The sequence below is a fragment of the Microtus oregoni genome, unplaced genomic scaffold (genome assembly GCF_018167655.1).
Source record: "Microtus oregoni isolate MIOR12 unplaced genomic scaffold, Mior012 000050F_005, whole genome shotgun sequence".
NCBI classification, from domain to species: domain Eukaryota; kingdom Metazoa; phylum Chordata; class Mammalia; order Rodentia; family Cricetidae; genus Microtus; species Microtus oregoni.
This window is the reverse complement of record NW_024543229.1, coordinates 793,402-937,580: the sequence shown is the minus strand read 5'-3', so window position 1 is coordinate 937,580 and position 144,179 is coordinate 793,402. Positions and strand designations below refer to the sequence as shown.

At 39.6% G+C, this 144,179-nt stretch overlaps 1 protein-coding gene across 1 annotated transcript; it reads left to right on the top strand.

Moving 5' to 3' along the window:
- Positions 1 to 24,882: 24,882 nt before the first annotated feature.
- On the top strand, positions 24,883 to 107,174 carry LOC121436883 (retinal guanylyl cyclase 2). The gene is made up of 18 exons (XM_041636786.1): positions 24,883 to 25,612; positions 35,590 to 35,891; positions 47,767 to 48,121; positions 49,472 to 49,556; positions 53,849 to 53,945; positions 60,155 to 60,286; positions 67,333 to 67,422; positions 76,456 to 76,632; positions 78,863 to 79,019; positions 83,725 to 83,874; positions 87,004 to 87,152; positions 89,268 to 89,431; positions 90,218 to 90,410; positions 93,535 to 93,709; positions 97,899 to 97,997; positions 101,647 to 101,741; positions 106,902 to 106,990; positions 107,087 to 107,174. Exons 1-18 carry the CDS (start codon positions 24,883 to 24,885, stop codon positions 107,172 to 107,174), a joined length of 3,327 nt encoding a protein of 1,108 aa, XP_041492720.1.
- Positions 107,175 to 144,179: the final 37,005 nt, after the last annotated feature.

Genomic DNA, 144,179 nt, shown 5'->3' with positions numbered 1-144,179 from the left:
AAGATTAAATGTGTGAACCACCATCACCTGGCTGTTGCGGGAGGTCCTCCCACTCCTCCAGCCTATCACCGCTGAGATACCAGCCCATTGGGGCGTGGTCTCTCTCCCTTTAAAAAAGTGGCCACTTCCCTCTCCTCTCTCTCTCTTCACTTCCTGCTCCACCTGCGACTAGACTCCTTTCCTGGTTGCGTAGAGGGCTGTTGCCTGGGACAGTGATCTGTAAGTTTTTTCCCCTTTAAATAAATACCACCCTATTAATCATAATCCCAAATTGGTGTGGCATTGTTTGTGACTTATGCCTTCACCTGGCCTCACATTTTTAATATTAATCCTTACTCCACATAAGGATGATTAAGGAATTATGCTCATAAAGGAACCTAAGTAAGCCATATTGTGTATGTGCTGGTTTTTACACACACATTTGGGTATATTTAGAATACAATGCCTTTTGTTTTTCAGATTTTTGTTGTACAGGGATCCAGACTTCCTATTCTACAAGATGATATTTGTATGCCAAGCACATCTTGAGATATTGCCTTATTTTTGCTGTTTTTTTTTTTGTGGAAAAGTGTCTATGTAAGGATATATATTTAAAACGGCAAACAACAAGGAAGTTATTTTAAAATATAGAAAGAATCCAGTAATTGTTCAATCCACCAGGCTGGATATCTTGTCTGGTCTTCGGTATAAACTGGAATCCCGAAGTAGTAACTTTTATATTAGTGAAAGAATGGACTTACTAGTGAGGTGACAGCAAGCAGGCAAAGAGCAAAAGCTCCCTTCTTCTCCACCCTTACATAAGGCTTTCAATAAAAGATGTGGCCCAGATTGCAGGTGAGCCTTCCTACTTCAAAGATCTGGATTAGAATTGAATTTTTCCGCTTCAAATTGACAAAAATCCCTCACAAATGTGCCCCTCCATTTGGGGGTTTTAATTAATTCCAGATGTAGTCAAGTTAGCGATCAAGACTATCCATCATAATTATAACAATTTTCATAATGTTGAAGTGATTTATTTCTGGATTTTATATATATGCTCATATAAGGCTTGTATCAAAATGGTATAATTGTGTTGCTCCAGAAAGCTCTTTCCAGTCCTTTCCCAGTCCATATTTCCTAAAGGTACCTATAATGACTTCTCTGGTTATAGATAGGTCTTGACAGTTATTGCTCTTCATATAAATGACATTACATAGTACACATTCTTCAGTGCTTAGCTTTTTAAATGTAATTTAAAATTTTTAATTGACTAATAAAACCTGGAGAGATAACTTAGTGGTTAAAATGTTAATTATTTGTATACATTGCAGAATAACTGTATCAGACAAATCCAACTATCTTTGGCATAGTTATCATTTCTGCCAAGAAAACATTTAATATCAATCTGTCATTTACAATTTCGAAGTATAGTATGATTTATTATTAGCTACTCTCGCTTTGGTACATAGTAAAACTTGGAGCACATCTGTTTTCCCCCTATTGGAAATTATTGTGAAATTCATCCTTGTTGTCTTTTAGTCTGTTGTTTCACATTAATTTGTATTATTTATTTTTATAAATGTATGACAGTGTATCTCCCCCCTCTCCTAGCAACTGGCTTTTGCATTGTTTTCAGTTTGGAGATGTTTTAAATAAAAATGCTGTGGATAACCATGTTTGTGTTGTGAAGAGATCTCATCTGCTTTGTGTATTGAGTTGTAATTGCTAGATTATAGTGTCCAAATGTGATTAGCTCTGCGAGATTCTAGCAGATAACATTTTTCTGTGGTTGGTATTTTATTTTGAACTATTTTGGAGGATATGGGCTGGTATTTCACCACAGAGTTGTTTCTCGGTAGGTAATGAGCTAAGATCCTCATTGCTTATTTATTTGCTCTTTATAGAGAAAAGGGTATTTGTATATTTTTACTCAATTAAAAATTGGCAATCTAAACCAGGTGGTGGTGCAGGCATTTAATCCCACTACTCGGGATGCAGAGGCAGGCAGATCTCTGTGAGTTAGAGGCTACCTTGATCTACAGAGCTAGTTCCAGGACAGGCACCAAAGCTACACAGAGAAACCCTGTCTTAAAAAAACAAAGAATAAGCATTCTATCTGGGTAGTGGTGGCTCATGCTTTAATCCCAGCACTCAGGAGACAGAGACAGGCAAATTAATCTCTGTGAATTTGAGGCCAGCCTGGTCAACAGAGTGAGTTCCAGAACAGCCAGGGCTAAATAGTGAGATACTATTTTGAAAAACTAAAAAGCAAGCAAACAAACAAAATCATCAAAAATATTGGTAGTCTGTGTTTCTAAAACTTGATTTATATATTTCTTCCTATATTTTAGTCATATTTTTAAAAGCTACTATAATTATCCCCTTTCTTATTTATATACTTATTTTTAGTGGATTTAGTGTTCCAGGAATTACAATATGTAATTTTCATATATTTAACACTAAAATCACTGACATCCAGTAAACATACAGAGTAGTGGTCAAAACTGAGTATGTATGTACTATGAACGTCTTCTTTAGATTCATGGCTTTCCATTTTTTTCTCTTACTGTTGTGTTTTGATGCACAGAAGGTTTTAATTTTGATGAAATACAATGGGTCACTTTTTCCTTTTAATGATTGTGTGTCTCAGTGTAGAAAGTTTGACTAAGTTGGAGGTCTTTAATATATTCTCCTATACTCGAGCAATTTATGTTCTTTATTACACCGTGTGATTGGACATAGATCAGGTAACCTCTTATTGCAAAAACCATCCCTTCATCCGGGAAACAGCAGTGTAGTCTTTGTTATAATTCAGGTCTTTGTTTTTCAGATGTCACTTGGTTCCCTTGAGTTTTTCTTTCTGTTTTTGAATTGCTCTCTTAATTGTTAGAGATTCAGAACATCTCTTAAAAAATGAGAGTGAAGATAAAAACTTTTTATTTGATTTTTCAATGATTTTTGCCTGTTCTGGGTCTTTTGCAACTTGGTAAAAAGTTTCAGGTTTTTTTTTTTTTGTAATTTTCTGATAAATTATGTTGTGACTTGGGTTTGGGTTGTACTGAATATTAGTGTTTGGTTGGAAGTTCCATTCCACGCCCCCTCCTCTGAGAGTTGCCTCAGTGCAGACTCCACCTCTGAGAAAGCCCACCAAACAATGACCACCTCCCCAGAGATGCTCAAGACCACTACCAGAGGGTATTTAAACTGCCCCCAAGAGTATAAATGTGGTTTTCTGGTCTTCCTTCCCTTTCTCCTCTCTCTGGGGGCTGGAAGGCCACCTGGGAGCACTGGTATCCATTAAACCTGGGCTTTTAGAAATTTAGTTTGGTTTTGTCTGATTTGGATTATTACATTGGTGGAGAGGTTTATTGGGGCACAAAAACTTTTCAATTAAGTCAATTTAAAGAAATTAAAATCATAATAATATTGACTTTCTAAAACCGTGACATGATGTATTTCTTACTATTTTGGTCTCTGGTTTCTCTCAGTAATGCTTCATATGAGAAGTGGTAAACAACTTTCATTAGAGTTCTTCCTGGGTAGCTTGGATTTTATGATACTGTAAATGGTCTTGTTTCTTAAAAATACCTTCTTTAGATAGTGTCTCCATATAATCTGGTCTGACCTGGACGCCACTCTAAAGCAAAAGTTGCCCTGAACTCACAGAAATCCTTTGCCTCAGTCTCCCAAGTGCTGAGATTACAGGCATGTAGTAACAAATCTGGTCTATATTTTGAAATTATCTCTAGTTGTTTCCTGATAATTATATACACATATGAATGATTTTGTCTGTTTAATATTATCTAGTATTTTCTTGTGTTTACTTAACTACTTTAAATATACTTAAATTTAAATAACTTAATATTTGAATTTAACCAATTTAATATTCATTTAAATATTTAAAATAGTTTAATATTTAAGTTTAAATAATTAAATAGATTCTTTTGACTAGTGAACAATCATGTTATCATTTAGTTTTGTTGGGCAATCAAGAGAAATGGCAAAAGCCTGTGTTGTTTTATGGGCCTCTGGGGTGTCCCTGATAACTTCTGGAGTTGTTTCACACCCCTAGCATTTGAATTTTTGTTTAATAACCTATAGCATCTGGGAACAGCTTTTTCTAGCAATGGAGGGTACCTATTTTTCACTTTTTCATTTTAAATGATTTTATTTATTTTTTATTTATGTTTTTCAAGTCAGGGTTTCCCTGTGTCGCCCCGGCTGTCCTGGAACTCACTCTGTAGACCAGGCTGGCCTCAAACTCAGAGATCAGCCTGCCTCTGCCTTCAGAGTGCTGGGATTAAAGGTGTGAACCACCACCGCTAGGTTTAAATAAATTATATTTTTTTTACTTGACAACTGTATAGTAAGTTTCCATATGACTTTTTCATTCATTTTTGGTTTGATTAACTCTCTTGCTGCCTCTTGTTTTCTCCCATCCCCAGCCCTCCCTGAGTGAACCTTTCAATCCCCAGTATTCCCTCTCTCTATTTTCATATTATCTACCTTCTTCTATCCCCCTACTCCAGTCCTCTTAAGCCAACTCTCTTTCAGTGCACTCTCTTGTTTCCAGTTATCTACAAATACTCAAATTTTAACACACAGTATTAAAGGCTCTGCTGTTGTGAGGGTTGGAGGGTGGATAACCAATGGCTTTTTTTGTGACTGAGCAACATTTTTTTGTAAAGATACCCATCTTATTTTTCCATTTGTCTCTCGGTGGATATTGAGCTGTTGCTCCTTTTTAGGTTGTTATGAATAGTACTGCTATGAATATGCATACATATGTGTATTTGTTTTCAATACTTTGGGGCATTGGATATCGTTTTCTTTTACTGTGATGTCTTTGCTACTCACATCAGGATTATAACAATCTGAATAAGATAGGACATGTCTTTACATCTTCATTGTTGTGGGAGGCGTTGTGAATGACTGACACTAATTCTTCCCTCAATATGTAATGGTTTTCCCCAGTTGAAGGCATCAGCTCCAGGATTCCTTTAACAGGAAATTTTTTAAATGATTTATTCAGTTACTATATTTCTACATTCGTTTGTTTTCATTTATAATCTTTTTTCTTGCCCCTCCTTTAGAAATTTATTTATTGTTATTGGGCATATAATGTATATGGGAGGCTGTGCCATTAAGTACATGCATAGGACACTTTGTGGGGTTCTTTCTCTCTTTCCATCTTTGCGTGGGTTCCAGAAATGGAATTCGGGTCATAGCACTTGTGTGACAAGCACTTTACCCATTGAATTTTCCTGATGACCCATATTTAATTTGAGCTATTTTTTGTAATTGGTGTGTGTATAAGAATGAATGTATTTTATTTATGCTACATAATCTATTATTTTATTATTGTTCATAGTATTCTTTCATATGTTCCTTTTTATTAAATATAATTTATTATTTATTTCTGATGTAGAGAGTGTGTGTTGCACATGCACATACCTGTTGCCACAGAGCATGTGTGCAGGTCAGAGGACAACTTGCAGGAATAATTTCCCTTCTACCATATGGGTCTCAGATTGAATTTGGGTACTCAGGGTTGGTGGCAAGTGCCTTTATCAACTGAGCCATCCTGTCAGCTTTAGTTTTCACTTTTATATCTGTAAGACATGTCTTCACTTTAATTTCTTATTTTACTGATTCACTTTTTCTCTGCTTTCCTTGTTAACTTTGGCAACATTTTCCTATTTGTTAATCATTTCACAAAATTAACTTTTTTGTTTGTTTGTTTTTTGAGACAGAGTTTCTCTATTTTACCCTGGCTGTACTGGAACAAAATTATTTTTTTTTTATCTGCCTTATGCTCTCAGCTACTTTTCTATTGACATGTATGCTAATTTTCATTATTCCATTCTTCTTGGTGACATTAGGTTCTTTTGCTCTTTTTTTCCCCTAATTCCTTGAGGTATAAAGTCACTGATTTCAGATGTTTCTTTTGTCCCTTTTATTTTTTTTTTTTTTTGTGGATTTTACATCATTACACTCTGATCCCACTTATCTTCCAGTCTCCTTGAATCTGCCCTCTGGCCTTGTAACCTCCCCCAAATCAAAACCAAATTAAAGAAAAACAAACAAGCAGAAAGAAAGAGAGAGAGAGAGAGAGAGAGAGAGAGAGAGAGAGAGAGAGAGAGAGAGAAAGAAAGAAAGAAAGAAAGAAAGAAAGAAAGATTCCCAGTAATCCATAAGGATGACCCCAGCTAAGACTATTAGAAATAATGGAGAGGGTGTCTGAACTGCCCTGTCCCCATAATCAGATTGGTGATTATCTGAATTGTCATCATAGATTCTATATCCAGTAACTGATGGAAGCAGATGCAGAGATCCACAGCCAAGTACTGGGCTGAGCTCCTGGAGTTCAGTTGAAGAAAGGGAGGAGGCATTATATGAGCAAGTGGGGATCATGATAATGATGGGGGAAACCCCACAGAGTCAGTTGACCTGAGCTAGTGGAAGCTCATGGATTCTGGAATGAAAGCTGGGGAACCTGCATGGGACCAAACCAGGCCCTCTGAATGTGAGAGACAGTTATATGACTTGATCCACTGTGGGGAGGAGTGGCAATGGAACCAGGACCTATTCCGGGCACACGAACTGACTTTTCGGATCCCATTCCCTATGGTGGAATACCTTGCTCAGCCTTGATACATGGGGGGAGGGGCTTGGTTCTGCCTCAGCTTGGAATGTCAGACTTCATTGACTCCCCAAGGAAGGGCTTAAACCCTCTGAAGAGTGGATGGGGGGTACTTTCATCTTTACTTGAGTCATTGGTCTGGTTCAAGGCCTCTGGCTTTTGCTACACCACTGATAATGGGCTCTCGCTGGGGCTCCTCTTGGATATCCTGTTGTTGTGCTGTGTCATGAAGATCCTGCTGTTTTGGATCTGTAGGTTTGTCCCCTTAACATGCTACAGCAGTTCATTGATGGATGGGCCAACTCATAGGATCCACTAGGATGTGGGTATTCACCCTGTCTTGGAGTTTTATTGCTCTGATGAGACACCATGACCACAGCAACTCTTATAAAGGGAAACATTTCTTCAATGATGAACAGCAATACTGAAGTGTGAGCTAAATAAACTCCTCTCCAACTTGCCTTTTGGTCATGGTGTTTTGTCACAGCAATAGAAACCCTAACTAAGACACTAGGTGATGAGTTGCTGAGGAATCCCATCTGGACGGAACCTTCATCTGGCGATGGATGGAGATAGAGACAGAGACCCACACTGGAGCACTGGACTGAGCTCCCAAGGTCCAAATGAGGAACAGAAGGAGGGAGAAGATGAGCAAGGAAGTCAGGACCAAGAGGGGTGCACCCACCTACGGAGACAGTGGGGCTGATCTACTGGGAGCTCACCAAGGCCAGCTGGACTGTGACTGAAAAAGCAGGGGATAAAACCGGACTCTCTGAATATGGCGGACAATGAGGGCTGCTGAGAAGCCAAGGACAATGGCACTGGGTTTTGATCCTACTACATGTTCTGACTTTGTGGGAGCCTAGCCTGTTTGGATGCTCACCTTCCTAGACCAGGACGGAGGGGGGAGGACTTTGGACTTTCCACAGGGCAGGGAACCCTGACTGCTCTTCAGACTTGAGAGGGAGGGGGAGAGGAGTGGAGGGAGGGGGAGAGGAGTGGGGGGACGGGGAGAGGAGTGGGGGGACGGGGAGAGGAGTGGGGGGAGGGGGGAGGAGTGGGAGGCTGGGAGGAGGCGGAAATTTTTTTTTCTCAATAAAAAAAAAACACACTCCAAAAAAAAAAAAAAGACACTAGGTGATTAGATTTAGAGGGATGGAGAGAGAGGTGAAGATATGCAGTTAGCCTACCTACTATAGATAGCATTCACCTTTTTTTATTTGTAAAATTTTGTAGCAATTATAGATGTTATATTGTTTTCTTTTTCATTTGCTTTTATTAATATATAGAATTAATATAATTTTTGTATGTTGGTATTTTATCCTTCAACATTATCAAATTTGTTTTTTTTTTGTTTTAACAGTATTTGGTGAAGTCTTTAGGGTTTTTACATTGAAAATTGTATTATTTGTGAGGGCAGTTTGATTTGATTTTCTTCTTTAACATCTTGGACAATTTTTGTTTCTCTTGTCTAATTGAATTGACTAGGACTTTTAGTAGAATGTTGAGTAAAAGTGTTGAAAGATGAAATCATTCCTTCCTGATCTGGAAGGCAAGGCTTTCATCTTTTCCACATTCAATGTCATGATACCCATGCTTATGACACATATGGGCTTTGATGCACTGACATACATTCCTTCTATGCCTAATTTCAGTGACTGTACTAGTTGTCTTAGTTAAGGCTTTTATTGCTGTGAAGAGGCACTATGACCTCAGCAACTCTGTATGGAAAGCATTTAATTGAGGTGGCAGCTTACAGTTTAGAAATTCGGTCCATTATCATCATGACAGGGAGGATGGCAGCATGTAGGCAGACATGATGCTGGCTATATTTTGATCAGAAGACAACATGAAGTCCACTGAGACACTGGATGTTATCCTGAGCATAGAAAGCCTCAAAGCCCACCCCCATAGTGACACACTTCCTCCAACAAAGTCACAATTCCTAATAGTGACACTCCCTGTGAGATTATGGAGGGAGGTAACTACATTCAAACTACCATACTAGCTGTTGCTCTGTTCATATTTTCTATTTCTTATTCATCATTCATCCCTGGTAGATGATATGCTTCTTCCTTTATTTTATTTTTATTTTATGTACATTGGTGTTTTACCATGGGTGTTGGGTCTCCTGGAATTGGAGTTACAGACAGCTGTGAGCTGCCATATGGGTGCTGGAAATTAGATTCGGGTCCTCTGAAAGAGTAGTCAGTGCTCATAACTGCTGAGCCATCTCTCTAGCTCAAATGATATGTTTCTTGCAATCTGTTTATTCTGTGGCATCCAAATTGTGATCTATAATGTGTTTGTATTCTTTTTCTTTTACACAGTTCTTGGATATGGTGGAAACATCACTTTTTAATGGTTATTTTACATATTAATCTGACCTCTCTAGTGTGTTTGGCATTTGGCACAGTTAATGTCTTTGAATACCTCCTCCACCAGCAGGAAGCAGAGAGTGCTGAGGGAACATCTTTGAACAAGTTAATCATACCCAGTAGCCAACAGGAGGCACCAGTGGAAATCTAACCCTTATGATGGCAGTCAGTTATAGGAAGGAAACTGTGGTAGGTTGAAAGAAAATGGCCCCCGTAGGTATATAGGAAGTGGCATTATTAGGAGGGGTGGCCTTGTTGGAGTAGGTGTGGCCTTGTGGGAAGAAGTCACTGGAGGTGGATTTTGAAGTTTCAGATGCTCAAAACAGGCTCATTGTTTCTCTTCCTACTGCCAGAGGAGCCAGATGTAGAACTCTCAGAAACTTTTCTGGCACCATGTCTGCCTGCCTGCCATCATGCTTCCTGTCATGCTGATAATGAACTAAACCTCTGACTTATAAACCAGTCCCAATGAAATGTTTCCCTAATAAGAGTTGCTGTGGTCATGGTGTCTCATCACAGCAATAAAACTCCAAGACAGGGTGAATACGCACATCCCAATGGATCCTCATCAGACATAAGATTAGATGAACAGACCAGCTTGAGTCCCATCCATCCCAGAAGCACCTCCTTTTGTCCTAGATGAGCCCCTTTCCCTTCCTTCTAGAGTATAAGCTGCTGATAGCAGTATCCTTTGGGTGCCTGAAGGTATGTGGTTATTAACAATTCTGGGATGCACTCCATGATCCTCTTCTAGGTCCCTCTATTTTACTGGTAGAATGTGCTCACTTTCCAGGTAATGCATTGGCCTATTCAAAGCTGAGCTTCAGCTGCTGGACTCTTGAGATACAGGCTCTGGGATCTGAAGGAAAAACCGATCATTGAGTGTCACTATTTCATCTTTCTTATTCAAGACCAGGTACACAAGTCATAGTAACAACTCACTGTGAAATAAACTCTGTTGCTAGAAACAAGCAATGTTCTTCCATAGTATAGGGTTATGAGACACTGGAGAATCTGACATAGGACCCCCGTAATGATTTCAGCCACAAAAAAGCTGATACTTCCGGGTTCTTGTGCAGACAAGCCCTCAGGCAGAAGTGCCTAATGGCCCCCAGGGATGTTAAAGGGCCCGTGTGACCCCCGTACAGCATGGATTACATCATCCATGTATGACTCAGCTAAGGCCTTACATGAATGCGTGGTTGTATCATCTACATATGACTCTGTTAGAAAAAGGCACTAGTTTCATTCCTGGCTAGCTTAGACCCAAAATAATCACAAAGAAACTGTATTAATTAAATCACTGCTTGGCCCATTAGCTCTAGCTTCTTAGCAGCTAACTCTTACATATTAATTTAACCCATTTCTATTGATCTCTGTATTGCCACGTGGCAGTGGCTTACCAGGTAAAGTTCCCAGCATCTGTCCCTGATGACTCCATGTGCCCCTGCCACTTTGCCTTTCTTCCTCCCAGCATTCAGCTTAGTTTTTCACTAAGTTCTGTTCTGTCCTTGCCATAGGCTCAAAGCATTTATTTATTCATTAACCAGTAAAAACAACACATAGACAGAAGGACCTCCCACACCGTGACTCAGCTAAGCCCTTGTGTGCATGTGGTTACATCATCCAAGTATGACTCAGCTAAGCCCTTGCATGTATGTGTGAGCCCCATCATCTGCCTATGATGTAGCCGTGTCAACTTCCTGTGCACATGGACTAGGCAATTTTTAAAAGCTGGACGCACCATCTTTCTCTCTCTCTACACACTGACTTTCCCAGGCCTGTATACGCCCCTTCTAATAAACTCCTAAGTGAGTTTGTTGTGTGTTCCATGTTTCCTTCTCACTCATGCCAGGTAATTTTAACCCCAGTCTATAATGTGCCTGTGTCTAGCCTATTGGTGAGAGGGATCTTTTTAAACACATGAGCCCAATGTATTATGAGTACACAATGAAAAGGTGAGCAAGAGATTGGCCTTTTAGCTGGAAGGGATGGCACACCTAAATGATCACAGGACTCAGGAGCCTCTGGCAACAGGATTATAGTGCTTGAGGCTAGTGAGACTGTTTCAGAATACATGGGCAGGGAGTGGGCAGGGGAAGGGGAAAGGAAATGGGAGGCAGTGGGGGGAAGAAACATTTTTAAATGCAGGTTTCTACCATGTGGGTCTCAGGGTTGAAATTCAGATTCTCAGGCTTTGTGGGGAGTACCTTAACAGGCTGAGCCATCTCACTGCCTTTGCTTTTGCTTTAAATGGTGATATTAGTTGTGAGGGCCCACAGATGTGAGCCTGTTCCACCTTGATTAAAGGTCAGGGAGTTTGAGCTTATTTTTACTCTTTCAAAGTTGTTGGTAACTGGTGTGGCTACCAATATTGCTTTTTGCAAGTGACAGAAACACAAATTATTTGAATCAATGAAGCTTCTGGGATAGAACTGGAGGCTAGATTGCAATATTTGCTAGAATCCATTTATATCTAGCCTACCACATTCCTACTATCAAGGGAAGAACACACCATGAGATGCAGGGATGGGTGTTTCCCAGCATCGGTGTTCTTCAAGAAGTTCCTATTAACTTCATGAAGCATTTGCTACTCCACGCTACTTTTTAGCTGCTATTCTTCATTCCTAGTCTTTGTTCTTCACAGCACGACTGGCAGGTTAACAGAGGGTAATGCTTGTGCTTAGTGCTAGTTCCACCTTTCTGTCTCCTCAGACTCAAGGCTACTCACATCTTAGCAGGGCTTGGGGCTTCGTCAAACTTCCATTTCTGTTCTCTTGAGTTTGCAAACATTACCTAAAGCTATGCTGCCTTTTGTGCCTCTTTGGAGCCACCTTTAGCATGTGTCTGGACAACAGGCTAAAAAATACCATAGAAAAAAACTAACATGCTTAAATTTGGGCTTGTTTTATAAGCTCCATGTAGCCAATGAAGGAGAAAGACACCGGACAAAACCTTACCTGTTGGCCATAGTCACATGGTGATACACAAATTAATAAAAATGTGTTAATTTAAGATGTAAAAGTTAGTTAACAGAAAGCCTAAGCAAATAGGCCAAACAACATTTTAATTAATACAGTTTCTATATGATTATTTTGGGTCTGGGCAGCCAAAAACCAAACAGCCTCTGTCTACTGCTCCCCTTCCTTCTGGGAACTGACTTCGTGTGTCCTGACTCTAGTGTCTTGAGATCTTGAGAGGGGAATCTGAGCAGGCAGGCAGGCAGGCAGGCAGGCAGGCAGGCAGGCAGGCAGGCAGGCAGGCTGATGTTTCTTTGGACTGGGCTAGTTGTTCTCAGCAACAATATTTAGTGAACTACAAGCAAGACCCTTGTTTGGTATGGCATTTCTGAGAATATTCTTTTATATTTATCTCATTTATGCAGCCCATTGTAAGAACAGCCCCATCTGAGATCCACTGATTAGAAATGAGGTCAGGAAGCTACCTTTAAGAACTTCTCTGTGCAAAGAGCAGTCAAGGTTCCCTGCCCTGTAGGAGAGGGAGGGGGAGAGGAGTGGGGGGAGGGGGAGAAGGGTGGGAGGAGGGGGAGAAGGGTGGGAGGATGGGGAGGGAAATGGGAGGCTGGGAGGAGGTGGAAACTTGTTTTTTTTTCTTCTTTTCTCAATAAAATAAAAAAAAAGAACTTCTCTGTCAAAACCTCAACTACTCTCTGTAAGGTGGACAGCGAACACCACATAAAAACCACACACACACACACACACACACACACACACACACACACACACACACAAAATCTTTCTACTTTGTCAGACTGCTTTCAAGTACCAAACATTACACAAGGTGTATTTATTTGATGACATCTGTTCTATATGAATAATCCTAACTGCATAATGTTCCGACATGGAGAGGAAGCAGAACCAATCCCTTTTATTATCTGATTGTAAGGCTTTTTATAGTATTAGATACTACAGAGTTCTTTCCTTTTGCTTTATTTTTTAACTACATTTTTATTTACTTTGTGCATGTGTGCACATGTGTGTGTGTGTGTGTGTGTGTGTACATGCACTCATGCATGTGTGTGGTCATATGTGTGCCACCACACAGAGGTCAGAGGACAACCTATGGGAGTCAACTCTCTCCTTTCACTCTGTGGGTTCCAGGAATTGAACCCAGATCCTCAATCTTAGCAGCAAATACCGTTACCTACTGAGCCATCTCACAGGCCCCTCACTCTGTAGTTTTGCATAAGTGAAGAAAATGCTAATTTGGAGCATTCTCTGCCTATTCTTGAACCTTAGATGCAGAAAAAGGTAATTCATTAAGCACTATAAGGGTTTGGCTTACAAAATAGTTTGCCCACAGATTGTTTAATTAAATCACATATTATAGAAATACATACTAAAACAAAATGCCATTTTGGAGGGTCCACAAATCTACTGAGAAACAATAGAATGGGAGCTTTTATTTGCTATTGAGAAGAGCACAAATTGTTCGTAATATTTTGTAAAATAATTGCACCACATATGCTATGAACTATAGCCGATCTTCATATACACTGATGTGATGAATTTCATGTCTGAGAATCTATCCTAAAGTAATCATCTAATATATTGTAAATAGGTTTATATTTAAATATTTCACATCATTTATAATGGGAGAACTGGAAACAACCTAAATCTATAGTGACAGAATATTGATGGGCCCACTTTGGAATAGATATAAATATTTTGCAGCTGTAAAAATAACACATAAGTGACATGATAATAATATTAACCAGAAGTTTTAATTTTCAACCATTATAGGCACAATGCCTCAGACCTGTGGCATTCTCAAGGTCCTGCAAAGGACTGAAACCTGACTAAAGTTGTTGGGATTAACTGGCTCAACACATCAAGATAACTCTGAAATCCAAGTCAATAAATGTTAAGTAAATGTCAAAACATACAGTGCATTGATTTTTACTAATGCTTACACTTTAAATTCAGAAAAATTCAGTAGTTTGTCAAAATGGCTAGTTAAATGGTATGTTTATAAGAACGAATGAATATATACTATTTCTACTAAGAAGTATAAATATACTCCCAATACTTGGGAGGCAGAAGTACGAGGATCACAAATTCAGTGTCAGGGCCAATTAGATGGTTCAGTGGGTAAAGGCATTTGGCCTAAAGCTTCATAACTTGAGTTTGGTAGCTAAGTCTCACATAGTGGAAGCAGAGAACTGACTCTCTCAGGTTGTTCTCTGACCTGAACTAGCATGTTGTAGCATGTTTGCACATGCACGCACACATACACAAACACAAACATACATGCATATACACATGCACACTCAAATTTTAAAATAAAATAAAAATAAATTCAGTTTTCTAGTTAGTTACATAGCAAGTTGAGGCCAATCTGGGCTATATGTGAGAATCTGTGTCAAAGAACAACCACAGAAATTTCACCAAAAAAATAACAAGCAATAAATTTTAAAGTCAAAACTTTAAACTCTTCAAATTCTCCTTTTTTAAATAAAAGATTTATCTTTAGCTTATGCACACGAGTATTAGTCTGCATGGATGCCTGCGCCACATCTATGCCTGCTTTGTGAGGAGGACAGAAGAAGATGCTGGAATCCCCAGAACTGGAGTTATAGACATTATGAGCCAATATGTAGGTGCTGGGACCTGAACCCTAGCCCTCTGCCAGTGCTCTTTGACAGCTGAGCCATCTCAGCCAGCCTCTAAATTATTCTTCAAATATACATGTAACATTTCCTGTCAATGTATGTGAGAGAAGCTATGGGGCATGGCCTCCAGAAGTGAAAGTTAGGAAAGGTGGAGCCTGTGTTTGCAGGTAGGTCCAGTTTAACTCCGTAGCCTGTGATTTTAATGAGAACGTGTATGTTGTAATGTCATATTTAGAAAATAACTGCACTGGGTGTAATGGCACATGCCTTTAATCCTAGCAACTGGGAAGTAGAATTAAGCAGGTCTGTAAGTTCAAGGCCAGCCTGGACTACATAGTTAATTCCTGGCCAGCCACAGTTACATGAGCCCTTGTCTCATAGAATAAAATAAAATGTAAATTCGGTGTGGTGGCTGACACCTCTATTCAAAGCACTTGGGAGGCAGAGGCAGAAAGATTGCCGTAAGTGTAGGCCAGTCTGCATTGTAGAGTGAGACCTTGTCTCAAAAAAACAAATTCACAATATACTAGATTCAATGTAAACAAAATATTTTAATGACTTTGTACTGTTTTGCAGCACAAAATATTTTCACAACCAGCATGTACACCCTTATATTAATATTAAAAATTCATGTTAGAGGGGTTTTATATGATGATATAGTGACATCCTGTGGCTATGTGCTGTCATTACCGCTTTAGTTTTAATTTCAGTTTTGAAACTGACCACCAGAGGGCAGTGCTGACCTTTATGCGGGCCTTCTTTTCTGGACCGACTATGACAGCTGGAGCAAAATTCCGCCTGTTCAGTTAAAACTGCAGAAAACCAAGCCCATTTGTAATGTCATAGATAAATACATATACATATGCACAGAAATATATATGTATAAAATCACCTTCCTATTGTTTCTGTGCAATCTGAAGTAATATAGCAAAATTATTAAGTGCCAGGCTCTTAACCCACACTCCCTGAATTCCAGTCACAACCCCATCATTCACTAACTGTGTGACCACATAACCTATATGGGCTTAGTCAGTTTCTCCGCGTGTAAAGTGAAGTTCGGAATTGTCTCTGTGTCTTAGGGTTGTTATGAAAAATAAATAATGCATTTTTAGTGCCATGTGTGAGGACATGCACAGTAATTGGTTATTATGATATTGCTCCTGACCCCAGACTGTCTTTTTAAAAGATACATCCTGGTGATGCCTCCTTGGTGGGCATGATAAACATGATAAATGGAGAGAGACTTTTGCGATTACTACTGAGTGGACTAAAGAAATTTCAGTGATGGGGCTCAGCAGTTAGGAGCACTGGCTGCTCCTCCAGAGGACCCAGGTTCAATTCACAGCACTCACATGGCAGCTCACAATCATCTGTTACTCTGGCCTCGGGGAATCTGACTCCCCTTTCTGGACTCCATCGGCAGGCACTGCATGCACGTGGCGCATAGACATACATGTAGACGAAATACTCAGACACAGAAAGATAGCAAATATTGCTCAAAAATATTTCAAGAAAGACATCTCAGTGGCATCAGGGCATGGAAAATTTTTTTAAAAGATTTTTATGTATTATATATACAGGGTTCTTCCTGCATGTATCCTACAGTACAGAAGAGGGCACCAGATTTTATTACAGATGGTTATGAGCCATCATGTGGTTGCTGGGAATTGAACTGAGGACCTCTGAAAGAGCAGCCAGTGCTGTTTACCTCTGAGCCATCTCTCCAGCCCCCAGGAAACTTTTTTTTAAGGCTTGAAAGTTGCCAGTATGAGGCCTCATTGAAAAGAGGAGGGGTGTGGCAATTTGTCTGACATCTTGTCTAGTAGCTTTCCTCTGTCTTTAAACTTATTTTTCCCCCAATAGGTTCCCTGGGTTCACATAAGATTTCCAGACTTGAAGAAAGAACTTGTCCAAAGCCTCATTCTGGGTGACGAACTAGGGACTGATTATTGTGGATCCGTTTTTATAGCCCATGCTGATGTGGGACAATTCTGTATTCTGTCAATTACATTTTAAATAGACGCTAATTGGCCAGTAGCCAGGCAGGACATATAGGTGGGACAGACAGAAAATAGAGGCGGGGCAATGAGAACAGGAGAATTCTGGGAAGAAGGAAGTTCTCTCCCCAGTCCTGCCCAGACCAGAGAAGCAGCAGGATGTGACCTACCCTGCTGAAAAAGGTACTGAGCCATGTGGCTAACATAGATAAGGATAATGGGTTAATATATGTTATAAGAGCTAATATGAAGCCTGAGCTAATGGGCCAATCAGTTTATAACGTAGACTCTCTGTGTGATTTTCTTTGGGGGCTTACCAGCTGTGCGAACTGGGCAGGACATAAACCCCAACAAGCAGGCCCTTATGTTATACCATGCTCTAGCCTATATCTCAGTCATGGAAGGAATATGAGGATTGGTACCTAATGCCACATGAGGCCTTGGCCACTTTTCCAAGATAGTTGTCTTTGAAGTCTTCTGTAGTGTTTAGTATAAAAATATTATTAAATGTGAAGAGACAGTTCTCTGTTCTTTGTAACTGTAATTATAAAGGAAGTCAGGGGCCTAGCTAGATGGTTCAGTATGTAAATGAACTTACAATCTTAGAGGTTCAAGTTCAATCCCCTGAATTTATGTAAAGGGGGAAGGAAAGAATGGGCTCCCTCTGCAGGCACTGCACGAGGGTGTGGGGGATACATGTGCCAGGACTTCTCTATGTACGTACCCAAGAGAAAAGAAAAGTATTTCCACTTAATGGTTTTTCTTGTTGTTTTTCGAGATGGGGTTTCTCTATGTAGCTGTGGCTGTCCTGGAACTTGCTCGGTAGACTAGGCTGCCTCACCTTAGAGATTCACCTGAGCCTGCCTCCCGAGTGCTGGGACTGAAGGTGTGCACTACTACCTCCTGGCCCTCCTAAACATTTTATGTGCGATTGCAGTTGCAGAGATGACTCAGTTTGTGAAATGCTTACTTTCAGGCATGGATACCTGAGTTTATCTCCCAGAACACACATACAAAGACTGAGCACAGTGGCGTGCTCCTGTAATTTCAGCGATTGTGAGGCAGAGACAAGAGGGTCCCCAAGGCTCACAAGGTACCACTCTAGCCAGATTCTGGTTCAGTGAGAAACCCCATATCAAAAAAAAAGTGGATAGTTATTGAGGATGACACTGATCTTCTTATCTTTGTGTGCGCGCGCGCACGCGCGCGCGCACACACACACACACACACACACACACACACACACACACACACACACGCATATATGCACACAAGTGCCCAGAGAATCCTTTTACATAAATAAAAAGGAATAAAGTATTTAGGAATGATGGGACAAGAATGAATCTTGGAAATATAATGGTAAGGGAAACAAGGTAGATACTAAAGGCCACATACTGCATGATTCTAGTTATATGTGTCCAGGAAAGGCAGGCTACAGAAAACAAAAGCAGAACAGTGGCTACCTAGGCATAGGAGCAAAGGGGAATCGAGAGTTATTTTTAACAGGGGATAGAATTTGCTCATGGGGAAAATGAAAATGATTCTGGGAAGGGAGGCTAGTAATAATTGAACAATTTTGTGAGTATACCAAAATACTCTAAGTCATACATTTTATGAGAGTAAATATGACAGGTGAATTATGCCAGAATTAAGCTTTTATAAAAATGACTGTCATGTAGTAACCGTTACTTAATAGAAGTAATTTTATTCATTAATATCTCAACTTTTAAACTCTGGATTCCAGAGTAGTGCCCTGAATAAATGGTGAGCAGATACCCAGATGGAAGGATGATGGGAAAAGCACAGATCTGAACTCTCAAGGAAGTAGAAAGACTGGAGTGCAGGGAAGTTCGAAACCCCCTTTCGGAAGAAAAGAAAGTGCGAGCCCATAAGGGAGATATATGAGGGAGAGAAATTTCATCTACTTTGTAGTTTTCAGGGAGCCAGCCTGCATTATCATTCATATCTGGGACCAGAACAGCTCATGAATGTTCTGGCATTTAGAAGTAGCAGTCCTGGAGAAAAGGGAGCTTTGTAGTTATTAGATAGAAGGAGAGAAAGGAGAAACACACAGGCCACATCCAAGGCTATGTGAGTCTGGCTGGAAAGGTTGAAGGCAGTAGCCTGTGTAGGATGCACCCATCTAGAGGGTTCTAATTGTTTTTTTTTAATTTATTTATTTATTAAAGATTTCTGCCTCCTCCCCACCACCGCCTCCCATTTCCCTCCCCCTCCCCCAATCAAATCCCCCTCCCTCATCAGCTCGAAGAGCAATCAGGGTTCCCTGACCTGTGGGAAGTCCAAGGACCACCCACCTCCATCCAGGTCTAGTAAGGTGAGCATCCAAACTGCCTAGGCTCCCCCAAAGCCAGTACGTGCAGTAGGATCAAAAACCCTTTGCCATTGTTCTTGAGTTCTCAGTAGTCCTCATTGTCCGGTATGTTCAGCAAGTCCGGTTTTATCCCAGGCTTTTCCAGACCCAGGCCAGCTGGCTTTAGTGGGTTCCCGATAGAACATCCCCATTGTCTCAGTGTGTGGGTGCACCCCTCGCGGTCCTGAGTTCCTTGCTCGTGCTCTCTCTCCTTCTGCTCCTGATTTGGACCTTGAGATTTCAGTCCGGTGCTCCAATGTGGGTCTCTGTCTCTGTCTCCTTTCATCGCCTGATGAAGGTTAATATTCAAGAGGATGCCTCTCTGGGTCAATGCATTTAGGTCAGCTCTTACAGGTGGGATCAATTTAAAGGATTAGAAGTGTCACTCTAAATCCTAATCCGGATCTTGGTGTGGGGATGCTGGAGTGGGTTCCCGAAGGTTTACTATGCCTCATAATCATTTACTCTTTCAACGGAAGATGTCAACAGACTGGAGTCCTTAGCAGGATTAGGACAGCCTGGAAGATGTGCAGAAATGGATGCGTTGGAGTAGCTGTGCCTGAGATCTGCATGCACAGGTCGTCCACTGAAGATATTTGAGTGGTGAATTACATGGTAAGTAGTTGATAACTCTTGTTTATAGGAGAGATTGTGATGGGAGAAGAAAAACAGCCCACGTATGAGCTCAGACACTGGGAGGTATGTTACTTTTACTGTGATACATGGTATAAAAGAAGGAAAGGAAAGAAAGGGAGGGAGAGAATGAGAGGATAAGAAAGAGAGAGAGAGAGAGACAGAGAGAGAGAGAGACAGAGACTTGAAGACGCTTTTTTTTTAAAAAGATTTTATTTATTTATTATGTATACAACATTCTGCCTGCATGAAGAGGGCGCCAGATCTCATTACAGATGGTTGTGAGCCACCATGTGGTTGCTGGGAATTGAACTCAGGACCTTCGGAAGAGCAGCCAGTGCTCTTAACCACTGAGCCATTTCTCCAGCCCTTGAAGACGCTTTTAAATCAAGATCTGGATTTAAAAACTCTTCTCCAAGCTTTCATTTACTTTCTCTCATGACTCTTTTTTATTTCTTCCTGATGTTGTCTTAGCCAAGCTGTTAACTTGATTCAGGCTATAACTGCAAAGATCAATCATCTGGAGAAGTCCCCAGCGTGACAAGCTGGGATGAGGAGCCATTTCCCTCAGCTCTATCTGTCACACTCTCTCCTTGCGTATGTTCAGCTGATTGGGAAGGCAATCTGAGAGGAAATGGTGCATTCCTACGTGCTAAGCATAGTCTGAGGAAGCTTGACCCCCATGCAGATCTTCACACCTGAGTTACCAAGGAGTTACCTAGGCAACAACCCCAGAACTGTGGGGTTGGTAGTGTTTTAGTTCCAAAATTTCATAACTTCAGATTTCATTTTATTTATGTCTATGCTTCCCATTAACCCTAGGGGACCTTCCCGCAGACAGAGGCCTTTTACACAAGAGTGTGTTATAATTTGTCTTTAAATCAAAACCAACAGGTGAAGGTGTCTTTCCTTACTTCCTCTTTCCTTACTACCTCTTTCCTTCCTCCTTCCTTACTTCCTCCTTCCTTACTTCCTTCTTCCTCCCCCTTCTTATCTCCACTTTCCCCCTTTCATCCCTCCTTTAACTCCTCTATTCATTTTTTTTAAGATTAAGTTTTTCTCCAGTAAAGTTTTGAGCTGTGGAATCAAGATGAAATACAATAGCAACATAGGCAATTGTGGTTCTCCAGGGAGACCTAGCAGAGTTAGTAGCGCGTAATGCATGACATACATGCCAGAAAGAGTGAGAGGGTAGATCTTCAGCTTGGTGGGGCATTCACTCTGTAGTTAATGAAGGAAAAGAGCAGCAGTAACTGGGAAGGATAGGCAAGGGACATTTTTTGACCCCTGGCTAGAGGAAGAGCCTATGTTATAAGTGCATATAAACTTTGAAAATGCTTCCAGAAATGTAAACGTTTTAGAACTTGAGATGGGTCAGGCACTGTGCTTGGGAAGAGTGGCCTGGATTATCCCATTAGAATGCCAGGCTTACACTAGAAAGGATAGCTGGTGGCTTTGAGTTGCAAGCCCTAATTTTCCTCTTCAAAGCGTGGGTGCTCTTCATCTCCCTGCACTTTAGGCATGAAAGTACTGCAAATTTGACTATTTGGGCACAAACGTGCCTGTACCTCTATTTATTTCCAGCATTGTTCGCTTGAGCAGAGTGGGAGAAGGCATTAAATGTCCTCATTCTTCACATATCCATGCAGATGATTTGAAGAGAGGTTTCTATGAAGTTCTTGAGCTCTCTATTAATGGAGAGGCCAGCGAGAACTGAGAAAAAAATTGGGGCTGCAAATTTCACTTTGTGGATCGTTTTGAAAAGTGGATACTGACTCAGGTCTAAAGTAGGGCCTTTTCAATGTGAAAATGTCTCATTACAGCTGTTTTTTCTCTTCACTAATTGCTCAACAAATATTTAGTGAGCATTTACTATGATTCAGGCACAGTGCAAAGTGCTTAGGTTCTAAATGTGTGTTTAGGAGTAATAATGGTAAGTGGTGGCTTTAGGCATCCAGGCTGTCAGCATAGTTTAACTCACACTGAAGGAGAGAGTAGGCTTCACATGGGAGGTCCTTGATCAAGGACTCTAAATCGAAATTAAGAAACTGGATCTGAGCCAGGCAGTGGTGGCGCATGCCTTTAATCCCAGCACTTGGGAGGCAGAGGCAGGCGGATCTCTGTGAGTTTGAGGCCAGCCTGGTCTACAAGAGCTAGTTCCAGGACAGGCTCCAAAGCTACAGAGAAACCCTGTCTTGAAAAACCAACAAACCAACCAAACAAACAAACAAAAAACCCAAACAAAACAAACAAACAAAACCCCCCGGATCTGTCCGATGGAATTCAGTGGAAAAGAGTTGGGGATGGAACTGAAAAAGAAGCCTTTTAAAGGTGGTCTAGCAAGAATTTTTAACAGTGGAGGGGTTTGGAATAACTTTCTGGAAGAAACATGGAAGCCAGGATCACTGTATGCCAGAGAAGAAAGATAATTGAAGAGCTCAAAGTCCAGGTTAGGGCAAAGAAGGGAGGAATTTGTTGCCCGTTGCATTTTGAGTCACTAGTAGAGCTGGACCCAGAGACCTGGCCTTCTGATTGCCAGGACAATCCACTTTGCGAGCAGCAGGGAAGAACCCGTGTTATGGAAAGACAGTTGTGTGCTTAGCATTATAACTTATTTAACCAGCTCTCTTCAAAAGATTATAGATTATATTTATCCACTTTCCAGATGAAGAAATTGAGCATGAGGGGATGTGCTTCTAAGACTTCCATTCCTGAACACCAGTGTAAGCTTGGGATATAGTGCAGCTTAACAAGTGACCCCCATTTCCACTTTTGCAACAGTGTGCTTCAAGTCAGGTTATGGCAGAGCTAGGATTAAACACAAACTGCAGGTTCCTTCTATTTAGATAGCGAATTTTTCATTGTTCCTTCCAATTTGCTTTGTTTCTCTAACTCTTTGTCTAATTTATTCTTTCATGGAGAGGGGAGGACTAAGGAGGTCTTAAACCACAAATGAGCCAATAAAATTCAATTTGAGTAGAATAGAAGGTAGAATGAGGTGATCTCAATTATTTTATAGATTAGGGGATATGTATAAGCCTTCTATCACAGTGTTTAATCAACTGGGGTGTAAATCCTCAGTCTACCGTGGTGCACCCCCAGGTGAGTTGTTCTTTCTCTGCATTCCTTCCTCATCTATAATTAATTGTGACAGCAGGTACTTCTAAGAGGTATAATGAATTCTTTAAATTAAGTTGTTATTAAAATAAGATAATATATGCAAGGGGTATAACCTACTGCTTTTCACATACTAAGAATGCAGTACATTTTAGCCTTTATTATTCTGGGTGCTGATTTCTAATTTAAATGTACAGGTTATGGAAAAGAACTCATAAGACTGGTGTATTTGCGTTAGTAGAACCAATTGTTTGTCTTCCATAGTCCATTTTGCGTTGCTATGACAACATATCTGAGGCTTAGTACTTTTTAAAAGAAAGATGTTTGTTTAGTTCACATCTTGGAAAATAGGAAATTCAAGATCTGGCAGCTGCATCCACTGTGGATCTCATGGTACACTGTAACATTTCAGGTGACATAGAATGGTAGGAACACATATAAGAGATCACGTGGCTTGAAACACCAGGTACTCACTCTATAAGAACACACTCATCCTCCCAAGAGCTCATTCATCCCTGTGTGAACATCAAGTTCCCCCAAAGCCTGCCCATCTCTCTTAAAGGCCTACTCACCTCTTAAATGTCCTACCGCAGCACTATCACACTGGGGATGATTTTCATCCTAAATTTTGTAATGCACAAGCCACCAATGAATGATGGCAGCTTCTTCACCTAATTGCTGGTCGGTCCACCACATGGGTTGCTTTTATTGTCCACCCCTGTTGGTAGAAAGGGTGAGGCCCTGTGAGCTAAGAGTTGTATAATTCAATATCTTTATCCCAAAATGTACTTGAAACAGGGACCCCTCACACACAATGGAAAAACCTGGAATGGGATGAAGGTGGGAGAAGAAGTGTGTGGCTGTTTGCTAGATCTCAGCTTGTAGACCACGCTTTCTACTTTAAGTTGTGCCCGACCCTCATGCTTCCACAATAGCATGCAGACCGGGTGTGGGTTTTTATGGAAGAGAAATAAGACTATATTGTCTTTCAAAGTCTTGTAATGGACGTGAGATCTTCAGGCATGTGGCCATTCCAGAAGCACCCTTAAAGCAGTTGGGAGCTTCTCTTTCTGACCCTCATACCCCTCAGTGTTTGGCACGTTACTTTTAGAACTGCTTCCTTTCCCACGTTGCCCCACCCCCCACTGTCATTTAAACAGCTTGCTCTGGTGTGTGAAGATTAGTCACAGTAGTTTGGTGGGTCTTTAAAATCTACCAGGTGTGCCCCAATTAGGCTTTCTCACAAAATTAGGGCTTGGAGCCAGGATCACATCCAACAGGGCTACCATGGGCAAAATGATTACAGTTAATCAAACAATAATAGCATGGCCTGATCAATGCACAGCTGTGCTGATTATCAGCCCCAAGGAGAGCCAAGCCATTATTTTGACATTTTATTCAAGCAAGTATTTATTAATGGTTTCCCTCAGTATCATCTCTCTTGATCGATTCATGTTTCCATATATATATATATATATATATATATATATATATTTTAAATTTCCCTTCGAGACAGGATTTCAGTCTGTACGCCGGATGCTGGGCTGAGCTTTCTGCAGTCTGAATCTTTGAAATGCTATGATTATAGTAGTGAGCAATGAATTCTGTCTACTGATGACATTTACGGTCTTGGGCCAACTTCAACGTTCTTTATCCATTTTGCATACATTCATCTGATTTTCTTTGCTGGGAACTTGGCTTCAGGAACTCCTAGTCCAGTGGGATCTCTTCTCCACACAGCTGCCCTTGTCACTGCTTATTCTCTGTGACATTCTGTAAGCACAGAGGCATCAGTCAGTCCTGTATGTGTATCGCAGCCAGCTTTGTGCGAAAGGAATCCCTTCTCTCACAGTTATGGATATGAGCGCACTGAACTCAACCTGGGAGGGTTAACTAAGGTAGCACGAAGTGGGGGAACACTTCAATTGCTTCTTGAAGGTAGAGTTCATCAAAAGAGGTTGGACTCTTGGGAGACTTCATTGTTTCATAAGTGATTTTCCCCAGAGGCTTCAGACTCATGTAACAAAATTTTACTCTGGTTGACAGGCACTCGGAAATACCACTGTCCATCTCCAGAGGGCAGAGTAACCCTCCAGTATCTCATCATTAGCTTGCTGAAAGACAGCAAGGCTATGTTCTTCGGACCCTGGCCTTTTTCTCGCCTTCTGTCCTGGTTTGCCATTTCCAGTAGACTGTCGGGACACCATGGCCTTACATCCTCCAAGTTCTGGCAATATGTGTGCCTCCTGGCCCTAGTGTCTCTCCTGCGGTGGACGCGAGCACTCCCCTACAAGATAGGGGTCATAGGCCCCTGGACGTGTGATCCATTCTTCTCAAAGGCCCTGCCTGAGGTTGCTGCTGGTTTAGCAATCGAACGAATCAGCCGGGATGTGGAATTTGACAGGAGTTACTCCTTCGAATATGTGATTCTTAATGAAGACTGCAGGACTTCCAACGCCCTCTCCAGTTTCATTTCCCACCAGCAGATGGCCTCAGGATTTGTTGGCCCTGCCAACCCTGGCTACTGTGAAGCAGCCTCACTCCTGGGAAACAGCTGGGACAAAGGGATTTTCTCTTGGGCTTGTGTGAATCATGAATTAGATAACAAACAGAGCTACCCGACCTTCTCTCGGACACTCCCTTCTCCTATCCGGGTGCTTGTAACTGTCATGAAGTATTTCCAGTGGGCTCAAGCTGGGGTCGTTTCCTCAGATGAAGACATTTGGGTGCACACAGCCAGTCGAGTCTCAACTGCTCTTCAGAGCCACGGTCTACCTGTAGGGGTCATCCTGAGCACAGGACAAGACAGTCAAAGCGTTCAGAAAGCTCTGCAGCAGATTCGCCAGGCAGACAGAATTCGCAGTGAGTGCTTGCACCCCGCCCGAGGTTTAAATGTGGTTTAAGCATGACGGTCTCTAAAAGATTTTCTGCCTTCATACCCTAGGCTGGCACATTGCTCCCTAGTTCTTTATGTGCATGCCCTCTTTCATGGATACTCAGACCCCAAGAATGTGGCTTCAGTGGAGTCAATCGTACTTTCTAGGGATTTTAACGCTCTTGTGTACCAGCACCTGAGCTCTGTCCCTGGTGTAGAAGAAAGACATCAAGAGTACGGTAGCCAGACAACTTGTCCCGAGAACCATAGCAGTTTCAGACTAACCACGGCAATGTGCTCTTGGGATTTCATTTTTAAAATGCCTGTCTTTTTTTTTTTTTTTTTTGGCCCCTTGTCTGAGTCGTTTCTTCATAGTTGCCCAGTCTGTGCGTCATCACATCTCACTCAGAACCCATCTTCTCTAGAGTGCTAAAGTCCATCTCTCCCCTTCCTCCTAAAGTGGCCTTCTTCTCCCTGCAGCATGCAGCTCGTTGTGATGGAAGGCACTTAGGTGATGAACGAAACATGGAACAGCATGCTTTCTATTAATATGTCTCTCATTGCAAGGGAAGCTCTGTGCTCAGAGAGGATTCTTGCCGAGGAAAGGGGCAAAATGTGCAACAGAGGATTTGACTCACCGAAGCTGCAATGACACCCAGGATTTGAGTTGATCTGGGGAGGAAACACTCCTCGTTCTCTAGAATCAGATCTTTGTTTTTTTTCTTACGTTTTTGACCCTTCGTTTTGACATTTTCTTTTCTATCCTTTTTATTTGGTTTTTGAAAATAAATCTCGTCTTTACATACTCTGGAAGTGGCAGTGATATATGGGAACAGCGCTTATTGTCAAACTGCAGCCACTTCATCACTTCAGGACCTGGAGCTCAGAAACCACTTCTTAACTGATTGCTTCTAGAGTTAGTGCTGACCCCATTCCTTTTCTTAACATAACAATGGACTTGCTAGAGAATAGTCTGTTTTAGGCCTGGCTTTTAACCAGAATCCATTTTAAAATTCAAGTCTCTCAACTATTGGGCCTTAATTATGATCATTGCTGGAAGAAGGCCTGAGGTTTTAGTCCCAGGATCTACAGTATTTATTCCTGGGGTCTGTAAGCTCCAGTCTATAAAAATCTTCAGGGATAGGCTGTTGGAGAAAGGTTGCTTGTTGGTTTCCTGCCACCAGGCTAGCTTAGACCAAAAATAATCACACAGAAACTGTATTAATTAAATTTCTGCATGGCTCATTAGGTCTAGCTTCTTATTGGCTAACTCATATTAATTTAACCCATTTCTATTAATCTGTATATCGCCACGTGGCTGTGACTTACCGGGTAAAGTTCCCAGCGTATGTCTCTGGTGGCAGCTTCCTGGCATCTCTCTGACTCTGCTCTTCTTTCTCCCAGCATACAATCTAGCTTTCTCTGCCTAGTTCTGTTCTTCCCTACCATAGGCTCCCACATCAGTAGGCAGTCAACATGGCTCTGGTTGCTTCATAAAAGAATGTAATACTTGCTGAGCACAAACATATTTTTAAAGATAGAACATCATTTTCAGAGAGTAGCCATGCTAGAAATAAAACAACATATATAGTGTCCAAACATTATATGTTGCAGAGCTTCATGAAGCCCTATGTCTCTTGTGAGTTTATATTCCCTGAATATGTCATATTCTACTCACTCTAAATACTATACTGATATTTTGATTCCGATCATGAAATGTTAAATAAATCTAGACCCCTGGGCTTTTTTGTCATCAGACTGAGAGGACTTAGTATTGAATGTTCACCATCACCAATTTTTGAGGTAGTAAACATGCTTTGTACTGTCCTGCCATTGGAAGCCTATCTTTTTTTCTTTTCAAGGGTTCTTGCATTAGCTGACCACTAGTATTACTTGGGCATCTTTTCAAAATGACTGAAGCTATGTTCAGAGTCTTGGATTGAATTGGCCTGTGGTGGGCCCCTAGCAAAGGTCCTTTAAATTGTTTCCCGGGTACTTTTTTTTTTTTTTTTTTGGCTCAACAGGAGTTCAGAGTCACTGTTTTTAAGTTAATTAGAATACAAATAAATGTTCCTCATTTGCATTGACCAGTCTTCTTTGCCTTGATCTTTGTTTAGTCCAACATCTGTTTGATGACTACGTGAATCAGCCCACTAAAGGGATAGAAATTTTGAGAATGAGGGGAAGCCAAACAGAGACTGTTTAAGGAGCCTATTTAACAAGGATAGCAGTGGCAGGTAGAAGAGGCGGTAAATCTCTATGCTCTGGGATTATTTTTTTGTGTTTCTGACAAATATAAGCAAACTCAGATGAGGTGTCCCAGGACCTCACTCACCTGAGTCACAGAAACTGAGTTATAAATTGGGCTGTAGACCAGGTTTGATTACACGTATCTCTGTGTAGAATGAGCAAAGGAGTGTGTAGTTCCCACAGCTGGTGCAATTAAGTATTCGGATTTTATTCTATGCCAGCCAGTAGGTGAGGTATGGCAGTAGTTCAGAAGAGGAGTGAGTGTTAACGAAAATAGTTCTGGTTAGGTTGTGAAACCAAGAGCTCCAAACATTGTAACCCAAGATGGAAGTTCTCCACAGGATCCTAAAGTGACTCAATAGTACTTAGTTTTTCATAGAAGAACCGTTTGTAACACAGAATGCAGTGGGAAGGGACCTCTTCTTTTGACCAGATCTGGCAAGAGTTGGAAGGTTGATTCATAGTAACAGTCATGACACTCCTGTGTGACAGTGAATGTGGGGTGGTGGGACTAATGATGGTAATAGGAATGGAGGGAAGAGAAGAGCAGACTCTTGTCCATGTGCTGCTTCTGTTCCTTAGAAATTAGTGTTTCCAATTAGATCATATTACTGGTGCTTCATTGGTGTTAAGAGGAAGTATCTTTCTCAGAAATGAGTCTGAATCATGTTTACACAGTACAAAGGCAATGGTCAATTAAACAGTAAAGCAACAATAATATAGCTCCAGACTTTTGGAAAGGGAAACAACAGAGGCTTTATTAGATGTTTGGTCACAGAGACAACAAATGAAACCTGTCATTCTACCTTACACGTAAGCAGGGCTCTGCAGTTTCCAAGGTATGGACACACTGACCATCTCATTTGTCACTATTTTCCAGGAGTTAGGTTTTATTGTTTTTCTTCTTCGAAGTTTACAATATCTGTGAGGCTCATAAGAGCAAGTAGATAGGTGTAGGCTTTGTGAACACCAACTGATAGGGGCAATAAAGCCTCAGAGTAGGGGGATTCAGCCTTTTCAAGGTTATCAAGTCATTTCGTTTCAATCTTGAAATGCTTGCCAGTTATCTTTATTTCTAACAAAGTCAAGTGGAGGTATTAATCAAAGACAAAGACCTTGATTTGCCATTAGGAATAATGTGTGGGATTATGTAAGTTTTGCCCTCTGCCTGGGAACCTAGCAGAGTGGATATGGGGGTCCAAATTCCATCCACTGTCTGCTTCTCCAACCATGAGCCCTGCTGGAAGTTTTTGTCCCTTGACACAAAGGAGAGCATTCAGTGGCCATGCAAAGCACCTGAGGGATTGTATCCACCCAAAAGGGGTTCCTTTTCTCATTCCTACAAAGGCCAGCAGGAGACCTTACCTCTAGCTCCTCAATGGACTTTTCAAATGACTGTTTCAACCCCTCCTGTCTTCTTAGTTTGAAACCCTTTCCATTTGAGTTTACCTGCTTGTCCACCATTTGGGGTTTCCTTTAAATCTTTCCATATTAGAATTGCTTTATTGTGGCAGCCCAAATAGCCTTCTCTTGTTCTCTCAAATTAGATATAGTTTCTTCTATTTTTATAGCCAGGGTCTGACCAGCTTCTTTCCATCGATTATATCCTTGCACATAAAAGAATAGCTGATAATTCCTAATATTTATTGAGAATTTATTATATCCTAGGCATTTTGAAAGGACTTTACATGGACTGTCTCATTCAATTCTTTCAATGCCCATATAAAATAAGACTCATCACTATTTTCCATTTTTATGGGTAAGACCTCTGAGACAGCAAGGTTAAACACTTGCCTGGTGAATGGGAGAGCTGAGATATATGTCTTCAGGTTTATCTGACATAGTGGCTCTCAAATCCAAGTGTGCAGCAGAATTTCCCGAAGAGCTTCTAAAAACGCTTTGCTAAATTCATTCTCTGAAGTTTCTGATTCAGAAAAGCTGGGGTGTGATCCAGAATATGTATTTCTAGTAAGTTCGCAAGTGATGCTCACCCTGCTGACTCACGGACTATACCTTGATAACTGATCTATGAAAAGGCTTTACTGCTTCCTTTCTGCTTGGGATATGCTCCTAAAACACAAGCACTGGAGAGTCTGTGCTCTCTGGATCATGTATGATTCAGCCCTTCCTTTCCTGTTATTGTCTTGATTCTAAGACCCGCAGATGAATGATTTTACGTGCCCCCAGGTGTGTCAGGGGTAAGCCTTGTTTCCAACACTAATAGCAGTGATATTGACAGTACTGTGGTAAATGCTGTTAGTCCTGTTAGGAATTTTTGGTATACAATTTCCTATAGATAAATGTAAGTGTACATAAATATAAATGATGAGAAGACCACTGGTTTTTATGAGCAGATCCACTGGCAGCATTGAAGACCCAGCACTAGAGGAAACCTCTAAACTTATTTTATGTGTCTGGGTGTTTTGTCTGCATGTCTGACTGTACACAATGTACATGCCTGGTGCCTGTAGAAGCCAGCAGATGGTATCCGATCTTCAGGAACAGGAGTTACGGATGGTTGTAAGCCACCATGTGGGTGCTGGGAATTGAACCTGCATCCTTTGGAAGAGCTGTCAGTGCTTTCAGCCATTAAGGTGTCTCTCCAGCCAGAAACTTCTTAACATCTAGACCTTCCCCCTCAATGTTAATGTCCTTTATGTGTCTGCCCTCCTGTGGTCTGCCCTGCCTTCAATATTAGCAAATCATCCAACCGAAATAGACTAAAAGGAATGCCAGGGAAAGAAAAGGGCACACAAACATCTAAAATGCAGGTGAAGGGTAGACTGCGGGTTTCTGTTAGTTGAGCATTCACAAACACGAGCATGGCCCCAGAAGCTTCTTTAGCACTAGTTTTTGGAAGCATTCCCATCTCCCAAGATGTGAAACCAGACTCTAGTTTTCTCCACAGAGGATTCTGTAGTCAGTGTATCTGTGAGAGATAGAGATCTGCTGGATTATTATTATTATTATTATTATTATTATTATGAAAAGGCCTTCTGGTATATCTTAGGCTAACCTTGAACTCATTATAGTCTAGGCTGGTCATGCACTTTAACACTTCATCAAGATCATCCTGCCCACGTCTTCCTGGTTCTGGGGATCATAGGCACGCAGAACAGTGTCTGCAAGTTTTGCCCTTTGAAGAATACAGATTATCTCTCTTAAGAAAGTAGTGGGTAGAGACTTTCCATATAGGAAGAGAAAGAAGGGTTGAGGAACCCAGGGACCGGCTTTCTCTAGGCTTTCATGGTATTCTTTTCTACAAACACCGAAGGTGAGAGAGCTACAGTCTAAAGACATGGTTGCTAGGTAGCTCAAGAGGAGTACTCAGATACCAGAGAAAGAGCCCATATCATTCTTCTAAGATATGATCTCTTGTGTGTGTGTGTGTGGGGGGGTGTTTTCTGGTTCTTGTTTTGTCTATAAAAAGGCTTGGCTATCCACAATCAAGATGGGAACTTTAAAATTAATATTACTTGGTGACCACCTGTTGACCTAAACCTTGCCTAGGATTTCAGTTTTCTGTATACTAATCCTTTCCCGACAACAACTTAGAGGTCAAATCCCATTTTAATGAATGTAATTTTGAGATAATAAAAGCTATTTAGTGAAAACCATCTCATAGAACAGATGCATCCATTAAAGCCTTGTGCATGAAGCACTCAACCTATTAAATTAAGATGCTGCTGTTTGAATTCAGTGTTTATGCTTTCCACTTGAATGTGCTCAATGGCAAGTTCTTGCCCTGTACAAATAGAGGCCTGAGATCATTCCCTCTCAAAGTTTTCATTTTTTCATCTCAAAATGAGCGAGAAAGATGGGGCTAGATACTCTTAAATGGTCTTTCTAGCTTTGGAAATTTGGATCCTTTAAAAAATGTCATTTATCAAAAACCCACTGCAATTGTTCTTGAATTCTCAGTATTCCTCATTGTCCGCTATGTTCAGCTAGTCCGGATTTATCCCATGCTTTTTCAGACCTAGGCCAGCTGGCCTTGGTGAGATCCCAATAGAACATCCCCATTGTCTTAGTGTGTGGGTGCACCCCTCGTGGTCCTGAGTTCCTTGCTCGTGCTCCGTCTCCTTCTGCTCCTGATTTGGACCTTGAGATTTCTGTCCGGTGCTCCCGTGTGGGTCTCTGTCTCTCTTTGTGGGAGCCTAGGCAGTTTGAATGCTCACCTTACGAGACCTGGATAGAGGTGGGCAGTCCTTGGGCTTCCCACAGGTCAGGGAACCCTGATTGCTCTTCGAGCAGATGAGGGGGGGGGACTTGATCGGGGGAGGGGGAGGGAAATGGGAAGCGGTTGTGGGGACGAGGCAGAAATCCTTAATAAATAAATAAATTAAAAAAAAAGAAAAAAAAAAGAAAAAAAAATGTCATTTATATGCGGCAATGAGAAAAAATAGAGGTTCAGATTGAGGGGCAAGATACTGGCACTTGGCATTATATATAAGCCTGCTAGTGTCTACTTACCCAAGAGTGTAACTGCCAATTGTTCTGCTTTCTTATTAATGCAAATCTGTCCATGTCTCACACACCTCATGAAACCCAGCCAGCTGGCCTGGGTCTGAAAAAGCATGGGATAAATCCGGACTAGCTGAACATAGCGGACAATGAGGAATACTGAGAACTCAAGAACAATGGCAGTGGGTTTTTGATCCTACTGCACGTACTGGCTTTTGGGGAGCCTAGGCAGTTTGGATGCTCACCTTACTAGACCTGGACAGAGGTGGGTGGTCCTTGGACTTCCCACAGGTCAGGGAACCCTGATTGCTCTTCGAGCTGATGAGGGAGGGGGACTTGATCGGGGGAGGGGAGGGAAATGGGAGGCGGTGGCGGGGAGGAGGCAGAAATCCTTAATAAATAAATAAATTTAAAAAAATAAATGCATTTTTCTATAAAAGATAAAAAAAACCCCATGAATGCAGACTTTTTATTCCCAGTAATTTGCTAGCATGGAAACATCCATCTAAACAATTGTGTGTCTGTGTGTGTGTGTGTGTACATGAGTACATGTGCGTGCATGCATGCATGTGTGTGTATCCAGGTGCAATGATACTAGGACATGGTCTCTGACCCTAAGAAGACCACAGTTTCATAGAAGCTGTCATGTACAAATTAAGGCAATAAATACCATGGGTGGCATGATGGAAGCCAGTTTAGGGTATAGCGGTGGCTTGAAGTTGGCGTTAGCTATGACTCAGTGCATGAAGTTTATTGGTTATTGTTTTCAAGTATAACACCCATGAGAAAGAGAAAGCTAGAGAATTAGGTGGAAAGAATTAACAACAAAGGCCTCATCCAGTCCCCGAGGGGTACTCTGGAGCTGGGACAACTAGAATTGAGATAAAGAGTCTGGGGCTTTTCACATCTGTGCAGATTGTTCATTAAGGTGTAGGCTGACTCAAAGAAAGGTTACAATGTGCTAATAATTGTTTTAGCAAGCATCGTCCCAGGAATGAGAGAGCCCTGATTTGTAGTTTGCTGATTTCTGTAGAGTAAATTGCCTTCACTATGACCAATTTCAAGCTAATAACATGTAGTTTACTGGCTTACCGTGGTAGGGAAAATGTAACCATAGGCTCAGTGTGAGTCAACCCCCGCAAGCTCCAGTTCACGGCTAAAGGCATGTGACCTTGTGAGAGGTGGCTCTCTTCTGCTGAGGTTAATTGCTGGTGAAGCATTAGCTATTCCATGCTAACATTCCCAGCAGCTAGAGGAGTGAGTGTGTCGGTTCTGAAGTGTGTGTCTGGGTGGCACATCATAATGGCTCCCACTGCAGGCACTGAGATATTTGAATCTTAACAAACACAAAGTACTTCATCCTATTTAATGTTTTCCATGCAGTAATTTCAATATCCCTTCAGGGAGTTAAATGGAACTGTGTTTGGTAACCTTGATCAAGTCAGTTTATCACTGCCTTTGCAAGAGAAATGCCAACACTGGCTTAACTTGCCACGAATACCGATGAACTAGCCACTAACTAAAGCCCATAGTTTAATTCACCCTGTCTCCCCCTGCCCCTGCAACAGACCTTCCACTTGGTCAAATTCATTGGATCAAATGAATTCATGTGTGACGCTGTAATCAAACAGAGAGGGTGATGCCAGTTTTAATCTCTCTTCCTAAGCCCAACTCTCGCCTTGTCAAACCTCTCTGGTACCACATTGTCCCATTCCACAGTATGTGATTATCCACAACTGAAACTGAATTCTTTGTGTGGCTCATGAGATCGCTCCAAAGACGACCTTGGGGCACTCAAAGGATGGTCTGAGCATTAGAATACATGTAGACACTCTTAAAGTATTTATTTTCCAGGATCTAATTGTCATTTAAAAACTGAAGTTTGGCCGAGTTGTATGTGGGTTTTGTGTGTGTATCTTTAATATCCATCTTAAGTCAGCAGTGGTGGCGCACGCCTTTACACACAGCACTCAGGAGGCAGAGGCAGGCAGATTTCTGAGTTTGAGGCCAGCCTGGTCTACAGAGAGAGTTCCAGGATAATCAGAGAAACCCTGTCTCAAAAACCAAATAAATCCACCTTAAAAGTTCCTGAGTGGCTTATAATTGAGGGGTGGCAGCTCTAGTTACAAAGCCAAACTTTCCAGGAGTATTTAGAGAGTGTAAAAGAAAGCTTTGGAAAACACATGAAGCAATACGGTTATGCCAGAGACCACTCATTGAATGTAGTTAAGCACACTTAGTTCCTGAGATTAAAGGTTCCACAGAAGCATATATAATTAATATTTACCAGTGGTGATAGGACTTTTGCTTTTCTTCAAGGAACTCAGAATACTTGCCAGGCATTATCTAATTAAACTACTCAATGTACCTGTGAAATGCATTGGCATCTGCATTTTAAAGATGTGGGCACTGAAGCACAAGTGGGCTTAAACTGAGCTCATTTAGCATGCCAAGGACAAAATTGGATATAAGACTTTCAGTCTCATGATCGAGCCGCCATTCTTCAACCGTGGCCCCCTCTAATCCAGTCTATTCTAGCATAGCCTTGCCAAACAACGTAGCTTCATAAGTCTAGGAAGAATTAAATTGAGTGCAAAGTAATTCCAATTATAGGGAATTTAGATTGAAAAAAATTGAACATATCATCCACAATATTAGTAGCATTTATCGATGAGTGTGTGTTAGTTGTTTATAATGGCTTTTGGTAAGAGCGGGGGACATTAGTCAAAATACGCTGGGTTGCATCTTTGTAATGAGTAATAAGCAATGGTGGCTGTGGGCCTCTCTCCCAATCTACCCTTCTTAGATTCAAGAGTAGATACTAGACCCATCTTATGGGTTTCCTCCTTAAATTATCACTCCCTCTTCATGAAATATTGACTTCTGAAGGCACTGTGAGGATAAGGCATTTACCCAGAAGTACGCAGCTAAAACCTAGTGCTATCAGGATATAAACTCAATAGACCTTTCAACCTCAGGGCCTCTTAGTTTTCTGTCCCCAATTTAAGCTATTGTTGCAACCTAGGATTAGGCTCTGCAGCCTGTAGAAATGTCCTTTTTGCCTCTATACACAACTTAGAGTTCCCATTCATAACTCAGCCTTAACTTAGGACCTCAGGATCTTGTTTACCCGGTGGGCATAGGAAAGAAATCATTTCTAAATGATTGGTTAGAACCCATTTATGTATTTCCCTTGTTTGGTTTCGACCTGTATGTTTTGCTACCATAACTTCTTTCCCCCTGGTTTCAGTAATCATCATGTGCATGCATTCCGCCTTGATTGGGGGAGAGACTCAGACACACTTTCTGGAATCGGCTCATGATCTGCAAATGACGGATGGCACTTACGTATTTGTCCCCTATGATGCGCTGCTCTACAGTTTACCTTACAAGTACACCCCCTACCAGATCCTGAGGAACAATCAAAAGCTCCGGGAAGCCTATGATGCTGTGTTGACTGTTACGGTGGAGTCCCATGGAAAAACTTTCTATGATGCCTATACAGAAGCAGCGACCAGGGGAGAAATTCCGAAGAAGCTGGATTCACACCAAGTAAGTGCAGACTCACAAGTTGTCCCAGGCTGAGAACAAAAAATGTGGGGAAAAGGATGGCTTCCCCCACCCCCCCTTACTACGTATTCTGAGAAGTCCATGTCAGATGAATAGCTGTCAACATTTTCTCCAATTCTGCCAACTTTCTCTTCTCTCTGGTAACTAGAAATGAGGAAACAGAAACATATTTTTACATATGCTGAGGTTGTTCAAGGGGAGCTAATAAAATAGAAGTCTTCTTTTGTGTGAACCAAGTTTGGAACCAATTCACCAGGAAGACAAGACAGTGGGTATTAACTATAAGCACCGAGGAAAGCTTGGGAGCAAGAGAGGTTGTCTTCCCCAGGGAGAACATACATACAAGGAACTATATATATATATGCATGTATGTAAGTTAAAGTCACTTAAGGCCTAGAAAAGTAAAAAGAATTAGAAGGGGGGAAAAAGTAGAATAAAGAGGAAGACAGGAAAGCAAAGGAGCTGTTTTTTTTTTTTTTTTTTTTGGATTTTTCGAGACAGGGTTTCTCTGTAGCTTTGGTGCCTGTTTCAGAACTAGCTCTTGTAGACCAGGCTGGCCTCGAACTCCCAGAGATCCGCCTGCCTCTGCCTCCCGAGTGCTGGGATTAAAGGCGTGCACCACCACTGCCGGGTTCAAAGGAGCTGTTTATGTTAGAGAAATACACATAAAAGCTTCCTCTCCCCCTTCTTCCCTCCTTCTCTCTCTGCTTTTTTTCTTCCTTCCTTCCTACCTCTACTCCTCTCCTTCTTTCTTCCCTTCTTCCCTATCTCTTCCTCCCTCCTCCCTCCCTTTCTTTCCCTTCCTTCCTTTTTTCCTACCTTCTCCCTCCATGATTCTTCTTTCCTGATCCTTCTCTCTCTCTCTCTCTCTCTCTCTCTCTCTCTCTCTCTCTCTCTCTCTCTCTCTCTCTCTCTCCTTCTCCTTTTCTTTCTGGCCAAGTTCTCATTATAGCATATGCTAGCCTGGAACTTGCAATTCTCTTGCTTCTACTTCCTAAATGTTAGAATTCCAGTTATGTGGACCAACTCTCAGCTCATATGGTAGTTTCTATAGGTTGGAAGTTAGACACAGACAGTAAGCATTTTCAAAAGTGGTTAGAATGGCCTGTGGATAAATTTCAAAGTTCAAGAATTTTTTAAGGATATTATATTAGTGCTATTGAATCTCACTATAAATAACAGAGAACTTAACATGTGTTATCCTAAATAATTGTTACTTTGCAAAGTGTGAAACAGAGAACTCTAGTGGTGATCAACCCAGCAAATCAATAATGCCATCCAGTTTTTCACTGTTACCACTTTGCAAGTCATGCCATGCTAGCTTGTACTCATGAACTGGTTCTCCTTAAGGTCCTCAAATGACTGCCACAATTCCAGACATTGTACACAGGTATAGATATTCAGAAATGCAAAACAAAAACGTTCCTTTCTTGTATCTCTGTTCAATATCGAGAAAATATTCCTCTGAAGCTATCCATGTAGACTTTCCCCGATACTTCTTTGTTACAACTGTGGCTCTTACCAATGCCTGGTTCCATAATCTGGAGAGATGAATGAGGCTGCTGTGATATAGTCTATAGTTGCCAGCAGAGTAGGAATAAAACTGAAATTCAGTTAGCAAAGAAGAAGGGAGATTGTGTCTAATTCTCACATCCCTCAAATGATATGCTGTTGATCCAGTTTTTATTTCTTTGTACTATTGATTTTTCTCTATGAACAAGCGATTCAGATAAAATTTAGGATTACATATGATTTCCTGCCTTGATAGCAAAGATTTCTCAGATTGTTTTTCTTTTAAGAAATCTGACTCACAAAATACCGATAGTACTGCGTTTGTTCTGTATCACTGCTGATATGTCTATTAGAAAACTGTCTTTTAGGAAATACGCACACCTGAAAACAACTGTTCAATGTAGTCAGGAGTGACGGGACTCCCTTAAATTTTGCTCAGATCAGTCATTTTGTGTTGTAATTATACACAAATGATCAGGTTGTAAATTTTGTGCCTTCGGAACCAATGAGACAGGATCATATATAGTCTCCTTTAGTCATCTCATTGAAAAAAGAAGTGTGTGTGCGTGTGTGTGTGTCTGTGTGTGGTGTGCATATATATATGTGTATATATATATATATATATATGAACACATATTTTTGTATAAAAATTCAGACCTTACACTCTAGGTATTTGATTCAATTCCTTTGGACTTGTGCAAAACATAAGATAATTAACACCAAAAAAAAAAAAAAGATGCCCTTAGCTTGGTTGCTAGGCAGCCTGTACTCTGCTTTCCACAATGAAATAGAGAGCGACAACAAAGCGTACAGAGCTTATTTTTCTAAAGAGCCTCCTTAGATGCATTTCTGCTTTCACTTTTCAGGTGCATAGGCTAAACCCGTAGAACTAAAGACTGTAAAGAATGATAGGAGGCGGGATAGTTAGCCTATGTCTCTCATGAGCAAAACCCCCATTTTAAAAAACTTCCTCCTCTAAAAGGTATTTTCGAAGGCAGCTGGTATAGCAGGAAGAGACTATAATGAGGATTAGGCAAACTTGGGTCTGGACGCTAGCTCTAAGTTCATTGGTGAAGACTTAGTTACAGACCAGTAGGAGTAAGAAGTTGTTTAACAGGATGACTGTAGATAACATGCATGCTTTTCAAAAAAAGTAGAAGAAAGGCTTTTTAAATATTTTCATTATTAAATTATAGATTGTATGAATGATGCCTTATTTATATTAGTAATATGATAAGTACCTTATTTAAAAGCTAAAATACAAAGACTAAAACAAAGCAAATAAACTATCAAAGAGATGAATACACAGAGATTTCAAAGTCAAGAAGGGCTGAGATGTTTACAGAAACAAAAAAGCTGTCCTTAAGTTTCCATCTTTCCCCTTCATCAGAAATATTCACTATTATGTGGTTTAGGGTCTTTATTTTTGTATACACCTGTATTATTATAAATATCATGTATATATATGATAATGTCATATATACAAATATATTATATATACACAGACGATAATATCACATTTAACAGTTTTTAGTTAAGTACAAGTATGTTTCTGTCTCTGTATCTATCTCTCTCTCACAGGATCTCATGAATCCCAGGCATACCATGAATTTATTACTTAACTAAGGCAGATGGTCGTGGACTCATGATCCTCTTACTACTATTAGTGGCTACTATACCCAGCAGTATTTTACATATAGTATCCATCTCAGTATCATTCAATGATGATATTGCAGAAATCAAAAGTTTATGTGGGACGTATCTTACAACAATACCAGCAAAATTTACCTTATACACAAAATAAACTTACTTTCATTTGCATTTCTAAGTCATTCCATGCTTTCTGATAAGACTGCAAAATCCTCTCAAAATAATTTTATACATGGTAAAACCCGTAAAATCCCTTATCAACTTTGTTTTTCTTGAGGCTCTTTGCTTTCCCGGTCCCATCTAAGCTTACGCTTTTTAAGAGTGCCACACAGCTATTTGTCTGAAATTGCCATTTTCACCTTACACATTCCTATTTCCTCTCTTCTGTACTGGATTCACCACGTTTCATAACTCTCACGACTCCCGTTTTTCTTGATTTGTTCTCTTATTTATATTTGTCCAGCACATCTCCTACTAGCCTCTGAAAAGGGCATATGTGGTAAATACTTGAAGTTTTGTGTGTTGGGAAAGTCTTTAGTCTATCTTTACTGTATCAATCTTGGTGAAAAATCATTTTCCTCAGTCCTTTAAAGTTGACTTTCCTTTATGGGAGCAGCGAGGGACTGGGGGCTGAATTTAGGGTCTCATACTTGCTAAACTACCACTCTACTGCCGGCTAAATTTCCAGTTTTATTTAACTTTTATTTCTGATGCTATGAAATATGATAATATGAGTCTTTAACACATCTTACAGTTTTCCTTTGGTAGATCTAGTTATCTAGAAGCCCATTCTTCCTGGGATATTTCTTTATATCATTTATTTGATATTATTCTCAGTAATTTTGTCTTAATTATCTCTCAGAAGACAATTAGGTAAGATTCTCTAGATTTTCTTTTATATTAAAAGTATTGACATTGTTTTATTTAAATAAGTGATGAGGACCTGGGGATGTAGCTCAGTTGGTAGAATTTTTATCTTGTGATCAGAAAGCTCTGGTTTTAACCTCCAGTCCTGCATTTCAATAATTCCATCACTCAAGGAGGTAGAGGAAGGAGGATCACAAGCTTAAAGTTATTCTTGGTTACATAGAAAGTTTGGGATCAGTCTGATATACATGAGACCCTGTCTGAAACAAACAAATAAAACTACAAAACAACAAATAAGACTTTTTAATTTTTGTTCCCCCCACTTTTGTTCTTTCCTTTCTCTAGAGACCCCTGTACTGTTTTATACGCCTACAAGTTGATATACTTATTTTCCTTAATTGAGTGAGGACATACGGTATTTGTATTTCTGGCTTGTTTTACTTAAAGTAAGGTGTTTCAGTTTATACTGAGACAAATGACAAAATTTTCTCTTTACCAGGTGAGTGGCCCAAATGCTTCCTTCCCCTTGTCTGTTCATTTGCGGAGATAATGCATCTGGGTTGCTTTCATAGTCTGCCTCTTCTGAACAGTGCTGAAAAGGTTCAAGGACCTGTATGTTTTATCTGCTTTCTCTATATGCTGGACTGATGATTTATTTTGTTATTCTCTTATATATCTCATATATTTGATTTAATTTATCTTATGAATTTCTCAACTTTGTGTTCTTAGTCTTCTACCAATTCTTTAAAAAAAATCCTAGTTACAGCAGATTAATTTCTATTTTATTGGTGTTTTGTTTCATCAAGGACAAACCACATTTGTCCTTCAGTATTTATAGAACATTGGTTTCAGATTCTCTCCAGATATCAAAGTGCATGCATTCTCATACTTAAAATTTTACAGCATTTGTAGATAGCCTATGATCATCCTCCCACATGCTCTGAATCAACTTTAGATGATTTGGGATTTCTAATACAAGTGTTATAGGGGAATAACAGAAAAAGCTTCAAATATATGTGCATTCTTTTCAAGTATATATACATGCAAATATATGCATGCATATTTATGTGTATGCAAATGTTTGTTGGGGTTTTTTTTTGAGATCCACATTTGGTTGAATTTATGAGCATGGTGCTCTTATTTTTTTAAAATATCATAGTTTCTTTGAAACTCACTTCTGTTTTTGCCCTTTAGTTCCTCATTTTTCATGTTTCTTTGTTTTAATCATTGTATTTCCTGTTAGAAGCTTTGCTTGGTTAGCTGACAATCTAAACATCTGCTTATGGTTAAGAATTTGAAGGTAGGTGTGTTGCCTAGTGAGCTTCTGCAGAGAGCGGTTGGCTAGCCACCTGTTGTTCAATTTTATTTTGCTTGTTTGTTTTTGGTTGATATCTGTTACGTTTTGACCCTTGGGACAGTGCTGTCTTCACAGAAGAGACTTCATAATCTTGACTGCAGAATCTGGGCATAAATTTGGGTGAATAAACCTGAGAGTCTCACTATCAGTCTCAAGAATACTTTAACTTCATCACTGGTCTTGTGCCCCATCTCAATTCCAAGTTTCTTTGTTTCCTTTGTTTTGGTTCTGGAGCTGCTGTGAATCAGCATAATGCATTCTGTTTTTTGTTTTTCCCAGAGGTCTTTCTCTTCTCCGTGGGTATCAGGACAGGGAGATATCTAAGCATTCTTCCTTCAAATCCAGAAGACTTTTCCCTAAGGCTTAGCCTTACCCCCACTAGCATAGTGCTGAGATCCTCTACTGATTCTTTCTAGTGTTCTGAGTAAGCATAGTTGCTTGCTGCTTATCAATACTTTCCACTGAAGATACTTAAGTTTGATTGGCCTTCACTCTGCAAAATCAGTTGCCATTCCTACAGCCACATTCTTTCTTCATGATCTCTGGCTCAGATTTGCAGGCAACTTTGATATTGCTAGTTATGAAACACTGATGTTTCTGTTCCTTCTTCTTCCTGTACCAGGAAGTTATAGACAAAACATGAAAAACAAAAGAATTATAAAAGGGTGCATATGATATTCCTTTGTGTTGTCTTCTACAGATCTGTAATTAATTCAATAAGTATTTAGTAAGCTCAGACTTAGAACATTGGTTAAAAGCTTCAATAAGACTATCTTGAATATACTTAAAGTCTGTGTCTTCTCTTCATTTTAAAGTGCACACAGTAAAGTGCACACAGAATTCTGAGAATCAGATGAGTGAGGACAGTAATGAATTTGCCTGATACTTAATAAGCCTTCAATAAATGTTAGCCATTATTCTTAATAAAGTAGTTATTATTATTACTATGACTCAGGAACTCTTCAAGGACTATAATAGAAAACAAAATATGAACAGATCCTTGTCCCAATAAAAAAATGGTTTTAAAATTTGGGGACATTGAGACTACAACTGGTCACAGATTCAAGACTGGAACAAGGGGCATAAACGCCACATTTACAGGATGATGTTGCCAGGGACAGGAGCTCCTCCTCATAAATACAAACAATAGCAGGCATTGTGTATTCAGTGTTGACTGAGCTTTCTGTCCTACCCAGTCCCTCTATGTTAGCCATGCCATCCACAACCATTTGGTCCCAAATAAACACACAAAGGTCTATGTTAATCATAACCTGATTGACCCATTAGCTCAGGCTTCTTATTAACTCTTATAACTTATATTAGCCCATTATTCTTATCTGTGTTAGCCACGTGGCTTGGTACCTTTTTTCGGAGAGGCAGTCACATCTTGCTTGCTCTTTGTCTGGCTTCCTCTCTGTCTGGTGTGACAACTATAGACTGAAATTTCCCTCTTCCCATAATTCTTGTTGCCCTGCCTCTACTTCCTGCCTGGTTTCCCTGCCTATACTTCCTGCCTGGCTACTGGCAATCAGCATTTATTTAAAATACAAGTGACAGGGTACAGACCATTGTCCCACAGCAATTCAGTATTTGCTCAGTACTAAGTAGTTTACATAAATGATCTCATTATCATCAAACCAACTCAGAAAGTACACAATAGCATCTATATTTTATGTGGAAGGAAATTAAAACTCAAGCAGTTTCCTAAAGGTCAAGGCAAGTGGGATTCCACCCAAGACTGCTATCAGAACCTGACTATGGAAGCGCACATCAGGCTTGCTGTGCTTTTATTGTGCTTAGCTGGGCTGGTGCTCATTCCTTACTACAGGAAGTAACAGAACTAAGTGACAGATATTTTGATCTGAACATGTTTATTGGATTGTTTTCCTTTGATGTAGGAGGTAGTAAGACGTTCCAAGGATCTGTGAAAACAGCAGTAAATCAGAAAAGAGAGATTTAGGGGTGGGAGACTACTGGCAAACTTCCTAATTTGGTCTCAGGATGAATGAGCAATGATTATCACTATGCACCTGGATACTTGGGCACAAAATAGGCTTCTGAAGTTAGGTTTTGATGCCTTAATTCTTTCCTTTTTATTGTACTCTGTTGTTTGTTTCAAATGAAATTCTGTTGACTACAGTCATATATTGCTGGAATGCATATTTTGGATATTTTCCCCAAATGTGGCCTTGTATGGTTTCTTAGGATGTTCCATATACCTAATGTCTTCTATTATCTTAAATATGAGTGCTTGGCAGGTGGCCGTTAAGCTGAAGGGGAGATAGTTTGGGCTTGGAGCTTTCTAGAAGAAGCCCAGCAGACAGGGTGTAAAGAAAGATTTCTCAAACTTGACAGTGACCACAGTTGTCTATCTGTCTCACTCTCTGTAAAATAAGAATATTGTATCCATGAGCATCATATCAAAAATTTGTTCTTCATCTAGTTTTTGGCTAAGTCCATGGTTTGTGATTATGAATTATTGTACGTATAATTTTGTTTCTTGTTTTTTTAGACAGGGTTTCTCTGTGTAGCCCTGGAACTCACTCAGTAGACCAGGCTGGCCTGGAACTCAGAGATCTGCCTATCTCTGCTTCCCTAATGCTGGGCTTATAGGTGTAAGTCACTAATGCCTGGCATAAGTATTGTTGTTAACAACAGAAATTAAATTAACTTAAAGTTTTAAAATCTCTACATGTATTCAGCTTCTTGTTTGAAAGTGATGTTGCTATTTTTGTCATTTAGGTAATGACTTTTTGAGGAAGTAGATTTTAATGTACACTTCTGAGGACAAAGTTCCTTCGAAGGCGGTTGGAGGGCTTCTCATAGCGCACAACAAATCTGAAGTGATGATAATCAGCTTGAGAATTGCATAAACCGCTGAACAAATTCAAGTATCACTGCTCCTTACTGTGACCTTCTTCTCATCTTTAAAAGTTCTAAAAGGCTTAGAATAGAGTTATCTAAAGTCATGAAACAAAAACCAATGGTATGTCTTAATTGCCATTTATTTAATTCACTTATTCAGGTTTCGATCTACACGGTAGGCAAAAACAGTAGCACAGATCATTAATGGTCTTACCATTCTGGACTGGGATATCAACAAAGTCATCTATCTGGCTGGTGTTCTCGTCAATTCTGTCTTGCTTCTTGTTATAGTTTTCTATTGCTGTGTCAAAACATCATGACCAAGGCAACTCACAGAAGAAAGTGTTTAATGGTGCTTACAGTTTCAGAGGATGAGTTCGTGACTGTCATTGATGGGAACATGGCAGCAGGCAGGTGGGCGTGGTCCTGGAGCAGTAGCTGATATCTTACATCTGATCCACAAGAAGAAAAGGGAGAGAGGGAGAGAGGGGAGAGGGGAGAGAGAGAGAGAGAGAGAGAGAGAGAGAGAGAGAGAGAGAGAGAGAGAGAGAGAGAGAGAGAGACTGAGCCTGGTATTGGCTTTTGAAATCTCAAAACCCAACCCCACTGATCCACCTTCTTGAACAAGGCCATGCCTACTCCAACAAGTCCACGCCTCCCAATTCTTCAAACATTTCCACAAACACAGGACCAAATATTTAAACATTTGAGTCTATGGGAGTCAGTGTCTTTCAAACTACTTCTTTATGGTTTTAGTGAGAAGCCAGGCCAGGGCCTTGTTTCATCGTTCTCGTCTTATTTTTATCATTTGCCTCAAATACAACTAGAGAACTTTTGTAACTGATACTAACACAGAATGTTTTGGACTTTGAACTTACACAAAGGGAAAGTTTCCATTGCTAAGGAGTGGAACAGGTGAAATAGGCCTGAAGGCATGTCATGGACAGTCGGCCATGATGACAGCTCCTTCTTTGTAATTGAATGCTGTTGCCAGGCTTTTCTCTTAACTTCAAGCCCCTTGTTCATTATACCTTTGTGGCTATGAGGGCACTCACATCAGATCCCCATCCCCCTATGTATGTGTGTGTGTGTGTGTGTTTACAGTATGGCATAGGCAAGAGAATCCCAAATAAGCTCCAAGTTTCATTAATCTTAGGGTGTTGCTGTCAGTTAGTTCTCACAGGAGGCTGCCTAAGAACACAGATGGCAGGATTGACTGGCCAGCAGGAAACAGTGCAGTGCGTCAACTCAGAGGCAGATTTTTAAAAAGAGTTTCAATATTTTATTTTGGTAGTAGATAGATAGATACAGTCTCTTTCCCAGAAAGCTCGGTGCCTTTCAAAACAGAATACTAGCATTCTTTGCTGCTTTCAGAGACTTGCTGCCCTGCGGGTGTTTAAAAACTAGTTTTTTATTTTACTAGTATTGATTTTGCACTTTGCCTTCTTTCCTTCACTTTGTGTCATAACCCACCAATGTCTCAGAAAGAGTTGGGCTGTTGCAGGAATACTAAAGGCAACCACTGTCCAAGAAAGTCAGGACATATGATTACTGAAAACTTCCTAAGGGATCTCTGTGTATGGTTGTCCACTGAAGGTGGATATCTTGTTTTGATCTATTTCTAATCTGTTTCTGAAGGGTGTGCGTTGGGGTTGGGTAGAGAGTTCATCGAAACAGAATTCAGGAGATTGAGACTTAGTAGTCGAAAACATTGAAAGAATACAGTAGCTATCCAGAAAAAATGAGGGATACTTATTAGAGATGGTACAAGGGGTTTGGAGGTGAAGATCTGGGATATGTTGAGACTGAACATGCAAGTAAAGTTATTGAAGTAAGCAGCTGACTATTTGAGTCTGTCATATAGGAGAGAGGTCTGAGTTGTAACCTTAACTCAGAGTCATGATATAGTTATGTCATTTCGATTCATAAAAGCAGAAGTGGTCACCAAATGAGAGAATATAGATAGGAAGGAAGATAAAGACCTGAGTTTGGGTACTCTAATATGAACAGAACAGAAAGATAAACAAGGACCTATATGTAGGCCAAATAAAAATAACTGCTTGCTAACTTCAGTCCCTTAACAAGTCCAAAAGTCGAGAATTTTTAGAAGAATTTAGAAGCAGAAGAGACTACAGCCAGATTTTTCTCCCAATCAAAAATACTAACACAAATATAGGAACCCTGTATTCTAGCCCTGATTTTAGGCTTGATTGAGTGAACTTATTAGATTACTTGGTGTCTCTGAATCTCCCTTCTCTAAGTATAAAGATACCTAGTCAGATGACATAAAAGGTTATGATAGTCATAATTCTGTATTATCATTTTAAGGAGACATTGAGTGAGGTAATGTGGGATACACCCAAACATTCTTTTCTTAAGAACAGGCCTTTTTCCCTAATTTTAGATATATTAGAATCCCTAGGAAGCTTTTTATAATCCTGATCCATGGGTCTCAAATTTAGCATCTCAGTTTGTTGCTATGAGCTCAGTGTTGACATTCCTTGGGTGATGCTAATATGTAGTCATAGTTGTACCATCATATTCTATGTAAACAAAGCTTGGCACTATTCTGTTACTACACTGCTCTGCATATTTGCTTGTGTTTCCAACACAAACATAACTCGGTTAATTTTAAGTATTTTTTTTTCTCTCACATGAAGCCTGCCACAAGAGGTTAGTTTTGTAGACCTTAGGATACAGAGACAGTGAGCATCAACTTTCCTCAAAACTTGGTAAAATGACATGATCGTAACCTTCTTGACTTCCATGCTGTATTTGAAATGCTATAGGAAACCATGAGGCCATGGTTGTGGGGGCTGCAGAGTAGAAGAGTTGTTTGATCTTTCTCTTCATGTTTTATGATAAAAGATGCAAGATTTATTCTAAAAATAAGTTACAAGGTTAATGAACAGTGTAGCAGGCATAGTCAAGCAATTTTCTGTATCAAACTACTTACTGACTTACAGTGTTTTCTTATCAGAGTATTGCAACTTTGCAAGCCAATAGGATATACAATTTGTTGATTTGAATGCATGTTGTCTAGTGTGTAGATATGCATTTAAAATGGAATCTTAGTAGCCACTTCTCTGAGAGGTATGTGTTTAGGAGACTAGCTATTTTGGACGAAGACAGGAGGTCATAGCCATAGATTATGGAGTTCCGTTATTTACAGTCTTGCAGTACACACTTATTACCCTAGTAGTGCAAAGAAGTGATTTTTTTCCCATGTGCAGTGCACCAATAACTAGTCTGGTAAATTTCCTTTGAACTCCCCTTGTCTAGTTCATGCTTGTGTTTTATGTTTTTTTTTTTTTACTCTAAATCACTTTTTTAGCTAAGGAGCATAAACATATACTGTGTATGACTTGGTTCGCTCATAAAATTGTCATATTTGATATGTTTAAAGATGTGGAGGCCTTCGGGAAATAACAGAAAAATTCAGGGGAGAAACCAAGCAAGTCCTCAGAACTATTTTCCCCCTCTGGGTCTTCATAGCTCTGCTGCATTCAGACGCGTGGCACATAATAATGAAGACAAGCTTGGAATATACCCTGAAATTGCTCTAGGGTGACTAGGGCTCAAGATAATTGTAATTTTTAAAAATAGGTTTCACCGTTGTTTGGAACCATCTATAATTCAATTTACTTTATCGCACAAGCCATGAATAAGGCTATGAAAGAAAATGGACAGACTAGTGCTGCCGGCCTGGTCCAGCATTCCAGAAACATGCAGTTCTATGGCTTCAGCCAATTGATAAGGACAGATTCAAATGGGAATGGAATTTCTGAATATGTAATCCTGGACAGCAACGGGGAAGAATGGGAACTCCGCAGCACTTACACTGTGGACATGGAAACTGAACAGCTTCGGTTCAGAGGGACACCCATTCACTTCCCTGGTGGCAGGCCCCCTAGCGCAGATGCAAAATGCTGGTTTGCAGAAGGGAAGATCTGCCGACGAGGTAAGGAATGGGAAGTCACTGGGCATCAGTGTGGTTTACTGTGGGTTATAGGGGCACTTCTTTAAGACAAGGTCCATCTCAATATTGAAACACTCACAAAGACATACGTTTGCGTTTCAGATTGCACAAACGTCTTAGTATTTTATCTCCTTGATTTTAAAATAATCAGAACCACGAAAGGCACTTTCCTGTCTTAAAGAATCATTCACAATCTGAAAGCTAACCCATCACTGGACCTGAAAGAGGTCTCAATCTTTCTCCAAGACATAATTTTAATAAAACAAAAGTGTCTTCCGTTCCCCTGACTTTAGATGGCTGTGGCCTGTGGGGTTTTTTTTTTCTGCTAAAAAAGATCACCTGGGTATCCCGTGATATATTCAAATCCTGTCAATCAGATTCTACCACAAGAACACCATATTTGCACCCCTCCTCTCTGAACTACTATTATACTAAAATTCTCTGCCTTATAGATTAGCACAAAATCAATTTTCAGTTGTTTCTTGTGTATTGGTTGTGTCTCCTTACCCCCAAAATGTACTGCTCCCTGAGGGTAGGAACCACAGCTAGTAATTCTGATGTCCTTTAGCAGATTGATTGACTGGTAAGACTCTTCTAGGTTTTGGGAGAGGGAAATCTCATCAAACCTCTGAGAGCCAGAGGGTACCTTTAGAAGGACCCACAGTATTCTGATTTAAGTATTTGCCTATGCCTTTCCAAAACCAAGAGCATCTATTTGAAATAGCCTGATTTTATTTTAACAGGACACATCCAACTGTCTCTTTACTCACATCATCACCTATTTCCCCCTGAAATATTTGTAATCTATTTAGATACTTAGATTTCATAGAGACCAACATATATGCTTATGAAGACACTATCAAAACTGGACTGTATCTCACCCTTGAAAGACAAATAATGATATAATTCATAAGGTCTGTGGGCTCAGATGGATTAAGAAGGCCTTTTATTTTAGACAGCATAATACTCACCCTTCACAGGTAAGATACCACACCTATTCTGAAGAATTTTATTGCTGTCCAACTTAAATGAATGCACTTAAAGTTTTCCATTTGTAGACTTTTTCCTCCAAAGAAAACACCCTGGTCAGCCTTAATTCGTGTGATTTGTTATTGTCAGAGTGGTGAGTGGTTTTGCTTTAGAACAGTGAAATTGCTTTCTTGTCCATAAAGTCAACAAGACAGACTGTGCTGTAGAAAAATGGAATTAGGTTAGGTACATGTGGCTTGATTTTAGAGTCACCAGGAAGCACAAGGAGTCGCTCTGTGGTGCGCTGTATTTACTGCTTTTCCATTCCAACGCTGTTCTTTTTCTTTCGTTCCCTCTCAGCAGATATCGACCCCGCCTTAGCCATGATGGTCTGCCTTGCTTTGGTTGTAGCCTTGCTGTCTATTAATGGATTTGCTTACTTTATAAGGTACATTTTTTGTTCTTTTTTGTGTACACAAAACGGAAGTCCACAATAGCCTTGTTAATATTGATTTCCAGGAAGTCATGTTTCAGTACAATTGCCCACTGATTTTCTTTGCCATAGTGATTTACCATCTCTACTGGCACCATTTAGAGTGAAGTGTTTTCATGATGCTGAGAATAACTTTCCCGGTTGTAGTGTCAGTGGTGATGTTGCCTATGAGTAGATCTGGCTCTCAACATAATGGTGAAGTAAAAGAACCATGGTTTTAAGCTTCTTTATTACTGCCTATCTATGGTAACTCCCATACCACCCACCCCCGCTGGAAAAGGAACCATCTTCTTCCCCAAATGGTATGGTAGGGAATAGAGTTGGAATATTGTAGGCAGACTTTGGCTAGACTCTAAGCTTTATAAATAGTGGTGCTAATTCATAAGTCTGGAACACCAGGTTCTGCTTTCTTGATCACTCAATGTATAGAAGCAATTGCTGCTAAGGCTGAAGATCTGAGTGTAAATCCTGGGACCCACAGTGGTGAAAGAAGATAACTGACTTTGACAGACTGTCGTCTGACCTACACAGGCATGCTGTGTTACATGAGTGCTCAATACCCGCCCCCCTCCATGCACACACATAAAATACATAAACCTATTTTAGGGGCTGGAGAATAGCTTCAGGGGTAAGATTGACTGCTGAGTTTGGCTCCCAGCACCCATGTCCGGTAGCTTACCACTGCCCAAAGCTCCATTTCCAAGGACTCTGATGACCTCTTTTGGTTTCTGCTGACACTGCACTCATGCCATGTCTAGAAGTACATGCAAATATACATATAATTAAAAATAAAATCTTAAAACGAGATTATAATGAAGATTAAACAAGCAAAAGTGAGTAAAGCACTTACCTTAGTACATGACTCAGAATAGGCACTCAATGAATGGAAAAACTTAAGCCCTTTGTAGATATGCTGGATTCTCCTGCTAATTGTTGTGAACTCAGAATCTCCATTTGGACATCTATGTCTCTCTTTTTTTCCCCCCACAAGATATGGTTTCCCTGTGAAGCTCTGGCTGTCCTGGAACTCAGGCTGGGCTCGAACTCAGAGATCTACCTGCTTCTGCCTCTCCAGTGCTGGGATTAAACATGCGTGCCACGACCACCGAGCAACATCTATACCTCTTGACCAGGATATCATGATCTGGATTTCTACTGTTCTTCTTCCTTGGATACCCCTCTCTATTCATCAATATTGTCATTACCATTAACTCTTGGTTCCTCCCTCAAATCCCTTAACAGGTGGTGACATGTTTCTCGACTGGTCTGAATGTCACTTAGTCTGAAAATCCTTTCTTCTGATCTTTGTATTTGAAGAGTTGGACTGTGTCCATATGAGAGTAATTTGGGGATAGTGAGAAATGAAGTAGATCTCTCTTTTCTACCTTGTCATCTCTTCGTAAGGCTAGTCCCAACAGTAGTACGGATGGACTCATTGGGAGTAGAACTGTTTGGGTACATCCCAAGAAAAAGTACATAGAGTGTATGATCTTTGGCCAGCCACTGAACCTCATGGCCAGGATTTTCTCATTTGTACAGTGAAGGAATTAGCTTAGATGATGCTGAAAAGTTCTTTCAACTTTGCTATTTTAATGAACTTACAAAAATGAGATTGAAACCATCATAGGAGGTGTTATTCTTCCTATTTAATATATTAGTACCTAGTAAAAACTTAACACACACAAAAGACTAGGTAGGTTATGAATTGATAAAACACACTTGATAAAGCAAAGCAAGTTTTTTTTCTTCTAACTTCTGTGGCTGGGATATATCACTGCTAAGAACAGAAATTTAATATTCTTTATGTGTTGTCAAATAATTTAATATTTAATTAGCTTCCTTAGATTCTCATCAAAAACAAATGATGGACAAGAACCTCCACCCCCGAGATTTTAGGAGTCATAGGCTCTTTCCACCCAGTCAGCTGCTTATATGACTAATTAACATCCCCAAATGATAATTCTTGCTGGCCTTTTAAACTGAATGGTTTGGTACTCTGGGCTTTGAGTGAGTCCAATTCATTAATCATTGGAAAGACAAGGAAAAAAGAAACAGAAGACCCACAAAGGTATGTGTGTATGTGGGGGGATAAGGGGTTGTTTGGAACTTGTGAGCTAAAGGGTAAAAAGACTGGAGAGGAAAATGACTGGAGAGGGACGTGATTAGAGAGGAAAATGATTGGAGAGGGAAATGAGTTTGAGACAATTGGTACTTCAAGTGGTCACAGAAAACTCAGAGACGAGAACAAAGCACACCATTTCCCAGAGTCTCCTGGTCCTTGGTTCCTCAGTTAACAAAGCATAAAAGGTACCCCTCTTTGCCGCCTTCCTCCCTCTCTCTGCCCACCATGGCTGCAATCAGAAGAGCTGAGTGGCTGCTGAGTTTCTGTAATAGATGATTACTTGTAGGAGAGCGACTCTCTGGTCTTTACTTTTTGTGTGTTTTGATTGTTTAAGGTTTTTTCTTTCTTTTTTTTCAGAAAGAAAGCCATGCAAAGAACCCAACTACCCCAAAACAAAGCATCCTTTGAACTCTTTTCTCCCTACTCCTCTGAACCAGATTGTATTGCCTCTCTGGAGAGCTCTTTGGAGCTTTGCAATACTAATGATGATAATGATAATAATGAGCCCTGCTACTTTCCTGGTGCTTCATGGTTTTCAGAGCACTTGTACATACATTATCTCATTTGATTTTCAAAACAACTCTCGAAAGCAGGGAATGTAAGGACTATTATCCAACTAGATAGGAGACACTGAGGCCTAAAGAGGTTAACTCATTTATCCAAGGTCACCTGCACCTGGCTAATTAATGACAGAATCAGTACCACCCCCTCCCCAGACTGGGAGTTAAATTTGCTTTCTACTAGATTGTATTTTGAAGCACAATTATTTTTACAGGTGTGCCTGCTTTAAGACAATTTTCTACACATATGAAACAGATAAGTTAGGGAGTGATGTTTTACTTTGCCAAAAGATTCATGTGCTTTACCCAAGAAGTCACTACAGGGCTCTTTTAATTTTCTCTGTGGGGCAGCAGCTCCCACTGTGATAAGGGACATATTTGTTGACAGACAATTAGGGACACATTAATTGTTTGTTTGTTTCCAAACCAGTGAAGTCCCTGAGAACAATTGAGTGGGTTTCTGGTAAAGTTACAGCGATGCTACAGAAGAAAGTCTCCTTAGGCCAACTTGGCAAAGCATTTGATTCAGTGGTTGTTTTTCTCACCCTGGCTCTTGCAGTGAACACATTGCATTATATTGAATTATGGAAAAGAAAACAAAATTAGAATTTAGCTTCAAGCACACACAGAGAGAGAGAGAGAGAGAGAGAGAGAGAGAGAGAGAGAGAGAGACAGAGAGAGAGAGAGAGACAGAGAGAGAGAGAGACAGAGAGAGAGAATATGACACAAACTAAGGTTCCTTCCTGATCCTAAATTGTCTGGGACACCCATGTGACTGTGTGAAATAGACATCGTACACTCTTATGTGTCTCCTAATTGATTTGTATAAAATAATTACATTGACTTCGAATTCATGGGCTTGTTTGGAGAGAATCATGTTTAAACCATGACTATGTAATGCTCAGACAAGAGATTAATTTGGTAAAAGGGAAAACAAAACAAAACAAAAAATCCGAGTCAGCCCACTTGTTTGGAGAAAGCAAACAACTGACTGGATTTTTCCACTTTTCAACCTGTTGCTTTGGCAACGCGTGCATGCAACTTTACAAGACAAGTGGGCAGAAATCTGGGCATATAGCCAGGGACCAAGGATCCAGTTCCAGCTCTGCCTAAGGCTAGGGAATTGCATACAATTTGTCTTATTTTGCTTTGTTTCCATAATGTGATTTTGTTTATAAACTAGAGATCTTTGAGTTTTGGCTTTAAGATTATTCGGGTGCATACTGCGAGTAGGAAGTATGCATGGTTCCTTAAAAGTTACTCAGAGGTGTTTTAAAGATGCTCCTGATGCGAGAGCACTATTTTATTAGTCTGAAATATCCTATACATCACCCTTGCTTTATTTTTAGATATGATTTCAATAATATTTTCATATTTGTATTTTTGTCTTGTAAATTATGATGACCAGGCTTGTTGTTACTTCCCTTCGCTGTAGATATTATGGTAAAGATACACACACACACACACACACACACACACACACACACACACACACACTAGAGCAAATCAACCTAGGCTTTGCAAAAACATCCAGCCCCTCCCATCTTATTTCATATTTGTTTCAGGCGACGTATAAATAAAATCCAGTTGATTAAAGGACCCAACAGAATTCTACTGACTTTGGAGGATGTGACATTTATTAATCCTCACTTTGGCAGTAAGGTAAGTAGCGTCTTTTCTGGCTGTATTGCCTGATATCATAGCCAGAAGCTACAAGTTACCATTGAATGCATGTCATGTAGTTAGTTTCAATTACGATGTGCTTTAAGAATAAGATGCATGGCCTGGAGAGATGGGTTAGCCATTAAATGCTAAGCTCACAACCAAAACTACAAGAGTAAAATGCACACTGCATTTAGAGCACTTAGAATAAAGACCTGTAAAAAATCTCATGAAAATTTGTGAAACATTGATTATAAATAAAAACTATTTTAGATATATGGGGTTAAAGAAAGCATATTATTAAATTATTTTTATCTATTTTATTTATATTTTACTATAACTGCTAGAACACATATAGTTATATATGTGGCATGAAATATTCTTTTTTTTTTCTCTGTCTGCTGGTAACTTTTTTTTTCCATTTTTTTATTGAGAAAAGGAGAAAGAAAAAAAAAGTTTCCACCTCCTCCCAGCCTCTCATTTCCCTCCCCCTCCTCCCACCCTTCTCCCCCTCCTCCCACCCTTCTCCCTCTCCCCCCACTCCTCTCCCCATCCCTCTCCAGTCCAAAGAGCAGTCAGGGTTCCCTGCCCTGTGGTAAGTCCTAGGTCCTCCCCTCTCCATCCATTTCTAGGAAGGTGAACATCCAAACTGGCTAGGCTCCCACAAAGCCAGCACATTAAGTAGGTTCAAAACCCCGTGCCATTGTCCTTGGCTTCTCATCAGCCCTCATTGTTCGCCATGCTCAGAGAGTCCAGTTTTATCCCATGCTTTTTCAGTCACAGTCCAGCTGGCCTTGGTGAGCTCCCAATAGATCAGCTCCACTGTCTCAGTGGGTGGGTGCACCCCTAGTGGTCCCGACTTCTTTGCTCATGTTCTCCCTCCTTCTGCTCCTCATTGGGACCTTGGGAGCTCAGTCCAGTGCTCCAGTGTGGGTCTCTGTCTCTATCTCCATCCATCACCAGATGAAGGTTCTATGATGATATGCAAGATATTCGTCAGTATTCTTTAGCCACAAAAGAATAAAATCTGTCATTTGTAGCAACATGGATCAAACTGGAGGACATAATGTTAAAGGATATAAGTCAGATATAGGAAGACACTGTCACATGATCCTGCTTAAATGTTGAAGTAGGAGAATGGACTAGTAGTCACTAGAGGGTAGGAAGAGTAGAAAACAGGGAAATAGACAGAAATTATATAACTGGTACCAGATTACAGTTAGACGGAAGAATAAATTCCAGTGTTCTATAGAACACTTGGGTGATTATAATTTAAATTTAATGAATAACTTACAAAAAATAAATGAAAAGAAAAAAAGACGCTAAAGTTTACTAACGTAAAGAAATGAGACAGGGGACTAGAAATATGGTCTAGCACTTAAAAACTATATTGATGCTACAGAGGACCTGGATTTATTTTTCAAGAACCTGTATCCAGAAGCTTACCTGTAACTCTAGTTCCAGGGGGTCCAACACATTCTTCAGTCCTCCAGAGATACCTGCATGCATGTAGCTTTCATACACATACACACAGAAAAATTCACAAAGTTAAAATATGTTTAAAAGAGAAATGAGTATTGTATGAGAAAAGAATAAATAAAAAGAAAATGATATATATATTTAAGGATATTAAAATGTTAATTATTATGATTTGTTCATTATGCATTATGTAGATATATCAATTATTTAATAATTTTTTACCCTGACATATGTTTGAATATTAACTGTTGATTAAAATTACATATATAGTTCGTGTTGTATCTCAGTTAGATAGTGCTATTTAGCACCGTGTTCTGAAAGCAAACACAATTCACTCTGGGCAATAGTTGAGCTTTTGCTTCATATAACCCCTTTTAGGTAAACTTTATATTAGCCTCTAACACCCAACATGGTGCTTACAGTATAAGAGGTACTAATAAAAGTTTGGGAAAGGATGATTGCTTGTATTTTTCTTATAACAGGTGATCTTCATAAGAACCTGCTACTGTCCCTGGGATACATTTTCTGAGATTACATGTAGTCCTTACCTTCTAGAGCATTAGAGTCAAGTTGAAGACAATGCAATCATGCAAGGAAATCAATGGGTGCCAGATTGTACAAATGAACTGGAAATAGAAGAGGACAGTAGCGAAGTCAGATTAGTGGAAGGCGCTTTTTCAGAGATCCACATCAAAAGCTGAGTCTTAAGAGAAGGGAAAGTAGAATTTGTCTATGTCATAGATTACAGACTGGTTATCAATCACTTTTCTTTGACCCTCCCAGGAGAAATTAGCAGCAAGCTTTGAAATTACACATAAAAAGTCTGGATTTATGAGCTTTTGTAAAAGTTGGGTTGTAAGTGTTGGTATTTATTACAGAAGGGTGATTGCAAGCTAACATTGTTGTGTCGTATTCTCCAAAACAATTAGAATATAGGGTTTGTAAATGCTCTTATTACAAAGAAATGATAAATGTTTGGGATGATGGGCAACCTAAGTACCCTGACTCAAGTAATATAAATGTATGTGTCTACCATAGCATCATACTGTACCACATAAAGTTGTTTATCAATGTATTTTTAAACTGTTGGCAGTTGTCCAAAATTCAGTAGTAAGTAGTTACATTTTTTATTTGGTAAAAGACATGCTTTCTGTGGCTTTATACAGTTTCCATCCTGTCTTCCTATTTTATTCCTGACCCTGAAATATAGGTATCCTGAGCATAAGAAGCAGTATAAACAGAAGCGTGACAAAAAGAGCATGTGCATGGGTGGCGGGGGGAGGGTGGTGGTGGGGACTTTGTCAAGGGAGCTGGTGTGCTTCCTTCTGTTAGCTTATTTGACTGCATTAATGGCACTGACCCTTGCATGTGCTGCGGGGTGGCGAGAGAAGGTACAAAGGCATTATATTGCTTTCGTGTGCCATTTACTGTTGTCATTTTACCGCATCAAATTTAAGAATCGGTTATTTCAGTGGCAAATTGGGCAGTTGCTTAAAAAGGACACTGAAAATGACATGCAATTAGCAGGCTCCATGAAGAATGGATTTATGTGGTTATGTCCTGCCGTCTGGTCATTTACAATGCTCTGGTTTAAATTCTCTGATGATTTTGTGAAGTGAATATCCCCTTCCTAGAAATCTGCCGATGAAAGGCAAGCCTAGCGCTATGCCTGACATCTGTACTCTGCCCCCATGCCACAGAAACCCATTGATAATTGACTTCCATGTTTGAAACCAACAGAGGACACTAGCAGTCATGCTGGTGGATCTGTCTGGGTTTTTCAAAACTCAGTATTCTTTGTATGAAACTCCCCAAGTGAAGCAGGCAAAAGTTCAGACACTGAAGTGAAAACAATCCCAATCTATAACTTGATACCAAGATAAAACAAGTCAGTCCTGTGGTTAATTTTTTTAATCTACAAATGTGATCTGTCATAAAAGTCATTGTGAAAATGGAGATAAATGTACTAAAGTTTTGGTCAAAACATGCAACTTATTTCCCAAACCCATATAATTGGGCATTACCCCTGTCAACCTGATGGCTCTTGACAGCTGCCTGGATGCTGTGCTCTAAAGTAGCGAAAAAATAACTATGCTCAATTTTGGACGAAATTGGCTTTTTCAATGCATAGATCATGTGACATCTATAAAATATCCATTATGTGTCTTCTCATTTATATTAATTTATAAACTGCACTTGCTTTATAGAAGTATGCCAGTACTTGCAAAATGTCACAAAAAGCACAGCAGTGCTGTTGACAGACAGACAGAATGCCTGGGGTTGAAGACAGTGCACATGATTATAGATCATTTCATCTAGGCACACATTTTGACCCGAAGAGGATAAAAACATCACTGCAACTTTCTACTGTAAGCGTAAGAAAAAGACAGAAAATATCAATAGCCCTTTAGGGTATGTTAACGCTCATTTGCTTGTTTAAGTGTTTTGGTCTAAGTGGAAAAGAATGACATTACGCCCGAAGAACACAGCTCTTTGCCTCTAAGTCCCTTTTTGGCATTTGGCTTCTCTCAAGCCTTTGGAGTGGAACAGATAGGGAAGCATACATTTTGCTTAATTGCTCTGCAGTCACAAACTTGCAGCTGGCTGTGTTTAATCAGTTAAGAAACCAAGCCAAAAATTCCATCCAAGAGGAATGTCTGAAAGTGTAAACTCTTTGAGAATACGGAATTAATTCGGTCTAGAAAAATTGGCAGGTCAGGAGAAGGCAGGTCAGAAAAGGAAGATTTTAGAGAAAAGTGAAGCTGAAATCCAAGTGTATGTGGATTTTGGCAGATTTTATCACTTTCTCCTTGCCCTGCACAGAGAGGTCTATGTCCTAATATACATCTACGTGCTCTTGCTGAGATGTGAAAATAAAGACTAGAAGGAAAAGTAGATGACTCCCTGGCCTCGCTCTGTTGGAGGCAGCGCAGGTAGATGGAGGGGTTATGTGAAAAGTCAGGTTTTACATGTTGCCTAAGTCTTGCCCTGCTAAAATGCACAACGTTGTCTTTGGACTTCGTGATAGTTTTGATATCGAAAAAACTTAACTCAAGGCTAAGGCAACAGTTATCTTCAGGTGATCAAAGACCACTGGAATCGCAGTGTTAAAAAGGACTTAAGATGAATTCTTATTGGCAAGCAAGACTGATAGAAAGCATGATTCCAGAAGAAAGTGTACAGGACAGGGAACTATCACACCAAAATCTTTGTTCAACCCCTATATTCGTGAGCTGTCTTTTTCTTCCTTATCAGAAGGAGAGTATAGAAGCTGGACATTAGTGGTGTGTGCCTGTAATCTTAGTCCTGTGAAGACAGAGGCAGAAGGATTATGTTATTAAGGCCTGCTTGTTATACATAGTGAGACTTTGTTTCAAAATAATGAAATCACTACTATGACCACTAGTAATAAAAACAATAATAAATGAATAAGTAAGTGGTGGTATGGGTGTTGGAAGAGAAGCCTTGCCTAGATAGTAACAAGGGTATCTATTCATTTCTTTTCATGGTAATTTTTTTCGACAACCATTTTAAGAATTATTGAGAAGAATATTGAGGTACCTGTTGATTTGGTCTATCTTCACATAAAATAAGTCTACTGGCTTATTTGAAGATATAGAAGCTTATCTTTAAAGATTAACACAGATTTCAGAGAACACTCTTGATTTTGTCCTTCACCTGCGAAGCTTGCAGCTCCCCTTTCCAGACTGTGTATCTAAGTAAAATGAAGGAATAAAGAATCTGGCCTACTTCAGCCTCACACTCACCATAAACTGATAACCCACTTACTCTGCATCAACTTGATTGCTCTGTGGAAGGCCTTCTGTCATTAATCTCGTCTTCAGAAAGAATGATGCCATTTGGTAGGTTGGAAGAAAATGGAGTCTGTGTTGGGAGTGAGGGACTGAACTTATCTCCTAGTTCCATTTTTAAAAGTTTTCGTTTCTCTACAACCACATTTCTCTTAACTAAATGATTGACTAGATGATATTGGGAAAATAATTTCACTATTTTTTTCTAAATTTCAAGTCTATAAAATGAGCGTTCCAGGTTAAACTACTGATATATATATATATATATATATGGGACTGCCTCACATATATATATATATAATTCAAATTCTCTCTGGGGACCAGGGATGGCATGTTTCATGCCTGAAATTCCAGTATTTCACAGGCTAAGGCAGGAGGATTATGAGTTCTAAACCAGCTTGGACCACACAGTGAGACCCAGTCTCAAACAAACAAACAAACAAACAAGTAACATTATAGGGACTGAGCAGGTTGTATTTATAGATTTAAGAGTATATTTCCACAAATATATACATAACAACAAATAAAGCCTTGAATTTGAGAAAGAGCAATTGGGGATGCAAGAGAAGGGCTGGAGAGAGGAAAGGGAAGAAGAAAATGATGTGATTATATTTTAATTAAAAAAGCAAGTTATCTGGGAGAAAATACTTGGGAATGCTAACCTTTTTGGTGGTATATAGAATGTAAATAAGATTCCAACAGCAACATAAAAAGAGTTCTTTTTGTTGTTGTTATTTTGTTTTTCGAGACAGGGTTTCTCTGTAGCTTTGGAGCCTGTCCTGGAACTAGCTCTTGTAGACCAGGCTGGCCTCGAACTCACAGAGAGCCAATAAAAGCGTTCTGAGTGAATATAACAAATTAGTTTTACATAATGACACTGCTGTTCATATTCTTTTTTTTTTTCTAATCCTTTCACAGAGAGGAAGTCGTGCCAGTGTAAGCTTCCAGATCATCTCAGAAGTTCAAAGTGGGAGGTCCCCAAGGCTGTCCTTTTCTTCGGGTAGTCTAATTCCAGCTACTTATGAGAACTCCAACATAGCAATATATGAGGTAAGACATCTAAAAATTCTTTAATTCGAAGCTTCCTAGGGTTTTAACACAATGCTGCCATTGAAGTGTCAGTCTTTGGGTAAAAATATTGAGGGTTTTTTTTTTTCTGTCTGTGTCCATTTATAAGTTTGTTTGATGGATGTTTTGACAGTGATTTTTCCCCAGCAAATGAGCTTACTTGAAACCTCATCAATATTTCAACTCAATGCATTGATTAGGTTTATAGGGGAAAGACATGAAACCCACATAGTTAAATAGGCCAGTCATCCCACAACGCTATATGTAATAGAAGAAATGACTCCGAGTCACTCGTTTGGAAGTAACCTTCAAAGTCTAGTTGTTTTTCCTACACTTGTAACATTTTGGTGACAATGAAACTTTGAAAATTTTTTCTTTTTAGTCACCTGTACTATCTTTGGGGATAACAGGTTACTTTATGCTTTATAAAATAAAAAAATCCCCTTTGAAGTTTCTGTCTTTCAAGATTTAAGAGGTCACCTCTGCCCCATTGTTCTTAGATATTGGAATTTGGCAACCAGAACAAATCTTGCATCAGTTGTAGAGATGAGCTGTTTCTTCTCAGCAGGAGAACATTAAGCAGGGGGTGAAGGGAAACTAGACTGTCCTGTCCCTTCTAAGTGAGGCTTTCTCAGTGTGCTTTCCTTGTTGTGTTTGGAGACACTCCCAGGAGCATCAGAGACTTTCAGCTTCAATAGTAACTGCAAAGAAAGTCTAAAAGAAGGAAGAATTTATTTCACTGGCTGCAATGGATTTTCCAAGGGAATATTCTCCTCCATCAAATAAATAATTCACAGGGGATTTGCTAGGGATTGAACATGTTACCTCCAAACTTTAGGTGTTAAAGTTTAATGGCCAATATGATAACATCTGGAACACCCTAAGATAATAAATGAAAAAGTGAGACTGACACAAATATTATGTGTTTTCTCTCATTTATGGATCCTAGAATTTTTAAAAATATATAAACATATATAGGGATATATGGTGTGAATGTAGAAGAAAGACCGGAGAAAGAGAGGAGATTAATGAAAGGGATGGAGAGAGAGAAGGAGGGTGTGGGAGTATGACTGTGGTTAAAGTGCAGAATATTCTCGAAAGAACTTGGCTTTGTTTTCAGTGAATATGTGTCAATAAAAAGATATGAGATTTTTAAAAGTGATCGAATCAATGTGAGTAAAGTCCTTATAAACAAAACTTCACACAGCATTTGGCCTGCTTGCCCTTTTGCCGTCCACCATGGGACAACACAGTGTTTCTCCACTTCAAAGGATGTGAAAACACCATCTTGGACATAGACAGCAATTCTCACTCAACAACTGAATCTACTGCCCCTTGATCTTGAACTTTCCAGACTCTAGAACTATGATAAATAAACTCTTGTTTATATATACATAATAAATACATATATATTATGTATTTATTAAAAATAAATGTGTATGAATTGTCCAGTTTCACAAGTGGACTACCTACGACTACATATCAAATTAGCATCACACATGGGTCTTTCTGTATACCCAAGGGTGTGGGTTTTATCATAATTTGAAGTAGGAAACCTCTTGATTTCACTGTGATTTAATCTAATCAATGAAGGATTTGTTTCAAATGTGAGCTTGAGATTTAGAAGAATCTTTTCTCTAAAACATTTAAGGCAGAAAAGTTTGAATAGCTCTGGAATGTCAAACAGCATGAACTTAGGCATTTACAACAGAAATACATCATTAGGATTCTGAAGTAAATATTAATAACCTTTGCTTTTCATTTACAAAATTAGAAGTTGAAGTGAGTTCGTAATCCTGGGGACTCATTAAAATCCCCTTCTGAAACTCAAAGTGAAAAGAACTATGCCCAAACTCCCATTCTTACCAACTGATTATTGTTGGTATTCAGTTGGTAGGGACCTGCAACCAAGCATTAATGTATGTTTTTAATCCCATTGATATACTTTTTTGATATATGCAGCCAGGTTTAATAATTGCTAGATAGAGAAGCCTCAAAGGCCACATCTGCCATGGTTTTGCTATGATTCTCTGATTTAGTGGAATAATGGATTGAATCATGGTGTACTTTATTTGGTGGGCTTGCATGGTTACAGTGTAGAACTGAGGAAGAAAAAAAGTCTGCTACCGCTCTCGAAGATTTTTGTCAGATCCTTTCTTGTTTTGGACATTGAACAGGAAACTGGTTATATAACTTTCCATGAATGACTACTGGTCAGTCAATTCATGATTGGGGGATCTTTATCTTTTCCAAAGGAGTATGCTTTTTTGTTTTTAAAAAAAAACTTGTTTGTTTGTTTGTTTGTTTGTTTTAGTGTGTGTGTCTGTTTTGCTTGGATGTACATCTGAACCACCTGTGTGCTTACACAGAGGTCAGAAGTGGGTGTTGGATCCCCCGATACTGGAGTTATAGATAGTTGTAAGCTGCCACATGTGTGCCAGGCATTGAACCCTGGTCCTCTGGAAGAGTAGCTAGTGCTCTTAACTACTGAGCCATATCTCCAGCCCCAGGAGGCTTGTAATAACAATAAAACCACACAGTGAAATAAATATTAGACTGAGAGTAAGGTGTAAAGGAAGAAAGAGAGCCTAGAAAACTGCCTGACTAGAGTTAAAGGGGTGTCTAAGGTGGAGTATAAATCAATTGAATCAGTAGATTAAAAAAAAAAAGTTCAGCAGCTTGGTCAAATAGTCCACTATTAGAAGTTATTTGAAGTCTCTTCCTCAAGTAAATTCTGTTTCAAACAAGTCAGTTTTCTATAAGACTTGTTACTGTAGCCCACCATAGTGCTACATACTTGGAATCCCAGCTCTTGTGAGACTGGAGCTGGATTGTTACAAGAGGGCAGCCTGAGTAATTACTAAACAGGTTAGAGCTACATAATGATACCCTCTACCAGGAAGAAGGCTCAGGCAGTACATTGTTTTCCACAGAAGCACAGAGACCTTTGTTTAATCCCCCAGAACCATTAAAAAAAACCCCGAGTACAACAGTTTGTGTTTATATTCCTAGCCCCGGGAAGGTGGAGACAGGCAGAGATTTCTGGGACTTTCTGGTCAGCCAGTTGAGTCTCCAATCTCCAGATATAGTGAAGGATCCTTTCACGAAACATAAGGCAGAGAGCATTTAAGAAAGCTATCAAACTTCAACCTTTGGTCTCCACATGCACATGACCACAAGTGCTCATAAATTTCCCACACATGAACTACTACTACTATTACAGCAACTACTACTACTACACATGCACGTGTGTGCACACAAATGCACATACTCTTGCATACAGCCCAAAGAAATAAACAATCCCAACCAACCAATCAAATGGGGGAATTGTTACTGGGATTCCTGGCATTTCCACATAATATGCATGTAGATGCTCAATAGCCAAAGACAGGCTTTTCGAGGGGCGGGGGGTCCCCATATATTACATTGTACCAACACAGTATTCGTACTCTGATGCATGTGTAGTTGTATAACCTTCCACAGGTTTTCTGTGAATATAGAAAGGAGAACCAGGTGAGCTGCTCAGTGTGTGTGTGGGTGGGGAGGACAACAGTGACAGCAGAAGCTATTAGGCATTTCTCATGTTCTGCTCTAATAACCATAGTCTGGAGTGCTGGAGAGATGAGGTAAGAACCAATGTGATCCTGATCCAAATCACGGAAAAATCCCTGGATTCATCTTCTGCTTCATTTTTGGACACCTTCCAACTCCCAGGGTCTCTCTACGTGTTGCACATTGAGTCTCCTTTCTCTGTGCACTCATTTCCTGTTCTCAAAGCCTTTTTTTCCTCCTTCCTATAACACTTATCTCCCCCTACACCTTCCCTTCCATCAGCCATTGCCTCTCATCATAGAAGTATAGATTATTAAAGTTACAAAGCCTGAAGAAATCGTCTGGTAAATCTTATTCTTAAGGTGGGGAAGCTGAAGGCAGATTAAGCGGGTATGCTAAGGCTACCCTTGAGCTTGAAGCAGAGCCATGCTTAGGACCTTGTTCTCCTATTTTTGTTAATTCACAGTGCCCTTAGTGCAAAGCAGATAGATTCTAAATTTCTTCAGAAAACTTCCACGAATGGAATTTGATGATTTTTTTCTCTTAATTAAAAAGTAAAAGGATAATTGTAATATTTTGTCGTTCTGTTTTAAAACCCCCAAACAAAAGCTATTTAGTCCATGTGTGGTGGAGATAAAAGCTCCCCGTTTCCTCCTTTTCCTTCATTTTTCATGAATGAAGGCGCACACAGACTCAATACAAACTTGCTTACAGAATTTGTGAGAACTAAAATTTAAACAAATATACTCCAAACATAGGGAGCCTGATAGGGAAAAGAGGAACTGGAAGATATTGGTGCTGTTATTGTCTTGGGTTCTTTATGGAGATATGAGATTGAGTTCTGTATATGTAAGATCCTCTCCAGCCCTCAAATTTAGTGATTTGACAGGAAAAGTGTTCTTAGCTACTCTGTCAGTGAATAATCCCAATAGAAGGTCAACATAGTCTCTGATTATGAAGGAATCACATATGATCTATAAGGCGGTCAGAGCTCTTTAGTAACTAACTGATGTTCAGATCATACACCATATGAGGGCATCACATCTATGCAGGCTCTATTCATGGTGACAATATGTTCTAACTTAAATGGAAATTGTACAGAAGGAGATGCAGACGTTCTGGCTTCCAGGCCTAGTTCTGGAATGGGTAGGGTGTCAAGCCTCACATCTATAGCTATCCCACCATTCCCAATTATACACATTGCTCAATCATTATTTTGACTATGCTTCAGAAATTCCTTGAGCTTCCCTCTTTCTCCTATCTCGTATTCATGGAACCCTGAGTCCCATTTGTTTCTCCCATCCTGATAGCATGACTCCATATCCCCTAAAAGAGGCTTCCCTTGGCAGGAAGACCTTGGGGACATGTAGAATGGACACACTACCAGCGGGATGCCCTCCTTTGTGCCCAGGGTGTGGGTAAGTAAATGTGAGGGTGGAACACGCATGCTTATAAAATGTGCGTGCATTTACACAGCCAAGGCTTCTGCCCAAAAACAAAGTGCACAATTATATACTCAAAGAATTAGGGCTTCTTTTTTTACCTGAGAGAAAACACCATCATCTAATTAGCACAGAGGTGCCGAAGCAGCTGGTAGTTACTGTGGGCCAAGTGACAATTGCCAACGGGCTGTAAAGGTTTTTTTGTTTGCTTGTTTGTTTGTTTTTTGAACCCATCAGTACATATTATACATCATCTCATTTTGTAAAATTCCAGTTAGAGGTTTATTCTCTCAGCTTAAGGCTTAGCCTTTGTTGACTGTAAAGGGCAAAGTTCTTTAAGAGCTAAAACAGTTAAACTTGTGGCAGGTCCTCTTGACTACTATGAATGAGTTTTAGGTCCCTGCCCGAGAGCAGAATTTGTAAGAGGACATCAGTGTGAGGCAAAAGGAGAGGATGTGAGTGAAGGGAATCCCAGAGATAAGGCAAGGGGAAAGGCTGGGTTTTAGGTGGCAGGCTTGACTATGGGTTGGAATTAAGATGAGGACTTGATAACATCCAGACTACTGGTCCCAACCCTACTTAGACCTTGTCATTCCCTAGGTGTTCTGTGGAACTCAATTACTGGTGCTTCTGGAACGTTTCCAGCTGACACTGATGCAGCTGGTCCAGGGTCACACTTGACCATTCTGTTACAGGCGCCAACTCATGCTGCCCTGCCTTTTTGAGCTTTATGGGCAATGAGCTTGACTCTCGTAGATTTGTCCAGACAAATCTAGAGCCTTTCCCTCGTCGAGGGACTCTGAACTCCTTGGCAAGGAGAGGCTTTGTAACACAAAATGCAGGGGAGTTACTGAGATGCCTGCAGCTGCCATTAGACTTAGCCTCTGGCAGCTTTCCAGATGAGCTGCTACAGCTGGCTATATTCCTTAATAAGAGAGTGGTTACACATTCCTATTTTCACAATTTGATTGCACAGAGCTCTCTTCTTTATTATCTCTACTTGATGACAAGTAGGTGCAGCTTGAAATGGACTCTCCAGGCTATAGGTAATAGATGTGCAGGCACTTTGAAGACTAGGGAGCACAGTGTAAGACATTATCATTATCACAGAGGAAAAGAAATCTATATTTATATTGCCTTTAAAATTTTTTTGGTTGGACAGAACTAAGTAGGGCTTGATGACTGATGACTCCTTGAGGCTATGCATGCACAAGAAAATTATCAGGTACTAGCAGTGAAGTGAGGAAAGAATAAAATAATTGAGTTAGAATTGACAGTGACCTTAGAAATTGTTGTTTTGTGTTTCAAAGTTAAGAATCAATTTTAATTACTCAGATTTGATCTTTACACATTGTATACTTGTATCAAATTATCACATTACACCCACAAACATTTCAACTCCAAAAAAATCAAATGTTTACAAATGGAAAAAGTTGGAAATAGACTTTTGAAAGGGTCTAGATGACCTGTTACTGTGGCAGTACATGTTTTAATCAAAATAACAAAAAAATGTTTAATCTACATTTAAATCAGTGAGTTTATGATTAGTGAGTAAGAGAGCCCCCACCTTGACCTCATGGCCCGTCACACAAGAGAAAAATGAATCAAGGTAAAGGCTGCAAACATTTGTGGCATTCCATCTCCTGCCTTGCATTTCCCACTACAGACGCCTCAAGGCAATGGGAATTGCAATCACCAACCATCACCATTAATCGAAGCAAGCCCTGTGCCACATCACTTAGCCATGAATAAGTGAAGTGACCTGGCACTTTCTGCAGTTAGTTAAGGAAGACATTTCAGAGTGATATCCTCGCATTTCCTGGGATCTGCATACACGTGGGTTATTTCCCTGCCCTGAGTGCTTTGACACATTTAACTTTACCTACTTTGTACAAGTTCATTTTCACCCAGAATGGGAGTTTCTTTGGGGTTAAGGGTGGGGGAGGAGAAAAACAATCTGTTTGTAGTGGTAATTTTACTGTAAGCCTGACTGACAACTAAGTCTCATCAGTATTCTTTCCCTTTTCTTTCCAGGGTGACTGGGTGTGGCTGAAAAAGTTCCCTCCTGGAGATTTTGGGGACATTAAGTCTATCAAATCAAGTGCAAGTGATGTGTTTGAAATGGTATGAGAAGCCCTCATTTGTGTACATCCCTACTCAAACCAATACTTTCTTCCAAGTAATTAGCAGCAGCCCGCCAGCATGAGGCAGTCATGGTATGATCTTGTGACACAATAGCAAATGCAGGAGAATGGAAAACACAGACTCTGAACCAAAGAAGGAGCTTTATTAATTTGCACCCATCACCCACATTCCCTGAGCCTTCATGTTCCTTTTTGCAAAATGTCTGTCTGCTTTTTATTGCTTTCTCTTCTATATTGGGAAGAAAATTAAGAGACAATACATTCAATGCTTCTTGCATATTCCTGGCTCATAACTTCTTTATAAAACCATGCCTATTAAGATAATTATCAATTAAGTATACCATAATCATCCATGTGCCCATTTTTTAGACCTTGAAGATTCATCTGGTAATTAGTGTTTGAAATATGGTATTTTCTTAACTCCACTGAATATGGTATTTTCTTAACTCCACTGGTTATGTTCAAAGTGTCCTTGGATAGTTTACTTAAGGAAGTGCCTATAAATAAATAAGTCAGGCATGATCTCTCCTAAGCCATTTAAATTCTTGCCTCCTCCTTAAACTTGAATTGGAGTCTGTGAAAAATTCGTGGATATTGCCTTTGGTTCTTTCAAGTGCTAGTAATAGTGAATTTCTCCACATTTACAAAGCAGACAAATAATCCCAACAGATATGATTGAGGACCAACTGCATGCAAGTGAGGAAAGAAAGGAAACCAGCGATATGGCCCATGGGGAACAGGGGTTATTCTGAGGGTTAAGACGAACTATCATGATGTGGTATTTCCCTTACAAAGGATTTTGGTGCTTGGAACTGAAGGGAAAATAATCATAGATTGTAGTAATAGGGGCGGCGGGGCTGCGTTCCCAGCACCCCGGCAGCCTGCTCGGCTAGCTTATGCCCCAAAATAATTACACAGACACTGTATTCTTTTAAGCACTGCTTGGCCCTTTAGCTCTAGCACTTACAGGCTAATTCTCACATCCCGATCAACCCATCTCTAATAATCTGTGAGAACCGGTCTTACCGGGAAGATTCTAGCCTAGTCCATCCTGGGTCGGAGCTTCATGCAGGGAGCCGGGCATGGCGTCTCTCTCAGGCGTCTGCTCCTGAGAGGAAAGCTGTCGAGACTGAGCTCACTTCCTCTTCCTCCCAGCGTCCTGTTCTGCCTACTCCTCCCACCTATCCTCTAACCAATAAAATGGGCCAGGGCAGTTCCTTTATTAGCCAATGACCTTCCTCCATCAATAGATAAACTGAAAAGGACCAAAGGCAGCAGAAACAGCCTATTTCACAGTGATTTTATGACCTTAGATACTTACCATAACTACTACATTAAAAATAAAGAGGCTAAATGGCCCAAAACTACAGAAGCTTATAAAATATAAGTGTGTGAATAAACAGATAAGCCAACATAAGAGTTTGTGCATCACACCTTTTCTTTTTGGTGTGTGTGTGTGTGTGTGTGTGTGTGTGTGTGTACATGTATATGGTGAGATTTTATTTTGGCATCAATTCAATTTTATGGAAGAACCCTCAAGAATCTTTAAGGGGACATTCACATAGACTTAGGACATGCTCAGTTTGCTCAGTTGTCTACTTGATCTACTTATACATTTGGAATTATTTAAAGGTAAGTTGTAGACATTGTCTTTCACCTTTAAGTTGTTTTTCATTTGTTTTCTAAAGCCGAAAACATTTTTATACTTCACTAGAGTACAATGATCAAAATCAGACAATTTGACATTTATACAACGCTGTCATTTAAATTACTACCCATATTTTAATTTTATCAATTGCCTTAACACAATACCAGTATAATGCAATTCTTCTCATGTCAGTTTACACTATAGGTTCCCATGGCTGTATGTCTCTTAGAATTCCTTTAATATGACAGCTTCACAGACTTCTTTCTCTTTCTTCACCCTAATATCCTTTTAAGAATTCTGGTCAGTTATTGGTAAATTAACCTTCTACCTGGGTTTGCCTAACATCCACATGGTTTTCTTTATGCATCTTTAGCCAGATAGTTTCAGGAGGGATGTAGTCTTTTTTTGTACACTTTATTCAGGAGTAACACATGTCAGCTAGCATCCCATTGTTGGTGATGTTAACTTTGAGTTCATAGCAGCTTCCTATGTGAATTACTTTGCCCCAGAGAATTAGTACATGATCTTAAAATAATTTGAACCTATAGAAATTGTTTACTCTTTTTTGTGATGGGATCTTACTCTGTAACCCAGGCTGGCCTGTAACTCACTTTGTAATACAGGCTGGCTCCCAAAACATAAAAATCCTCCTGCCTTAGCCTTCTAGGAATTGAGAATAAAGGTGTGAGATACCATGTTTGTGTCTTTCTGTTTTTTTTAGTCTACTCTTACTCATTATTTTACTTACTAATTGATTTCTTTCTTACTTCCTTTTCTCTTTCTCTCCTCCTCCTCCTCCTCCTCCTCCTCCTCCTCCTCCTCCTCCTCCTCCTCCTCCTCCTCCTCCTCCTCCTCCTCCTCCTCCTCCTCCTCCTCCTCCTCCTCCTCCTCCTCCTCCTCCTCCTCTCTTCTTCTTCTTCTTCTTCTTCTTCTTCTTCTTCTTCTTCTTCTTCTTCTTCTTCTTCTTCTTCTTCTTCTTCTTCTTCTTCTTCTTCTTCTTCTTCTTCTTCTTCGTTTTTCAACACAGGGTTTCACTGTATACCCCTGGCTGTCCTGGAACTCACCCTGTAGACCAGGCTGGCCTCAAACTCACAAAGATCCCCCTGCTTCTCCCTCACAAGTGTTGGGCTTAAAGGTGTGTACCACTAAAACCTGGTCATAATTTTATAATACTAACATACTTTGTATACTTATTGGCTGACATTTATTATAAGAAAGAACCTTCCCTTCTCCTCTATTATTTATATTATTTTTATTTTTTTATTGATTTTATTGAGCTATACATTTTTCTCTGCTTCCCTCCCTGTCTCCCCCTCCCTTTCAGCCCTCTCCCATGGTCCCAATTTACTCAAGAGATCTTGTCTTTTTCTACTTCCCATGTAGATTACATCCATGTATGTCTCTCTTAGGATCCTCATTGTTGTCTAGGTTCTCTGGGATAATGATTTGTAGGCTGGTTTTCTTTGCTTTATGTTTAAAAACCACTTATGAGTGAGTGCATGTGATAGTTGTCTTTCTGGGTCTGGGTTACCTCACTCAATATGATGTTTTCTAGTTCTATCCATTTGCCTGTAAATTTTAAGATGTCATTATTTTTTTCTGCTGTGTAATACTCCATTGTGTAAATGTACCACACTTTCCTCATCCATTCTTTGGATAAGAGGCATTCAGGTTGTTTCCAGGTTCTGGCTATGACAAACAATGCTGCTATGAACATAGTTGAGCACATGTCCTTGCGGTACGATTGAGCATCCTTTGGATATACACCCCAAAGTGGAATTGCTGGGTCTTGAGGAAGGTTCTTTCCTAATTTTCTGAGAAATCACCATACTGATATCCAAAGGGGCTGTACCAGCTTGTACTCCCACCAGCAATGGAGGAGTGTTCTCTTCCCCACAACCTCTCCAACATAAGTTGTCAACAGTGTTTTTTATCTTGGCCATTCTTACAGGTGTAAGATGAAATCTCAGAGTTGTTTTGATTTGCATTTCTCTGATGACTAAGGATGTTGAGCATTTCCTTAAGTGTCTTTCAGCCATTTTAGATTCCTCTGTTGAGAGTTCTCTGTTCATATTATTTTTCAATCATTATGCATGCATAGACTTTACAGTTGTTTAGAAAGGGTCAACATTTTTGCCATATTTCTGGTTTTAAAAGAAAAGGATTCAGCATAGTTCCCTTATGTCTAATGTTATCTCCAAGTCATATATGTACTCCTTGTTGTCTAGAAATTTCTATTATGTAGTTTTTTCAAAATAATTTATTTTACCTGTTGAAATGGTTGTTATTTATGTCTTTATTCTGTTAATATAGTAAGGTACATTGCTTGAAAATAAGTATTGAATAAACCTTAATATAGCTGGGGCAAATTCCATTTGTTCATTGAAACTTGTTCATTCTTTGAAAGTACTTCTGGATGATTCTTAGGGTTTTCTCTCCAATTATGTTTATCAGAAAAATTTATTGATAAGATTACTTTTAATCTCATATATCCTTACCCCATTCTTGTCAATGTATTTTTCCTTTACTATTAAAATTTCCCTATTGTTTAATTTCACATTTTTTGTGTACATCGATACTCTAATGCTAAGGGCATATATGTTAGTGTCTTACTGAGAACTCAAGAACAATGGCAATGGGTTTTTGATCCTACTGCACGTACTGGCTTTGGGGGAGCCTAGGCAGTTTGGATGCTCACCTTACTAGACCTGGATGGAGGTGGGTGGTCCTTGGACTTCCCACAGGTCAGGGAACCCTGATTGCTCTTCGAGCTGATGAGGGAGGGGGACTTGATCGGGGGAGGGGGAGGGAAATGGGAGGCGGTGGAGGGGAGGAGGCAGAAATCTTTAATAAATAAATAAATTAAAAAATAAATACTTCGCAACAGTTTCTATGTGAAAGAATAAGCAATTTTGAATAATTTCTTTTTTTAATTTTTATGCTTTATTTAACTTTATTTTATGTGCATTGGTGTGAAGGTGTCAGATCCCCTGCAACTGGATCGTCAGACAGTTGTGAGCTGCCATGTGGGTGCTGGGAATTGAACCCGGGTCCTCTGGAAGAGCAGTCACTGCTCTTAACCACTGAGCCATATCTCCAGCCCCTTGAATAATTTCTGATTACTGTTTTGTAAATACTTACATTATGAGGTTCCCCTGCTTTTACCTACCAATGTAATATCACCAAACACAGTGTTGAAAGAACTCTATAAAATTTTCTTCCTCGGATCCAGTATGAGTCAGCTCCAGGCTGCAGCTACATATATGCACATTTATGATAGTGATGTTTTTATCATTATAAAAATTCACTTTCAATTCTGGTAATACCTGTTTTCCTAACAAGTTTTATTCAATGATAATATAGCCATTTCATCTTCTCATTTAATTTTGTGTAGAGTATTTTCCTATTTTCTCATTTTGAAACTCTTTAATTTTCGGATTGAATGTTCATTTCTTTCAGGAAGCATGCATTTTTTTTGTCACTTTCCCCCACTGTTCTACAACCTGTACTTAGTAACTGTAATCTTTAGTAAATTGAGGTACCAATGGAAATAGTTCAGAACTTGATCTACTATTTATCTTCCACCTCATCTATTTCTCTATTTTATTTTGTTCATTTTTCTTGCCTTACTTTTACTAAAATTCTGTGGATGGACTTCAATTTGTTTCTTATATTTGCATTTTTAGGTATAGATTACTGATTTCTTTTTAGTAATTGTTCTAGAAAGTTCTGAATGCATTTTAAACTTGTCACAATACACTTAGTGCTAATATTGTACCACTTTACACCAAACATAAAAGATTTATAAACACATTGCTATTTTTAGTGTATCTACATTCTTTGCTTTACTGTTTGAATGTATATTATCTTCATGAATATAATGAACCACATAATACAGGGCCAGTTTTTACTTTAAACATTCATATATATATTTTATAGAAATTAAGATAATTAAAATATATTGTTTTATATTTATCAGCGTATTTATTATTTGTAATCATTTTCATTTTTTTCTAATTTTCAAATGTATTTTAATGCTGCTAAAAAGATATGGGAATAGAGGTATAAATTTTTAATACTCTCAGGAATGGAAAGATTGCTTGGCAGTTCAGCGTAATGGCTTTTTCTTTCAGAGGACTCTAATTCAGTTCCCAGCACCTACATTGGGTGGCTCATAATCATCTCTAACTCCACTTCTGGAGGATCTACCACCTTCTACGGACTGTTATGAGCACACACATGTGTCATACAGTCTTACACATATATACATGTAAACAAAAATACAAATGTCTACATTTTAAAGTATTCAAAGAGCCCTCTGACTCTTGAAGTATATTAGTTGGTAGTATTAGATCATAAAATTTCTAGTATGGGGCTGGAGAGATGGCTCAGAAGTTAAGGGCATGTCTTGCTCTTCCAGAGGATCTGAGTTTGATTTCCAGTATCAGATGACTCACAACCACCTGTAACTCCAGCTCCAGTGTACCTAATGTCTTTGGCCTTTGGAGGTACCTGAATTCACATAAACATGCCTGCACATGCATGCTGTCACATGCAAGCATACACATACACACATACATGTACACTATTTAAAAGAATAAAATAAATAAAAGAGAAAATAATCCTAAAAACAGTTTTGTTGCCAGTACCTTAATAATATTTTCTGTATGACTATTGACTTCTGGGTGTTAGGCAGTAGATAGGTTGATACAGGAATATGAACAATAGTTTATACAAGACAAAATAAAGTGCGAGAAACAGACATATATAGCCAATTAGCCAATGGTAGAAAAAAATTTTGCTGCTGCAATATGTATCAATGGATAATTTAATAATACCTGGTGTGAGAGAAGGTAGCTGGGATTAATTCTGATTTTGCCATATTTCAGAATCATTTTAATTAATTAAATTAATTAATTAATTTAATTAAATAAATTTAAGATTATATGGATTAGTATTTGACTCAGAAGCGGGTATCTCTGGTAGCTAAATGCTTAAAGGTTTTATGTCAGATAGGGAAATAGCAAATATCTTGATGCAAGACACATTCAACCCTTGATATTTTGATGGTAGACAGCTAAGTAAGTGTTATGGAAGAGGTAAAGTATATGTCTATCTAGTAATTTTTCACCTTGCAAAAGGGGTCTAGTCTTTCTCTTCATATTATTCAGAGTCTCCATAGGGCAAGACTGCATGTAAGTATCTATCTACTTTCAACACAGAAAATTCTCTCATGTTTACATCTGAGGATGGATGGCTGTAAAGTTTAGGCAGAGATGTAGGCTCAAAATATGCCAGTGTTATGGCTATTCGTATAATGTTAGATGCTTTAACAAATATACTTCTGAATAATTAATGTCTTTTGGTGCTAGGAGATTGAATTCAGTAAGTCATGTATGTGGTCAATCACTCAGCTATAACCCTGGCCTTTTAATGTTTTATTTTTGAGACAGATTATCATTATATAGCCCCAGCTGCCATGGATATTGCTATGTAGCCAGGGCAACCTTGAATTCACAGAGATCTACCTGCCTTGCCTTTCGAGCGCTGATATTAAAAGTGTATCCCACCATATCCAAGGCACTAAATATCCTAAAACACTGCATAAGTTTAGTTCTCACTCAATCAGTAACAAAAGACAGGTTTTCTTGATTGGTAGGTGATCCTCCTTCAATATGACGGTTTAGAAATCCAGGCTACAGCTATCTTACAGATTTACGATGTCTGATGTCCTTGTTAAATGTGTATTTATCAATGGAATTAGAAAATTAATATGAAATATTTACTTGCTTCTTAAAAGCCTTTGACTATAAATGGAACATATCCCTTCTCTTTTATTCCATTGCTTAGACTTCGTTCATATTGCTATGCTTACTTTCAGTAGAGGCTAGGGAATGTGAATTATTTTCTTAATCAGTTTGTATTAGTTTTTAAATACAGTTCTAGAGCCCAGTGGTTTCGGTTTTTTGGTTCAAAAGAGAATGAAATCTTAGAAGAATGTGCTTAATTTGCTATATGTGAGTTTTCATGTCTTCTTTAATTGGTTTAGGTTGAAGTAGACTAATAATTGTCATGGGTGTCAGGCTTTTTATAATTAATAGGCAAAGGAGATAGTCAGTTTCCATGAAGATTAACTTATTTTTGGCTCAGACCTTTTTGTTGAGTCTTACAGTGTAATTCATGCCAGTAAATGGACTGCTATTTCTCCATACTTTATGTGGCAATCTTTTGACTTTGTCCTCTCACTTCTCACCTCATGACATTATGCATCTAAGATCTAGTCTGTTTCTAGCCATTCAGTGTTGCTACCATTCTAAGCCTGTGTGCACATGAGTGTGTGCACACTCACATATATGCGGTTACATATGGCCAGAGAATTGTACTTACTATATTCAGGGGATTGGTTTCAGGAATCCCTCAGATACCAAAATCTATGAAAACTCAAATGTCTTACATAAAATAGAACAATACTTTGCATCCAAACAATGTATACCCTCCCATATACTTTGCATTATGTCTCGATTATTTTTAATATTCATTACAATGTTAATTCTATGTACATAATTTGCTGCATTGCTTTAGAAGTAACAAGAAAAAGGTTTGTACATGTTCAGCATAAATGCAACTTTTTCGAATAATTTGATCTATAATTAGTTTACTGTGCAGATGCATACATTATACTAATGCTCAAATGTGTGTGCCTTAAATCTACTTACTGAGACTATTAATAGAGTATAGCTATTTAAATTTTATTTCATGGTTCTCCATAAAATTATATGACACAGGACCGTGAAATTTTGATAGTCACATCATGGTGTGTGGCTTCTGTCTATTTCTCTCCCTTTCTATTTCACATTTTCCACATTGCATAGTAGCCTGGGAAGAATAAACCTATTGCAGTTTCCTCAATTCAGAAATGTTCTGCCCCTCCATTGTGGCAACTGGTCAATCCTTGGATGTTCTTCAGTAGTTTAGTTATCAATTCTTTGGAAAGCTTCCTTTGATACCTGCCTCCCTTACTGCCTGTCTGGATGAGCTGTTTAACTTCTGAACTCACTCAACATCTCATGGTCTCTTTTAAAACACAGTGTGTGATGAGATATAATTTCGAGATCACTTTCCTATTATTCTTTACCGAGTGTGAGCTCTTTTGGGACAAGTAACTGCACTGTATTCATTTTTTCTCCTATGATCATATTATCATTTTCTCATATCTCAAGTAAATACATAAGATATATTTATTTTCTCCTTTTTACAGCTTTGGCATCTTGCCCACCCTCATTCTTGTACCTTTGTGTAGTGCAGCCAACAGTCTGCCACTGACATAAGACAGCTGTAACTGTTCTCCCTGTGTCTTCTTTGCAGATGAAAGACCTGCGGCATGAGAATGTCAACCCTTTATTGGGTTTCTTCTGTGATTCAGGGATGTTTGCCGTTGTGACAGAATTTTGTTCTCGAAGGAGCCTAGAAGACATACTGACTAATGATGACGTGAAACTCGACTGGATGTTCAAATCTTCACTACTGCTGGACCTCATCAAGGTTACTGGCAAGACTAAGGGAATCTTGGATTTTCGTTATAGATTTGAAATTTATAAAGATTTTTTGACTGTTGTTTTTGTTTTACTCTTTTGGGTTAGAAATGTAAGGTTTGGAGATGCTTTCTTTCCTGTGGGTTATTGTGATCATTTCACGCCTCTGCATTTTCTCCCAAAGTCCTGACTCTCCACCCTCTCACTGCCCTTTTGTCCATATACATATAGCATATTGATACAGAAAGTATTTGCCCATGTTCCCTCTCAATCTGAGGGCCGCATTTCCCTTTTTTCTTCTGTTTGCTGTCAAGTTCTCTTTAGCCTTTAGCCATATCCCATTTCTAAGCTGCTTTGTAGATATTGGGGAATAGTCACACCTAGAATCTTTCACACTATTTAGAATCAGCTGCTGGCTTTCATTTTCTAAAAGATGTCTAAGTCTAGAACTGGATGATGAGACTTTGTAAATCTAATTGTGGATGTGGGCCTTGATCACTGGAACACAAATGTCCACTGATTAGATAAGGGAGCATCTCCATTGTGTGTGCCATAGACTTTTACAATGGGAATTTGTGAAAAGGTCCATGACTCAACTTCTGTAGAATCAATGAACTCTATGGGATGACATAAAGCTCTGTGTATGTGCATTTTGATGGAGTTGGTCTGAGTACATATTGAGCTATGTACACATTAATCACAGCCTTGAGTTTTGTATAGTGACAGACATTTTCAAGGAGGTATAAAAGGGCAAGACATTATTTTATTCTCAGTTTGTAAAATGGCCATGATTAACCTTCTCCAAACCCCCAGAAGCATGGAAAGGCTACATGAGACAGTCTTTAGTTTACAATATCTAGCACAGATAGTAGGTTCCTAATATGTATTTATCAGCTGACTATTGTGTGACAGAGATGATAATAGAATGCTGTGAAAATATGACAGTATAGCTATATTGTCACAGTTGATATGAATGCAAATCCCCCAATTCCTCTTCTAGTACTATTTCTGCTCACACTACACACATCTTCAGGCCCATAGTCAGTGATATTCAAACACTAGCTATCCTGGGGGAAAGCATGCCCATTGTAGACTTGGCTTGAAAGTGCTGAAGAGCAAGCCTTCCTGAGAGCACAGAATGGAAAGTGTGAGAATGCAAAGAGGTACCAGGCTGCGAAGCAGAGCTGGTTCACTAAAAGGCCACTTGGCATCAGCAATTCTAAATACTAAAATACAGATGTATGTCTATGTCAAGTGATTAAATTCATCTGATGGGCAGTTCTTGTACATCACATTCGAACGTCATGTACAGGCTCTCAAGCATCCCACAGATCGGAAATACCTAGCTTTCTTCATTTAGCCATTCTTTCCTTATAAAACAGTACATTAAATTAGAACCAAGTGTTACAAACCTATGTGGGAAAAATATTGACATTTATCCAGCCGTCTTCCTTTTATCACCTCTACTATAAGTTAGCTACTGCAAAAAAATTGGAAACTAGACTTGAAATTCCTTTTATGTTTATTTGCATATATTAAAACAATTGTATTTATTTTTAATACACAGGCCATCCCATAACTTGGCAGCTCACTATTTTGTATTTGGTTTATAGTTATATCACTATAAGTGCATACTGATCGACTTTATTCTTTCTAAGTGTTACAGAATATTCAAGAATAAGAATGTATCATAAATCTAGCTACTCCCTTATGATACTCAGTTTATTTCCAATTATGCACTATAGAAAATCAAAACTGCAGTGTTTTCTTGTTTTGTTTATGTACATATCTACAAGCGTACATGGTTTTTCTGAAAAAGTAGAACCCCTACAGTGTACATATGTAAACAATTTGTAGCTCCTGTTAAATTGCCTCACCAGTTTCTGCTTCTGCTAATAATGGATTGAGAATTGCATTAGATCTGTGGGGGAGAATGAGACTCTCCCAGATCCTGGCAATTACACGTGTATGGATCCATCCTGTACTTGAAATGTCAATACATCTCCCAGTAGCACATAATTCTCAATAAACACAAGATACCTTTCTTTATCAAAGCCAAGCATTCTCGAGCTAGACTAGACCTCAACATCGTGTCAAAGGATTGCTTTGTCTGCAAATAGGAAAAAAGGGTTGGACTCTGGATCATAATCACCCGTGCCATTAACAATCACAGAAATTGGCTCTAAAGGCATAAAACAGTTAAATGAGTGGCTAAATAAATTTTGTTGTATCATCTGCAGGGAATGAAATACTTACACCACAGAAAATTTATTCACGGGAGGCTAAAATCTCGGAATTGTGTTGTAGATGGGCGTTTTGTACTAAAGGTGACAGATTATGGCTTTAATGACATCTTAGAAATGCTGAGACTCTCTGAAGAGGAACCTTCTGAAGAAGGTAAGCAATGAATTGTACCCTCTGGTGCACACAATGTAACATCAAGGTTCAAATGAAACTATGCACTGAATTAAAGCCTTAGGGTGAGTTCAACTCCTCACTTTTGTTGAAAATCCAGCCTCATTTCCAAGCCAAGGGACTTGAATGCAGTCTGCAGGCTGTAACCTCAGCCCAGTCTTTCCTTCCAAACAAAGCCATTGCAGTACTGTTCAGTCCCTGCTGAGGCAAGATTAGGCTGTATTGTTTAGACACCCCAGCAGTCCCTGGAGAATCTTGCTGAGTGCTAGGCACACAGTAGGTGCTCAATAAATACTTGTCAGCTTGAATGGAGAGTGATTTAGAAGTTGGACCCCCCCCCCCGCCAAACTCTATTCTAGAATGGGATGTCACTAGAACATATCTATCAGAGAGAAAGAAACAAGGAGGCAGCCCCTTGCAATTGAGCACTCTATGAGTTGTGTAGAATGGCTTCAGACCGAGTAAAAGACTTGTAAGTAAGCAGGCATGCTTGGGACATCCACTTTGGGCTTTAGCTTCTGTCTGTTGCACAAGTAGCAGCACTAAGGAATGCTGGGCAGAATCACAACTCATCAGAGCTAAAGGAGAAACCTGAGGTGTGGGAGAACAGACAGTCCACAAAAGACAGGCGGCTAGAACATGGTGGCCCTGCAAGTTTAAAAATTGCTGACTTCACTACAGGGGAGGCAAGAACAATTAAAGACAGAGAGCCACATGCCCAGATAGAGATGGACAGCCAGGCATTGAAGGTATCAAACTACACTTTCCAAAATGTATGCAACACTAAACTGTAGGACGCCATCTGGTCCAATTCTCCCATTTACAGATGAGAGAACAGAGGCTCACCAGGTACTCAGATCATACAGTCACCTTACTGCAATTCAGTTCAGGTCTTCACCCAGGTAACAAACCCTAGTTTTCTCTTTCTCTTCCCATTCATGTTTTGGAGGAGTTGAAACTCTTGGAAAAATAACAGTGACAGCTATGACATTTCCCCTCTCCTGCTCCCTCTCCATTTACCTGTCCCTGACATAGCTGCGTGGTAATTACTTGTCTAATTCTAGTTCGAATGCCTAGTTTGCCATTTGCCTTGCTTTACAATAAGGTGTTGCGATAATAGCCGCAGAGATGGCAGGTACTTAACATTCTGTAAAAATTAGACATGGAGAAAAGGTAAAACACAATACTTTCTCAGGGTTCCATTTAATTCACATTAATTCACAGACTGGCAAAACTTTCAACCTTAGGGACATCTTGTTGTAAAGTGAGGACAGGATTTCTGCAGTTTGCCTTTAGCTGTGCCTCTATGGATGTGCGTGAGAGTGGGCGTGTACTGTGTACTGTCTCTGCATCTTTGTTTCTCACTCTTGTTTCACTCCACTCTCGAAATCGCTGTCTATTCTCCATAGACTGCAGCCATTGCAAACTTTCTAGACTGCAAATCTGGCTTCATTCTAGGTGTCCCTCACTGAATGACTTCTCATTGCCTTTAGGGCAAAGTTCAAATTCTTTACCTGAGTCTTACTTGGTCCGGGTTTAACCCTTTCTCTTCTGTCTCTTTGCTCCAGTCCTGAAGAACTCCATCAGGTTGCTTATGTATGTCAAGCTCTTTCTTTAGCCCTTTTATGTATGCTGCGCTTTCTGCCTGGGATGTTCTTCCTTTCCCATTGTCACAAACATTTATCTGAACACAGCTCAGTTTTCTTCCTTTAGGACTCATCTTAAGTATTGTTGCATCAAGATGTTTCCTATGACCCCGTATGCCCGGCTAAGTTGCTTTCAAGATCTTTAAGGTCCCCAAATTTATTGTAGATTTGTACTTTGCTAGTAATATTTATCTACTCAGTTATCTATTCTTCATTCCCAAACTATAAGCTCCATGGAGATAAGAAGCAGGTTTGAGTCCCACAGTAACAGAATAAATATTTGTTAGGTTAATGAATGAATGAGAAAAAAAATGAAATGATGGAACTGATCTATCCTAAATGATGAGGCTTATAGGGTCTGCTCAACTTTTGCTTTGGGAAAATTGAGGTTGAGGAAAGTAAGCTGATTAGTGGTCAAACTGGGCTTTATAAACCCAGGTCTCTTGAATTCCATTCTGATTTTTTAATGCTATATCATCATGGTTTTTCGAAGTTGACTATATATCAATATAACAAGGTCGTGTAAGTAGTAGCTGCAGCCAATACAAAAGAAGCCAGAGTAATTTTTTTCTCACCTTTCTGCCAGTCTATATCTAATGGCAGCCAGGGGCTCTTGGTTCTGGGGTGGACATGAGGAAGGGGGGATGGGTTGGAAGATGGGATGAGTGTTCATTACTGTTCGCTCTCAACTGTAGTGTATTAGAGATTCAAGCTTGTTTTAGCCATTAACAACATATGCTCCTGTGCTCTCTGAAAGAACTATTTGGTAATGATTGTGTTTAATAACTGAGCTTTTTATCAGACGGTTGGCTTGTTTCCCCTTCTCATGCTTTTAAATGTGCAGGGAGACCATGCCAGGAACAAGTGCCATTTTTATTTTTGCTTTCAAATATCCACTCCGGCTCACCCTTCTCAACCTATTCTGCTTAAATTCTCACGGTGACTAGAGGATCACTCAGTCACTTCAGTGGTTTTGTAAATATGACTTTCTAGGAAGGCAGACATAAGAGCAAACCACCACCGCAAGTGAACCTCTACTGTGAGTGTACCAGAGACTGTTGGGTGGGAAGTCAGAGGTGCCTGTTACTGGGAATAGATGCTTGAAAGGCAAAGAGGGGAGAAGATGGGCACATGAGAAAGACTGGGTCTAGAAGATCTTGTTCCAGCCTCTTCATTATGGCTGTCTAAAAACAAGACTGTGCTTCTCTTTCCTGAATTTTTACTAACAAAGCAAATAATCTCCGTTTTCTACGTACCTTCTTGATTCATAGGAACTTGTCTCCTAGGCTCCCTTCCTAATACCTCTGCATTGCACGTGATGAAAAGTTTGCCATCACCAGCCCTAATCCTGGCCCTCGCATCTGTACCCCTTATCAGGCTTTCTCCAGTTTTCCAGTCTGTACTCAAAGGCATTTCCCCTAACTCCTCTTTCACGAAGCCCAGGGAGGAGGCAGCTGACCCTGCCACTTCCTTTTCTATTGTGGCCCCTCAGCTATTCAGGTCCAAGATTTGCTGCTGCACCCCACCCCCATTCAGGTCCCTTTCACCTCAGGCAAGCTTTTACTGCATGGACTTCCTAGCTGATCGCCCTGACTCCAGCCTTTCTCCTTCCATCCAGCTTGTGCCGGTTTCCAGATTAATCTTCCCAAACAGGGTTTTCATCAAATCCCTCTTCAGCCCCAGCACCCCTACTGCCTTTTGTATTCACTCCAAATGCCTTCATTTGGCTCTCAGGGCCTCTCACCTTCTGCCCTCATTCTTCTTGCCACCCTCCCTTCCCCCCACCTCACCAGCCCCATTTCTCCTTTCTCATTATTCTTTACCAGCGCCCTTGTCTTGGGCCTTTCACTAATCTGCTTACCACCTTCCCACCACCTGCAATTTGCTCCTTTCTGCCTCTTGTTCTTTTGTACATACTGTTCTTTCTTCCTGCAAAGCCCTCACCTCTCAGCTCCAGGGGCTGCACCCTTGACCTTCTTAATGAGCACATTTGAGATTTAACTTTTCCAGGAAGCCTTCCTGGATTAATTTAGCCAGCTCAGATGTTTGTTAGTTTAAAATCTGATGAAATTACCCATATTAAGCCATTTTTTATCTTACAGAAATGGTATTTTATTTATATCTCCACTCAACAACAATAACAAAAAGCCCACTCCCTCTTTTGACTTCCTCCTTTATATTATAAAAGTCCATTTCTTTTTGCATTAAGATGCCTGCTACAAATGTTCCGATATTCTGACTGCTATAAACTCTGAGAATAGAGATAAATTTTTGCCCTGTATAGGGCCAGAAGTTCAGCACAGTACAGCCATTACTCAAATTTGGTTTTTAATAGATTCCCTTCCTTGTATAATATAGTGATTTTCATATATTGTAATTGCAATAAGGGATTCACATGGCTGTCTTGTCCTCTGTTTTATAAACTCTTCTTGGGTGAGTGAAAGTTTGAGTCATGTTTGGCACCATTTTTCCACACAGCACAGTGCCTGATACATTGTAGACACTCAGTGAATATTTGCAGAGCCAGGTAAGCAGCTGCTAGAACTTTTTGCTCTGCAAGGAACACAAGAGGCCTGGGGATGCTCTCATCCTTTCAGAGAAGACCTGGGGCAAGCAAATTGAGCCCCGGCAAAATCAAATTACCAGACACATATAGATCTTAGCAAACAGCAAATCCATGGCAACCAGTCTGGCACTGCCCTTGCCTTTCCATGGAAACCTGCCAACTGTTACTTGCAGGCTCAAGAGAGCGTGAAAGCAAGCACCAGATAGTGCCTCGACTTCTGGTGTCCTGACCTTCCCCACACCTTTATATTGTGTCTTGCTGCATAGTTCTAAGGGGTGGAGAGAATAGTAGGTTTTCTCTCTCTCTCTATGTAATCCCTTAGATTAATAGATTCAGACCCTGAGGGGCACTAGCATGCCAGTCTGTCTAATAAAAATATAAGGCAGTTAATAAAACAGCACACTCAGAACCCTTTAGGGCGTTGCAGATGTCAGTTAATCCTCTTCACATTTATTAGATAATTCTTTCTTTGCAGAGCTGCTGTGGACAGCCCCTGAACTGTTAAGAGCCCCTAGGGGCATCAGGTTAGGTTCATTTGCAGGAGACGTCTATAGCTTTGCCATCATCATGCAAGAAGTGATGGTCCGGGGTGCTCCTTTCTGCATGATGGATCTGCCTGCCAAAGGTAAGCAGGAACTGAGAACTGGATGCTAGGGGCCCACTGTGTCCCATCCCATATCAGTAGGTCACGATTTGCCAGTGTGTGTTAGCACAGCAGCCTGCTAGTCTGAAAAGAGTTGGTCTGTTATACGAAGGCAGGGCTTGGAGCCAGAGAGCTTTAGGCATCTGGAAGAAATTCCCTCACCCAGGAAGCTGGTCCCTTTGCAAACTCAGGTATAATCCAGGAACTTTAGGACTTATGTTAATTTTCTAGTTTGCACTACCCCCACCATGTAGTTCCTCTGCTCCCCTGATAGTTCTTCCCAAGTACTTTAGTACTCCTGTGGTGTCAGCCTTTCCCCATAGCAGTGTCGCAGATTTTTCTTGCCTGTCTCCACTGAAATACGTGAGTGTTAGGTCAGATCCATCAACAGAGAATAAAATCAGTGTGTGGAAGTTTTAGGGCTAACAAGCTAGCTGCATATTCTCAACATGTGAGCTTACAAAACATTTAGTAACTGTTTATATGCAGTCATATCACTCTGAACGCACCCAGTTTCATCTGATCTTGGAAGATGCTTAGTAACTACAGAGGGAAAAATAGTAGGTTTACAAGTTGTGAGGCTCCTGGTGACAGCACCTTAACCAAGTGATCGAGGTTACCTTTGCCTATAATAATACACCCCTACATCATGTACCCCTGGCATGATGCAGTAAGATAGTGCATCACCTTTGTGCAGCTTCATACTTAGACAGGAACACCATTTTTTGTGGTGTACCACTCTTGGCAACAACAACAACAAAGACAAAAGCAGAGAATAGCCTCAGTCTAATCACGAGAGAACTTCAGATGAATCCTGGTTGAAAGACATGCCTGCTAAATAACCTCATGGGAATAATAGCACCTGGGCTTGGTGGCCCAATCTTGGTATCCTAGGTCTTGGAAAGCCAAGACAGGGGGATGGCAAGTTCCAGGCCAGTGTGGGATTTATAAATAAATGAATAACTGGCCAATCCTTATCAAATGTATCTAAAAACATGAAAGCAAGAAAAAGGATGAAGAATCATCATAGGTTGGAAGAGATAACATAACAATTATATGCAGAAAAAGATCTGGAATTGGATTGTGGAATAGAAAAAATACATTCAAGTAAACATTCCTGGGATCCAAATAAGGACGGTAATAATGGCGTGCTACAAATACCAATGTCCTCACTGTTGTTTTATGTTTGCATTACGGCAAGCTCAGTGAGAAGTATGCAGGTCATCACTGAGTACTACTGTGCTTCTTTTCTGGAAGTCTAAATTAACTTCAAAGGAAAAGGTTTTGAAAATGTAGGAAACATTACTTACTAAGTTATGAAGCTGTCTTTTGCCAGCGTCAGCAGCATTCTACATCATACCTCTGTTTAAAGCCCTCCAATTTTTCTTCGTCTCTCTCGAAATCAGCTCAGGCTCCTCACGTGATGTAATAGCCCTTCATAGTCCATCCACTCCCTGTCTGCACTTATCTTTTGCCACTTCTAGTATTCTGTTGCCTTGAGAGTACATGGTCTCCCCCACCTTTATGCCGTTGCCCATTCAATCTGGAATTTCCTCACCCTCTTCCCACCTGGCCTCATTCAACTCCGGTCCTCAACTCTGGAGATTCTCCTTTGACTTGCTCAGTTTGCATCTTGCCTGCATCTCTCTGTACCTGCCAAAGCATTTGTAGTATTTTCTATTGCTTATCTCCTTGGACTGTGACATCCTCAAGGAAATAAGCCATGCTGGGCCTCAGCAGAGAAGTGATCCAGTCAACTAAGTATGTTCTGATAAAACAGTAACTCCCTGGGGCAGTCACATTCCAAGGGGTTAATTGCCATGGAATCTATGGTACTGAGAGCTCTATTACAGGCTGCTCTAGGCTAAAGGAGCCAGACTGAGCTGTACACAGAACTGAGAGAAATCGAGGCAAGAACAGAACTCCTTCCGTGGAGCCTAGCATCTTGCAGCGCTCCTGCAGTGTTACAGTCAATATAGAGGTAGACAAGGCAGTCAAAGTTTGGTGGTGGATGCTGAGGATCACAGTTGAGGGTGGTGGTGGAGAGGAGACTTGGGACGGGGAGTGAGTCTGAAGAAATAGGGCCATGTTGAAGAGGTTGGACTTTATTCTGTTAGAAATAGAAGTCATGGAGGCATTTTGAACCAGAGAGTGACATGACTAAACACATATTTTTAGAATAGTTTGGAGAAGTTTAGGCTAAAAGCAGAAACATTTGTTTGAAGGCTAGTATGAGTAGACGGGAACATTGGGAGCTAATGATTTTCTATTTATAAAGAGTTTTCTGCATTTGTAAAAGGACTCAGTTTGGATAACCTAAGCCTTTGGCCACTGAAGACTTTTGGCTTTATAAAGAGGGTCTATGATCTTGTGGTTGAGACCTGAGGCATTGGAAGCAGAACAGTGTAATAGATGAAGATTGCATGGGTTCTGACCTGAACTCTCACTACCCATGTGAATTCTGGCAAGTTACTTACTCTGTGTGCTCCAGTTTTACCATCTACAGAAAGAATAAAAGTGCTTACCTCATCTGTTCGTGTTGAACATCAGATGAAATAACACATGCCAAGTGCCCATTCGATAGCTTGGCATGTATTAAATTTTTCCCTCCAAGTGACATTCTTTGACCAACAGCCATGAGAGTCTCAATAAGGCTCTGAATTGTTCGCTGTTGTTCTTAGTTCCCTTTGTTTAGTGATTATCCTAGGACCCAATGCATGGACCTTGGCTGGATACAGGCTCACAGAGAAGGCTCAGTGTTTGTGCTGTGGTAATTGTGAGGTGACTTGGGGATAGATGAAAGGGACAGGATACTGAAGCTGCCCATATTGGAATTGGCATTAGATGCTGCATCTATGACCTCGCAGAAGCAGGATAACATGGTGACTCAATTATCTTAAGAATCCAATTGATCAGTTTCTCACTACCTTCCCAAAAGGCCTTTTGTGATTTGTACTCACAAAAAAAGCGGTCTGAGGGGAAATGAAAGAAAAGGTCCCTTCATGGTTTATCCTGACAAATCCCTTTCTTGGTTGAAGTTCAGTTCTCTGCTGACTCCTGGTGCCTCTCTCTTGATTCACCACCAACTTTTTTCTTCTTGTGCTTTGTAAGAAATCATAGACAGACTCCAAAAGCCTCCCCCTGTGTATAGGCCAGTGGTTTCTCCTGAGTATGCCCCTCCAGAGTGTCTCCATCTGATGAAGCAGTGCTGGGCTGAGGCTGCAGAACAACGACCGACTTTTGATGAAATATTTAACCAGGTAAATCTATTAATATTATCAATGTACGGTAGTTCGCCTCCCTGAGGCTAAGGAGTCCTTATATTGTTGAAGGGGCTCCTTACAAAGGGAAAGGACATTCCTCTTTTAAAAGCGACCCAGGGCTGGCTTTGAGGTTCTTAAGCCTGGAATAACACAGGCACATCCTCTATGATCTCAGGGGTTGGTTCTGGTGCTCTTCTGCACATGAGTGTCTTTTCTGAGCCATCTGCAATCTGCTTTCAGCAACCTTTCAATGATGGAATGAAGCCACTGGTCATTTGTAAGACTTAGCATCGAAACTGTTGAAAGACAAGTATCATGGCACATGGAGTACTTCTCACACAACTACGTTTGTTTAAAAGTTTCTAGGGAACTCTGCCGAGTATAGTATTTAGGTGATGTCAGGTTGTTTATGTAGGGTCAGAAGAAATAAGACTTGTTTGAAAAGGTGTTCACACAAAACAGACAGATTTCTTAGGTTCCTTGAGAGTAGTGGAGGGAATATGGGTGCATGGAAAGTGATAATCCCTCTCCTCAAGATATTGCATTTCTAAAGACCTTGATACTTTTCCTGGTAATGGAGCTAGGAAGAGCCTGGGAGAAAAGACAGAGCCCCTCTGTTGGTGTAGGCAGTTGAAGACTTGTTGACTTGCACTATACAGAAATTGCAGGTGCTCTCCTTGAGTGCTGTTTCAGCTCTGGAGGAGAGGCTTTTGAGCCTGGCCAGAGTCCAGCACTGAGCTGCTTTATGACTGACAGGTATCTGAGGTGGAAAAGAGAAAGACTTGGACTGAGAACCTGAGAGGACCCTGCTTTTGAAGTCATCCGTGTCCTCCAGCTAACAATACTTCCATTAGTCTGGCTGGAGTTCTTGAGGACACTCAAACAGGTGTTCAATGGTATGGAAAAGGCAAAGGACCATAAAGGTCACATTTCTAAAAAAAACATACTGTGAGGCAGGGGAAAAAATCATTTGTCCTTGTGTTGATGCTAAAGATGTTATTTCAGAAGGCAGGAGAGAAGTCACTGATAGGAAGAATGCCCATCATGTGACTTTCAAACAAAACATTACTGGGGCTACCCTCACTAAAATGCTTTACTAAAAGTTTAGTCTGTCCAGTGATAAGAATAGCCTCCTTAATTCCCGCACCTAATACAACTTAAATGCAAAGAGGTGAATGAGCTTCTCTAAGTGAGGCTACAGGGGGTACCCAGAGGATCTGAACTGGCTGCTTAGGATTTTAGTGAACATACAGATGTGGACAGATATCAGAAGGAGCCTCTTACTGTCCACTTTGGGGCAAGAAGAGCATGTGTAGCCATGCTGTATGAAGTTTGTTGGGCAGAACCCTCAAAGTCTATTCATCATAACCACTACCAATCTTTCCTGGTTATGAACATGGTGACTAGAACAGCATTGAGGGAACTATGTGCTCCTGATTATGTTATGTGCTTATGTGCTTATGTTAGGAAGCTCTTCACAGATTGACAAGGTCCCAAGAGGATGTATTGAACATACCCAGCAGCAACCTCTTAGAAGTCAGGAAGCAACACAGACCAAAACTAGCTAAACTTCTACATGACTTGACTTATATGAAAGGCAGCTATTAGATGGAACCATTTGGTATTGGACTGCATGGTATTTACCATGTTATATTTTGAACATTCTATGTTGTCAAGAAAGTTGTTGACAACACTGTATTATTTGAGGATAAGGGTGATTTTGTAGGTTGATAATGTCAGTGATAAAACATCAGTTCCTGCCCTCTTTCTCCCTCTTATGTTACCCACAATTGACATGGGCTCTAGACAAAACCCTATTTTCTTGAAAATGGCTACTATTGTTATAGCATTTCAGTGCCGGCAGGTCTTTCTCTGAACCTCTGTGTCTAGACTCGTAAGAACCAGAATAATGGGGGAAATGTTTTGGGGTTAGGGAAGGGAAAGAGCTCTGTGAATGGAGCAGGGTGACAATGAGACGTTTCCTATTTATATCTGGGCTCATCTCTCCTGATGTGGAACTTCTGAGGAAAAGATTTGTGATGAGGCCTACTCCATCATTACTGAGTTTGACGCTCAAGCAGTCATAGGCTTTTCTTTCTCTTTTACTTTCAGTTTAAATATTTCAATAAAGGGAAAAAGACTAATATTATCGATTCCATGCTTCGGATGTTAGAGCAGTATTCTAGCAACCTGGAAGATTTGATCCGGGAACGGACTGAAGAACTGGAAATTGAAAAACAGAAAACAGAAAAGCTTCTAACACAGATGCTGCCACTGTATGTGTGAACTCCCGAGGAGTGTGAAGCATTATAACAGTGTGTTCCATTTTTTAAAAAAGGCAAAAAAAGTTACCCATCAACCAACTGTGTCTCCCCACCCCCTGTCCTTCACCCTCTGTATTCCCAGTGGCTTTGAGTGGGTGAAGTAGAAGCCCTGGGAGTTGAAGGAACTCCATGGAAACAGAGACCATATCTATCTTTTCAAGTTATATTAAAGCACCAGGCTATTGGGGGAGGGGCCACTTGTTGGTTCCCGGCTGCTGGGCTAGCTTAGACCTGAAATAATCACACAGAAACCATATTAATTAAAACACTGCTAGGCCCATTAGCTCTAGCTTCTTATTGGCTAACTCTTACATATTAATTTAACCCATCTCCATAATCTGTGCATCACCACAAGGTTGTTGCCTACCAGCAACGTTTCAGCATATCTATCTCCATGACTTCTCTCTGACTCCACCTCCTTTCTCCCAGCATTCTATTTAGTTTTCCCCTGCCTAGATCTGTTCCCTTATAGCTCTGTTATAGGCTCAAAGCAGTTTCTTTATTCATTAATGGTAATCACAGCACACAGAGGGGTCTCCCACATCACCTGGCCCAGTGCTTGACATACTGCTTGTGCTCAGTATATACTTGTTGAATGAAATCATTAATACTCTGCCCAAGTGAAGCTCTTTTTCATCATTTTCCTGACAGTGATTTTTAGAGAAATTGTCTTTAGTGTGTGGCACTTGGGGAGGGGAGGGTGCTCTCTTCTTAGGAATAGCTATGTCTGCTTTTCAGATCAGTTGCTGAATCCCTCAAGAAGGGCTGCACAGTTGAACCTGAGGGATTTGACTTGGTCACCTTGTACTTCAGTGACATTGTGGGCTTCACCACCATCTCAGCCATGAGTGAGCCCATTGAAGTGGTGGATCTTCTGAATGACCTGTATACACTCTTTGATGCCATCATTGGTAGCCATGATGTCTACAAGGTATGATAACTAGCAGATTAATGCTTTCTCACATGAAAATTTTTACATGAGATTTATGGGTTTTCCAAAATTTAAGGATGCAATTTCACAGAATATTGTCTTTTAGAAATAAAAATTAAGATAGCACTTCACTCCACTGGTATTTTGCTGGAAATGAAGGCCAAGTAGAAGAAGTCTCAAACAAGGAACAGATTGTCTGAGAGAGTTCTTTTGAGATGTTGTTTAGAATTATGACGAAGAAGAGGTTAAGATGGGGAGCCATGTTGTAGTTCAGTGAATGCATTTTCACAATGGACAATGTATCGTGCTGGGTAATGAAAAGATGATTTTTTTCATAGTTGATGGCTGCTACAGAATGATTCTAGGTCAAGTTTATGTATATATAATACATGCTATGGAAATTCGCTCTTCCCCTTAGGTATTGTTTCTAGGAATACAGCATTACACCAGGGTGCTCTTACAAATGCAACTTTTGGGGACTGATACAGGCTAACCCAAAGTACATCTATTCATCTAAGTTTTGAGGAAGTGTTAATTCACCATTTCTTATCCTTCCAGCTTAGTTCCACTCTGTTTTAAAAAATCAAAGGTTGCAGAAAATGAGGAGATAACAGATAACTCCTTTCACTCTTGTTGGCAGTGTGCTTCCTTACTATTATCCTTTCTACATGGTATATTGTCTCTGGGTAGGAATAGGTAGAAAATGACTAAAAGTCTCATAGTTCTGTAGAGACATTTCTATGTTGCTAGTGACATGGATACTTGTATTGGAGATAAAAGATGCCTCAAATATCCCCAAGTTTAGATAACTCATGTCTCGAGAACCATGGAAGAGCTGGAGAATGAGCAGCTTCATGTATTGGATCCTTTATGGTAGCCTCAAATGGTCCAACTCTCAAATCACATACTTGGCAGTGTATTTATCTCAGATTAGACTGATAGAGACCCTTACGGGCTAAAATATGCTATCTAAATAGGGTTCAGAAATAAGCATCATACCTGTCAATCAGCAGGAGCTTCAAACCAATCAAGAAATGCACATGGAAACCACTGTGGAGGAAAAAAAAAATCTATGGAATCAGACTACCTGTCTTAACTTGTTGAACTCAAGAAGCCTGAAGAGAAAAACAAATCACTAAAAGCTAATTCAGTTGAAACTAAAATCAAAGATGATTCAGCATGGGCAGTAACACAACCACTAGTTCAATCAATCCAGCTGATTCTGCTCAGACAATCATTGGGGGTCCTGGGGATGAGGCCATTAGCTGTTCTAATACTTCTTGGCTGCAATATGGAGTTAGTGTTTTTTTTTTTTTTTAAGATGGAACAGGACTGTCTGAATCCAAAACTGGAATCTAAATTTTCAAGCCTGTTTATTTAAAACAAAAGATTGCAAAGAAAATAAAAATTGAACCATCAGTGAGTAACCAAAGCTGTATGCCTTTCCATTTTCCTTACCTATGGAATTGGCGTCACCTCCCTTGGCCCTTGGTAATCTGGAATGGATGTGAGAAGTCTGCTGCAGAAGTTGGTGATTTGTTTTCGCTTTTGCTTCTTCCACTGCCCCATTTCAACCAGATCCTTTCCTGTGCTTTTGCTTCCTTGAAGTGCCCTTTGACGGATAGATCCCATAATTCCTCATAGCCATCTACACTCCAGTGCTCGCCTGAGCCAGGCTTTGTGTTCTTCTAATGTCCTCATCTATATCCCTGAGGTCTCTGGGCTAACAACTTATCAAAGCTAAATGGTCAGCTACCATGCTCTGATAATGGCCAGCCACTAACTCACTGCACCCAAATGACATTTGCATTGTAACTCTTCTTTTGTGAAAGATGTCATGACTATCTGACTGCAGAGATTATCCCTCCAAACCATACCAATGCTGGGAGACTGAGGGGAAGCACGTTGAAGCAAAAGTCCCATGGGGTCAAAGGTCTATTATTATTGATTTAAATTTAGAAAGTCATTATGTGAGCCCTGTTGCTGAATCCTAAACCTCATTTTATGGAACTGAATAATAACCATAGTCCTAAGACTGGCTTTAAGACGTGCTTTTTGTTATCGTTGTTAGAGGTGGTCATAATGGTAGCAGTAGCAATAGCTTACATTTAATATATGTTATCATCCACCTGCTCAGCTTTAAGTGTTTTGATGTACATTAAATTATTTAGTCCTAAGAATTCTATGAGGACTGACATTATCTTATTTTAAAGATAAGCACACTGGATAGAGGAAGTCCCTGAATTGTAAGTGGTGACTCTGAGACTCTCTATGCATGGCAGTATGTCTTCAGAATTGCATTGCTTTTTAGCTATAATCTCATATATAGTAGGCTATCCAGACTCTTGCATTTCATTGAAGTCCGTCCAGTTTGCTTGTGACTTGAATTTTTCTGAAAAGCTTCCATGTACGAGTTAACTCAGAGTGAGCACACTCTGTGGGGAAGATGAGGAGCAGAGACTCGTCTTTACTTCCAAGTGTCGAGCCCTGGTTCTTTTTTAAAAAATTTAAAATGTTATTAATTAACCTCTGGTTCTTGCAGAATAGTCAAAGGCCAGAATTATCGCCCCCTCGAAGATATAGCATAGGAGAGAAGGAGGTGATTGGTGGGGAAAGACCTAGTTCTCATACCCAAAAGATTTATGACACTGATGATCATATTAGCAAGGCAAGTCAGGGGGACAGACTCTTTTTGTCCCTTTTCCCTTTCCCTGTACTTTCCCAAGGCTGCCCATTTATCTAAAATTCACTAGAGAAGGGCTTTCTCTCTGACAGTATCTTGGGTACATTTTCCCCAACTAATTTGCCAGGAACATCTTAGGGGTAGTTCTATTTTCTCATCATACAGAAATTTCCAGAAGCTTGGTACTTTTGTAGAGTCATTCAATAGCCTTTGAAGAAGCTATACTTCAGAATCTCTGGTTGTGAGGCGTATGCATCAGTATTTTAAAAAAAGCTCCTTAAATGATTCTGATGTACATTTAGGCTTGTCAATGATTGACAGCCCCGAGCTTCCTTCTTCACTTTATATATGTGGCTTCCACATACTCTTGAAACCCTGTGTATGTGGGAAAGAACATGAACAGGTTACGTGTCTGTTAATCCTACTTTTTATAATTTCTAGGTAGAGACCATTGGAGATGCCTACATGGTGGCCTCGGGCCTCCCAAAGAGGAATGGCAGTAGACATGCTGCTGAGATTGCCAACATGTCTCTGGATATCTTGAGCTCTGTGGGGACCTTTAAGATGCGACACATGCCAGAAGTGCCAGTCAGAATTCGAATAGGTCTGCACTCAGGTAATGGAAGCTAGCCAAAGCAAGAGAAATCATTTCCATGCACCTCATAGATGACTTAGCCGAGGAAGGAGAATTATGTAGATGTCCCCTGATTCTGGACAGCTGCATTAGCCTGGTATCCAGAAGTGCTTCATTACTTTCTGCCTAGCCGGTTTCTCTTCTCTCTTCCACCTATAACACTGCTGTGGACAGCAGCCCATGTTCCACACCATAGATGCTGCAGTCTGTCCTTCTCATTTCTCACCACCATGACTATGTCTGCTATGCTACAAGATCACCAAGTATTTGTGATATTTAGGATAATGTAATCAATGATTCAAAAGTATTTTTCTCCTGGACTCATCCCCTCTCAAATAAAGCCCCTCCCCTTATATCTTTTCCTCTTAACTACTACATATATGCTGGTGACTGTAGATGATTTATGTATCTATTTTATAACCACATTTTTAGAACTTCAAATATTATTATATTACTTCCTTTTAACACCACAGCTCCAGGACAGTCTTTTCTCTTAAGCTTCACCTATGTGTGTCACGCTTCCTAACGACATTTCCACCTGAGCATTTCACTTTGTTCTCAGACTTAACATGTCTTCTTCCCATACACATGTCCTTCCACCGTGTTTTATATTTCATTTAGTGTTACTGCCAACGACCCGATTATCATCTTAGATGCCATCCTGGACTCCTTTCTCCCTCTGACCTTCAGTATTCAACCAACTTCTATTTATTCTACTTGACTGTGTGTGTGTGTTTATGCCACAGTGCTTGTGTGAAGGTCAGAGGACAATTTACAGTACTTGCTTCTCTCCTTCTATCATGTTGGTCCTGGAACTCAAACTCAGGTTGTCAAGCTTGGTGGCAACTGCCTTTCTCTTCTGAAATATCTTACCAGCCCCAACTGCTAGTTTTTAAACTTTTTGTCCTTTTAAACATTCCTTGAGGGGCTGGAGAGATGGCTCAGAGGTTAAGAGCATTGTCTGTTCTTCCAAAGGTCCTGAGTTCAATTCCCAGCAACCACATGGTGGCTCACAACCATCTGTAATGGGGTCTGGTGCCCTCTTCTGTCCTGCAGGCATACACACAGACAGAATATTGTATACATAATAAATAAATATTAAAAAAAAACATTCCTTGAGTCTGTGTTGTGCCCTTTTGACAATCACTACTCAAGTCTAGGCCACCAGCATCTCCTTCCTGGATCAATCCTTGTAATAACATCATTTTGCTTCCATGCTTGCCTCTCTCTATTCATCCTTCCCATAACTATCAGCATAATCCACATTGTCTTGTTTGCACTTCTGTTACAAGGGGCCACTCGTTGGTCCTGGCCGCCCAAAATGGAAATAATCACACAGAATTTGTATTAATTAAAACACGGCTTGGTCCATTAGCTCTAGCTTCTTACTGGTTAACTCTTATATTAATTTAACCCATTTCTAGTAATCTGTATATCGCCATGTGGCAGTGGCTTACCCTCAAAGATTCAGCATGTTTGTCTTTGGCTGCTCTGTGGTGTCTCTCTGACTCTGCCTTTCTCCCAGCATTCAGTCCAGTCCTCCCCACCTATCTAAGTTCTGCCTTATCAACAGGCCAAGGCATTTTCTTTATTCATTAATGGAAATCACAGCACATAGAGGGGACTGCCACATCACACTTTCACTAGACTTCAAATTCTTTGGCAGCAGGAACCATACTTAGCCATATTTTTGCATCAAATATAGCAGCTGCTCACTCTTTCTCCAAAGAAAATCCACTGCTCTCATTTGTGCTCCAGTGTCATGTCTGCAGTGTCCCAAGTGTCCCTCAGTTTGGGTACTTTCTAATTATTTCAAATAGAACATATTTAAAATTTCAGACTGTCTTTTCCAGTGAATGAACATAAATTTAGAGCCCCATGCCAATTAGTCATGGCTATCAATCAGACAGCTACCAAGTCTGCCGGTTCTCTTTTCCTAATGCCTATCTATTTGGTGCCCACTTTGGCTGCTGACTTTGCACCATACCTCCTTTCCAATGCCTTCTGTTCATTTTTTGTGACACCAAATGCCCAATAGCTTTTCTATAGGGTCATCCACTCCTGCTTCAATGAATCCAATACACTGACCAGAGAAGAAAAAAAGACAAAGAATATTTTTTATATAACCTTTGCTCAAAATTCTCTAGTGGGCCAAGGACTATATTTTTGTACAACCTATTTAACCTTTACTTATCTATAGTTTCTCCCTGGGGGCCTAAATTGGTAGAATGTTTTCTCTAAGAGCTTCCCCAAAGTCCATGCATGCTGAAATCCCAACCACAAGCCTTTGATTTATGTCTTTTTTTCCCTGTAACTGAATCCTAGTCACCTTCCAAGAGGCTGGGAAAGCCTTGCCTGCAGAAACCCTCTTTCATATAACACCTCACTTTCTTTTTTTTTCATGTAAAACAATTATTTCCTCATTTTATTTGGTACCAGGGGATATAGCTATTACCTAGATAATCAATTGGAAAAATACTGAATTGGGCAAGGAATGGGAATTGGTACAAGTATATAATTTTTACATACAAATTGTGAAGTTCTTCTAAAGGTGTCATGAAAACTAAAAGAAGGAGTAAGCAAGTGTAGTGTAAACAAAAATTATATCAGCACATAATCCCTGCTTAAGGCTATAATTTCATGGCCGATATTACCTCTTATATAGTTCTTATTCATTTTCAACTTACTACGTGGACTTTATAGTAGACATTTTAAAACATAGACATTTTTAGTGAGTAGGTTTTCAAGCCTTTATGTCTCAAGATAATTCCAAGTATTAAGTATAAAAATAAAGTCATTAATTCAATACACCCATCATCTTTCATATAACAAATATTATTAACAGAATTTTATAGAAAAAGTCTTCCCAGGGGATGGGTCTATCTTTATCTATATCTATCTATATCTGTCTATCTAAATGATGGAGAAAGAGAGGTACACACACACACACACACACACACACACACACACACACTGATGTTATAAATACATATTCAAAATTTGAAGCCTGGTTTTGTGACTGCTATTTTGAACTCTTGAGTACGAAAATAAGCACTGTCTATATTCTTTTTTTTTTTTTATAGTTCCAATGTGAGGATCCTAGCTTATTCCCTCAAAATTAAAAAAAAAGTCACTTTTGAACACCTCACTTTCTAAAACGCTTCAGTTCTCTTTGTACAGTTTGCTTGGCCTCAGCCACATTGCTTGAATGTTTCCTGCTTGGTAGTCTCTTCTCTTCATTCAGATGTGAATATCTGTTATAATTTAGATAGCACATTATTTGTTTTTGACTCCCATAGTGCCTCCCAGGGTACCCAAATTGATGCTACTGAAAAAGAAAGAAGTAAATTAAAATGAAAAAATATAGTTTTAGTTCTGATTTGCTCTTATTCACAGCAGAAAGAATCTTTAGAAACAAAACAATGCCTTTAACTTAGGAAACAGCAAAAAATATAATGCTGAAAATTTTAAACATAGAAAAAACAAAAATCAGAAAGCTAAGAATGGGAACTTTCAATAGACTGTTGAGCTCATTTTTCTGTCTGCCTGCTGAAGTATTTTTTTTTTCTTCAGTTATCTTGAACATGTAACACGGCCATTTTTGTAAGAACAAAAATTCCTGCAAGGACAAATGGGAAATAATTTTAGATTATCTCTGCACACTGCTCTTCCACACTCCTACCACAGATAATGGAAAGTCACTTCCACTTGTTTACACATTTTCTGATTGTCGGAGCAATAATTCTCTTTGTAGACACAGTTGGGAGATAGATTAAAAGATTCTTCCAACCTTAAGGCATAAGAAACAGTTATATCCACTCCTTCCCCACACCACAACAAACCCGTTTGAATCCTGGGTTCTTCCTCAGGCTTTTCTGGTTTGATTCTGATGTTTATTTTGCATTGTTGACAGATTTTGCATTTTGAGTGAACCTGTTGCTAGAATAGAGGTGTAAATCAGAAAAGTAGTTGTGTCCAGAGCATGGCAAATTTGCCTTCTTGTAGACCAGCATTTATTATTCAATCACCAGTCTTCCTTTAGATTTCTAGATCAGTTTGATGGCAATTTTGGTTCTTCTGTGAAGCCACCCCTGTCCTGCTTGCACGTCTCTTCTAGTAGCACCGAGTACACACCTATTGACTCCAGTCCCACTCTCCTGCTGTTTAATAGGGCCTGTTGTTGCTGGAGTGGTGGGCCTCACCATGCCCAGATACTGCTTGTTTGGAGACACTGTGAACACAGCTTCTCGGATGGAATCCACAGGGCTACGTGAGTATCTGTAGATGAATGGATGGAGTGGGGCCATCTCATGATTGGGAAAGTGATTCTGCAAGAGGGGGAGGAAGAAAATGGGATACTCAGTATTATTATGTTTTGGAGAAAAGTGAAAGATAATTCAAGACGATTAAGACTTATCACACATTTCTCTGGTCTCTAACAGCAAGCCAGTAGGGGGTGATGTTGGACTGAACATGTACCTATCCTGTTATAGAAATAAAGCTGTAGCTAAGTGATACTGAAACAGCCAGTCAATTTGATCAAAACAACTAAAAAAAATGTCTTTGGGCAAAAGAAAGAATTGGCCAGCCTGGTAGGTGGGAAGGAGCCCTGTAGAGAAAAGAACTAGGTAAGAGACTTGACATTTTCAGTGTTCAACTAGTTTGTGAAGGCACATGAGCCAGCTGCCTCCCAGCTGGTGGATGCTGCTTGTTGCTTTAGTCCAATTTTTCAACTAGTTAGGACCCCAGGAGTCCCTGGCTTTATCAAATAAGCCTGCAGAACTCAGCTAGTAATAATCTTTCAATCTAAGGAGCTTGGAATTCCAAAATAATTAATTCCAACTTGCCTACACATAAAACCCTTACTTCCTTCAAAGTGGTCAAAGTAGCAAAAATTCTGCTTCTTCTTTTCCTTGCAAATAAAACTGTATAAATGGTTCTGCCATTGGTGGTTATGGACAAGATGCTTTATTGGTTTCTTGGTTACTCACCACCTCTACTGAGGTACATCAGAACCACAATGTGCCTTTTTATTTATACCATGGTTAAGCAAAGCAAATGCTATCATAAGGAAAACATACAGAACACCATTAAACCCTACATACAGATTCCATGGATTATTTTTTTAGGTGAAAGAAAGAAATCATTTAAACCATCAGCAGCCCTGGCCACTGCTAAGCAAGCTCTTTCTCAAATTCAGCAACACATACTGAAACTAGTCCCCCATGATATGGGGGCATGTAGCACAGCAGGTGGTGCCCTGTGTGACCCCACTCCACATCACTCATGTACAGCAGAAGCGGGTTTCTACAATGGGTCCAGTCTTAGCCCATCTAGCCTGTGCAGTCGTGATTAAGGGGGCAGCACAGAACTTACAGAGTGCTTGCGGCATAAATTTCCTGGCATCTGGGAAAGTCTTTAAAACCCCACTGATATGGCAGAAGTCATGGAGATAGTCATCCGGGAGCTGCTGGGTGAATATGACTTTGCATATGACTTTGTGCTTGAAGTGCAACCCAAGATGGAGTGAAAATGAGCATGGAACTGCAATGCAGATTTGGCACAATGCTTAGCACTGATGTAAGCTCGGAGAAGGCTGAAGTCATATTCTGGTACCCTCTAGGGAAAACGCCACACACTTCACTTTGGAAATAGGGAGCTGAGAAGAAAAATTAAATTCTGAGCTTTAGGTAGCATCTTGTCTGGTCGTCAGGCATGAAGAGAAAATGGATGCACCGAATCATCCACAGTAAGTGTTTTTTAAGCCCTGGCTCTGCAAGAAAGGCATTGTGTAGGACACAAAGCATGCTCGTGTGATCTCTGTGCTCCTGAACCTGGGGAGTGTGCTTTTCTAAAGTCTATGAACCGAATATGTCAGTACGCTCCGTCACTGAGTGAAGGTCTGATAAGAGAGAAACTCTGACCTCATATTGGATGTGACACTAGGGAGTGTAACAAACTTCTTAATGAAGAAATCAATTTCATCAGTATCTCCTTCACATCCAGTTAAATACACTGGGAGTTTTGAATGGGAATGATTAGGGACTTAAGAGTGGTCCTCCTTATCACATAGCTAGTTAGTGATTAAAATCAACTGCCTTTTGAGCTATATTGTAGGCTCACCCTACTTCAAGATTTCCTGAAGATCAGATGCTAGTGGGATGGCACATAGTGGAATGAAGACACTAGTCAGGGACATGGCTTTTAGAAACAGAATAGCCTTTTCTGAGCGGAGGCTTTGCAGGAATGTGATTCAGTGAGAAAGACAAACGGGGACTGAGCTGTTAAGAAAAGAGATGAATATACATGCTAAAAGGTTCTTGTTCTTTTCAGCCATGCCTTCCTAGTCAGATCATAACCAGCCTCTAGATGGGTTGCTTCTGCGAGTATATATGAGAGCAGATCTTGGACTTTTGCTTAAGACTCAGTCTCAGCAAGGTGTCAGGTCATATAGTAACAGTGTCAGGAAGCTGAGGGACCTTGTCTCAGGGGGCAAGTAAGTGGTTGGTCTTCAGTAAAGAATTACAATTTGTTTTCTATTTCCATCCATTTGTATGCAAAATTCAAGAATGAGTGAGGTAAGCCAGACACAAAAAGAGGAACATGGGATGTACTCACTCATATTTGGTTTCTAGCCATAAACCAAGGACATTGAGCCTATAATTAGTGATCCTAGAGAAGCTAAATAAGGAGAACCCAAAGAAAAACATATAGGCATCCTCCTGAATATTAACCTTCAGCAAGCGATGAAAGGAGACAGAGACAGAGACCCACATTGGAGCACAGGACTGAATTCTCAAGGTCCAAATCAGGAGCAGAAGGAGAGAGAGCACAAGCAAGGAACTCAGGACCGTGAGGGGTGCACCCACACACTGAGACAATGGGGTGTTCTACTGGGAACTCACCAAGACCAGCTGGCCTGGGTCTGGAAAAGCCTGGGATAAAACCGGACTCTCTGAACATAGCGGACAATGTGGACTACTGAGAACTCAAGAACAATGGCAATGGGTTTCTGATCCTACTGCACGTACTGGCTTTGTGGGAGCCTAGGCAGTTTGGATGCTCAACTTACTAGACCTGGATGGAGGTGGGGGGTTCCTTGGACTTCCCACAGGACAGGGAACCCTGATTGCTTTTCGGGCGGAGGGGGGGGACTTAATTGGGGGAGGGGGAGGGAAATGGGAGGCGGTGGCTGGGAAGAGACAGAAATCTTTAATAAATAAATAAATTTAAAAAAAAATAAAAAAAGAATTACAATTTGATCCTAGATCAATATTTAAAGATCCAGTTCCCTAATGTAAGACTAGGAAAGACTATGGTCATGCACGTTTACATCTGAAAGCACCGACAACCCATGAAAAAAAAGTTGGGGATGTCTGATGCCCACAAGATATTGAAGGACATAAGTCTTGGGCTATTTCTCACTGGTGTTTTAAATATGATAATACTGAGAGATGGCTGCAAGTGTACCTGTTTTGGAAGTGACACCTTTGATCTAAAGGAGGATTATATAGGTCTGAATAATTCAGCCTTAATAAAAGCCAGTGCAACAAGCTCCTGAAGTCACATTTCCCTCAGAGGAAGTTACATTGCAGCTGAGAGCACAGTGCTGCTTTCTCCATCTCAACCTTTGGGTCAAATTGACCCCTTGCTGTTGCATGACCTGACCTTTCATCTGAGATATTGTCTAGGAGGTTAATAGGTGCTATTGCTAATGCCTTCTTTGAGCCCGATGAGGTCATCACTCCTCCTTTTACTCAAGTAGGACTAAAGCTCTCTCTCTCTCTCTCTCTTTCTATCTCTCAACTTTTCTGAGAGCTTTTTATTTTCTAAAGTGGGGACATTTATTACATTGCTAATGTCTCATTGATTTTACCGGTGAGAAGGGAGCCAAAGTGATGTTCCTCCTTCTTTTACAGCATACCGAATCCATGTCAGCCTCAGCACAGTAACAATTCTTCAAACTCTGAGTGAAGGCTATGAAGTAGAGCTTCGTGGAAGGACAGAGCTCAAGGTATAATGACCTTTTGTTTGGGGAACCAAACCACTTGGACACACCTGTGTCTCGAGTGGTCACGGTCTGTTGACAACGCTCACCCAGGAATCTGGGACACGGAGCTGCAGCTTGGGCAGACTCTCAAGTTCCATTTGAGGGTCTCTTGTGCTTCATTGGTTTTCTTTTGGAACAATTAACCTTTAACTGGGTGTGGGAGAATTGAAAATCTTTCTGTTTTTTTTTTTTCAGACTGTAAGTTCTATCTCTTCTAAAAGATCTGTCCAGAATTTGATTTACTAATGGGTTATGCTATTATTTTGATAGTCTAACTTCCATTTTATTTACTCTTCGTTACTGCTGATCATAGTCATAGTATTGATGAATTTATATTTTCTTTTAGTGCACTCAGTGTCCACCATTTCTGACTTTTAAGTCACATCAATGAATGACCCATTATATACACAGGTATTTCTTCAAGATCAGGGGCACTGGAAAGGTAGGGGATAAGGACAGAGTCTGTTTCTATGAAAGGCAAACATTTAGTAGCATATTTCCTTTCTGTTGAGGTTATTATTTGAACTGGAATTTGGCAATAAAATAATTCAATCTCCCTTTTGGAATTTCCATTGAATTTTTCTCCTCTCTTTCTCGTCACATGGATCTAAATGTAGGAGATTCCAGTGTTCTGATTTGATAATCTAACTTGCTCATTTCAGAAAAGGAATCAAGACCTGGAAAGGTGAAGGCTTTTGATGGGGTCACATAGTCATTTGCCTTCAGAATCAGGCCAAATCTCAATAAGCCTGATTTGCTCCCATAACACCATGTTATATGAAGATGATGTTTAAGTGATTGTTCGTGAGGAAAAGCAAAAGATGGGCAGTCAGAGTGGTGCATTTGTTTATCTCATTGGCATACTTTCCCTGAATGGTGGTAGTGATTTCCATCTAGTTAGATTTCTGAAGGCCTAAGTTTAGTTCATTACCCCTTTCCCTACCTCATGTTAGTTCAGCTCTTCCAATAGATATTTAATATCTTCTGGTAGTTGGGGTGACTCACTTATAAGGGGACAAAGGCTTTTCATCACTTCTGCAGAGAATTCACACAATGACATGATAGGGTAGGGTTATTACTTGGGCAGCAATTGGATGGCTCAAGGCTTTTGTGATTCTGTCATTTCCCAGCACTGAGGGACAAAGGCTGAAGCAGGTTCCTCATATTACTGCTACAGAAAGTTCAGAAAGTTCACCTAAAAGCTGAAGAGCTCTCACTTTTGAAAACCGAAAAAGAAAAAAAAAAAAACAAAAAAAAAACTGACTATAGTCCCATGGCCTTTTTTTTTTTTTTTTTTTTTTGGTTATTGCCGTACAGATTCTAGACAGGGGCAGTTGAATCTGTAGGACTTTCCAGTACATGAATGAGAAAGGAGGCTGAAATTCAAAGCAGCCTTTGCAACCTGAAGCTTCCCCTATCCCAGGGAATTTTGGAAGATATTCCTCACAAGTGTGAGGAAGAAGTTTTTTTATAAATGCCCCGCTGGGCCTTGTATTTTAGGGTGGCAGGAGCCTCATGAGGAAGAGACATCAAGAGGTCAGGGTTCAAAGTGAAGAGGAAAAAGTGACAGCTGAGGAAAGGAAGGAATATTGCAAAAAGGAATATTGGAAAGAAGAGAAGGCCCAAAGAGAAGGGAGAGCATAGGAAAGGCTTTTTGGTTCCCATTCATTCCCCCTCCCTCACCACGAGAGGCAGAAAATACACATTGTATAGCAGGACTTGGGCAAAGGGAGTTTTTGCTGTGTTAGAAACAGGTAATGCAAGCCTGCTCTGACTGTATCATATAGCTACTACACTTCAGGATGTCTTAATTCAAGATTTTCACCCCTCATCCACTCTGTTGTTGCAAGAAAAAGTCGCCTTAGTACTTGGGGGCAGAAAGACCACATGTGCTGGCCAACCAGTGGTGATTTCAAAGTTGGTGGCTACAGACATGGTCTCTTTCCAGCTGACTGATGCTTGAACTCCCTCCAGTACAGCTTCTTTGCTTGAGCTCCACCTTTGGATCCAGTAGCAATGTTCTTCCTTTACTTTATTTCCTTCAGTGAAGTGATTTTTTTCCTATGTGGCCTCCCTTAGTGGAATTCAGGCAGTGGCTTAGATTGGGCAAGAGAATAGAATATAATAATTACATTGCATATTCACGGTGATTGGGTATATAAAGAAAGAGACCAAAAATGAGGAAGCCGAGGTAGCTTAGGAAAGGAATCATTTACAGATGAGAAGCTTGACCTATCAGGAGAGCAACCCTAATGCCCACTTAACCCTGTGTTGCACTTATATCAGCACCAAGTTTACCAATACCTAACCTGCCAGTTCTGCTTCTCAAGTAGTTCCCTCCTGATGGCTCTATAAAACTCAAGGCCGTTTTTATCATCCTTTCCCTCAGCTGAGTTTACTTAGATCACTGTTTTCTTGACAAGTTTGGAGTTTGTTGCTGAAATTTTGTATATATTGCATCATATCAGTCCCATTTCTCAAAGTTTTTTTTTTATGTAAACTTACATTCTGAAAAGGTTCCCCTAAACTATTGTTCTCAGAAAATATGTGTTTTCAGTGTTAGGTGGATGCTTTCAGACTTTGTCTCTAATTTCTGGGATTAAGTGGTATTTGGTTCACTGGTATATAAACACTAGCACTGTTTTGTGATTTTTCTTTTCCAATTTCTTTTACTCCTTCTCTTAACCCATAACACACACACACACACTGGGCGGGGGTTGGGATGACTAAGAAATGAAAAGTTAATATTGTTAGGGTTATGAAGGTCTGTTCTATAATTATTGCATGATATCAGACAAGTAACCTATCTTCTCTGTGTTTCTGTTTATCTACATAGAGGTGTGTTCTTATCGAAGATTACCAGGAAGCCCATTAGTCTCACAACCTTTAAGATCCTAAGAGTTGACTTTTGGCCTCTAGATATGCCCTGTGACTTCAATATATTGGAGAAACAGGTAGTGTGAAGGGAAAGGAATTCATAATTTGCAGTCTGGTAGACTTGGATTCTAGTCTGTTATGTTTTCTTATTAATGAGCCATTTAACGTCATGGACTTCAGTGTTCCAATTGTAGAATGAGACTGATAATAAAAATATGTTCAAGAACTTTAAAAAGAATAAATAGGACAGGAGATGTCAAAGCATCTTAAAAGTATCATGCCAAAACAAGATGCTATTATTTGGCATACATGTGGGGGCGGGATGGGGTAGGGATCTTCTGGGACTTCCTAGGGATTGATATTGAGTGAGAGAGTTTGTGTCTGACTTTGGTTGTTGCCCTATTTGTTTTCTTTCTCTCCCTGTCTTCATAATAGTGCAAGTGGGTGTTTAAACAGGGAGCCAAGATTCCAAGAATCTGTTTGGATGAGCTCCCAAACCCCAGGAAACCCCTGGAGCACCTTTGCATACTCTTTGATTTGGAACCTTGCCTGAGTCTATAATCTTGCCTCCTATCAGCTTTTGCAAGTTTGGGCATTTCATAGTCACCCAGGACACACCCAAATCTCTTCATAGTCTTGACATTCACAAAGTTTCTCTGGAAATTAATGTGCTGTCCTGGCGGCCTGTAGATCTTAAGAGAGACAGTCAAATATGGCTAAGGGTTGGATCCTCAAGTTTTGAGTTCTCACACTATGAACCTTATGAAAATTCTAAGTGCTCAAAAGTTAGGAATTGCAGTTAAAGGAACTGTCTAATAATTTACTAAGCAATGTTATGTAACACATTTTACTAAGTACAGTGATGAAAGGGGAAATAGACAAGTAGTACCTAATGTTTTACAAAAAGTGGCCTGATAGTTCTTTTTGTTTGTTTTTTTATTTGTTTGTTAATTAATTTGTGAGATGCTTAAGGAGAGAGCCATTTTTTTATTCAAAACTATGGTATAGGAAGGATATATGAAATCAAAGAATGAGCGATAGGGCCTATTCTGGCCTTTATTTTCCTCTTGAGAAACAGTCCTGCTGTATGAAAGTCAGTTCCATGGTTGGCAGGTAATAGAACTTGGATTTTGTAGTATTCTTTTTCTACTTGCCTCTGGAGGGTTCGTTTGAACTAAATATTTGCAAACTTCTTGGAGACTATGTATATATGCTAATTTTCATATGCCTAATGCCATTATTATTAAGATAGGACTTTCAGTCTAAATAAACATTTTTTTCTTGTGAAGTGGAGGAAATGAGAAAACAGGCAAAAAGTATTTGAAAGAAAGAGGAGAGAGACGCACACTTAAGAGAAAGATTTTCTAGAAAAGTGGGGGAAAGAATAGAGGGAGGTGATTCAGGTTCTTTAGAGAGATAGTCTGGTGGTGATTAGCACGAATTTGTGATCTTCCTCTTCTAAGACCTGGGATTCATTTTTTTTTCAAGATAGAGTCTCACTATGTAGCCTTGGTTGTCCTGGAACTCACTCTACAGAACAGCTTGGCCTTGAACTCAGCCATCTGCCTGCCTCTGCCTCCTGAGTGCTGGGACTAAAGGCATGTGCCACCATCACCTGGTGACCTGTGAGTCTTGACAGCCAACCAACTTGCCTATAAATGGGGGCATCTTTAGGGTCTTACTCTACCAAGAGGAATCCTTTGTCATAAAAAAATATGCTGTGTAAATATAGAGTTCTCACAGCAATCAAGATGTCTTGGGTTTAAAAGCAAAGTTGGAAATAACATTTACTTTCTCTTCTGGGTTTTTCTACAAGTTGTTGGATTGTAGAGCATGGGGAACAGTAGACTCTGCATGCATATATGCTAGAAGGAAAAGTTAGTGGCTTGCTTAATGCCAAAAGATCAGGGCCAAAATAATAAACAGCACCTTCAGTTAACTATCCAGATGCTTGATTGCTTTGAAGTAAAAAGTCCACATGTTGCTGAAGATGGCACTGCCTAGTGGTGAGTACACAGAATATCTGAATGACAGCTTAATATGGTGCTCAATTTGAATCCGTAGCTTGTCATGCCTCAGGTACAAATGGTGAGGAGGCCATATAGAAAAATAGGTACAAGGAATGTTGCCACTGGGAGAATGGAGACTATTGTGGAGCTGAATTGAATGCTTGTACCCTACTGACGAAAGGATGTCTTTAGAAAAAATGGTTCTTATGTGCTTAAGGTTATCTGTATTTTCAATAAGGGCAAAGGCACAGAGGAGACCTTCTGGCTCATTGGGAAAAAAGGTTTCACAAAACCTCTTCCTATACCTCCTCCGGTGGGCAAAGATGGGTAAGTGGAATTCAGACTTAACCACATGGTCAGTTTTCCTATGCCCCAATTTGACATACTCTTTTTGTACTTAGCTCCGTGTCTGTTGTCCTGCAGGCAAGTGGGCCATGGCTTGCAACCAGCAGAGATTGCAGTATTCCAAAGAAGAAAAGCAGAAAGGCAGCTGGTGCAAAATAAGCCGTAAGGTAATGGCCAGTGGGAAAATGGCACAAAAGCTTGCTGGATTTCCCAAACTGGGGCTCCCTTTGGTATGTGTGCCACTCTCAGACCTTATTCGTTTGGCAGAAGGCAGAAGGTAATGCGGGTGGTGAACTTCCAAACTCCACTGAGTTGGACAAAAAAGTATCATGGAGATGCCCGTTACAGAGTGAGTGATATCTGAGGGGTATTGACTGCCGTGGCCTGAGAACCCTTTGACTTCTACATTGATCACATGTCTGAATGCTTACAACTACGACTTTTTTTTACAGTTATCAGGCAGGTGCACCTGTCTTTCATTGCTAAGTACCTGGGACATATGGTTAGTCACTGCAGGTCTGTAGAGACTTGCATCTATCTAAGTAATACAGAAATATCCTTGGTTTTGTGGGATACATTGACATGACTATATTGAAGGGGATACTTATGTCATTTCCTCTGGAGGCACCGCTTGATCTTTTCCTTGGGTAGAATTGCTAAGCAAATAAGATTGTCTGTCCATTGGCTTGGTCAGGATGCCTTGTTCCCTTTTCCTAAGATCAGATGGCTTTGTAGAAGCAATAGCAAAATAATTATGACCATATAATTTTATCTGAGGGACATACTGCTTTCTTATATTCCTTCCAGTGTCTTTTGTTTTACTGTTTCTCTGTGTGTGTTTATGCACTTGTGTACAGGTACACATGAACACTCGTGTGTGTGTGTGTGTGTGTGTGTGTGTGTGTGTGTGTGTGTGTGAACCAGTGGTTGATGGCTGATGTTGGCTGTCTTCTTCACTTTCTATTTTGTGACAGGGTCTCTCACTGAACCTGGAGCTTGCCAATCCAGCTGGACTTGATGGCCAGGAAGCACCAGGACATTTTCTGTCTCTGCTTTCCCAGTGTTGTGGTTACACGTGCATACTACTGCACCCAGCTTCTTACATGAGCAGCAGAGTCTTGAACTCAGATCCTTCTGCTTGAATGACTAATACTTAACTGACTGAGCCATGGCCTTCACTCCTTCTTTTCTGTAGATTGATTCCTTATTCTCCCTTCCATGGAAAGAAACTTTGGCTCTAAAGCTCATTTCCTTCTCCATGTATCTTTAGGAAGTCACAAAAGTCTACAGATATCAGAAGAGTCTAAGAAAACAGTGGAGTAGCTCCGTACACTCCTGGTCTCTTGCTTTCTAGTATGGCCCAGAATAATCACAATTATAACAAAATCTACAAAAGACACCCACATAACACCTATTCTCATGCCAGCTTCTGGACTTTGTCAGTTGTCTGTGAGTATTTCTGTCATAAGGAAACCACAGAGTATCTTCACTTTTGCAACAACCACAAGTATTACGTACTAGTCAAAACTGTACCGTTTCACAAGCAGCTGTTCTTGGCCTTCCAGTCCCACCTACTGATTCTCTGCCACCTGTGGTCTGGCTTTGTTCTTTCCTGCTGACCAACATAAGCAGATAAGCAGCTGGGACACGCAGTCATCCAATTCCGGAAACATTCTTTCCTATGACTAGGGAAACAAGGGTACCACCAGTCACAGATTCAGTCTTTCCCTCTCTCCCTTATTTTTTCTCTGGTTCCCCTTCCCTCCGGCTCCCCCCATGGCAGGACAGAGTTTGAAAGCTCTTGAAAAATTCCCCATCCCCCCAAAGAGTCCTGCAGACTTTGAAGGAACTGTAGAAGAACCCACCTATTCCTAAAAAGGCGCTGGACTTCGCAGCAGAACACAGTGCAGCTGACTTACCATCATTGCTGTGTACATGATGGTACTGCTCCAGCCTTAAACAGATGTAGCTTAGGCAGTATATAAAACTTACTCATCTGGACTTTTGGCAGCTAGCCAGGACTGTGGCTATATGAAACATGGAAACCATTGGTCGAGGGGGGATTCAGCCTCTGATCCTGGCTTCATTTGTATTTGTGCTTTAAATTATAACATTAATTGACCATTCTGATCTTGGTGGCCTGTGAAAATCACCAGAAGTCTCTAGAAAGAGCAGTACCCTTGACAAATTACAGAAAGCTTAACCTAAACCCAAGAATTCCCAAGTACCTCATTTATTTCTCATTAAATGCCCTGCATTAATGCCACCCAATGAGATCATTTACTCCAGAAGGTTTGCAAATTTCTGTGAATTCGCAGGCTGATTCTTATTGAAAGAGACCCAATGTACAAAAGACCCATAATATGTATGAATGTTCTGACCTGCTGCCAACTTCATTGGCACTACTGAGGGAGAACCAATTTTTATCAAGCCCTGTGAGGTTAGTCTGACACTGCAGAAAGAAAAGAGGGCACAGCTTTGAGAGGCTGACTACATGGGATGGCTGATAGGCAGGGTCACACTGTTCATCTAGTAGCTTTTATCTAGTGTCCCTAAATACTTGTGACTTGCCAAGTCTGCTTTTTTCACTTCCCCTCCCTACAATTCCTAAGTTCCACTAACTCTGGTGAATTTGAGACCGATAAGCTACTTCTTTTATCCATGGATGTGCCTTTTGCAGAATTTGAAGCAATTAATCGTCCATATCTATCCTAATGAATATGAACTGAACTATATGTTTAGGAGGCCCTGACAGTCCTGACAGGGAGAATTATGGAAGTCTGCTGTTGTGAAGAATGGAGTCACACAGGCAGGTTTAGGAGAACAGGAGTACAATGGATCCCTGGGAGATGGGTTAAATGATTACAAAGATGGGAAAATCAGTTTCTATTCCACCTTTTTAAAAACTTTTCCTTGAGGATACTTTAAAGAATGGGAGAAAGTCTTCCTAGCCTTCTGCTTTCAGAAGAAAAGTTAAGTTAGAGCTCCGTGTGGGCTAAATCAGCCTTTTCAGACTGACTAGAAATCTGATATATGTTCATATAAATATGAGCACAATCCCACAGTTTCTATTAAGGAAAGCCTTCCACGTTTCACATAGTCAAATTATTCATTAGCAAATTTAAACTACCTGTATATTTGTCTTCCTCCTTTGTCCAATATTTGTGAAAATTAAATCCTGTATTCATGCAAAACTGACCAAGGCAATGATGGTCATTCATTCAAGGATCCAGGAAAGTAGAAATTTATGGCTTGTTCATAGAATAGAGGTTGTATGTGGGTAGAATCAATATTAGTGAAAGCCCGTGGAAGGGGCTGGACAGAGAAAGTGTGCTTACTGTTTTTTCTTTCTCCTACCTAGATGGAAGAGCTCTGGCATCTGAATCTTCTCTTGACAAAGCAATGGAGAAGCTCATTCCAGATCAAGACATTGTTCTGCCTGAGCAAGATATTAGTGAATAACTATTCCTCAGTGGTTGTCAATCTCCAGGGATAAGTCAAGCCCAATCTCAATAGATGGGGTTTCCTGGGAAGGGACTTCGCCCATAAGCTTTGTTCATTACCAAGGTAGCACTGAAACCAAACCAAACACAACCAAAACAAAAAACCCACAATTATTTGAATGCAAGCTGAAGTGCATGTGAACATCCAGGAAGGGTCGAGAACCATATTTCAGCTTAATCATTCCAAAGCAGCAGGGTTGACTTGGATGAAGATAAGATCTCCATTTTCACAAAAAAAGTAGGGGACACTTTGTTTTCCTTTTAACTTCATTTGAATGTCTAGAAAGTTTTTTTTAATGGGTATAATTTATGGCTCTGATACTATGATATTAGATCCAGGGAAATATGAGATTAGATCCAGGAAAAGGGTCCTCCATCCAACGTCCAGCTTATTCCTGTCCCACTGTGGCCTTAGTTGACTGGAATGTATAGAGAATGGAGGGGAGAAAAAGAGTCTGGATAACTGTGTTATTTGGATAACAGAAAGCTAAGAAGAAATTTCTCTTCTTACTGCTTATTGTTCAAAATCTTTCCCAAATTGTTACTGTCTCTTTTCTTATGTAAGTAAAGAGAATCTAGATAATACAATTGAATTGTCCTTGGTAGGTAAGGATCTTTCTGGGCCTCAGGGACATACAGTGAACATGACAGAATAAATGTAAGAGACACTGTCAGGATAAAAGATAATAGAAGTCAGAGAAGCAAGTGAACAATTTCCTTGAGGTTTTATACTTCTCTTCTCTTCAGACTATTCTGTCTTCAGTCCCTTATCCTTGTCCCTAAAAGTGAGCCCTTTCAATATTTGTTTTTACTTATAATTTTAGTTTTCCAGGTTGTATTTTCAAGAGGTTGTTGGCAGTGGCTTGCCATAGTCACATGGACTAAAGCAGCAAGGCTTAAGAAACAGGCATGTTTGAAGTGGTTAAGCAAGCTTTCTTCCCCATTATTATGAAAATAATCTCTTTATTAAAACCTAACCCAAACATGTAAGCCAGTAAAGAAGTTAATTCTTCTGGAACAACCCCTTTAAAAGGAAGAAATGCCTAGGGTATAATTTGGTACCTTTCTCACTATTTAATTTTTCCATAATCAACTTACCCCGAATCTGAGTTTGGAGTCAAAAGCCTGCCCTAGCAGTTCTTTTGCCTTCGGTGCTGAATCCAAGTTCCCTGAATTGCTATCACAGTCTCGGGTGGTTTACTTACTGTGCCAGTGTTTTAGGACTCAGAATGGCTGACATGGGCCTAACTTTCTTTTTCCTTTTCTGAATGTTCTGGAGAAGGAGACATAAAATTGTCTTCTTCTATTTGTGTCAAGGACTTGGTCAAAAGTTGAGCTTTTAAGACTTTGTTTCTAGAGTGAGAAATGATTCCAAGCAGTGTTGCTCTTTCAGAAGAGGTAGCAAGGCTCCCTACTATGAAAATGGAAGGGTCATTGGGATGAAGGGATGGGGCTTAGTGCTAAGGTACAGTGTTCTATGGATCAGGATCATTCCATCATTCTCCAGTTCTGGGCTTCCCTATATGTAGGTCTTCAAAATAATTACTGTCTAGCCCAATGGTTCTCAATCTGTGGGTCACGGCTCACTGGGAGAGTCAAACAACCCTTTCACAGGGGTCACCTATCAGATATTTACATTATGATTCATAACAGTAGCAAAGAAAACTATTTTATGGTTGGGGGTCACAATAACATGAGGAACTGTACTAAAAGGTCACAACATTAGGAAGGTTGAGAATCACTGGTCTAGTTCAAATCTTCCATTGGGCAAAAGACCTAACGAGAGTGCTCCCTTGCTGTTTGCCTGACCCTATTCTCTACTTCCTTTCTTGCCCTTTAGCTGGTACCTCTCCTAGCCTATCAGTATTCTTATGATCACATATTCTTTTCTTTGATTTAATCATTAGTGATTTTTTATGTAAAGCTGTTCCAGGCATTCTTGGTTTCTTTTTCATGAATGCCTTCACCATTAAGAGATTTCTTCTATTTGCCTTAGTATTTGTTAATTACTTAAGAAGAAGAAACGTATTCCTCACTTTCATTTGATTGACTTTGTGAGGTATAGTCTGATTCCTATATACAAGGGATTATGTGTGTGTTCCTTGCTAGCACAGTGGCTGGGGTTGGTAGGGACCCAAATGATTTTTTTAAAGCAGTAGTTTTTAAGTGGCTTGCATTTCCTGTATGACATAAAATATTTAGAAAACTAAAGATTTTCCAATAGAGATTTAAATTTGTTTCATTTTAGCCATTATATATTCTTGTTTTCTTGTTATTTGTCTGTTTTCTCCAAATGGATTATTGCAAAAAGAAAGCAAAACACTAATGAAGTACAAGTTACGTTTTGTTTATTTGAAGTTTTATTGTACATTCTAAACATGATTTACTGAAATGGTCATTCATGGGGGATTATTTAGTTTTTTTTTCTTTTAGCTTTTTTTCTATAAATCTCAATAGCAGTATGTGTTCATTGTAGAAAACACAGAAAGCCACAAAGGAAATTAGAATTGTTCAAAATCACATTAGATCATTTATTCTATTTTGTAATTCCTGTTTGGGTTGGCTTAACAGATTATGACATGATATAATATCTTCTATCCAGTCTAAGTCAGTTTATTCTCAAACTAAATTCTTTTGATTTTGTTTTCTTGCCAGTAATGTTTCTAATATTTTTATGGTAGGCATTGAGTCTTGGAGACTGTGGACAGATTTTAGTGATCCATTTGTTCTTTATCTTACTTGGCATAGCAAAATAAAAGAAGATAACAGATGACTACCTACCTCCTCCAAGGTCTATCACTTGATTTACTGTATAAAGTTGCTCTATCAAGATGTATTGGCCTGAGGACTCCCATGACTGCCTTGCCTTAGGCTTATTATTATACAGACAACTTGATTAGCAAGAATCTCATCACATCCTTGTTCTCAATCCAAATGAAATCAACTTGCAAGGAGTAGGAAGTGGTAAATAGCCAATCAGCAATACTTTATATGCTAGGTGGTCACATCTATGTGATAATCAAGGAATAGAATATTACACAGTTGAAGCAAGTCAGTATTAATTAGCTGAAAGACCACAATGGTTTGACCATTTACTTTAACTTCTTCTTCAGACAAACTCGAGTGAGTGTTTACAAGAACATTTTCCCATATGGTTGCTTGTACAGATCATTAGAAATAATAGATTCTGGGGTGGGATGTAACTTAGATGGTAGAGTGCTGACCTAGCATGAATAGCCCTTGCTAGCTAGGTCCAACACCCAGTACTCCATAAGCCAGGTGTGGTGGTCCATGACTGTCATGCTAGCAATAAAGAGGTGGAGGCAAGCGTCAGAAGTTCAAGGTCATCATCAGCTACTTAGTGAGTTTGAGGCCAGCCTGTGATACACAAAAGCTGTATCAAGAATAATTTTGAAAGGAAGTAATAAAGACTGAAGAGATTGCTCAGAGGTTAATAGCATTGACTGTTCTTCCAGAAGTCCTGGATCCATTTCCCAGCAACTGCGTGTTGACTCATAAACCATCTTATAATGAGATCTGATGCCCCCTTATGGTGTGCAGGTGTACATGCAGACAAAACACTGCATATATAATAAATAAATCAATCTTATAAAAAGGAAGTGGTGGAGTCTGCACAATAAAATTTATTGTTTTTCTATCTCATGTCTTCTTGGCAGATCAAGATGGTTGGTAGGTACAGCACAGATATAGACATAAACTAGCTTTTATAAGACATGCCATGTCTGTTAATTGTACTTTGTTTGGATTTCTCCTGAAGTAACCAGGAACCCGTAGAACCTTATTTTCCAGTTTGGATTTTCAATAGGGCTAAACATTAGTGGGTCTATTTCAAAGAAAGAACAAGAGTAGAATTAATTATTAATCTGTATACTCACTTTGGTAAAAGTCAGAATGGTTCTTAATGTCCCTAAATATTTTTTCAGAGGTGTTTAATTCCAATTAAATTGCACATATAATCATAGACTTGGCAGAGATTTTGAACATGTTAACTCATCATAATATGGAGGAAAATATGGGTTCAGAAAGGAGAAGACATTTCCTTGAATTCACCATTTAGTTACTAGATAAACAATCAGTTTTACTAAGGTAAAGATATTCTAGCTTATCTATGACAACCATTGATATTTGGGACTACTTCATAGAGATCCTGAACATAATAATTTTAACTTTATATATAGACATGAGTTTGATAGGAATAGTTTAGCATAGGATGGTATAACTGTTGACACTATCATGTTAACAAGAAAGAAAAGATTGTGAATTCCTTGGAAATAAATTGCCTTATTCATGGTCGTACAATTACTAAGTTGATTTGATATAAATGAACACAAAATAAATCTCCAATTCTGCCTCATCCTATGGGTTGGATTCATTCACAGGTACATGGTTTATGTATGACAGAGTTAAAGTCTCAGAAATTCTTGAGGTTATGGCTTACATTGGCAGATATCAGGAAGTCAAGAATAGCTTCAATGTGTCTGTTATACATATGAGGGCTGCAGTTTAAAACGAGGGAAGATAGAGGAGAACCAAGCCTTCAGGCTTCAAAGCAAAACAAAAACTGAATATGATTGCTACTTGTTAGCAGCACTTTTATCCATCAAAGTTACAAAAGAGGCTGAGTTGTGGCTACAGTTGTATACCCAGTAAGGTCAGGCTGCCAATAAAGTGGCTTTGTCCCTGTGCTCACTGACGCCAGCAGCTGCAGAGGTGATTGAGCCCAGATTGGGAAGTAGCCTCAGATGAACTCTTCACGACCATGGTTTCCTAGGTTTATAAAGCAAAGGAAAAGCAATTGTTCTAAGTCACACTGGCAATAAAAAGAAACAACTTAGAAGGACTGCCTGTTGGAACTTGTTTTTCATCAGTGACAGTATTTTAATTTAGTCTTTCATGTGGTTCTGAATCAAGAGCGGGCTGTACTTTTAGGCATCTCTTAATCTAGGAGCCATCTAGACACAGAGTAAGCATGTTTTCTAACATGTAGAACCTCTTCGAGCAGAGGTTTAGTCCCTTGCTTCAAACATTCATGGGAGTCATCTCCATTTATGCCTATAATTTGAAAGTACAGTGCTACATTAATGATTTATCAGATATGCAATTACAAAAGCATGTTACAAGATGATTGTGTTCCTGTAGGTGATTTCCCCCTGCTGTATATAAAACTATCTCTGTATTCAATATATTTGGGGGGGATGTGCTACAGTATTGATTGTATAATACTCTTGATTTTTAAAACATTAATGTTCCTTTTTTGGTCATTCCTTGACTTTTACTTAGTTTTTTTACCCTCTGCTTCCCAGGTTTTGCTCTAGTCCATACTATTGCTTTCCCTAACCCAGTCCTATTTCTGATTTTCTGCTTTTGCCTTTGTTCATGTTGTTCCTTCTACCCAAATATCCTTCTCTGTCTCCTTGTCTCCACCTGCCCAAATACCACCCATCATTCAAAGAAAGTCTAGTTAAATACCACTTCCTCTAGAAAACCCTTCCTATTTCTTCAAAGCATATATCCTTATTTCTCAATTTCTATAATAATTTTATCCATACTTAGTGATTATGAACTATTAATTTCTTAATGTGTTTGGACATTTGTTATCTTGGATTATTCTTTGACTTAGAGGAAAAAAAGAACTATTATACACTTCTTAAGGGCTTGAAAAATGTTTAATTCCTCATTCTACACAGTAAGAATATACTTAAGAGGCACTTGGTATGTATTTTACTGTATGAAATAAATGAATACTTCTATGTATCTCCATGTATATATATTTACTTTTGGCTTAATATTTTCTTGTATTTCCATTTATCTGTCTATCTATATCACCTCCCTTTCATCATTATATATGTATATAAACTTAATGCATATTATTTGAAAGCAAACTATATTGTATTTGTTGCATTTATTAGAAGTTAAATTTATTTTTATTTGCAAAACCATGTAGTGTTTCATATTCTCTACATACTATTAAAAACAACCAAATTAAGCTACATATTTATTATGTTGTAATTAGTTACCTATTTTTCCCTTGATGGTTACTATTTGGGAGCAAACCCTTTACCATTCATGTGCTGAAAAGAATGTGCTTGCTGATGAGCATAACATTCACTTTGTTTTTGTGTTCTAAGAATAATCTTGGTCAAATTATAAAATTGGGGTTGTAAACTTTACATAAGAACTTCCTAGTAGTTAAGAGCTGTCTAAAACTAGTGATTGAGCTTTAGAATTTTTGTGATAAGGCTTTCTCTTTTCTATCAGGACAACTCAAACAGAGGTGAAATAATCAAGTGGTGTGTAAAGATAATATTTCAGATATAATATTAAGATCTCTTTCTACTGAGAACTCTTAGGTGTATAAATCATTTGCATACCTTCTTAAATTTAAACAGTGTTCAAATGTTAAAACCACACCAAACTAGCTTAGTTCAGACAGAAGGAGGAGGAGGAGGAGGATGGGAAAGAGGAGAAAGAGGAGGAGGAAAAGAGGAGAAGAGGAGGAAGAGGAGGAGGAGGAAAAGGAGAAGGAGGAGGAGGAGGAGGAGGAGGAGGAGGAGAAGAAGAAGAAGAAGAAGAAGAAGAAGAAGAAGAAGAAGAAGAAGAAGAAGAAGAAGAAGAAGAAGAAACCAAACCAAAAAAACAAAAGAAAAGAGTATAAGAAATAATGCTAGATATTCAGACAGACTCCCAGACTAGTCATCATATTTGGTCACTAAATTTCACACTGAGTTTTTTTTTTTTTTTGTCAGCTAAAAGAATAAGTAAGAAAACACAACTCTTTCCCCAGTTAGGTGCGTACTTCACTGCTGAGTAAAAATGATGCCCGTGAGCTTATCTGTGCAGACAGATCTTCTCACTGTTGTTTAATTTAAGGTGGAATTGATCATGTAACTCTTTATATACTTTATATTTTTCTTTATGGAAATGTACCTTTATAGAATTCATAGACATAAATTTCTATTTTATTGATTTTATTGAGCTATACATTTTCCTCTGCACCCCTCCCTTCCTCTCTCCTTCCCTTCAACTCTCTCACATGGTCCCCATGCTCCCAATTTACTCAGGAGATCTTGTCTTTTTCTACTTCCCATGTAGGTTAGATTAATTATGTCTCTCTTAGGGTCCTCATTGTTGTCTAGGTTCTGTGGGATTGCGAATTGTAGGCTGGTTTTTTTTTTATATCTAAAAGCCACTTATGAGTGAGTACATGTGGTAATTGTCTTTCTAGGTCTGGGTTACCTCACTCAATATGATGTTTTCTAGAATCATCCATTTGGCTGCAAATTTCAAGATGCATAGACATTATTTTCAACGGGAAATAATTTCCTCTTCAAAAAAAAAACAGAAAGGCATGTAAAAATCACATGTTAAGTCAGTATGGATCTTCCTTTCATTACCCTCCAAGAAAGATAAATTATTTGAGTTTAGGTAAGTTTCATCCTATTCACTTGTAATAGAATAATCAAATTTAAGGAAACAGAATAGACAGAGAACACGACCTCCATCCACTTGCAAGTATCTTCTATATCAAGTTATCCCTCAGGTGACAAACTTGTTGCCAAATTATGTGCAGGTATCTCAAGGAGCACTGATATTAAGAGCCAAGTATTTGTAATCTCTGCCAATTACTCACTGGCAAAAGGCAGTAATAATATGTATGTTGATTCTACATCATAGGACCATAGAGCAATCTCATAGAGTTTCCATGAAGACAGAAGAAGAGAAAATTGATTCCAAAGCATTGTGGGGGAAGTTACAATTTTTAACCAAATGTCAGAGATGAGGAATAGTACTATTGCCAGCAGACTGCTAAGGCCTCAGGGAGGGCTTTGGTGCTTAGCTACTGGGAAAAGCCAATTTGTCAGGTCTGCTAGGAAATGTCTTTGCATATCTACAGGGCCAAGGCATACAACCTAAGAGAAAGATGGTTTTATGAAATCATTGAAAGTAGGATGGAGTTTGAGTGTTTAGTAGTTGAAAATAATCTCAAAATAACTCAGAATCATATACTAATAAAAAGGCCACGATGTATGTACTTAAGAATAAACAACTAAAGTTGCAATTCCTTTTTCTGCTTTGTAAAAACTCCCACTTCACAGGTATCCAGTGCCTCTCCCTTTAATACACCACTCCCTCACCATTCTTAAAGATTCACACAAAATCTCTCATTTTTCACAAAATTCTCCTCTCCATGAGAGAGAGTTTTATGCCTTTGGCGTAGTAACCCTTCCCCCTTCCCTCTCATACACTCTTGCTGCTTCTGAGTTCTACAGCACAAAAGGTCAAAGATGGATTTTGCCAAAGATAGGTTCTTAGAATGTTGAAACTCTGAGGAAAAAATCTCTCCTTCGTGAAACACGGGGAAAAGAAGGTTATGAATACATATGTATCATAATTTCTACTTATACCATAATAGAATACAGTTAATTCTTTGTTATAGACAGATGGATTGCCAAAACCAATTTTGCCTCCTTTTGCTATTAGCTCATTTTGCCTCTTTTTTTTCCCACTTCAGTTTGTAGATTATGGTTCTTCGTAGGAATTAGAAATAAAGCCCTATAGAAAAAAATTTTAACTGTAGAAAAACTTGGTAGTAGGTGAGGTCAGAAAAGTCCTTGTATAGCGTTCTGACAGCTGTAAACCTTCTGAAGTTTCCTTAGCTAGTCTTCTGTCATATGCCTCAATATTTGCTGTAGTATGATATAACTAAGCATTATCAAAACTTTTCATATAAAAACTAAATACCACATTTGAAAGCTAAATATAAATACTTCAATGACTGATCCTCCTATTTTTCTCTATTGATGAGAATTCTGGCTGAGAGACAAGCAATTATATTGAAAACATTGGAAGGATGTGAGGATAACCCTTACATTTTTGCATTTGTGGTTTTGAATTGTGTGCCACTGAGTTAAAGAAATGTCAGCCTCTTTATAATATAGAAAAGATGAAGAAGTATCTATCTCCAAATTTCTTGGTGTCTTCACAGACTAATAAAGTAAATCACTTTAGAGGTTACCAGAACCTTATTATTTCATGTAAATTATGAGGTACTGACACCAGATAGGGTATACACTCTGATTCTAGGTGCAAAGAGTAGTAGCTGGCATAAAGACAGCAATGAAAATAACTCAGTGACTCATAGCAATGTTGGCACAATCTATCAAGTGCTTGGTGATGGCTCTGCATGTATTAAGAAATCAGGTCAAGCACAATGGTTGGTGACAATGAGAGGCATCATTGTTATGTACCGAAATGCCACCCAAACATTCTGTTTTTCTTCTTTTTTCCGTTTTAATAGTTTCAATAAACATGTTTGTAGAATTTCAAAGCAGGAGGGGTTTTACATGTCTTTGGATTCAATTTTTTAATTTCATAGACTAGGGAAATAAATATCAATAAGAAAATACCTTCTCTGAGTTTGCTCTGCTGGTAAGGGACAGAACTTGGACTAGAATTTCATTTCCCTCTGTTTCAGGCACATAGTAGCTGTTAAATTCAAGCTCTGACTGTTATCAGGGACTCCACTATTAGAAATATACCATATTCTTAATTTTGCAATGTCCATAATTGTATTCACTATAGTATGACCTCTTTCCATTATGAGGCCAATATATTATTGGTGATGAATTGCATCTTTTGTGTAGCGCTGTCTTTTCTAACCTCTCCTGTGATCTTTCATATTCTTCCTTCATCTTTTGTGCCACTTTCTGGACAAGCTCAGTTGGCAAGTTATATCACATCAGTAGAAAAGAAAGACCAAAAATTTTCATTTGGTTCCTGTTCTTTTATTACTTCCTGACTTTTACTTTCCAAATGTAGTTGGTCTTTAGACTTAGTAAGCCACACATATGTGAATAACATATTTACTCAGTTTTCTTCTCCTCCATGGGAGAGAGACTTGAAATTACTAGGCTATGGATCAGTTTATAATCACATATTAACCAATTATTTTCCAATTACTTTAGCCAGAGTTCACAGACTTTGAAAAACTGTAACTATGATGACTTTTCTACTGAAGAACTGCTATATATTCTATTATATAATACTATGTACTCTGATTAATTCCTTCTGAAATCAGATGAGATGTGTTGGTACGGTATAGCTGTAGACTCAGATGAACTTCATAAAATTCTTCTTCTTCATCTTAAGTAAGCCTAAAATTCCACATGGTATTTATAGTAGTGAATGCTAGTTTACTAAATTGTGATACTCATTGTAGCAATGACCTTTGTCTTTGGAAGAGGACATTGAATGTGTTGTTCCAAGGAGCACTATTTTAGAGCCTATAAGTCCAAAATCAAGATGCTGGCTCCTTCAGAAGCCCCTAGGAAAGGGTCTTTCCCAGCCTCTTAGCTTCCAGAGGCTCATAGAAACCTCTGGTGTCCAAAAGGATTAGTTAATGTATTGAATGCTAATCGCTGGAACAATCAATCAACAGAAAGCCTAAAACATCGTTCATCTAAGTAACTACAACAACACAATTGGCAACAAACTGTCTTCTAGATGCTGCCCAAGGTGCTATGCATTGGCCACTCATTGGTTAGTCCTCATTCTGTGATACCAGAAGAACCTTATGCTGCCTGGAAGTCCTTGGCATGCACTTAGGAGTTTTTCTAGTGTTTGATTTTAAATCACAATGTCAAAGAGGTAGTAACAGAAGGGCAAGAATTGGATTTCTTTTCTGACTCCCTTCCAATCTCGTGTGAAAAGCAAGATCCAAGGGAAGGTTGACACATATGGTAAAGAGATCTGGCAAATACTCTGGTCAGTCACAGAAGATGTCAAACTAGATAAACTATCGTCACAGTAGAGCTTTGTTTGCTGGGGTAGGGGTGCTAAAATGATCTGAATTGTCTATGACAAAGCAAGTAATTTTTCTTTTTAGCTCATTAGTGCAGAGCAAACATTAACTGGGACTCTTAATTCCAGGCAACATTAATGTTCTGAAGAGTCAGTTAGTGAATGTTAGTTTTAAATCATAAAACTATTAAATCTGTTCCTTTTAGCAGATCATCATCATCATTATCATCATCATCATTATCACTGTATACCTGGCACATGGCAGAAGCTATATACATATACTAGGTTCTGATCCATGCACTGGTACAAGAAGTTGTGTGTGATATATTATGAATGGCAAATTATGAACCAAGAAACTGAGGGTCATAAGAGTTAAACAAATTACTCAAGGTCACAAGGGTGATGTAGGGCATGCAGAATCAAGAACAGATTCATCTTTATTATGAATCTCATCTCATTCAACTATACTCACATAATGTGAAATTGCCCAGGGAGACTTAAATAGCAGGTTCACTGCAGACAATGTAAAGATGGTGGGGATGTTTACAATTCTGAATTCTAGAAATTTATTGCCTACTGGAGAGAAGAGTTTCCTAGCTTTGAGGCTTGGCCCAATAGATACCTGGGTGACTGTGGCAACTACTGAAGAACATGAAAGGGAAGGGGCAAGCATATTAGCAACCCAACTCAGAACTCACCTTCTCTGTGCTTTGTGTGACTTGGTAGGTAGAAATGAGCTTCCTCACATTTTGAAATAAAATAAAGAAAAAGAAACGCATTACCTCATTAATGTTAACTAAAGTTTCAGTCTCTTAAAGTAGTTTGCTTTAAAATATTTGACAGAAGAAAAACTATCTACCAAATCATTTTTTAAGTTCCATATCACCGATACCATCGAGAAGGTCAGAATAGCTCGGTTTCACTTTAAGTGCTACCGGTAACTTGCTGGGGTTTGGGATAAATTAAGGTACATCTCCAAAGCTTAGTTTCTTCACTAGGCAAGTGAGAACATTTGTTCCTTCTTTACCTGACTCATGGGAACTTTGTTAGGCTGAAAAGAAATAACACATGAGGAAATCCTTGGAAAAGAAGATAGTAGTAATTTTGTGTTTCCTACTAGACTGTTGAGATCAGTTACTCTTAGAAAAACCCTTCTCCCTGGATTAACCCATTTAAACATTGTGTTGCCTTCTCATATTCATAAACTGAGCCAAGTCCCAGGATGCCAGCAACAAATAAAATTCTAGCTAATATGCTTAGCCAGTCTCAACCCCTTGATAAAAGGTATCTAAAGCTTAAAAGCTAATCTAACTGAAGCAAAACACCTTAGCTGATTATTATTCTTTTGCCAAATTTGCACAATTTCTGAGATTAAACTGTACATTTATGAGAAGCGATTAGACAAAAGACCCATTCAGATGCCCCACAAAGTACATTAGAAGACTCATATTATTAGGGATTGAGTCTGCAATCAGTATTTCAAATGGGCTAAGATCATCAAACCCAAAGAAGCAAGGAACTGACGCCTTTCCTGGTATCCTACTGGAGCCTCTTCAGGCTTATTAAAGACACACGTTGAACAAGCCATCAGAAGTCATAAGATACTTCATGGTCCTGGCAGATGTCCACAAGCCCCAAGCCCCAAACCAATACTGCTGAACAGTAAGCCGTTGAGAAGTATTTGAACAAAACCTTTGTGAACAATGTTTAGTTTGTACATATAAAGATTCTTATTCATTTGCCACCCATCACTTGGGCATGCCTGTAAGGATTGCAGGCAGGCATGGTTACCTCAACAAGTATGAAAACAAATCTACTTTACCCTCAACTTTCAAACCAATAGACAGAACAACCATTGGCTGATGCCCCAAATATGACTGTCTACTCCATACTGCAAAAAGTATACTGAAATTCAAAGGTGTTAGGGCAGTAGCAGAAGATGCATCTGCCTTGTGAATAGGAAAAAAGGAACACATGAACTGCTGTTACTTAAGGCCTATGGATCTGAGATAATTTGCATAGATTTTGTGAATGTAATGGAAGCAAGAAATAGACTTCTTCATTTTCTCTGTTCAGAACCCACTCCATTTAACTGTACCGTAACCACCTAGTACTTTAATCTTTCATTTCTAGATGTCCTCAAGACAGTGATGGCAAAGCAAACCCCTTAGCCACTCCAGAAGTCTACTGCAACTCTTAGCTCTTTTTCCACCATGAAAACATCTGGACTGACTTGTATCAGGCTAGCAACCCCAAAGTTTAATTCAGGAGGCTAAGTGCCTCTATCCCAGATACTTCCCAGATACTTTTTGGCCTTAGTTCATGCTCCCTCTTCAATCAGTTCAGACTGGCACTAAGTTTACATTCAGAAGGTAATTTATCTTAATTATTTGAAGTTATAAAACATGCATACTTATTGACAAATTTTAGTAATACATGTATGAACTAAAATAAGAAAGTCTTTGGTCCCTCAATATTGACTCCAGGTATGGTGGTTTGAATATGAATTGCAATTATATGATCGTATATTTGAATACTTGGTCCCCAGTTGATGGAACTGTTGGGAAGGATTAAGAGGTGTGGCCTTGTAGGAGGAGGTATGTCACTGGGGGTAGACTTTGAGGTTTCAAAAGACTGGTGCTGTTATTATATTTTTTGCCTCCTGATTTTGGATCAAGATGTGAGCACTAAATTGTTGGTGCCACCATGCCTTTGCTCTTCCATCATGGACTTGAACATTCTGAGACCATAAGTCCAATTATACTTTATTTTATATAAGTTTTCCTAGTCATAGTGTTTTATTATAACAACAGAAAGGTAAGATACCAGAAGTTATAAATTTTCTGAAGACTTCATGTTTACAGTCTCAATTTTCTATCTACTTTACATTTAGGTAATTCAATTAGATTGTTAAAAATTCAAAGAAATTCAAAGCTGGAATGTAGCTGAGTTGGTAGAGTCCTTACTTAGGATGTATGAATCCCTGGGTACAATCTTATCATTGTATAAATTGCACTTAGTAGGTCAAGGCAGAAGGATTAGGAGTTCAAATATCACCCTTAAGTACATAGTGAGTTGAAGGCTGGCCTGATATACAGAAGGCCCTGTCTCAAAGAAAAAGTTCAGTAAGATTGATTTTGAAGGGTGATGATGACAGATGCTGCAGATCGCAGGACAGTTATGAGGTATGAAAAATCCCCAGTTAAGAGGGCTCCTTTTTGATTTATGTTGGTGGGTTGTAACATATTGGTTCATCAAAAAGTTGGATGTTAATGAATATAGTGTTGGGTAAGATATGCATGACATATTTGTACTTCAGGCTGCTTTTCTGAAGCATCCTTGATCTTAGGGTGAACATTTTTGGCTTCACTGTTAATCTCTGGGTTGTTGGTAAAGATAAAAATCCATGTCAGATGAGAGATAAGATGTCCTGGTGAGGGGCTCGAGAGATGTCTCAGTGGTTAAGAGCACTGGACAATCTTCCAGAGGACTCTGGTTCAATTCTGAACACACATATGCTCCCTTGGAGGAGATCTGATGCCTTCTTCTTGCCTTTGCAGACACCAGGTATGCATGGGGTGCATAGACATCCATGCAGACAAAACACCCATACACATAAACAAATAAATAAAAATTTCAAAAAAGATGTTCTGGTGAAGGCAAACGACCAGTGTGTCCCTAATTAAGTATTGGCATTTCTTAGACACCTTTCCATATGACTGCTTGTTTTACTCTTGTCTCTCTCATGGAAAGAAGAGCCTCCATCAAATTTGTCAACTCAATGTCAGCTCAAATCAATATCTTCTTAGCAAAAGAACTCCGGATACAGCTAAGAAAACTTTCACAAATGCAGTGGCTTCATCAGGATGAATCAAGACAGTGTAAATGAAGATGTAAGTCAAGGGCAAATGCAACATGTACTGTTTTGTACTTTCTGCTTCATCAGGTGCATCCTCCAGCTTCACATCCTGCTTGCTGTTTCCTGCAGTTTCCTCACAAGTCTTCACAGACTGTTGTTCTTCTGAGTCACAGTGAAGGAGTTACACAGAGGTGGAGATAAGGTTTCCCTAGGAGAAGGAAAAGGAAGACCCCAGAAATACGAGTTAGAACTGCAAAGTCGGTGGAAGCCAGGAGTTTCTCTTATAGGTGTCTATTTCAAAGCACAGAGGAAAGAACCCAGAAATAAGCCTGCAGGCCAGCAGCCAATTGATTCCAGACAAAGGTGCAGAAAGCTACCTGCGTGCACATGCAGAGCCCTGCGTGCACATGCAGATGATGACTTGATTTTTATTACTATTTCTTTTTTGTTCTTGTATTTTTAAAAAAAAAATTGAGAATTTGTCCCTGCATATAATGGGTTTTGATGAAATTCTTCCCATTTCCTCTCTATCCAATGTCTATCTTGCCCTCTCACTTTTCTCTTTAAACTTTCTTCTCATTTTTGTCCCCCACCTTAAGTCAATCCAGTATATTTCCTGCTGACTGTATGTGTAAGAGTATATATACATTCACCTGATGGAGCATGGGCACCCTCTCAAGGGTTATATCCCCGAAGAAAACTCATTCTGCCTCTCCTAGTAGCCATCAGCTGCCAATAGCTCTTTAGGTACTCTCTCTCTATTTCTTATCTTGCACAGAAAAAAAGAATCTCAAACAAGCCAAAAGCTATTAGAGAAAAATGTAAGGGAAACACTTCAAGGTATTGGCACAGGCAATGACTTCTGGATAGAACCCCTAAAGCACAAGAAATAAAAGCAAAAAGTGACAAATGGGATTACATCAAGCTTAAATCTTCTGCACAGCAAAGGAAATGATCAATAGAATGAAAAGATAGTTCACATAATGGAAAAATATTAGGTAGCATTTATCTGACAGACAATTAATATCATGAATATGGAAAACTCAAATAATTTAGCAATAAAACCAATTAAACTGAAAAATTGCAAAGGCTTTCAATAGACATTTTTCAAGAGAAGAAATACAAATGCTCAGTAAATACATGGAAAAAATGCTTGACATTATTAGCCATGAAGGAAATGCAAACCAAAATTGCAAGGAGATATTCTGTCATCCCAGTTAGTGTGAATACTATCAAAAACAGAAATATCAACTACTAGTAAGAATATGGAAAAAGGAACTCTTAGACACTAATAGTGTGCATGAATATTAGGCCGTCTGTTCTGGATAACACTGTGGAAATTACTGTAAATAAAAAGTAAATAAATAGAACTACCATATATATTTTACTATCTTAGCCCTAGGTACCTTCAAAGAAAATGAAAATAGTACACAGCAGATATACATATACATGTGTGCTCATACTTATTCTGGCACTATTTAAAATAGTGAAGATAGGGGATCTATGTATGTGCCCCTTAATAGATGAACAATTAAAGAAAATATGCTATATAAACAATGGACTATTATCCAGTGAGAAAGAAGAATGAAATGTTGTCATTTACAATAAAACTGATTAAACTAGAGAGTATTGTATCAGGTTATTATATCAATCAAAATCATCCAGACATACAAAACAAATACTGTATGCTTTCTCTCATTTGTGGAAACTTGAAATGAGTATTTTTGAATGTAAAATGGATTGTGGGCTTGATAAGGGCACCAGAGGGGTGCTTAGAAAAAAATCTGGTTAGATTTGACAATGCATACTCTATGTATAAATAAAGATAAGGTACTAAATTCCATTAATGTGTACAATTAAAATATGTTAATAAAATCATTATTTTAACTGATTTTAAAATACTTTAAGCAGTAGAGAAATGGCCTAGTGGTTAAGAATATATTCTGCTCTTGCATCAGACAGGAGTTTGTCTCCCAACACCCTTGTTGGGAGTCTCACAACATTTGTAACTCCACCTCCAGGGAATCTGATGCCATCTTCTGATCTCTACGGCCAATATGGAAATTGACATGGAGATTCCTCAAAATATCAAAATTATAACTTCTATATACCCGCTATACAATTTCCAGTAATATACAGAAAACATAGAAACTGGCTTGCCAAGATTAGAAGCAAACTAAGTAACTCTCAACTAAAGAATGGATAAAGAAAATCTGCTATATACACACAATAGAGTTTGAGTCAGGTATTATATAATCTGCATGGAAATAGATGGAAGTGAGATTCATTGTTTTAAGTGAAATAAGCCAATTGGGAGAATACCACATATTTTACTCTCATATCTGGAATCACAATAAAGCCCAGTAGTGACAAAGTACATTGCATGATTATATGAAAATGTCACAATGAAACCCATAATCAACACATGTGAATATAAGAAAATAGACTGCCTTAGGAAGCCTTAGGTTAATCAGGAAATTTCGGTGAAGTAGTTTAAGTAATGACTGTATAAAGCATACAAATCCATAAAGTAACAGAACTGGACGAGCATAAAAGCCACTTGCTAAACCTTTTATTTTTACTCTAGCTCAAGAGCCATCACGACATGTTTCTATGTCATCAGACAATGGGCAACTCATTTATGAATACTGCAGAGATCAGATTACTCTGGGATACAGGACTGCTCTTTTATGCCTTGCTGCTTCCATGTTTCTATTTCTGTATGTATGAACTTCATGTATTTTTTACATCCTAGCACTTGCATGAAAAGACATTACATTTACACAGACCAGACCATTGCAGAAGATGCACCATAATGATCAATAAACCCCAAGAATCATTGTTTGTGTTAAAGATGTTGAGGTTGTATCTATTTAAGGTATACAGTGTGGTGTTCTGATACACCTGAACAACTTTATAATGCCTCCCTTTAGCATTATAAAATTCCCTTGGAATGTCCCTAATGGAGCAAATTATTTCTTTTAATTTTGCCAGTGAACAAGCAGGTGAGTGGGAAGAGTATGTAAAGTCCCTATCAGGAGGCAATTCGTTTGTTACTGATACTATAGCTATTCACAGTTTCATTAGCAAACACGCATGATGTGTGTGCCTTCCTCCAGGCACCTCATTAGGCGCTTGATTGAGCAGTGATTAGCAGGAGCATCACTATTATCTGACACTACTTCTGAAGATTTACCTTCCAGGGCATGAAGCAAAGTTTTTTTTTTTTTTTAAAAAAAAGCAAGCAGCAAGTAGAAATAAGGCCCCAATTGGGGAAGATACAATGTTAAAAACAGGATGGCTAAATCACTGCAGTACTCCTCAGTGTTTAAGACTTCAGAGAAAAACAAAAATCATTTAAATTGTGAATGATCTAGGGTGGTCAGCTTCTAGCTTCTATTTTGCGAAATAAAAAAATCTACAAATGAAAATATCCACAATTCTACTTAAAGGTGATTATTTTAGTCCCCCCACAAGGTAGGAAGAATGCATTTAGAGTAAATTTAATTTATAAAAAGTTACTTCATTATTCTAATTAATATGCTTGAACACAAATGAGTGTAAACCTGGTCGCAGGCTGCAACTGATCTACTCTGCAGCAGCCATCCATGACTTCCTCCAAATTTGGGGCATTGCCTGCCACCAAACTAGACTTTCCCTTAAAGTTTGCCATAAGCCCACAACCAGACTTTTAAGGGAGCTTCCTTTCAATGCTATTATTCAGTGGAAATGGGAAATGCCTTTATCCATCCTGGCAAGCTCCTTCTGCCCAGCTTACTTCTCTCTTAAGCTGCTGAGCTAACTGCTTTTCATTAATTGGGAACTCTTCCCCTTTTTAGAAGCTTCCTATGGTGAGGATTCCTGGCCTGACAGCAGCTGTATGCCTTCCAATATTGAAGGAAGTCGTGGAGCATTTTACAACTTCATGATGAAGTCTTAAGAGAAAGTGAGTTCTCAGCTATGTTGGGCCATTCGCACTCCCAGGGGATTGGACAGTGGGTTGAGGAAAACGTCATTCTGGCTGGTTATAGCGGCACAGTCTTTCCAGTGTAGACAGTGTGAGCCACAGACTCTGTCTTGATGTGAGCCAGAGCAATGGAGAGCAGAGTCCAAGAGCAGCAGGGTTTCCCTGACCTGATAAGTCTGGCCTGGCCAGACCTCCAGGCCAGTAAGCGCTGGGCCACGCTCGAGTCTTCGCAGCCAAGTGAGCGCGCTTGTTTCCACCCAGCTGTGGGGAATAAACCACAGATTTCCAGGAATTGCCCTAAGTTTCTTTCTGATCCTAAAAGGGGTGTTGAAAAGAAACAGAGAAAGGAAGGATGAAAGAAATTCAAAGTGGAAGAGAAGATAGGCAGGGACGGAGAAAGGAAGCCAGAAAAAGAGGAGAGAAATAAAGGAAGCATCAAACTTTCCCTGGGCCATAGCAATAAGTTGTGTTGTAACTATATTTGCATATAGTTAGACAACCAGAATGCATGTGCCTGACACATTCAGGGTTTGATTATGCCGTAAACATGAGAACCAGGAGGCATTCCCTGCCCTAGTATGCCTCATGCTGTTATCTAAACACACTCAAAAGGACTTGAGGACAGTTCCAAAACAGCAGATGGGAAGTCATCAGCTCGCGTGGATTTATGGAAGGGCTTAGGTGTTTTCCCTCATGCAACTTAGTGTTCCAACAAAGGGACACACCGCTGCTTTACCTATGTCCCACTGTGGTACCTACATGACAAACCTGCTAACTTGCTGCGTCTCAGACAGATCCATCTGTGGCCTCTGGCAGTGATTCTTAGGCACTGTGATAATCCATTAGGATTTTAGGTGAGACAACAGGTGGCAGGGTCACCTAAAGGATACAATAGGTACGTTTGTTCAGTGGACAGAGAGGAAATGAATAGTCTCTGATGATTTCGGAGGGGGTGCTAGAACATCAGTTTTTCCCTTGATTATTATAAAATGCAAGATTCTTTCATTAGTATTTATTTATTTATTTATTTATTTATTTATTTATTTATTTATTTGTCTTTTGACTGCTGATATAATCCAGATATGTCTTGAACTCACATTTCTTTAGTCCCAGCCTCCCAATTGCTGGGATTCCAGACATATGCTCCTATGTTTGTCTTAATACTGTCTTTTAAAAACTCTTTTATTTTGCTTATTTATTCATTTATTTTAACTTTTATTCTTCTTTCATACATTACATCCCAACCACACTTTCTCCTCCCTTCAAGGCCTCTCATTTTTATTATCACCTCCCCTCTCTCCTCCAGATCAACTCCTCCTGTTTCCCTTCAAAAAAGGAGATATCCACTGAATATAGCCTAACAAGATACAAAAAAAGATTGGGCACAGATTGTCATATCAGAGCTGGACATGACAACCCAGTAGGAGGAAAGTTCCCAAGAGCAGGCAAAAGAGTTACAGACACTCCCCACTCCCATTTCTGGGAGTCTCACAAGAACACCAAGCAACACAACCTAGTTACTATTTTGCTTGGAAAACATTACACTTGATAATCTTGACTTTTTGTTGTCAATGATAAGGGTGTAGTTCTCTAATTCAGTTTGTTTGTAGAACTCAGTTTGTTTAGGAAGATACACACACTCTCTCTCAACCCCCTGCTGCCATGTGTGTGTTTTCTGTTTCTTTCCAAAGGAGAAAAGATAACTACCTGGACATGCTGAGCATGCCTAGAATTCCAGCACTGGGAGGCTGAAGATGTTGTGTTTTAAGACAGCCACGTTGACTACAGAGAAAGACTCTACCAAGAGAACAAAAGCAACTAACTGTAAAAGGGATAGATTAGAAGAAAAAAATGAAGGTTGCTCTATGGGGGAGTATGGTCAAAGTATTTTGTATACTTGTATGAAAATGTCCTTATGAAACTCAGTGCTATTAAAATGACAAAAACACAACAGCAAGAATGAAAGAGAAGAGGGCAAAGCGGGGCCAAGCTCCTGTCTTTGGATTGATGTTATTTTTCTTCTGAGTCACTAAGAGGAAAACTTTAAAAAGGTAAAATGCCAGGAAATAAAAAGGAACTTTGTTAAACAGCTTCACCTAACCCAAAGAAAGTCCAAAATATTCACATTGGAACAGTTTCTTGAGAAACACACTGCTATTTGTTTGTAAATACTTCTTTTTATTGGTTATCTCTTTCAATGTGCTGATGTAAGCTAGTTCCTCTTGGCTTGTGGGAGAGATGTGGGTCTTGAGTGGGCAGTACTGGTGAGATACCATGGGATATACAAAGTAGGAAAAGACATTCAGGCTTCCCGACATGGTCATCATTTCGAATAATACTTTATGCAGGACCTAGATGAAGTTTGAACAGCCCAGGGCACTGGCTTAAGGGAACGGCACAACAGCTTGGTGCCCTTGACAAGCTAATAAGGAAATTCCACTGAGGCAGGTGACACTTGCCTAGAAGATACTCAGAAACGCCCTTTTCCTAATTGTTTTTGAATAATCCCTCCAAAGACAACATTTCTAAATTTCTTTGGTGATTCAGAGATTTACAGAGAATCCCAAAACAAAACAAAAAAACACAAATCAGAAGCCAGCTTTTGTCTAAGATATAAAGGAGTTACTTCCATCCATTGTCGTGTAGATAAGGCTCTGTTTCTCCTAATACTCTGCATCTTCGAAGAAAATCTTATTCTGTTTGATTGATAGATTGTGTATTTCCACTCAGCATTAATGGCAGTCAGCCTATTATTCATATGCCATCTAATTGATGGCAGGAATTGTGTGGGTTGGGGCATGTTACTAATCTAGTAGAGAAGGAGTGACGGAGCTATTAGTCTATGTGGTAGCATCCAAACTGGAGCGTAGTCTATAAAATAAGAGAATGTGTATGCACACACACACACACACACACACACACACACACACACACACACACACACACTTTTGTAAGGCTTTTGGCTTTTCTAAAGTCTTTTACTGTTGTATACCCACTTCTGACACACAAATATCCACAATATTAAAGTTTGGCCTTCTAGATACACCTAAGTGAGAGTTATAGGTCTCAAATCTAGAATTAGCTTGTACCAGGATTAAAGAAATTCAATTCTTCTTCATTCTTTCCTCTCTTATAGAGGGATATTTTCTCCTCACAATGTGCCCTGTGCCCTACTATGCTAGCCTCACTGCTATATCCCACTAAGGGACTCACATTTGTCCTTCCTTCTCTCAGGTGAGTTTTTTATGGGCTGGCCATTTCTGCATGACCACATAGTTATGATCATAGAAACAATGTGGATTTGAAAAGCCAGAAAAAACTTAGAGAACCCCATTTGTGATTCTGTGATCTCTCTAAACTCTTTTTCGTTGTTGCTGTTTTTGTTGATCTCCTGCAAATCTCCGAGTGAGACATTATGAGTTGTGTGAAGGAAGAGATGGGCTCCAGTGTGGAGAACATTTGCATAACTAAGAAAGAAACAGTCAGTATGGTGTAGCCTCTAAGAAGGTGTCCTTGCTCCAGCAAATAATCACTCACCCACCCATAGGCAAGAAATGCTAGGTAAATGCATCCGGCCAAACAGGAAAAAATGACAGAGTGGTTAGGGGTGTGAACAAATACTACCCGTTAAGTAAAGGGATGAGACTGTTATACAAAAAATAAAAAAAATGCCAGCATGCCCACTGAGAATAAATCATTGCATACAACAGTGGAGAGATGTAGGCAATTGTAAACAATCATACTCTTGCTGAGGAAGCTAAGAGGCTATTGAGGTATACTGAAGAGGTAGAGTTGTCTGGAGAGACTTTGTACAAAAAGTAGGACCTCATGGAGTGTCTAAGGAAATCTTTCCTTAGAACTTCCTAATGGGGCGGGCTGGCGATCAGCTCAGCTCGGGTGTGTTGAGGTTCAGAGCTGGGACAGAGAGGAAGCTGGGGAAAGCTGGAACAAACATCCCTTTAGATGCAGTCCTTCGGGGGTTCCCTTCCCCAGGTTGACTTTCGGCACCTCTTCCCTACTCCTGCAGGTGTCATCTCCTTGATCTTTGAATTTTAACCAAGCAGCAGCTGGAAGTCAGCCTTTGGCTGCTGGAACGATATTGGCTAGATTTCAACTTGCTTTCAGACCTTCACAAGGGGAAATCTGCTTTGTGGTTGCTCATTCTAATGAAGACCATGTGCTCTGGGCCCCACGGAAACATAGTTGGTTGAATACTTTCTCCAATAGTTTATCTTGTGGATTCAATAACAAATACAAACTTGAATCTCTGTGGAAGAGGTGCTGGCTGCCTGGGCTCAAAAGTAAAGCTTCTGGGTCCCTAACGGGATTGCTTGGTCTCAATAGGGAAGCTGCTAGGCCTCTGGAAGTGGCATAGACTCTGATATTTCTCTCACTCTTTTCTCCCCAGAGAAATGCATGAGTTTCTCTTGGGGGCCGAAGGAAACTAGCCCGGTAACTGTGTCCTACTTCACGTAGCCCTCAAGCTGGGCATTTCTACAAGTAACTGCTGGCCCAGAGGAAAGAGACCAGTGTGGTGGCAAATCCAGGGCCTGGAGCTCAATCCCTGCAGGACCATTCACTTCTTGTATGATCTAGAAAATGGCTAGCCCTTACTCTGGCTACCTGTCACACGTACCTGAAAATCAGATTTTAAGAAGAGAGGATGGACTTTTCTAAAGGCTTTGTCTGCTCTGAAATACTGTAGTCTGAACTCTGACTCTTAAAGAATAAGCCAGCATTTCAGGCAAAGAGCTGATTCTGGGGGATAACTCCACAGAACTGGTTGGTGTTGCCTGCTTTTGGTGATTGCATATATTCCAGCTTTGCCTAAAGGTATCTCTTTATTGATACATCAAGATTCTCTGGTAGTCTGGCGTCCTTTCTTTTGGATTAATAGTATCTCTAATGCTCTGTTTTTTAAAAAAAATATGAATCACCTTTTAACTCCCTAATATGAGGGCACTGATGACACGCTCTTCTTAACTGAAAAAAAATCCAGAAGTAGGGAGAAGGTGGCAGCAGGGGTTGAGAGTTTAGATTTAGAAAAGTGCAGTTTCCAGCAATGCGCTTTTCAGTCCCTTCCCAGTTTCACTCAGGGACAACCACAACTCTACTACAGTCTCATTGTTTTGCTGTCGGAATTAATAAAGAGGCAGAATTCTTTTTTAGAAAAATTATTTTTTTATTTTATATTCATTTGTATTTTGCCTGCATGTATGTCTCTGTGAGGGTGTTTAGAAACCCTGGAACTGGAGTTACTGACAGGTGTGGGCTGCCATGTGGGTGCTGGGAATTGAACCCAGGTCCCCTGGAAGAGCCACCAGTGCTCTCAACCTCTGAGCCATCTCTCTAGTCCCCAAGAGGCAGAATTTTTATCTCTAACTTATAACCTATTTGGAAAATTACATTTCAGAGATGATGAGCATTTGCAAGGGAAGTACCAAGTCACAGGGCATTTCTGATGACATTGAGAAGTGCTGTGCTAGCCACACAGGTTGGGACTCAGATCAGTGCTTTGCTTATGCATCATCAGAGAAGCTTCTGCTTGTAGTAGACAGGAACTAACACAGAGACCCACAACTGGACATTATGCAGAAAGTGCGAAATTTGGGGGCACTCAGTTTCTGTATGGGACATCTCCATCAAGATCTCAAGAATGAGGGAGCTATGTGGAAGAGGAAGATGAAAAATTATAAGAAGTAGAGAGGATGAATGTCTGCCAGGAAACAGATCCCTCTAGATGCAACAGGACTGACGTATGTATGAATTCACAAAGACTGTGGTATCATGCATAGGGCCTGCACAGGTTCAAGCTAAATGGGGTTCCAGCACTGAGAAGGGACAGTAGACACAGGCTACAACTCCTAACCAAGAAGCGATCTGCAATTGACACCCATTTACAAAGGAAAGATTAATTTTCCCCAATGGAGTTTCATTGGGTGTAATAACCACACAACAGGGCAGGTCCCTTGCCTACCTATGTCAGCAGTAGATGACCAACACAAAACAAACTCAATGGTATTTTTGCAGACTTGTCTCAGATTGCTTTGTTTAGGCATAGTTTTGGATCTATTGGTCCCTTACTTGTATATTGGTTTTCTGGTTTTGTGAGTGTGTGTGTTTCTCAGAGTTTTTTGTTTATTTGTTCATTGAAAAGAGAAAGAAAGAGTGTAGAGTTTGGTGAGTGGGGATCTGGAAAGAGATGGGGAGGGGATAAGGGATAAGCATGATTAGAACATCTTATATGATTTTTTCAATAAAAAAGAAGTATTAAAATTAAGACTTCTGTGAGGGATAAGGTAAACCCTGTAGATAAATAATCTGTAGTTTTGCTTTCTATTTCCTTTATTTAAGCTTCTTTATCATCGTGAAGCTTCTGTTATAGGGAGTTTCTCATCCTGTCCTTTACAGGAAAGAGTGTAGAGTCTTACTTATCTCTTATTTTTATTTATTTTATTGCATTATAAATTTTTCTCCACTCCCCTCCCTCCTTCTCCCCTCCCCTTCAACTCTCTCCCATGGTCTCCATGCTCCCAGTTTACTCAGAAGATCTTGTCTTTTACTACATTCCATGTAGATTAGATTCATTTATGACTCTCTTAAAGTCCTCATGGTCTTCTAGGTTCTCTGGGATTGTGATTCATAGGCTGGTTTTCTTTGCTTTATGTTTAAAAACCACGTATGAGTGAATACATATGATAATTGTGTTTCTGGATTTGGGTTGCCTCACTCAATATGATGCTTTCTAGTTCTATCCATTTGCCTGTAAATTTCAAGATGTCGTTATTTTTTCTCTGCTGTGTAGTACTCCATTGTGTAAATGTACCACATTTTCTTTATCCATTCTTTGGTCAAGGGGCATTTAGATTGTTTCCAGGTTCTGGGATATGTCAAACAGTGCTGCTGTGAACATAGTTGAGCACATGTCCTTGTGGTACGATTGAGCATCTTTGGATATATACCCCAAAGTGGTATTACTGGGTCTTGAGGAAGGTTGTTTCCTAATTTTTTGAGAAATCGCCACACTGATATCCAAAGGGGCTGTACCAGCCTGCATTCCCACCAGCAATGCAAGAATGTTCCCTTTACCCCAAAACCTCTCCAGCATAAGTTGTCATCAAATTTTTTGATTTTGGCCATTCTTATAGGTATAAGATGGAATCTCAGAGTTGTTTTGATTTGCATTTCTCTGATGACTAAGGATGTTGAACATTTCCTTAAGTGTCTTTCAGCCATTTTAGATTCCTCTGCTGAGAGTTCTCTGTTTAGGTCTTACTCCATTTTTTTTTTATTGGATTATGTGATCTTTTGGTGACCAATTTCTTGAGTTCTTTGTATACTTTGGAGATCAGATCTCTGTCTGATGTGGGGTTAGTGAAGATCTTTTCCCATTCTGTAGGCTGTCATTTTGTCTTGTTGACCATGTCCTTTGCTTTACAGAAGCTTTTAAGCTTCAGGAGGTCCCATTTATTTATCGTTTCTCTCAATGTCTGTGCTGCTGAGGTTATATTTAGGAAGTGAGCTCCTGTGCCAATGCGTTCAAGTGTACTTCCCACTTTCTCTTCTATAAGGTTCAGTGTGGCTGGCTTTATGTTGATATCTTTGATCCATTTGGACTTGACTTTTGTGCATGGTGATCAATATGGATCTATTTTCATTCTTCTACTTTTTGATATCCAGTTATACCAGCATCATTTGTTAAATATGTTTTTTTTTCTGTTTTATATTGTTTGCTTCTTTGTAAAAAAATCAGGTAGGTGTGTGGATTAATATCCAGGTCTTCAATTCAGTTCCATTGGTCCTCCTGTCTGGTTTTATGCCAATAGCAGACTGTTTTCAGTACTGTAGCTCTGTAGTAGAGTTTGAAGTCAGGGATTGTGATGCATCCAGTAGTTCCTTTATTGTACAGGATTGTTTTAGCAATTTTTTTTTGTTTTTCCATATGAAGTTGAGTATCATTCTTTTGAGGCCTGAAGAAATTTGCTGAGATTTTGATGGGCATTGCATTGACTCTGTAGATTGCATTTGGTAAGATTGCCATTTTTAAATAATTTATTTAACTTTATTTTATGTGCTTTGGTCTGAAAGCATCAGATTCCCTGGAACTGGAGTTACAGACAGTTAGTTGTCAGCTGCCATGTGGCTGTGTGCCATGTGGGTGCTGGGAATTGAACTCAGGACCTCTGGTCAACCAGTCAGTGCTCTTCACTGCTAAGCTATCTCTCCAGCCCCAAGATTACCATTTTTACTATGTTAATTCTACCTACCCAAGAGCATGGGAGATCTATCCACTTTCTTGTGTCTTCTTCATTTTCTTTCTTCAAAGATTTAAAGTTCTTTTCATACAAGTCTTTCACTTGTTTCGTTACGAGTTCCTCCGAGGTATTTTATGTTACTTGTGGCTATTGTGAAGGGTGATGTTTCTCTCAGTTCTTTCTCAGTCCATTTATCATCTGTGTAAAGGAGGGCTACTGATTTTTTTAGAGTTAATCTTGTATCCTGCCATATTACTGAAAGTGTTTATGAGTTGTAGAAGTTCCTTGGTAGGATTTTTGGGGTTGCTTATGTAAACTATCATATCATCAGCAAACAGTGACAGTTTGACTTATTTTCCTATTTGTATCCCCTTGATCTCCTTTTGGTGTCTTATTGCTCTGGCTAGGACCTCAAGAACGATACTGAGTAGATATGGAGAGAGTGAACAACATTGTCTTGTTCCTGATTTCAGTGGGATCTCTGTGAGTTTCTCTCCATTTAGTTTGATGTTGGCTGTTGGCTTGCTGTATATTGTCTTTATTATGTTTAGGTATGTTCCTTGTATCCCTGTTCTAAGACCTTTATCATGAAGTGATGTTGTATTTTGTTGAAAGCTTTTTCAGCATCTAATGATATGATCATGTGGTTTTTATTTTTCAGTTTGTTTATATGGTGGATTAGATTGACAGATTTTCATATGTTGAATCATCCCTGAATCTCTGGAATGAAGCTGACTTCGATCATGGTAGATGATGATTCTGATATGTTCTTGGATTCAATTTGCTAGAATTTTATTTAGTATTTTTGCATCAATTTCATGAGTGAGATTGGTCTATAATTCCTACTTATCTCGTACCTAGTCTTGTAACTTTAGACACTAGTGTCTGTTCAACACTAGTTTATTAACTACATTAGTAATTTGTTCTTATTGGTTTATAGCCTTACATGTAATAGAGAGTGGAAAAGAGAGAGGTAAGTTGAGTAAAACAGGATGGAAAAAAGAATGGGAAAGTGTTTTCTTTCCTTATAAAAACTCTTGTTTCTGTGCTTGATCATCCACCTTATTTTCCCAACTTGGTTCTGAAGGACGCTGACTATTTGCTAAAAGCAAATACACTCTTAAACGACAAAGATTTATCACCACTGAGTGTATTTAAGAAAATGCGCCAATAGGCTTGGAAGTCAATTTAAGAAACAAAGTTCCAAAAAGTGTTTTGAGCAATGGCAACATCATTACAATAAATATCCAGGGATTTAGTCTCCCAAGGTGCTGGTCTGAAGGGGACACCACTGTTTTGGATGTACATACCTACTTTTATTGTGCAAAAGCAGTACTCACGTCACATTATAGTCACCTTTCAAATTATTACCTGTTTCCGCTGCATTCATTTGCCTTGGAAATTGGCAACACCTATTTGCCGAGCATTGCAGGGATCTGCTGAAAGCCATGTGCGATTTTTACCCTAGCTTGTTCTGTACTGATGGCTGGTAGCTTTCCTTCACTGTGCATATGATAAAACAGTATTGTAGGAAATAGGCACTTGTACAGTGCTTCATGCTCGTTAAGGCAGTTTCACAGACAATCAGAGTTCAAAACAGAGTGTCCTCACAGAAATCTATCTCCTGGAGTGAAGGAACTCAATCTTATCTGTGTTTGCATACCCCAACTCCAGAACAATGCCTCACCAATAATGTTCTGTAAGTGTTTATGGGGTGGAATAGCTATTCTTTTATTTTGTCCTTGAAACATTCTGGTAAAGAAAGCAGATTTGCATTTTTCAAGGTAATTTTACTATTTTGCAAAAACTCAGGATACAATGAATATAAAATGTATACATGGAGGTGGTTTATAGTCATACTTAAGGCCATGGCTTTGAAGACAGTTCTGGATTCCCATACTGAACATTTACATTTACTCAAAGAATGACACCAATAGATATGCTAACATAAAAGGGGAATCTCAACCCTAGACAAAGGCCTGTTGTTGGTTGTGGTTTTTTTTTTTTTTTTTTTTTACTCTTTTGGAGGACCTCCTACCCAGCTTCCAAATACATCACACAAGAGGAGACTTATTCTTTCTTATGAATGCCCAGCCTTTCTTAACTTAAATTATCCCATCTACCTTTTGTTTCTGGGCTTTTACTTTTCTCTATTTCTGTGTATCTTTTTTTCTTCTAATTCTATGTCTGGCCCTGTGGCTGGATGACTGGCCCCTGGAGTCCTCTCCTCCTCTTATTCTCATTCCTTGATCCCATTTACCCCTTCTTCTTTTTTCTCCTTCTATTTATTCTGTCTGCCACCCCATCTATTCTTTTTCCTGCCTTGCTATTGGTCATTCAGCTCTTTAGTATATCATCAGGTATTTTATACAGGCAAAGGAACATAGCTTCACAGTGTTAAACAAAAGCAACATAAAAAATGCAACACATATTTACATCATTAAACAAATGTTCCACAGCATAAACAAATGTAACACATCTTAAAATCATATCCTACAACAAAGAACTTCAGGCAACTAAGGAATGCTCAGAGCAGGAGGAATAGTCTTCTTCAAGAAGAGCTCCTAAATTGATTATCCAATGCCAAGTGGTCAGCCCTGAAATCATATACATACCAGTAACGTAATATGGACTGAACAGGTTGTATTTATATATTTAGGAACATATATCTCAACAAGTAAAGAAAGAAAAGCCATAAATTTGAGAGAAATCAAGGGAGGGTGGATGAAAAGGATTGAGGAAGGAAAGGGAAGGAGGAAAAATGAAATGATGTAATTATATTTAATTTAAAAAAATTGAAATGTAGATTCTTCTCAAATAAGACACAATATTGTCCTCAATGAGGATAATAGTAGTTAGTCTGTACCTCCCAGGGCTGGACAAGAATGAAATGTGATCCTCTAGGCACTGTGCATAGGGGAGAAATACTAAGGAAGTGCTCAATCAATGGTGGCTACTGTAGTTTAATAAACTGTTTTCTTACATTACTAGGTATAAAGTTGGCACAGCCTAAATGGGAGTCTAGGACTGTCAAGTTCTTTGCAGAAGAAATGGTACAATGGAGTATGATAGTGGTCTAGACTTCACTGACTTCGGCCTGTGGAGCTTCTGAATGGATTTTCTGAAATGAATCCAAGACCACTGTGCTGGCAACTTGATACAATTTAGAGTCACCACAGAGGAAGGAGCTTCAGATTGAGAAAATATCTACAGAAAATTGGACTGTAATCAAGTCTGTAGGATATTTTCTTAATTAGTTATTGATGTGGGAGGGCCCAGACATTGTGGGTGGGGCCACTCCTAGTCTGGTGGTTCTGGGTTCTGTAAGAAAACAGGCTGAGGCAAGCCACATGGAGGAAGCCACTAAGTAGCATTCTTCCATGGCCTCTGCATCAACTCCTGCCTCTAGGTTCCTGCCCTGTTTCAGTTTCTGACTCCCTCTAATGATGTACTGTGATGTGGAAGTGTAAGTCAAATAAATCCTTTCCTCTCCAAGTTACTTTTTGTCCTATGTTTCATCCCAGCAGTAGTAACACTAGCTAGGACAACTATATAATTTGAACCTTGAATCTAATAGGTATATTGTCCTAGGATTGAAGGAGACCCTTTTGTGACTCATTCCAACCATGGAGGCCAGACACTCTTTTAGCCTTTAATTTCTAGGAGAATTGAGATAGTTTGTATGTACACTTATGCATACACATATACATGCCCAAATATGCACATATATTAATATACACATATTCATGTGTTTATGTATGCACAACTTTTATCTATATATATATTCCAATATATGTAAACTGAAGTAGAGATGAGATAAAATCCAAAAAGAATGAAACCTGAGGCAGATCCTCTTGCATCACAATTTCCAATCCCATGGAACAGAGCTGAGCAGAGAGAGGCCCATGTTGGTCTGTTTCCTGACTTCAGGAACATAAATCCAATCAACTGAAATGCCCTCCTGTTTATACGGGCTACCCAAGGACCCTCAGAGACTTTGCACAGGAAATCATTAAAATTCCTTATGTTCTCTCTAGGCAGAGACGTAACCAGGCAAACGTCCCCCTTTTCCTTCTATCTAGAGGAAGCCTGGGTAAATCTATCTAGAAGACTTTCATTCAATAAAGGCACCTTCTACCCATTTGAAGAATTAAAAATTGACCCATTTTGGATCCTTGAGTCAGTTTCAGTGAAATATACATGGATCCTTGGCAAAGCAGGAAGTGGTGACATCTCTGCCATTGTCCCGTAGGAATCCCACATTCTCCCTTCACATTGCTGATTTTTCTTTTGTTTTTCCCTTCTGTAGTAACACCTGAAAAAACAGGGCTCCTGTTCAGAGTGAGAAATCCAGCCCCAGAGGAGCCACAAACTCTTCAATCTTCAGTGAATGAAAGACCAAAGGACCAGACCTCTACTTCCATTTGGCTCTTTGAAACTCAAAGCCTGAAACATCCTCCTCTTTTGCCACATCTGCTTCTTTAAACCATACACTGGCACTGCTCAGAGGGACAGAAGGTTGAGTTCAAAAATACGCATGTTAAACTTTACATGTGGCTTGTCATCAGCCTAGAAGGAGAGCTTAAGTTATAGCTTAGCATTCTTCTCATTCCATCTTCCCTAATTAACAACACATGATCTTCACTCTCTTCCCTCAGTCTCCTCTTAGGAGTGTAAAATCTCAACGATACTTACAATTGAAAGTGGCACAAGCCCACGGCTACCACAGGCCTTGCCACCTTCTTTTAGTGATGTCCCAAACCATTTCTTTCTATATGTAAACTTATTTCATGCTCAGATACTATCCAACTTTATTCTAAAAACACACGTGTAAGAGAACTTGTGGTTCTGTGCCTTCTTGGGTCTGACACATGTTCCCTGGCCCAAGCTCTCACACTGAGTATAAAACGTGAGAAAGCATGCAAGGAAGAAGGCAAGCTCTGAACCAGCCCTTTCTTTAACAAGGAATTTCAGTCTCATCAGCCCAAACATGTTTTTCAAGCTCCCAGCCCCACATCCCCCATATTTGCTCCTTTCTTTTTCTGACTATGTTTTTAAACAAAAAAATTCCCAGCATGCTTTTTAGAGAACGAGAGAATCTGGGTTTCTAAAACTAATGCGCCTCAATGGCACAGCTCAAAAGTGAGCTAGCTATTCGGGAACTTAAAGAACTTTTTAGATCCACAGCGCACATGGCCAGGGTGTCAACTCAATAGCATATGAGGGAGACCTACGTTTCTTCAGGCCTCCAGCTTATTCTCAGAGTCCCCTAAACTTCATCTTAGGAAACAGATTCTGTGCCCCACTATGGACCTCCCACAAAGCTGATGTCTGTTGAGTGCTAAGTTATTCTTAGGCCATATTAAGATCCATTCTTAATGGATGTGCAGATAAAAGTATGGGCAGAAATATAGCCTGAAGGCAGTTAAAGGCTACCCTTGCAGTCCCCAGGAAACCCCCTGCTACTAAACACACATACAACAAAAAAGGCTTGTTTATCACATAGAGGAGTCCCATGGGGGAATATCCTGCTTATGTCTGAGTGGGCCAATTGCATCATTGAAAGGGATCAGAATTTGTATTTTTTTTTTTTTGGCATACACCAGGATCAAAAGGTTGAAAGGTGACTCAAAAAAGGTAAAACATCTTCAGAAATGCTAGTGACTATAGAAATATATACAATCAGCCCTAACCCTTATGAGTTGGTCAGTAGAGGAAAAAAAATAACAGCACAGATTGATACAGAGAAGTAATATTAATAGAAATTTCCTCTTAGACTGGAATACCTTTTGTATTACATTTTCTAAACCTTCCTTAAGTCTTTGCCACCACTAACCCTAAAATAAAACTCTCTTCTTTCTAAGACAATGATACACATAGTGACCTTTTGGTTTATAACATGTTTTTCTGTTGAAATACGAAGCAGCGGGCTGTGTCCCGCCATCCAGCTAGCTTTACCCGAAATAATTACACGGAAACTGTATTCTTTTAAACACTGCCTGACCCATTAGTTTCAGTTTCTTATTGGCTAGCTTTTACATATTGATCTAACCCATTTCTATTAATCTGTGTAGCCCAAGAGCTGGCTTACCAGGAATGATCTTAACCTGCGTCTGTCTGGAGTGGGAGAATCATGGCGACTCCCTGACTCAGCTTCTTTCTCCCAGCATTCCGTTCTGTTTACTCCACCTACCTAAGGGTTGGCCTATCAAATGGGTCTAGGTAGTTTCTTTATTAATAAGAAATCACTCCCACATCATTTCCCCTTTTTCTGTTTAAACAAAAAAGAAAGGCTTTAACTTTAACATAGTAAAATTACATATAGCAAAACAGTTATCAAGCAAGAATTATAGTTACAATATTTATATCTATTTTATCTTTTATCATAACTAAGGAAAACTATAACTATCTATTCATTCTTCAACTCCATCAAAGACTCCAGAAGGATATAATACTACCTAAGTAAACAAGAAATAAGAAAACTCTAGAAATGACAGAGACATCTTGCTGCCTGGACAGTCACCCAAAGTTCTTTTGTATGGTTGGGGCATCCATCTTCAGCCTTCAGGCCCATAGTATCCAGCAGACATTTTCATGAAGCAGGAAATTTTAAAGACAGTTCAGTCACTATCTGCTGTGTCCTGCAGAATGTCTCGCAGACTCTTTCATGAGTCATGAACCCCAAAAGACCGTCTCACCTTTAGGCAAGTTCAGCAGTCCTCTCTCTGCAGGTTCTCTGTGTCCAGTTTATGCAACAGTCCAGGCA

Coding starts and splice junctions, on each gene's coding strand:
- LOC121436883 (XM_041636786.1), top strand. CDS start 24,883: ATGTTCTTCGGACCCTGGCCTTTTTCTCGCCTTCTGTCCTGGTTTGCC. Junction 67,423..76,455: donor CAAGTGATGTGTTTGAAATG/GTATGAGAAGCC, acceptor TCTTCTTTGCAG/ATGAAAGACCTGCGGCATGA. Junction 87,153..89,267: donor TTGATGAAATATTTAACCAG/GTAAATCTATTA, acceptor TTTTACTTTCAG/TTTAAATATTTCAATAAAGG.